Below are 110,721 nucleotides of genomic sequence, written 5' to 3' on the forward strand. Positions count from 1 at the left end.
TCCTAATCTTTAAAGATCATGCAAAAAAAAAAAAAAGTGGTGTTACAAGAATTCAATTTATTAAGATACCTGAAATTGAAAATAACTTAGATCAGCTGCTAGAATTGAAGTATGACTCTTCTCGCCAGTGATAATGGCTACACTCATGCCATGTCATTTTTAACCTGCCAGTCAAACCAGCAATTTCATCATCCGTCACACGTCTCTACCTCCGTTATCTCGCCATGCATGTTGACGGGATCCCTTTAGCCCTACGTTCAAATCGAACCCCTTCTGAAATTACTTTGAAAAAAGACCCATACTAAAAATAAGTTTGTAAAAGAAAGCCAAATTTATCAATTTGCCCTCATTTTACTCGTGGGCCTCTTCCTAACTCGATCCTCTTTAGTGGTACTGAAATTTTAATTTCATTGGTATGCAATTTTAATTTCAATTCCCTTGAAAGACTCAACACCCCATTCTCTCCCCTGTCCTATCAAGTATCAAACAAGGCTGACTTTAATCTTCATTTCATTTACTGTGTTTGAAAAACAAGTTTCAGTTCCAGTGTTATTAATTGGATAAAATTTTCCCCGACTTGCTGCAGTTGAGTTAGTTGTTATTAATGTATGGAAGCTTCCAATGTTTTCGTACCTTAATCCTTCGTACGTAACATATAGCACTGTTGTTTTGTAAATAATATTCATATAACTCAATATTAAAAATGAAATATACTCGTGGTCTATACTAAAAAATAATAATTAGTATCAAGGGAATTTCAATATTCTATTTTTTTTGTCTTTATTTCAACCTCAGCTTTAGAAAATTTAAAATAAACTTAGTGCTAATTTTTCATAATATTTGTTTTACAATAATAATTAAATATGTAACAATATATCATAAGTGAAATTAAAATATGAATTTAGTTACAATATTATACTATACAAAAGGGTAAAAAAACACAAATTGTGTATATACATACTTGTTCCCAACAAAAATCCAAATTTTCTATTTTTCAATCACTATAATTACCAAGTCCATCAAAAAATACCCCAAAATAAATAAAATGTCAAATACATATTTTTCTCATTGTATACCCCCGTTATACTGTGATTTGTATGCACTTATACAATGCTTTAGAATTATAAATTTAGTGGACTGAAAACTCTCCAATACATAATATAACTCAATATTGTGAACTACATTTGTTGTTTGTTACTAAAACTGACTCATGACACTTACACTGCTACTAATTACATCCCGTAAAACTCTAGTAATGTAAAGAAAAATAAAAAATTAACCTTGAACTTTGAATAATAGAAACATCAGGAAAATGCATGTTGGGATCAAATGGAACATCAGAATGCAGATGGCTAGAATTTGCAAATCCATTTTGGCCTTCAAAATCGCATAATTGAATAACTTGAGTAGCCTTTGATAATGTAATTTGATAGAAGTTGAGAGATGAATATTATAAATAAATTAAAAGAAAATATGGAGATTAATAAAACAAAGGTGTTAGAAGGTCACTAGAATAAAAAATTCAAGAAACGATACATAAATAAAGAAAAGATGAATTACCATTTAATCTAATACACTTAGATGTCTGGATTTCAAATTCAAATTGTCATCAAAACAATGACTCAGTGAAATATAGAACATTTAACCGATAAAAATAACTTTAGAAAAGGAAGGAAAAAAAAAAAGTAGAAGTTCCTTTTGTTTCTCATATTCCAACATGTTCCCTCTTGTTGCTAATGGTTTTTACCTCCTCTTGTTGAGCCTAATGTCAAAGCATGCCCTACAATGTTGGATTGTGATACAGTTGGTGATGTGACAATCTTGTGAAAGTCAACATGACTAACTTATTTGAAAGAGGGAAAAAATGCTACTAAGAATTTAATTGAAGAGAGACCAGGGATGAAGAAAAAATGGCTAGTACCTCCATGGGTGTGGGTGGAGGAAACTCACCAAAGCATAACACAAAGATAGGAATAAATGAATTGAGTTGATAACTAAGGGTGTTGGGAAGAAAATGAGACATCTAATGGAGAAGGAAGAGATAAGGTGAAAATCATTGAATGCAAAGTAAAAATTGAATGGATTAAATAAGGTGACGAGAGAAAAACAATAACATTAAAAAAGCTGAATGATTGAATGCGTTGGTATTAAAGAACATGAATAACGGAGTTTTTGGTAGGATAAAAAAAGAAGTTAAAGAGTTAGAAACAATAATTCAACATAGTTGAATATGAATAGGCAATTAAATATAATATGAAAATAAGAAATCATAAATAATTAAATGTTAGTAGAAGAATATGAAAAGACAAAAATATATGGGAGAAAGGGGTGTAGGTTTTGGAGGAAATTTTTTTCTCTAGAAGTAAAAACTTTTTTATATATATATATATATATATATATATATCTTTTATTTTAAAGGAGTAACTTTGGTATAAGATAAAAGAAATAACAAAACAAATAACTATTGTCAAAGAGTAACTTTGGTATAAGATAAAAGAAATAACAAAACAAATAACTATTGTCAAAAAAAAAAAAAAATTGGGTATTTGAGATTTGAGATAATTTACTGCACGAGTTTTATAATGATAGTGAATGACTATTAAATTTACTTTTAAAGAAAAATTATAAAATTTATTTCAAATTTTTTTTAACACACATTTTTATAAATTAAGATGATATAAGATATGTTCCAATATAAAAAAAAAATTATATTAATATCTATAACACATTTATACATATTAACAGGACTCTAAGTCAATGAGAGCAATAATTTAAAAAATAAATAACAAGTACTGCGCTCTCTCTAATGATGGCTAATCTTAAAGTTCAATTTTGTTGCTAACTCTACACAACACAAATATTTATATACATATTAGAATTTTATAAATTATAAATTTAACACCCATGTAGGACACAGATTATTACACTAGTTATATTAAAAGTCATATTAATAATTATTTTTTATTTATTGATAACATAATAAATTTTACATTAACAATACATAATCATTAAACATAAAATTTAAATTGAATACATAGCAAGTAATATTATAATGTTATTTTTGGGTATCATGAAAAAATGTGTTTGATTAACTTTTAAAATTAGTTGGAAATATTTTTTAAATTCCTAGAAATAATTAAAATGTGTGTTTGATTGAGTTTTTTTTTTAAGTATATGTTATAATTACTAAAAATATCTTTATTGAGTTATTTTATATCTATGCATAAATGCGAAACAAGTGTCCTATCTAACAATATACACATAACCCTCTAGCATGTAATTGGCAACCAGTAATTGAATGAAATTGTGGGAATGAAATTATCTTTAGTAAGGAAGGTATATCTAGATTTTTACCATGAAGAGATTTTTGTCACATAAGAATAAACTTTTTCTACCCCTCCATTAGGATTAATTAAGATTGATTGAACGTGAGATTATAGCTTACTTAAAAATAAAATATGCCTAATGTTTCTATCAGATTTGGCAGAATCTTGTGTGGTGGTGCTCCTCAGCATGCTTCTCCTAGTACATTGATGGATATACCTATGAATACATTCTAATGCTCAAGTTGGAAGCATAAATACTTAATTTTCCTAATTAGGTTACTTAAAAAATTTAAGATATAATCTTATCTTACCTTATGTGATAAATCCATTCTGGATTTATAAGTGATCTTTATCTTTATGTTGTATAAATCAATAAAAATATGATTTTCCTCTTTCCTGATTTATGTATGCGTGCAAGTTTCTCTGAGGGTTAAGAGAGTTACTCGACCGACAATCAAATATGGAAACTTGCCAAGTCCAAATAATACACCTATGATTAATTATTTTATTACTTAGTAATTAACAAATGCAAGAGAAATTTTTTCACTCTATAATCTTGAGGCTAAAAAAATTATCCATAAAACAAACGCTCCAAAAGTTTTTTTTTTCTATAACTCTTTTTTTAAATTAGTGACATGTCCTATAATCCTTCTATTTTTCTTTTAATCCTCTTTTTTTTTTTTTTTATCACTATTACACTGGTGCAAAGTATCCATTAGTTTTATGGATAAATAATTTTCGTCAAGAAACTTGACTCACCACCGTTAGTGGGATCTCCCTTCCAATTACATTTTTTTCCTTTACAAGACTCGAATCCGAGACTTTAGTTAAAGAAATTAAAACATCAGTTACACCCAAAAATTGTCACTAATTATGACATCACTAAAATTTTAGTGACAATTTTTAAAGTGACGATTTTTAAAAAATAGCACAATATTGACAAACAAACACAACACAATGATGTATCTTCAGATAAAGTAATTGTTGCAATGACTTATTATAAAAAACACAATGCTATCTTTGAACGCACGATATTATGTACATGACTGATGAAATTAATATGCACAACATAACATTGATGGAAACTGCACAATACTAATGTCAAGTTTAATGGAAGATATGTATTAATGTAAGAAATGAAATTATGATGAAAATTTATTTTTTTTATAAAGAAGTAATTAAAGAGAGGAAAGAAAATACATGTAAATGATTTAAGGAGTAATTAAGATGAAGTGCAAAATTGGGATTTAAAGAATTATGAATGTGTAAAATTAGGGTTCAAATAATAATGAAGATGGATGGTGCAAAAATAAAGTTTAAATGATCACGAAATTATATATAAAAAAATAGGATTTTTATTATTTATATTATTTTTATGCAAAATAATGTTTTTGATGATAAAAAATAAATAAAAACAGAGAAGGGTGTACTTAATAAAATGGGACATGTAAATAACAAAAGCCTCCAAAGACCCTTTTCTCAGGGCCAGATAGTTGTACTATAATTGGACTAAGGCCCATTAATAAATTAGTTCTTGATACTCAGAGATATCATTTTCAATGTTCAACTTTCACAGATCTTACTGAGAATTATTCTTTTTTTTTCTTTCTTTAATACTTCACTCAATTTTTCTCTTCTATCAACACATAGATTTAAAATTGGTAAAGCCAATACACGTAAATGACTTCTCCCTAAGAATTATTAATCTATTAAAATATATTTAGTTATTCACTATTATACTTATAAATTCCCTTCAATATTCATCTCAGCTCAATAATTTTAAACTTAATAAAAAAAATTCATAACCCTATATGGATAATATTCATCAACAAGACAAATTGAAATCAACATTAACACTCAGCACTTTGCAGTATTGAACTACAAAATAGTGACGAACTTATAAAGGGCAAATAATAGAGCTCAAAAATGTTGATCACGATAGCTTTGCTAAGATTAAATCAAGGGCACAAGCATCACAACTTGATGGAAATTATTAATCTATATAAACTAATACATGATAATTTAGAAATGGAAATTGGCTATAAAAATGAGAAATGATGAAAGTATATGTCAACATGACAATTAAAAACACCTTGAAAATGCCCATTTGGTGATTATGTATATGATGCTGACCAATCATACCTTAAGATATACCACTGTGCTCCTGCCATGTTTTGCTGCATGAATGGGTTGCAAAGAAAGAATAAAATAATGTTAAAGATATCAAAAGGTTACCCCAATATACATCCATTATTCCATTTTACTCCGACACAGTTTGCTGGCAATGGCCACTCTGGTGGTTACCCTTGATCCGACAGAGAAGCTTTATGAGTTTTTTTTAATATAGGAAATCAGCAATGTGGGCATGCCTTTGTGAGTTCAAAGGATAATGATTCTAATTTGATTTTTTTAGTTGCTCTTATTAGTTCGATTTTCATCTAGTGTGTGCTTCTTTTCTTTTTGTTCTTTTTTCTTCAATTTTTTTTTATTTGAAACACATATTTTTACTCTCAATCTTAATTCTTTTAGAATTACAATTGGTTTAGAATTTTATATTTGATGTGTTGGATTTTTAAAGAAATGGATATGATATTACGGTTTTTAAATTCATACTATTTACATTGTATAAAATATATGATAAAATACTTTATAAACTCATTTTTTTAAAAAATAAATAGGGCAATAACAGTTCATATATTATTATGCATAGTTCATATTTTAAAAAATAAAAATAAAAATACTATCTCCAAGATATTTGTGGTCTACTCTCCCATGGAAGATATTTGTGATCTACACCATAAAAAATTACATTCAATGATATATTTAGAATCAATTTCACTAAATTTTAAACTACATGGGAACTATGTTTCATTTGTGAAGTACAAATCCAAAACTAATCACATGCTAATATTTCCCTTAAACTCAAACGAATTTATAAAGAATCAAATTCATTTAGAAACTAATTAAAGCAGGGGAACCAAGTAGAAGGGAAAAAAACGATTTTATTTAGAAAATAAATGGCATGCTAGTTATTAGTAGCCCTGGTAAGGTTGTACATTTGGCATTTAAGTTTTATATAATGCAAAAATATAAAGGCAATATTAACACGATTAATTCATTATAAGGTTCCTCTAAAAAAAATTCATTATAAGGCAAAATACAACCAAACTAGAAGAAATTGTAACTTGCCATTTGCAAAACGCAAGCGAAATATCACTTTCATATATAGGGCAATCATTTTCCACTTTTTTGCATCATGTAAACACGAATCCGAAGATCTGCTTAAAATTTCGGTTTGGAAAGTAAAGAAATAAAAGAGTGTACCCATCCACAACCCCTTTTAAGATTTTGGAATCTCAATTTGGAAACCAAAGGACACTTACTTGAAATACCATAGGATTGTAATTGGAAAGTGGGATTTTTAGCTATGATTAGCCCAAATTCTCGGGCCATCCTTTTCAAATGATCCTAACTTGGACATGTGACACATTGGAAGAGTAATTCCTTTATTTATTTTTTAGAACACTATACTAGATTATATATCCACCGACACAGATTCAGCAAGTCAGAGTCAATGAAAGCCATAAGTTTTTGAGAATTACGAGGGGATCAAGTCAACTTGAGCCTGGGAAATTTCATTCAAACACAATCTTCAATGGTTTTAATTTGTGCAATCATTTATATGTGCATATAACATTCTCAGCAGCTCATTCAGTCACCTCAGCTAATGAATTTTCTGATAAAGCATGTGATTTGGTAGGTTAGGAAGTATCTTACACATGCGAGCAATCTTAGACGAATTAATAAAAACACAAACACTAAATCTTACTCGAACTTTTCAACAATACCAGATTAATAACATAATATTCCCTCCTCTTCCTAGATGGTTCGGTTGCTTTTGTTCAAAAAATAGTGGGGTTCATGTTATTTCCAATGATGTTTTTTAAACTATGAATAGTTGATTACACTGAAGCTGGGCTTTTCTTGTCAACTCAAAAGTACTTCATAGATTAGTAGAATTATTTAATTAAGCTAATTTAAACACATAAGAGATATCAGTAGCCTATTATTGTATATAAATTTATTCTCACATGCAGACGGTTAGTAAGATATGCGCTTAAAACCTTTAATGATTGGATGCGAAGTTCTTAAGATGTAAAGGGCTTTATTTTCTTATTTTTCTAATTTAACATTCATCCAATTACATTTGGACATGTGTTGTGTTGGTGCAGTCGGTTTTAGTAATATATAGCATTGTTGATTATGTTATGAAAGAAAGTGATCTAATGACTATTTGAATATGATGTGTCACTATTTATTTAGACTTCATTAAATTTATTCTTTTACATTTCTCTCTTGTAAGCATGACATTTTAGTTAGTGGGGGGAGAATCCAAATCCATTACAACGACTCTTTAACATTTGACAAGTCCAAAAGATTCACCAACTACTTATTGATTCATGAACATTTCGTAAGCACAAACCCTATGATGATCGTACAAACGGGTGCATCATGCATGAGAGAGAGCATCTTCCATCTACTAACAAAAAAGCAACAATGCGCATAGATGGAGATGTCAACCTCAAGGCTTAAACTCAAAATGATAGGGTTGAAAGCAGGGGATGAGTGTGCGTATATTTTGTGTGCTTTTGGAAGAGGGTGGGGAAAAGGGGGTAGTGTACCAAATTGGGCTCACAATTGTGCTAACTGACTAGTACTTATCGATGGGTTTTGTTTTTGGTACCAAGGACCGGGGGGTGGGTAGCATGCAATTTTTTCCCCTTGTTTGTTTCAATTAGTTAGCCCCACAAGAAATTGAGCTTCTTCCTCAATGTGACCAAGCATTCACCAGATCACATGGGGTTTTGATACTCTTGTGTGTAACATAAGGTTACCTAATGTGGGTTGAGAGCAAGGGAATTTTGAGAGATTTTTAAAAACAAAACAAATTTGCATAAGTGGGAATGAAGGGATATAACAGCAAAGACAAAAGCACTCCCAAGTACAAAAACAAACCCAAATAGGGGACCATCCTACACATGGTGTGGGGTGCTTCATCCTGTGCCGTGGAGCCAACCCACCATAAAGCTAAGAATCTTTTGCAAAATCTTTGATCAATGGAGGGGGAAAGGCCTACTAGTATATATGCATGTATACATCACTCCAAAAAGTATAAGATTGCTATATATCTTTCAATCTTACCATTCCCCTTCCATTAATCATATAATAAACTTAATCAATTCATTTTTTTGGATGCATATTCTAGAATCCAAGAAACACAGTTGGTAAGGTAAGGTTTAATGTGTCACGAGAGTTTCAAGAAGCATATTTTCCTCCTTTGACTTGTTATCGTAATAGATATGTGTCTGAGTCCAAGTGTAAGGTGAAATCTCATATCGGATAAAAATAAAAAAGTTCAACACTATATAAGTGAAGAGAAAACCCATAAATGCAAACCTTAAGATTTTAGGTTAAAGTATGATGTTAAGTTTACTTGTGTGATTGTTTATGACTCATTGGTATAAATGTTCTCGATATTTACCCTCTCACTTGCACAACAATATGTCTCCATGAACAAATTCAAGAGAAATATTATATTTTGTGGGGTTTGGTTATTTGGATTGATGTGTGTGCGAATGAGAAATATTATATTTTTATTTTCAAATCATTAATGAATATTTAATTATTTACTAAGTTATTTTGTTAATAGCAGCTTCATTATTAATTAAAAATAAGTATAAATATAGCTTATGCGGTCAATTTTTTTCTTTTGTATATGTGATTGCAAGGTCAATTTTTTTCTTGTGTATATGTGATTGCAAGGGAGTATCTTGACTAATCACCTTAGATTTTTAACTCCTTCAAAAAATTTGTTAGTTTTTATAGGTGGATTGTTTATTGAATTGATGGAAAAAGACTTAGGTTTGATTCCAAAAAATATACTTCTTGAGGAGAGATCCAAAATTTTAAGTGTGATTAAATTTTAAATCAATAATTAGTTTTATAATCGATCAAAATGACATAAATTTGTTTAAATATTTTAAGATTTCACCGAAAAGTCAAATATTTTAATTATAGTGGTTAAAAAAATACAAATTAAAATATTTAAGAATCTATATATAACTTGAACTTCTCTCTCAAAGAAAACTATTTTAAGAGAGAAAACTCTTTTAAAATGGAATTATCTCTAAAATATATAAATATATTATAATCTTAACTCGTGAATACATTATAGTAATTAGCTTTTTCTTTCAGAAAATGAATGACAACAATTGCACATAGTTTCTTGAAAAGTTATGAAAAGATTAGTAGTTGCATCACACGTGCATATACTTCCAAGAGCAACATATAGCGGATATACATTCATGTATCATTTTTAATTTGTAGAAAGATTTCCTCCGAATCTAGCTTTATCAATGAATAATTAGCCACTATTAATTAATAATTGACCATTTTTGTCAAAAAAAAGTTATGTTAAAAGCCTTTAATTCTTTTAACGATAAATTTGTATTTATTACTTAAAAAAAGTTAAAAGAAAATTATTAAAGAACCGAAGAAGAAGTGTGTTCCTTTTGACGTTCTATATATGCATAACTCCAATCAATCGCTCTGGACCAGCACACACGTGAAATCCCCTCACCTCACTCTGCCACAGTGGTCACTACCAAACACTATATATGCTCACCTCACAAGTCCTATAAAACTCCTACTGCGATATTCCATTTGCCTACACTTCCTCAATGTCATGTCCAAATCAGAAAAGGAAGAAGGAAAAAATATCACACACACGAAGAGAACTTTATAATGTGATGTTCATTTATGATTAAATTTTGAAGAATTTTTTTATACACCACAAAGTATTCTTGACCGAGAGATAATTATATTTAAATTGAGTAAGATTATTACAGTTATTAAAAATTTGAATTCAAGATTTTTAATTAAATTAAAATAATTTTATGTTAATTCATCTATGTGTTTGGGTTTAAAGTTTGAAAATTTAACAAAATTAATATTACGCCTTTGTATTACGGGAATGGTTAATAAAATTATTTTAAATTTTAATTAATTAATTTGTATTTTACTTTTAATATGTCACATGGTATTGAAAAATAAAATAAGGTATTTGAAAAGATGTGAAGTTTTTGTAAGATTGAAAATATTGTTAAAATTTTCTCAAAAAAATATTGTTAAAATTATTAGGAAAATTAATCGAGTGCCTGTGAAATATTTATTGGTGAGATAAAAGTTTTACTTTAATAAAAAAATATAATTATATAAGAATGGCTCATTGTATTAATAATTACAAGTCTACAAAAATATTGAAGGTGAGTATTAAATTAATTATAGCTAGTTATTGCCCTACGCAATGCGCATGTTAATTTATAAATAAATGTATATGATATAATTTGAAAAAATTAAAAATAATTAAAAAAACATTTCACTAAACTATAAAATAAAATAATTTTGAAATATTTATTGAGAACTTGTAAATTAAGAAAGTTATCAAAGCCAATACGAAAATAGTTGCTAGTACGTAATGTTAAATTTGTCTGATACGACTTAATCTAGAACGAGGTTTTTTAGAAGAATAATCTAGAAAAATTTAACACATGGTACAATAATTTCTTAAATAAAATTATTAATTGGAACCTTTGTCCCAAAAAGCATCCTTACTGTGTCACGGATTTGTAATTTTAGTCCAGCAAAAATTTTATTCTATATTTTTCCATATTTTCAAAATTTCTCAATTTTGATCCACCACCAGCTTATTGTCAAAATTGTTGATGTGACATAATACTGATTATGTGACATTGGCATGCTAATGTAATAAATAACGTGACCGTCCAACACATAAGTGACATGCTTAATTTTACTCTTCACATATATAGTATTTGAACGTAATTTTAGTGTGAAAAGCCAATTATAAAGATGATTGAACTAAGCTTAAGTGAATGTAACCCTTGATGTTAGCTAGCAAATGGTCTTCGTTTCATCTAACCAAGATATCTAAAATTCTATATATAAAACAATTAGTGAGCATAGGTCAAGTTGTCAAGATTGTGCAATCATTTCGTGTTCTTCATAATTTTAAACATAGTAGACGATTGAACTAGCTTTTGAAGTGGAAAAAGAAGCTGTATGTAAACAAGATAAAAATCAACTTTATAGGAGTAATATAACTCTAGATGGTGGTTACACATTGTTTTTTAGCATAGATTGAAGTAGGGTTAGTGTTTAAGAGTAAAGCTCGAGTAAGGAAAGTGAAGTTACTCTAAGAGGGAGAGTTATAAATAACTTATTGTTTAAAGAATAAACCCACTTGTCTCTTTGTCTTTTTACTTCTTCTTCTTACTTTTCATTTCTTTTCTTTGGGTTGTTGCGAGATTGAGTGAGGTTTTCCAATGAAGGTTGGGTTCTCCGCTCTATCTTGCTTGGCCCCCATTTTTCCTTCCTTGGTCTCATTCCCACTGTCCTTGTCTAGGTACGCTCCATTCTGCAATCCTTTTCTGGTTTCCCTTTACTTCATTTTTGTTCTTGTTTTCACCAACAACAATGTCTTATTCTGGTTCGGATGAAGATGGTTCTACGACCGCTCTTCACAAGTCTATGCTTGCGAATGAGGTGTTGAGTATGGGGGAGGAATCAAAATCATCTTTTGATTCCACGATCTCTGTCTCTCTCTTTGAGGAGGATTTTTTTTCTAGAACCTGATGAAGGGGTTGGAGATCTCCTCTGGTGTCAACGTCATTGCCAATGATGTCACTAGCGACAGTGTTGATGTCATCTTGGATGATGTTGATGTGGAATGGAGGTCTTTTTAGCACTTTAGGCATGATGATAAGGTTTCTGCTAAGGGGTAAAAAGAATGCAAATAAGAAAATAGTAAAGAAAAAGAAGGAAGAAGCAAAAATAGAAAAAGCAACATAGGAGAAGGAAGAAGCAGAAGCACAATTGGAAATCTGGTAGTACGCATTTGGGTTTGTGGAATTAGCATTGGTGAAATGTGCCATTGAGCTTGGCATAGCTGATGCCATTGAAAGCCACAAAAGCCCTATGACACTGTCTGATCATCAACTCTTGGGTGTGTAGCTATGCCATCTACCTAACAAATGATCAATCGGCCTAACTACCAATATATACCATCATATTCATATATAGCAGCAATAAGTGAGATAGAAATGCATGTGTGTTGTGCTACATATTCATAACTTGAATTATTTTTAATACATGGCAGCAAAGTACTACGTATTATAGCCAAAAGGCAAGAATCTATCTGCACCAGAATCTAGAGTCAACAATAAACACAATATCAATGAGATATGTTTTGAATGACTTAAAGAGTTCCAATTATTTCTACATTTCAATAGACATAAATCATTCCACCTTCAGTCTCTTGCAATATAATATCTCAGGAAGAAACACAATAATTTTCCTAACCCTATCCCTCAAAATAAAATTTTTACACTTAATCTTAATTAATTAAGCTCAACCTTCCAAAATGGCACTATTCAATAACTTCAGTAGCCACAATTAAATTTAAAAAAGTCCCAAAATCACAAAACAATGTATTTTTTAGTCTACATTTGTATTAGTTGTTGTTTTCAAATTACTAATTAGAGGACAGAGTAACGTTCTTGTTAGCAAGCCATGCTACTGCAGCCATAAATGTGGAAGCAATGCTTTTCAAGATTATTTTGATGATGCCAAAGAATCAAGAGTCAAGCAAGTTTCAAGAATCAAGATCAAGATTCAAGATTCAAGAATAATCAAGATCAAGATTGAAAATTCAAGTAAAGAATCAAGACTCAAGATTCAAGAATCAAGAGAAGACTCAATCAAGATAAGTATTAAAAGAGTTTTTCAAAAACTATTGAATAACACAATTTTGTTCAAAAGAATTTTTCAAAAGAAAAATTTTACCAAAGAGTTTTACTCTCTGGTAATCAATTACCAGAAAGTAATAATCGAATATCAGTAACCAACATTGTTTTTAAAACTGATTTACAAAATTGTAATCGATTACCATAATCATGTAATTGATTACCAATGTTTTAAAATGTTAGATTTTAAATTTCAAGAGTCACAACTTGTGATAAAACATTTTCAAATCATTTCAAACTTGTGTAATCGATTACACAGTTGATGTGTAATTGATTACACTATGATGGTAATCGATTACCAGTGACTTACTTTGAAAAATAAATTACCAAAAGTCACAATTCTTAAAGTGACTAGTTTTCCGAAGATTTTTTAAGAGTCACAACTTTTAAGTGACTAGTTTTCAAAAAGAGTCACAACTTTTAAGTGACTAATTTTTACAAAAGTCACAACTCTTGAAGTGACTAGTTTTGAAGAAATTGTTAAGAGTCGCAACTTTTAACTTGAATCATCAAATGACTATAAATATGTGACCATGGCACGAATTTCAAAAAATGCATAACAAACTTCTTTCATTCATTTCTCTTCATCTTTCAAAAAGTTTTTGTTCAATACTTTCTCTTTCAAGAAAAGTTCATTGACCAAAAACTTGTGTTATTCTTCTTCTTCTTCGTTCCTTCTCTCTCTTGTCAAAAGATTCAAAGGACTAACCGCCTGAGAATTCTTTTGTTTCTTTCCTTTTCTCTCCTGACAAAAGATTTCAAAGGACTAATCGCCTGAGATATCTTCTGTTTCTTACAAAAGATTTCAAAGGACTAACCGTCTGAGATATCTTTTTCCCCTTCTCTTTAAACAAAAGATTTCAAAGGACTAACCGTCTGAGATATCTTTTGTTTCCCCTTACAAAGATTCAAGGGACTAACCGCCTAAGAATTCTTTGTCTTAACACATTGAAGGGTACATCCTTTGTGGTACAAGTAGAGGGTACATCTACTTGGGTTGTAATACTGAGAACAAGAGAGAGTACATCTTTTGTGGATCAGTTCAAGTGGAGAGTACATCCACTTGGTTGTTCAAAGAAAACAAGGGAGGGTACAACCCTTGTGGATCTTTGCTTGTAAAGGATTTTACAAGGTTATTGGAAATCTCAAGAACCGGTGGTTGCTTGGGGACTGGACATAGGCACAGGTTGTGGCCAAACCAGTATAAATCTATTGTTTGTTTTCTTCTTTCCTACACTTTTTATTTTTCCGCTGTGTACTTTTTATTTCCACTTTACTTTTGTCTGAGTTATTTTTTTTGTTCTTTACTTCCTAAAAACTTAATAGTAAAGTCTAATTGAATCTATTAACATTAAGAAGGATAAATTTTTAATTAGTCAAGGCACGTTCATAATTATTTCAACCCCCCTTCTTAATTATTCCGATGCCACTTGATCCAACAATAAAGAGTGAATCACAGAACACGAGGACTCGAGGGTAATGTTCATGGCTAGTTCAACGTAAGAGAAACAGAGTGGGTGGCAACGAGGGACTTGAGGCCAACCACACAAACCGATATGGAAAGGGGGTGACGAAGTGGAGGTGTGAGAGATGAAGCAGACACGAAGAGGAAGAGAGTATGCAACGACAAAGTAAGAGAATTAGGGTTCTGGGAGAGGAGGCGCAAGAGATTTTAAATCTAGGTTCAACATCGGTTTTGAGTAACAACCGATGGTAACTTATCATTTCAAAACATCTATTTTCAAAAAATTGATGTTAACATCAGTTTTTTGAAAACCGATGTTAAGAGACTGCTAGCAATATCGATTTCCTGAAAACTGATGTTAACATGCTTATAGCAACATCAATTTTCTAGAAATTGATGTTAACGAACTCAACTTATTTACAAATATGTCATTGTATTTTTTTTAACATCAATTTTGTGAAAACTGATATTAAAATGATAGTTAAAACCATATTTTTTAGTAGTGTGTATAAGATGATATTTCTATGAAACTAGAGAAATAAATATTGATTTTTAGATCATATTATTAATTGTCAAGATTAAAATATCATGTCATAAGTTTTTTTCTAAAAAGTTACATGGTTAATTTTTTTAAGTAATTATGTGATTTTTAAATCTTGCTCACCAGTAAACGATTATATGACTTAGATTTACTTCTATTTCTCTTATATAAAAAATATTTTCTCACTTGGTATGTCTCATTCCCATATATAAATGTGAGTACTAATAAAAAAATATACATATATAAATAATGGTACATATATAATATCATACTTCTTTACAACATGTTATATATATATATATATATATATATATATATATATATATATATATATATATATTTTGTTATATATCTTAGTTACTCACTTATTTGATCCAATAGTTCTCACTTTTCTTAACTATCTTTCTTTTAAGAGAAAAATGATTATGTATTAACAATGTAAAAAGTTTGATACGATCATCCAATTATAATACATCATATATAATAAGTTCGTTGAATTTTAAAATAATTATTTTAAAGTAATTCAAATGTTGATTTGTAATTGAATAACATTATAAAACTCTTCTTTTAAATTGTAAAATGTGTTGTATAATGATAATGCGTGAGTAGCATTAACTATCCAAAATATATCATTTATTTATCAAAACCATTGAAGAAAAGTCAAAGGTTGCTAAGATATCTCAACCCCATCACAATAGCAACCATCTTGGAATGGCCCCAACAAACAAGCAGTTGAGACTATTGACACTAAGTTAGGTTTAGACCACTCAAAGTTTGTTCAAAGGATCCTACATAAGCTAGAATATCCGTTTCATGCCACCTGGTAATGTCTTTTCCAATGTTCACAAGATGACATGTATAGAGTAAATAAGAGAGCAGTAACAAGTTGAGTTCTATCCTAGCGTTACCGAATGTCATTATTATGTCAATTATATAGAGTGTATATTGTTTTGATTTTATTTTTTTTGTTCGATAGCCTCTCTGTTTGCATATTGTTTTGATGTTGTCACACAACAGAGTCGTACGAAGAGGCTGCAATGGGAGCTGTGGAGCAAACAACTTTATAAAGCTTACAATTACAAACGTGAAAACAAATAGAAGTATACAGTATTTTCCGCTAACAAAACACACACATAGGGGGGAAAGGGAGAGAGAGAGAGAGAGAGATTGCACTTGATTGTCTTATACAACCATACAAGATTTTACGTATGTAAGAATCATTATTTGATATGATGTTACCCTTTTAGTGAGTGTGCCATACCTTACTTATCACTTAAACATTTAAACCACACCTTAAAGGTTGGGTGGAGATTTATAAATGATGCGTAAATAAACAATAAGAATTAACTGTATTCTTATAGCTGGTTAAGAGATGATGATTTTGTCATTTGAATGTATCTAATCAAAGGCTAAAATAATAAATTTTAAATAATAAAAAACATTTTAGTTATCTCAACATAGTACATAAGAATCTTGGATAATTACTGAGACTTCATTGGGTGACCTTGCCACGAATATAATTAATGATTAATTGACTTTTAAGTGCGTGTTTAGATATTATAGTTGGGTTCAATCAAATTTGTACTCAACGCCAATCCAACACTCACCTTGACTGTTCATTTATGCATGAATTTGAAAGTGTAAAACTTTTGTTCAGCTTAGATCAAACAAGTTTTCAAACACACCTCTTTAGTTACAGTGTGTTTCTAAATTGTGATTTTGCTATTGTTAACCTCTCTCTTTAGTTCCTTGGAGACTGAAGAATAGATGGAGGAATTGCTTAGATCTAACTTTACATATGAATTTTCGTGTCTCCCATATTTATAGGGAAGATATATAATACCTGTGTAGATAAATTATTGGTCTTCAATGTGAATAGTTTTGGTTTTCATTGGTGGGATTCTCCCCAAGCTTTTTGGTTCATGATCTTAGCAGAAACTGTTCTAACTTACCTTCTTATAGGTTTCGTTGATGAGTCTGATTTTCTGGATTTTCATTGCATGGGTTTGGTTCTCTCATGTTTTCTTGTATAAGCTCATTTTTTTTTTATCTTTTTATATATCCGGTGTTAGGGTGCAGGGTTGTGATGCTTAGTCTGGCCGTGCCTCTTTTCACTATGTTTAATAAAACTTCGTACCCCATTACCCAGAGACTCTTCGCTATACGAAGGTATGGAGGAGGGATGTTGTACGCAGCCTTACCCTTGCATATGCAAAGAGGCTGTTTCCGGATTCGAACCCATGACCAACAAGTCACCAAGGCACAACTTTACCGCTGCACCAGGGCTCGCCCTCTTTCACTATGCTTAATACCAAAAGAAAAAAAAAAGTTTTCAAACACACCCAAGATATGAATCTGTAACGGCGAAAACTGTAATCGAGCTACACTACATATGGTTAGGTGATAAGAAGCTGGACAACACAAAGGACTCTTGGCATGTTGATAAAAACTGAATGACGACCGTGTCAAAACAAAAATGCAATCATTCATTGTGTAATTTGGAGGGGAAATTAAAAAATAATAATAAAAGGAAAATATCATTATAAAATAACTACCAAGGAACCGAAAATTGTGAACCTTCAAGACAAGCTCAATTGGATAGAATCAGCCAAAAACGGAGCCGTAATCAAAATGGTATGCATTGGCTTTATTCAGACAAAGTGATCAATGAATGTTTCTTACTACAATACCATTAATATGGTGAAAGATGGGGTATGCAGCATTTAGTATATATCAAGGACAAGCCAGCTATGATTGGGAAAGTTGAAAATAAGCAGCCAAACAATGTTGAGAAGAAGAGGACAACCCCACGAGAATTGACCAAAAGGGTCGAACGACAAAATCTCATACCTAAAACGAGAAAATAGATAGCTTGGGGTTAAAACCTAAAAAGGTGGTGTTAAACCCTAAGGGAATTAAGGTAAAAATGTTGACTCTTCTCAAGTCTAAAGTTGGACCCGAAACTGTCCTTGAATTTAAGTAGTTTTTGTTTACGTGGAAAGCCACTCACGTGTGCACATGTGGAAGCATATATGATATAATGTATATATACATTTTAGAGGGAGAAGAGAGATTCCCAATTGCAATTATTAGAGAAAAATAATAATTTGATTGGAGAAGGTAGACGGAATAGGTATTCAATTTCTGGCAGGAAAAAAAGCACAAGAGAACAAAATAGAGGCCCTCGTGCAAACGGGATGTCTCAATGTACATCACAAAATTTGGTTTAATCATAAATAATCGAGAACAGAATAAGCAAAAAAAAAATGGTATATGCTACATGCGTGCGTGTGGGTAGACATTCCTCTCTCACTCTCTTTTTCATCCATTGTTATGGCACTCTCTCTCTCCAAACCAATTGTTACACAACTTTTCTTCCACCCTAACGTGCGTCTATGTACCCTATCTGTAGTTTCGTGAATCATTTTTATTATCCACCTTAGTTCGTATCATATATGCAAATACATAGATATATTCATTTCCTTTTTACTGTACTTTTCTTTCAATTAATTAATATTTTTCTTATAAGGGTGTTTCTTTTACTCCTTGTTTTCGTTTCATATTTTTCCTTTTCTTTTAAAGTTTGTTTTACCATGATTGCTCCGACAGTACCCAACTCAATTATCAGATCTTTAACTAATGTGATCCAGAAAATGGTCCCTGTTATGCCATTTGTCTCTTCATCCTCCCGTCCTCAAGTTTGCTATGAGATCTCTAAATCCAATAGTTTATTGCAATGCTCATTTCAGATTTGGAAAGAATAAAAAAGTTAACATTGTAAGTAAGAAACTCGTCCTATGAAAAACTATTTAATGATCTGAAAAAATTTCGAATCATATATAGATGTCAATGAATGTGTCTGTATTTATATTTTTAGTTTTGCTATATACCCTCCTAAAACATTTTAATTAATTGATAATCCCTCAATAATTTAGCAAAAAATATTAAATAAAAAACTAAATATATATTTTATCATAACAGCATATAAAATATATTTCAAATTTTTTAATTTAGTATTTAGAAAGATTATCAGAAGGATTGGTAAAAAAAATTATAATATTACTCATGCATATATTTATTCATAGGAGACTGTTCTAAGTTACTAGCAGTTTTATTTCGAGTTCAAGTTTTTCATGATGCATTAAAAACTTAAAGGAAAAATTTATTGTTTAGAGTGGTCCTACGCCTGACCAATTCAAATTAATAGGATATGTAATGCGATGTCTGCACACTCCTACTGTCCTACAGTTTTAGTCCCAAAAACTTTTTTAGTTTACCAAAAAACCTTTTTGAGTTTACCAATCATGCATGCTTAGGTGAACAGTTTTATACTTTTATCTATAATGATTTTAATCCGTTTGAACAAAATTATTTGTTTGAGAAAAATTCTTTTTTAGTTTACCTATCATGTTTAGGTTGACATCATGTTTAAGAGGAGATTTTGTTGTTTATAGTAAACATTGTTTCTCTTCATAATACTAGTGGTCTTGTAAAATAAAATTAAGAAAAAAAATCATGGTTTGTTTTTCATCCCAAGTTAAACCAAAGAGGAAAGTTAGCAACATATTTTTTAATTCATAATTTTATAGTTTTTAATCAATAAATAAATATATACTTAAAAGAGTATATTACTAATATTTTTCTGTTAAAAATTAATCCATGAGTTTAGAGTGCATAAAAATTTCAATAGTGGCAGTTTCAAATCACTGATGATGGTAATTAGTGAATTATATATCATAGTAACTTTGCTTTTTCGTATGGGATACTTGAAAACAAGGGCTGCAATTTGTTGTTTGATGTCAAATCTCTATCTACGGATCTGCCTATGGATCCACACTTTTTGTCACCATCCGATCCACCTTTTGTGCCACATGATGACAAGTCCTCTCCCTTAAGGCAAAGTCAAAAAACAAAATGAAGAGAAGATAATATACAGAAATCAATCACACTCTAAACGCATGTCTTCTTAAAATCATAAAACATGTTGATGAGACTTATGATCATCATATACACCAACCTAGAAACAGTAGGAGGTAGCCCTTGGAAACTCAATTGTATGGTGAGTGCAAAGTGTGTTCATACTTCATATACAATAAACTTTAGCTAGAGGATGTTGAGGAGTGAATAATCTCAACCTTGAGAAGAAAACACAAACAAATGAATATGAACATAAGGGGAAAAAATAAAAAAGTTTTACTGAGTCATGTATATTTGATTGCGATTGAACTGTGCTGAATAGTGAAGATTGCTACAAAAGATTTTAAAAAAAATAAAAAAATAATTATGCTAAGATGAAAATGACAGTTTCGATAACAGTGTGGCAGGGATTGACCACCACCCTTTTGTATGGTTAATGTCCAATCGTACGTTCATGCACACGGCATAAATATATCCTTAATTATCTTAATCTTTTTTAGTGATGTTTCTAATTTTTGGGATATTATTAATATTAAAGGTCAATCTGAAAGAGAAATATAGTGATTGTCTGAATTAATTTTGCTTTAAAGGAAAAATACATTGTATAGATGCTTATCTTCTTAATTAGGTATGTTTTAAATTAAGTTGGGTAAAATTATTTTTATTAAAATTTATTTGAACCGTTGAAAATAATTCAGATGTTTGTCCAAATTAATTTCATTCAAGAATTTATATTAAAAATTTAGAAAACATCAACTAATAATTTTTGGGTTTTCTATTGTGTCCAATGGCTCAAACAATCCAATTGATATTACTTATGCGTCCACCTTTCGTGTTCTTTTTCCTCTATTTGTTAATTAAAAAGTGACAAGTGATTAGAAAGATGTTTTTCTCTCAATTCATTATTTGTTTTTTTTCTGAAATGTTAGAATTAAAAAGACTAGGGACAAAAACCAGAGAAAGGTGATTTGGTTTTTAAATGATCTCGTCATGGTAAAGAAACACAATTTCTTGAATTTGTAAAACTGTAACAACAGTTTATCAGTTTGTTCATAAACCTTAAAGACGTCCTCATATGCCTTACATAACCCCTTACATCTCCATTCCTCGTTAATATGGTTGTGTGAATTCATGCAGCAGGTGCGGGTTAGTTGCTGAAAAGGCTTCAATCCGTGGCAAAATTCCAAATATAAAATTCTATATATTTTAATTATATTAATATCCAATTCTATTAATTGATGTGATTAAATTAATACTTATCTTTTTCTGCTGCAAAGCTGAACTATTTAGTGGTGTTAAATGGGCACTACGTCGTTATCATTATAAAATTGGTAAGAAACATACTTTGCACTGTCCTTTATCTTATTATCTCATAAAATTCCAAAACTTAAGCTCTCACAATTCACTCGTTATTTTCCCCTTGCTTGCATGATTTTAACAATTTTGTATAATTTAAAAATGCAAAAACCACAAGCATAAACAAATTTGGTAAATGAACTTTATCATCTTTACAATAGAAGAAGGTTAAGACTTAACATAGTGATTTGGTCTGCTTGGAGGATTTGCAACAATATAGTGATTTGGTCTACTGGGAGGATTTGCAACAATATTGTGTTCTAAAATGTTTATTTTGATTTCGTTAGAGTTTTAGATTTGATTAAGGTCATATTTTGGACTTGGTATAAGAGTGAATATAGGATGGTATTCACTGGTCCTTCTCTAACTAGTTTATTGATCCTGTAATTTATATCTCCCATAAATAACCATTTAGATTTTTAAATGTCTCAACCAATAACAATTTGGTCTCTTAGAAAATAAAAATTCTGATTTAATTCCTAAATATGTAAAAATGTAATTTTAAATCTGTGTACAACTTAATGATAAGATAATTTCAGAGCTTTACGGTTTAATATCAAATTGTCCTTAAAAATATAAATTCATGTCAAATTAATTTATGAACATTTTACATATTTTGAGAGCAAATGATTATTTACCTTTTATATCTCTCTTCCTCGTTAATATGGTTGAGTGAAATCATGTATTAGGATGAGAGTATTACTTTTACTTTGTTTAATAACAAAGTCTTTTAGTTAAAGAAAAACAAAATAAAATAGAAGAGGGTTATCTTTTGTAACACATATCTAATATGTATATATTTTTACTAATGCGTCACTTACTAGAATTGGCTTAGTAGTATGAAATTTGACTATTTTACATAAGTCTTCGCTCTTTTGTTAACCTCAAGTTCAAATCTCATTATTTTTATTAAATACACACACTAATGCATGAAAAAGGGGAATAAAATTGTTGCATGGGGATGATTGAGATTTATCTATGTTGTTTAATAATTCACCCATTATGGAATACCACAAGACTGAACAGTGCAAAAAGTCAAGGGTACAGTGGAATGGTTTTTTCTAGGAATTAATGTCCCACAGGTTGAAAATGAAACAAGGGTCAGTATTTAAGATTCAAATTGCAGTTAGTACTTAGGACATGGAAGGAGAACCAAACCCTCTCTTCCCCCTCTCTCCGCACATATTCACATGGTAACACAAGGAGACTGTCTTGTAGTGGGATTATGTAATTCCATGACCAGATCTTATATATTGACAGACATGTGAAGGACTGGGGCTGGCTATGACCAACTTTTCCTTTAGGTCCAATGGGGTGCTATGCATGTGCCTTTTCTTTAAACTATTTCCACTTTTCCCCCTTCTACCTTCGGGATAAATTACATAATTTCTTAATGATTTAATATACACATCAAGTGATGTACAACATTAAAAAAAAAAACTAAATAATTACTTTTAATTATATCATAACTTAAATTTGTCACTTATATATACATAATGACATATTTGAATACTAAATTATATATTCCTTAAAATTCCCTTAAGAGTTTCCTCGAGAAACTCTACACTTAAAAATGCCAAAAGACTGAAGCAGGAAGTAGTTTACACTTATTTAATTATCATCAATTATAAAAGCAACAAAAATTTCCAGCTTCGAGACTTGAAGGGACTAAATGGGTGTGTAAATATTTTATCTATAAATCATTGAAGACTGCATATGTCTGTTGTATTTAAGTTGTTCACATCCCCGAAATTCTTCATAAAAGGCCATCCCCACTTTATATATATATCCCTTAATTCAAATTTGAGCTTAATAGGTATGTATTTTTTTTATTATATTTATTGTAAAACTCAACTAACTTATACCGAAGATGAAATCCTATAAAGGTGATATGTCAGATTTTTCAATACAAATTTGTTAACGACGATGAATATTCTATATAAATAATATGATAATTAAAAAAAATTATTGTACGTGATAATTTGTGATCACACTGCATGATAATTTATTATAAGACGAGAACCTGTAAATATATTATCTAATCTTTAAACTCATGTGTTACAGTTGTTGTTTTAAATTTTTATCACAAGGCATAGAATGAGGGATGCTACTACCATATTATAGAGTGCGGGTTTTTTGTCTTTATGGTTAATTCTTATTCTTATATGCAAATGGTAGCCAAGCTCTAAAGGCCTATATATATGTGTGTTTGTGTGCACTCTTTTGGTGACTACAACAGAAGAGGCTGTACCTTCTTTTTGAAGTCTCTGTGGGTAGGATTTGGAGTGGGAGCACCAATGGCTTTGTTGATGACAATTGTAGTAGGTGTCGTCTTGCTGCTCTGTTTTTGCTCTGCTCTCTTGAGGTGGAATGAAGTAAGGTACAGGAAGAAAGGTTTGCCTCCTGGCACAATGGGTTGGCCACTTTTTGGGGAGACAACTGAGTTTCTTAAGCAGGGTCCAAACTTCATGAAAACCCAGAGATCAAGGTAACTAACTAACTGCATCATCATCATCATCACATGGTTTTCCTCATAATATTTAGTTGTGTGTGTGTCCAAGGAGTCTTCACCATGTTCACTTGCATCATGATGCCTATTTGACAAATCTATTTTTTTTTCTTTCTAAACTTAATAGTGTTTCTTAAATTAGTTAAACCGGATGTGAGGTAAGCACTGTTCATGCATGTACTTTGTTTCCATTAGTAATGATTGTTAACTTTTATTTTTTACCTTTTTGTCAAAAAAAAATGGCAGGTATGGCAGTTTTTTCAAATCTCACATACTTGGTTGTCCTACCATTGTTTCCATGGATCCAGAGCTTAATAGATACATCCTAATGAATGAAGCAAAAGGCCTTGTTCCTGGATACCCTCAATCCATGTTGGATATCTTAGGCAAATGCAACATTGCAGCTGTTCATGGCTCCACTCACAAGTACATGAGAGGAGCACTGCTTTCCATCATTAGCCCCACCTTGATCAGAGATCAGCTTTTGCAAAAAATTGATCAGTTCATGAGAGCCCACCTTAGCAACTGGGATGACAAAGTCATCAATATTCAAGAGAAAACTAAAGAGGTTTGTAATTGTTTGTGTTAATCATCAATCAGAATTCATGAAACAAAATGAAAAAAAAAAAAAAACTTATACCACAATTCAAGTTCCTAACATAACTTTCTAAATTCTCAAAACATTTGAAACAGATGGCCTTCCTCTCATCCCTGAAGCAGATTGCTGGAATGGAATCTGGCTCATTATCTGACTCATTGATGGCAGAGTTCTTTAAGCTAGTTCTAGGAACCCTTTCTCTCCCTATTAACCTTCCTAGCACAAACTACCACCATGGATTCCAGGTGTGATCATTGATTTATTAGCAAATGTTAGTTGTTAATTGTTAGTTTTTATTAGAGGGGGATTCGATCTTTTTCCATGTTAGTTTGCATGAAAATTGAAGATGAATGATTTATTTCATTGTTTTATAAGTTATAATCACTTTATTTGTTTTCAATTTTCTTTTCATATAAGAAGACTTTGACTTAGGCCTGTTTAATTCACTGTTTCTTGCAGGCAAGGAAGACTATAGTGAAAATTCTTAGTAAACTCCTAGAGGAAAGAAGAGCATCACATGAAACCTACCATGACATGCTTGGTTGCTTGATGGGAAGAGATGAAAGTAGATACAAACTAAGTGATGAAGAAATCATTGATCTAGTGATTACAATTACGTATTCTGGTTATGAAACTGTTTCAACTACATCAATGATGGCAGTGAAGTACCTCCATGACCATCCCAAAGCTCTTGAAGAACTCAGAGTAAGTGAAAAACTCTCTTGGTATTTTAGGTATCATAAATAGTCACACTTATGAAGTTATGATTTCTTATGTTTTTTGTGCTTACTATGTTGTGTGTGGAATATTTGTTACAGAAAGAGCATTTGGCCATAAGAGAGAGGAAAAAGCCAGATGAACCTCTTGACTGCAATGATCTCAAGTCAATGAAGTTTACTCGTGCGGTAAGAATTGTGTTCCATTTCAGTTACATTATTTAGTTGTTTTTCGAGGTGTCCACACATTTAGTACCACACAATATTCTGAATTGGTTTATAAAAACCAAAAAAAATAGCTGTTTTTGTAATGATTGACAAGAAGATTTGATCAAGCTCTTGTTAATTTTGCAGGTGATATTTGAGACCTCTAGATTGGCTACAATAGTTAATGGGGTCCTAAGGAAAACCACTCAAGACATGGAACTAAACGGTGGGTTTCAATAGGTGTTATATTTAGGTTCCTTTAGCTTTTGTAGTGTTTTTGGGCTCAAGAAGCTGTTTTTTTTACTTTTAGGGCTTCTTTTTTTTTGTCACTAGACAACATCAATATAAAAAATGCAAAGTTGTAACTTGAAGAGAAATGTATACCTAAGATAGTGATAATATATACATATACACACCTGGCAAATTTGGCCATCAATTCAATAAACAAACACAAAGACAATTCCACTATAAAACAAGTTTTTCCAGATAAGGAGGTACCTTTCCTTCCTTTTCTTTTGCCTTTTAGCATTAAATTAAATGCGTTAGCATAAAGAAATGATAAAAAGAAGTAAGAATGAATGAAGGGGGTAGGGGGTCCTTAACGGGTTTTGTACTAACACCCAAGTATTTCACTATTCACCATAAATGTCAGCAGCACCTTCTTGTTGCAATTAACAGTGTCAATAATCCATGTTATTAATTTTCAGGCTATTTGATCCCCAAAGGATGGAGAATATATGTGTATACAAGAGAGATAAATTATGACCCTTTTCTATATCCTGATCCACTAACATTCAACCCATGGAGATGGATGGTTAGTCCAGAAACCTTTTCCTCTTATTTTGGTTATGTATAAAAAAGAAAATCCTATATCACTAAATCATCCAATTAATATTAACCTTCTATTTCAAATTGCAGGATAAGAGTCTAGAATCTAAAAACTACTTCTTCATATTTGGAGGAGGCACCAGACAGTGTCCAGGAAAAGAGTTGGGAATAACAGAAATTTCCACTTTCTTACACTACTTTGTAACTAGATACAGGTGACTAATTTACCTATTCAAATTCTAGACCTTATAAAACTAAATTAAGTCTACTTTTTATGTAGTATCAATGGAAAAATAATCACACTATCATGAAATCATAATAAATAAAATTTTTAAAATAATTATTATAAAAGTTAACAAATTTTATATAGATATAAATTGTTAGATAACGGTGTAATGGTTTTTTATATTTTCGGTATATACACTATTTATTCAATTAAATATTTGGTTGCTACAAAGAATTAGTAAAAATTTAAAAAGAACTATTGTTTACACTAACTGCTTTTGGTTGATCTGGATTCTCCATATATACCTCACATACATCTATACTAATTTAAATTATCCATATATCACTAAGCATTAATTTGTCTGTTTAGAAATTTTATACAAGTTTTAAGCTGATTCTGACATCTTGTTATATATTTAATGTTGATTGCAGGTGGGAAGAAGTAGGAGGAGATAAAGTAATGAGATTTCCTAGAGTTGAGGCACCTAATGGACTGCACATAAGGGTGAGATCTTACTAACTAGGCCTTGACTGTATGTACAGTAACGAGATGAGATGTAGCAGATTGTAGGGTATGTGTATGACAATGATCTAACAAATATATTAGTAAAACATAGAAATTAAATTTTCTTCTTCCTCTTCTTTGTTTTGTGAGTTTTTTACATAAAAATAAAAAAAATATTTATCCAAATAATACAATACAAAAAATCTTCATTCCAATTATACCAAATACGGTAACAAATGAGAAACCAGATTCTCCTAAATTGATTTATCATCTCATAAACCCATTTTTTTAAGTATATATTATGAACTAGTTTCTTTCTTAAACGTGTGTTATTTTTTTTTCAAAATTATGTTATGAAATTGATTCCTTAAGAACCAATTTCATAATTGGTCTTTATTTATTATTTCTTAAGAAAAATTAATTCTTTTTATTTATTGTTTCATTTACATCACATTCTTTGACACTTGAGATATTCTTTTTAACGCATCATTATTAATTGAAATCCCTATAGAATTTATTAAAAAAAAAAGAGTGAGGTTTACTTTATTTGATAAAATGTTTATAAACTTTAACTGATATTAATAAATAATAAAGTAGAACATAAATAAATAAAAAATGAATTTAATGACTATAAGCTAAAAAGTTTACACTATCAAAAAAATATAAACAAATCACCAATAATATATATGACTTTTAAGATAATTATTATAAAAATCAATAAATTTATCATTGTGATGATTCATAATTAAATGACAGTATATTTTACATATATTATTAATATATATATATTCTATCTTCTCATAAAATATAGTAAAAAGGATGTGTTATACTATATGTTTCTTTGTTTTTTTCTTTATATATAACTCTTGGTGTCTCATGTTCAATATCATGATGAGAATTAAGAATCTAGTATTGGGCTTTTCAAGCTGGATTTTGCTTCAGTAGCATACCCCATGTAAACTGACCCGTTTAATACAGTTCCTAGGTTGGGCTTTGTAAATTGGACTTCAACACTATACGTTTTTCTAATAGACAATATTATTCCAAATAAAAAAATTTATAACTCTTTATTTCTCTCAGTATCTTAAACCTTTTCCCACGTGAAAACTTGAAACAGCATCCTCTTGTCAACGTTGTGTGGCTTCCTCCACCGTCATATTCATTAGTATGGCATCCATTGCCACTTTTATGGGCGCTATAATTAATTCATTAATGTCGATGTCATATAAAGATATTTTAGAAATTTTAACATGACATTGTATATTTATGCATATCAAACACCATATAGTGAAAAATTACTTGTGTATTGACCACCAAATAATATAAAAAAAGGGTATGTTATAAGCATCTAACTATATTGTGTTGTTTTATTTGTAATACCCCTTAATGTGTTTCCGAACGCACCAATTTGCAAATGAATTTCACGGATTGGAAGTCTAGGTGGTAGGTCAAGGTACGGACAATAAGTAGGTTTGGTGAAAGAATGGTATAATACTAGGTTTGGCAAAAGTATGGGTATAATTTTAGGTGCATCAAAACAAAATCAATTACTCGTTGATGTTAAAACAACAATTAATGTCCCATGCTAAACTATTCATGTATTTTATGCAATTTTTTATAAGTCACCGTGTAACCGAACACAAGTGGAGTAAATGCACATAATGCCTGCAATGTCATGAAGTATTTAATATGATAATATTTTTTTTTATAGGTAAAAACCCAAGATAATGTGAAAATTTTTATAATAATTCATATATCTGACCGAATCAATTAGACTTTCTTAACATTTAATATAGTAATATGCCTTAGAAAGCAATGACTCAAAGTATGAATGCTGATATAGCAAAATTAGGTATACATGCAAAATAGAATGAGATATTTTACTTTAAAGAATATAAAAAAATAGTTTTAAAAATGTAAACATGTTATAATATAATAATTTGTGATTAGTAGTTTATCAATTAAACAATTCACATTAATCTCAATAAAAAAAAATAATCATTAGGATTACTTTGATCTACTTATGTGGATTAAGTTTAAGGGAAAGTAAACTATTAATATTAAGTAAGTTTACATCAATATGTGATGCATCACTATAATGTTTACATTAATAATTTAATTCCTTTAAATAAAAATTATGTCAATAAGAATAAGCCTAACCTTTTTTTTTTACTTTTGTTATATAATTTCTTTTTGTAATAATACAGACTTGTACAGTTGTACGTAATTAACTGAGATAACAAAAAGATAATAAAAAATAGTGTATAATAATAATTTTTCAAATTACTAAAAACCTCGATATATTAACATCAAGTTTGATAGAAATTTATAAAGAAATAATTATTTTAAAAAATATTTTATGAAATCTTTATGCTAAAAAATTTTCATATCAAAATAAAGTAATGTAATTTACGGTCGTACAATGGTACATTAGTTCACTTAGTCAACTTTCCACTCTTATAAATATAAAATTAAGGCTTGAGTTCTGGCATAACTCATTGATAGACATTATGTAACTCTATTAGGTTTTATAACAAAAGAAAATATAACAAATTAGAAAATAAGAAGATAATTTAAATACATTAATTTTTCTTCATAAATTAAATTGACTTATATACATTAGAATTTTTTAAAAGGTTAAACGATAAAAAATTTATAAAAAGTTAAAGATATAAGTTAATTTTAGTTTATAAAAGAAATTTATTTTATTTTATTTGTTTCTCTTATAATCATTTATAAAGAAATTTATTCAAATATAACCCATAAATTTTGATTAAGTTGGAAAACTTCTCTAACATATATAAGTCTTCTACCTTAACCTATTTTTTGTCATTAAAAAAAAAAAAGTAATACACACTGCCAAACTGTGACTTAGGCCGAGCCATGGGTACTGGCTAGCCCACGATATTTTTTCACTTAAATTTCTTCTCTGTGAGGCCTCATTCACAATCTTTTACATATTTCCCGCAACTTGTGCATTCGGATTTGTTCAGGGTTTGCGCATCTCTATTCTCTACTCATAAAAGCCATTCAAGTTCGAAGCGGTAATGTTTGGTTTTATTTAAGGGATTTTTTGGCTGAAGTTCATAATTATAAACTATTTTAAAACATAAAATAAACTAATTTAGACCGACACTCAAAATATTTTTTTGATTGGAAGTGAAATAATTAATAAATAGGTCTGAACCAGAAACACTTGCATGCTCTAGGCTTTCCTAATGGCTAACTAATGTCACAAAATCTTAAAATTAAGTTACTTTCCTCGGGCACAAATTCAATAGGTATGCCCTCTCAAGTCTCAATCAATCTTCTTTATAGATGAAAGTATTTTGAGAGATTTTTTTAAAAAAATACTCTTTCAATATATTTTTTAATCTATTTTTAAATTAAATTTTAATATATTTTTAAAATAAATTATCAATAGTTAAAAATAACTTTATATGACAGTATAAATTTTTTTTATCATAAATTTAAATTATTTATATGTTCAATAATATTTATTATAAATTTTAATATAATTTATATATTTAAAACTGATTATTTATTATAAATTTTAATTATATAAATCAAGCATTCATGCTATTCATTTCACGTACTAAAACATATTAGTCATAATATTTACTTCCTCCTCTGTCCCATTATAATTATCTGTAAGAGAAAAAAATATTCTAAAATAATTATCATTTTAATTTTTCAATATAACATTAATAAAATTTTTTACTTATATCCTTTATAATATTAATGGTGGAAAAAAATTGTGTGTGTAAAAATGAATTTTTACTAATGCGGGTTACAGGTACAGGTGAATATGAGACCAGCCACTGGTATTATTTTAAATGCGGGTATAAAGACAGATTCTATAAGATCTTCCCGATTTCAGAGACGTCCTTATTAGAATAAGAAAATAAAATTCAGGCCATTGTGCCTTATTAATGGTAAACAAGATTTCAGGAATTGAAAAATAATATCTAAATGGTGCTTTTAATTTATTTGTTTGACTTAAGTATCTTCAGATGTAGTTAAAGTCGTTAAGAGGTGCCAACTATGAGACATTAACACACAGATGAATTTAATTCTCGCCTTTTCCCTTCTCACATTGCATTGCTTAGAACTCAAATTATTACGTACATATTGGATTCGATCAAATGCAAGAACCATTGAATATTTATGCTATGATCGTTCGTTCATTCTTTTTCTATAAAAGGAAGTTCCCGATTCAATTGTAACCAAATTATGAAGATCCTAATATTTTAAAGTTTTGGGAGGTGATGTTGTTAATCTCATACGCTTCCCAAGTTTATCATCCGCCATTCTCTCTGCAAACTCTAAACTTGAATCTAAGATGTATTGTATTTGCTTCTTTTTTTATAAAAAAAATAGTTTTTGAAATCTATTGTATAAAATTTTAAAAAATATATTTTTAAGTAATAGGAGTGACCAAAGAAAATAAGATAATGTAAAAATAAGAATATAAGTAACAGAAATATGAAAGTAAAAATTAAAAATTAAAATTATTCGAAGTTTTTTGTTTTTATTTTGAAAACAAAAAAAATACTAGTTAAAAATAATTTTCAGAAAGTACAATTGCCAAACTAATTACTTTATCTATTTTATTGTATAAATAAAAATGATTTTCAAAAATAGAAAACAGACATACCTAAAATTCTTACCAAACGGTATCATAAGGCTTCATATCGGTCCGCATCACTTTATTAGACTCTTACATCCTACACCTCTAAGTTGCTTGTTGCATTTTTATTTTTATTTTACTTTCAGCGGTCAATCCATAATATAAAATTACATTCCAGAATACATATATATCCTTTTTTGACTTTTGAAATTACTAATACAACAGTAAAAAAAAAAAAAAAAAAACACTCCAAAATGAGTGCAGAAAGCAACTTAAAGTGTAGGAAGCAACAATCCAATTATTATATAACTAATTTAATAAAGTAACTCACTTGAACCAATTACATTGTGAGTTCAGAAACAAAAACAGATTTCATTTATTTATTGAAACATACGTTGCAAATGCATTGGCAATCACAATAAATATGCATATATTTAATGAATATTTTTCATATATTTATTAACTAGTGTTTTTTTTAAGCATTCTTAACCAGTGTTATAAGAGTATTGGTTAGCATTTATTAAACACTATCTCGGTTCCTAAACATAAGACTATGTTAATTAATTTATATTTTTTAAAAAGATGGTTAATTTAGTTAGCAATATGTTATTTGTTCAAAATTATCTTTTTAATTATTGGGGCTCATTGTCTCTCTCGTTCTATTTAATTATTTTTTTATCTAATTAATTAATATGTGTTACTTTTCTTTCTAATTTTCATAAGAGAGATACTGTATTATCTTTTAATTCTAGCATTTATTGTATAGTAATGAAGTGTATATTTTGATAAAATAAAATAAATATAAAAGACAACTTAAAAAGAATCTTATATTTAGAGACATACAAATATGAAAAAAGAGTGATATATATTTACAGACAAAGGTAATAATAAATACAAAAACATCAAAAATTTCACTCAACTTTTTAATTGTTTGAGCTTATAGAGAATATCCAATTAGCGCAATTTAAGTAACTTATTTAGAATTTCTTATCATTTATTATTTGGTCTAATAATGTCACAACATATTTAAGTAACCGGTACTTTTATGCTTTTTTATTTACGCTTACTTTTGTTTCAATTAAAATTGAAGTTTAATTATTTGAATTGATGCAAGAAAATATTTTTTTATTATAAGCAATTGTTGCTCAAATTAAGCATTTATAGTGCTCATTGCTAAACAAGTTGCTTATTTTAAGATACTATTGCTTAGTTTCTTTTTAGCACGAAAAAAGATTTACATGATGTGATGTTAGATTGCTTAAAATTAAACTTTGATTGTTTCTATAAGAAAAGGTTGTTTCTATGAACAGATCAATTTATTTAAAATTATATGGTTGAAGTATACTGTGTATGAATTTTTTAAATTATGATATGACAGGACAAATAATAGAAGATTAAAAAAAAAACTCAAAGGTTGCTTAAATTACACACAACATAACTTAATTTTTAAACAATCAAACATTACATGTAAATCTCCTCCAATGATTAAAAAAAAACCTAAACAATAATATCTTAAAATAAGCAAAACATTACATTACATGTAAATCTCCTCCAATGATTAAAAAAAACCTAAACAATAATATCTTAAAATAAGCAAAACATTGAAACTGAGTTGAAGTTTCATCCTCGATAATTCTTTTTTCATTTAACGTAATAGGCATGTAAATACAAAATTCATAAGTTGCATTCATTGGCAGTTCCATCCTCAAAATCAGCCTAAACTTTTTTTCCCTACGTATAAACCAAGCGAATTAATAATTTATTTTCAGTTTTTCTCAATGAGTTAGCTTGTTTTTAACATTCTGGTTCATTAAGAGAAAAAGTCTCTAATTAATCCAAGATTTGGCTTGAAGGAAAATAAAGTTTAACCAAGAATGATTTTCATCAAGAATCAAACTCAACGTATTAATCACTTTATATTCTGTCGCTTGATTCAATACCCATTAGCTTTAAATTAAAAGATATGTAACTAATTTTTAATCATGGTTGATATATGAACAGATACCCCTCCTTATTATATATACACAGTTACACTGACACACATGAATGGCATGATAAATCACAACCCAAACACAAAACTCTAACTAATAACAGTACAACATGAACGTGAATCTTGTTCTTTGTTTCTGTTCCCTGGTGCAGCATTGATGTTTCTCTCTCTCTCCCATCCACAAAAGTTACCACATCTTGCGGGCAACAACACCTTTTGAAGAAGTCATTGTTACCTTAAACATTCAGACACATCAACCTTTTAAAGCTTAAGCCCCCACACTAGTGCCGATAACTTAGGCACTGCACGTGTTGCACCCTACTCTCTCCCCCTTAATACTCCCTCTCTTTCCCTTCAAAAGCTCACTCTTTCTCTTCTCTTCTTCACACCCTCTCTCTCTTTTTTCTCTTTCTCTCTTTGAAACTCTGTGAGAAACCTTAACTTTGTAATTGCAATGGCTGATGCTTCTGTGGCACCACCACCTCCACTGAAAGATGAGCTTGACATTGTGATCCCCACCATAAGGAACCTTGACTTTCTTGAGATGTGGAGGCCATTCTTTCAGCCTTACCATTTGATCATTGTTCAAGATGGTGACCCCACCAAAACCATCAAGGTTCCTCCTGGCTTTGACTATGAGCTCTACAACCGCAATGACATCAACAAGCTTTTGGGTCCAAGGGCCTCTTGCATCTCCTTCAAGGACTCCGCGTGTCGCTGCTTCGGCTACATGGTGTCCAAGAAGAAGTACATCTTCACCATTGATGATGACTGCTTTGTGAGTTTTTCCAATCATCTTTTTTTTCAATCTTTTTACCTTTCTGGGGGAACTCAATTTTGTTAATGAACAATACTAACGTGCAATTCTTTAAGTGTTTTTAGTATTGTTCTCCAATCAGAATTAGAGTTTCACCTCGATAATTCTCATAATAGAAGTAATTCTCTTTATAGAAGTTTACATTAAATGTCGGCGTAAATTACCGAAGTGAAACTCAATTTTGATTAAAAAATAATACCAAAAGCACCTCAGAAACTACATTGGAGTTTTGTATTTTGTTGATTTGTTCAACGTTTGGAGAGATCTTGATATGATTTCTTTCAATTGAATGATTAATTTCATGCCTCCATGTAATGATCTTGGATGCAGATTCTATCCTGTGCCTTGTAGATATTGGATCCTGTTATTCTGCTCTGTCTCATTGTTCTCTCCAATTGTTTTCAATGTGTAACTGGTGCTGCTTCTGTTTTTGCTTTTTTGGCCATTGCATGTGTTCAATCCATGTTTTTATGGTTAATGGGATAATAATCTTCTTCACATGATAAGATTTAGAAGTTTTAAGCATGGCTTCCTGTTTACAATTACAATGTCTGTCTGCCAGGGTGTAATTTTTACTGCAAAGCTTTTACACTGGTCCATATTCCCTAGTCAGTGTTAATTTTGTCTTTTATCTATTTATTTCACGTGTCAGCAGTTTTGGTTATATTGTGAATAAATAATATAGATAGAATCATGTGCAACTTGTGGAATTCAGAGGTTCCCTGCAGCCATATATCTGCTGTGGACATTGGATTTATCTATTGACTTTATAATCTAATGTCCATACCTTATATGATTTCATTAATATATAACTCTTGCTGCTTCTTTTTTTTTTAATCATATGATTCAGTGTTTGATTATTTTTATTTTTGTGACTTAGGTTGCCAATGATCCATCTGGAAAAGCGATCAATGCACTCGAGCAGCATATTAAAAACCTTTTGTGTCCATCCACTCCCTTGTTCTTCAATACCCTTTATGACCCCTTCAGAGAAGGTGCAGATTTTGTTCGTGGATACCCTTTCAGTCTTCGTGAAGGTGTGCCAACTGCTATCTCCCATGGACTTTGGCTCAACATCCCAGACTATGATGCTCCAACACAGCTTGTGAAGCCTCTCGAGAGAAACACTAGGTGTGTACAATATAACATAACAAATTAACACTCTTTATGAACCTTCTAGCTAACCAAATTTACTAAGTTATAGACCAATTCAAATTTGATTATGACTATTGCCTTTGTGTACAAGGTATGTGGACGCTGTTCTGACCATACCAAAGGGCACTTTATTCCCCATGTGTGGAATGAACTTGGCATTCGACCGTGATCTCATTGGACCAGCAATGTACTTTGGTCTCATGGGAGATGGTCAACCAATTGGACGCTACGATGATATGTGGGCTGGCTGGTGCTGCAAGGTCCATTTCTTTTGCCTTATTTTCACTATAACATCAATATAATCTTATTGAAACAGTTAATACATATTTGTTAATGCTTAAATTTGAATAAATTACTGTTTTTTTAAGTTCTCTTAGAAAGTTGGTAAAATTAAGCAATCATTTCTTCTTATTGAATCAGTACTTGTTATGTAAGCACTTATGCATAAGTTGTTTTTTATAATCAAAATGGAAATAAAATTGTTTTCATATATGCTATTCTAAACAAGTTTTCTTGAACACTTGCAAAAGGGCTTATTATGAGATAAGTCCAAACAAGTTGCAAATAAACTTTTTATACCGTTAATAGTTATATGAATTTTATAGCGGAAAGAAAAACAATTGACATGTTTTCATGATGATGGTTCAGGTGATCACTGATCATTTGGGGCTAGGAGTCAAGACTGGTCTGCCCTATATCTATCACAGCAAGGCCAGTAACCCATTTGTTAACCTGAGGAAAGAGTACAAAGGCATATTCTGGCAGGAAGACATCATTCCATTCTTCCAGAATGTTGTTCTTCCAAAAGAATGCACCACTGTTCAGAAGTGCTACATTGAGCTCTCCAAGCAAGTCAAGGAAAAGCTCTCAAAGATAGATCCTTACTTCGACAAGCTGGCTGATGCAATGGTCACTTGGATTGAAGCTTGGGATGAGCTTAACCCTGAAGGAGCATCTCAGGCCAATGGCAAAGCATAAACCAACCTTGGTTATAACAACCACTCATGAGCTAGAAGTGGAACTATTTATATACTGTACTTTTTTTTTTTCAGTATTTCTTCTCAATGTTTGCAGCATTGTTAGCTATAATTCTATTTTTTTTTTAATCTTCATGCTTTGAGCTTAGAAAGAATAAACTACAATGGTCTTGGTCGTTGTTTTCTTGTGATTTTTGTCCCTTAGTAGACATCTGCAGGACCATATCACTTGCAGGCACTGAGTTTCATGTGAAACAAGTGTTATAGGAAGAATATTAATGTATGATTCATTACAGATTAATAGTGATCGAATTTTCAAACTGGTGTGTTCAGAATGTTTGGTTTTTCTTTCGTAATGTTTCTGCCACTCAAATCATTTCTTTTTCATCATATGGTAGTGTGAATTTAAAAACATCAAAAGTTATAATTATGGCCTCCCTCTTTGGAGAAGAAAATACTATCTAATTAGAGTTTAATTTCTATGTTCAATCATTGTAAGAAAAAACTCATTCAGTGAATCAATCAAAAATTAATAATTGTACGATAATAATATAAAATTACAAATATGAAAAATTACAAATAGTCCTGAGATCTGCAGCGAAATTAGAATTATAATCTACTTGAGCAGCGGCAATTTGCTAGAAATATAACAATTATAGTAACTCATTCACATCCGGTAATTTTGGTAGAGTCGATGTTTTAACGTCAAAATTTTCTGTTATTAGTTGTTTGATTACTGCGAGACAAGACTTTTGATGTTGACATTGTTGTTTGATTACTAGCAAGTGAATTTTGGTATATCTTCAATTTTACTATAAACCATTACTACGTTCTTGTACCATATAAACCAAAAGATATCGTAATATAATAAAATACAATTAGAATTTCATTAACTTAGTCTTCTTTGCTTTAACATGACTAAGCAAACATTTATTGTAGCATAGCTCCAATAGACACGTAGCCAAGTCCGTTACATGATTGGGAAGGTTGTGACATTGATTTAATGTGAAAATTTGTACTGCATGAACAGTACCTAGCTGTATTTTGGCTACGTTGGACGGATACAATTCAAAGTTCGTAATCACCCGTGTCCTGTACCAGACTTCGTGTTTCAGTTAACAATGAAATTTATAGTCACGTGGGGATTTGTGCCCCTTAGGTGTTTCGTGTTTGTGTGCAGTGAAATCCGTATAATTTTTTGTCTATAGTTTTATAGATACTGACAGCATGTGCCGCTGTTTCGTGTGTTGCTGTTGTTTTACTCCTCACCGACACTGGTGGTGAATTTTGTGAGGCAGGGGCGGAGACACAACACAAATTTGTTTTGTCATGCTGACATGCACTATTGAACAGTTACTTTTAACAGCGGTACGGGTGCGAGTTAAATGTCCATTGTACAAGCTATTGTTGCTAACACTTGTGTCGATCCAACCTGTTAAAAATGAGAGAATAAAAAATTAAGAGTAAATTACATTTAACATTCCCTGAAATTAATACATTGATATCCATTGATTACTTGGAAAATATTGTACCGTTTACTTCTCTAAAAGAGATTATTATAATTCAAAGATTGTTAATATAATTTAGTCAAAATTCTATTAAGAATAGACCAAAATATTAAAATATATATATTTTCTTATCAATTCAACCACAATTGAACCAATTAATTATAAATTGGTCTGATTTTAAAAATATTGATGTTAGTGCGTGTCTGGTTTTGTGTTCAAGATTCACATTTGTACCTAAATTCACGTCTAAATGTTCATATTGATGCAGAAGCTAGAAATACTTGCTTCAGGATGACTCATGTTGGATGCCCACCCAAATAGGCTATTAATTAACTGATTTTGAATGTATAGAAGCAGTACAAAAATTCTTTTTGATTATTTAAAACCATTTTTAAAAATATTAAATAAAGAACATTGTGGTCCTTGGTGTCTTCCAAATAGATGGAGGAATTATACAGAACTGACGAAACAAATGCATTTTTTAGTTACACATTTATAGGGAGAAAAATACTTATGTATAGACTAGCCTATTATGCTGTGAATATTCAGCACAATTTTTGGGTGAAATTTTATACCAATCTTTATTTCTCAGGAGTTCAACAGTTGTAGGATGAGATTCCCTAGTTATAGGTTTAAGTAGTTATCTACCGCCATGGAGTTGTATATCCTTTTCTTCAGTTAAATAATATTTGGGCATGCTGCATTGTTAGGGATGGCTGGGCTTATAGTGATGCTTTAGAATGTCTCATTTTTATCATAAAAATATTTTTTTTTCTATTACTTTTTTTAAAAATGAGTATCAAATTATTTTTATAATTTTAGTATAAATTATTAGTATGAAAATAACTAAATAACACGTAAAATTACGAAACTACGAAAGACAGGCCTTGAATACAACGCTACTACCTATTCGTACTGGTTTCCAATTTTTATACGCATCCGGGGCATTGAGATTTTTCATCTAATGCTTTGTAGGGTCAAAATGAGAACCCATATTGAAAAATTGAAACCCTGTGGTCCACGATATAAAACAACAGCACCATCCCCATCATTTTAAATTAACCTTATGAAATTTTGATGTGAAGATAAAATAGTACACAGTAATCGTGTTATACATCAAACTTGATGAATCTCGACAATCTTAGATACTAGTAATTCTTGGTGAGATAAAAAATAAAATGGTTCAATGCACAACATAGATTGCTGACCTCTATCACTTGCAACCAATTAGTGACTAACCTTTTTGCAATTATTTTGAAGATTGCCCCACACTTATATATTATATCTTATATATTATATCTTAACAATAACTCTAGCCAATGTAAAGCCAATAGGTAAGGTCTACCCAGGTAGACAAACATTTTGAACGTCCTTCAAGAACCTGCATCCTCAAATTTGTTGGCCAGAGAAGGTGTCATTAATTTTCTACGGTGTGCACATATAGGATTTCAAGAGCTTTATACAAGACAGTGAGGGACATACACATGTAGAGAGCTAAGCATGATGACCATGTGTTTAATTTCCTTTTTGTTTTATTGTTTTATTCCTTGCTCAGAAATTGGAACTTCAACTATAAGAAACATCAAATACAAAGTCACCAAAAATATATATTATTCCATACAATACAATTTCCATAATCCCATAAAAAAATGCCAGATTAAGATAAGTAATTTGATGCAAAGAGCCTTAATCTTCCCTCAGCATTTTGCATAGTTGTTAATTGAGAAACAAGGCACATTTTTCTACTTTTACTCGTCTTACTCTGCAAAATTTAGTGAAGACAAACGGATTTCTTTAGTAACCATAAGCATAGAATTCCATGACCTCTAGATTGATGAATAAAATTAATTTTGAAATCTCATTTGTGAGCTAAGATGTGACACTATCTTCAGTCCTTGACTTCTTACTTTTAGGTTCTTCATCGTCTTCCTGATTGAGAGCTCCATTAATAGCGTCAGGACCCAAAAGAGAGACATGTTTGCTAGTAATTTGACGTCCAGCCCTTAGTTTTGGACCCCAGTGTCTTTCAGGATTTGGAAGAAATCGAGCAACCTTCTTTGCTTGTGCCTTACTAAGAGATGCTACAGCTCGAGCAAAATTAGCCTGAAAAAGACAGACAAGAAACGTTTTAGTCACCATCACTACACGGTCATGGCAATTCATCATGGCCAAAAAGCCTTGTTATAGTAACTAAAAACAATGTATAAATTACACAAAAATCATTTCTAGTATCTAATTACTTCATGGTTTTAATTTAAATACATTTAATAACTTATTGGAAGATGTTTGTGCTACTTAGTGTCACAATACTAGGTTTGGCCAACCAAAAATTTGTAAAAGCATAGGCTTTCCGCTTAGCATTGGCTAACTCAAGACAGGTGGCCAGTCTGCTATTTAACAAGGCACACCTATCACAGATACCCTATCAATACAATTTTTCACCCTCTTTCTATCCCTTCTGACTCTCCCACCACAAATCTGTGCACAAATCATGCATGCAATTGCACAGGCTAGTTGTACATATAATCCTCGACAACTTGCTTAAATTAGCCACCCAGTAGCACAGAATAAAAGTGGTGTGATAAGGAGACGGGGGAAAAGCCTTACATCTTGCATGAGACCAAAACTTTAATGATTAATATACCTGAAGAGCAGGTTCCTTTGCAAGTATAATACTTCCTGGTTGATCTGCTGGCTGAGGCTTCACTGGATGATTTTTTACCTGTAGGGAGCAGAAATTAGTGAACAGAGAGTAAAAATGCAAATAATTCTTTATAAATTTTCCCAGTGTACCCAAGCAAAACAAACAAGTTCTAGTCATAGTGTCATCAAACGGGGCAACATGTTTTATGTAAAAACACCAACCCATATAGATACATCAGAAAAATCAGATACAGCAGCAACAACAGAGCCACGCAATGAACCAGTTTTAACAATGTGTGATCTCTTACCCAACAACGCATAATATCCCAAATAACATCCATGGGTGCATCTGATTTAAGCCCCAATGGATTAACATGAGTTCCAGATATACGATAGCCTGCATTGATCACCGCAGAACGGAAAATAATTGCTGACGGAGAAGTGCATTTGAGGGTTGCACAGAGGTTGTGCAGACTCAAAAAGAGGGGAACATCAGGCAATTCCTGCAAAGAATTATACTCATTTAATATTAGAAGAATTGGGTAACCAATCATATACCATAACGATAGACATGGAAACGCACACACCTCTGATATTGTAGTCAACACAGCTGAAATGCGATCATAAGCTGGATATCTGTCTTTCATATATTTTACATCAGCCAGAATAGCAGCCACCCATTCTTGGTCATGGATAGGAGCAGACCATATAGGGCCACCCATGTTGAATTTTTTCCCACAATCACTGCATTCTTGAGGAACAACAGGACCAAAGCCAGGCAAATATCTGACGCTAGTATTCTGAAAAAGTAAAAATGAAAACAAGTTCCTCCCCTCAAGACATCATTGGATTTTATAGTAAATGAAAATAAAGCAATAGACTTGAACAAACATTCAAGCTAAAAGGAGTACAACATACCAGCCCTTTAGTCTATTGCAAAGGGGGGGTATGTGTAATTTCTTTAGAAAAAGGGTGTCAAAGTGTAAGAACTGTACGATAAACAAAGGTAAACTAAATCTGATTTTCCAAATATGAAAGTTGCAAAATTGTAATTAGCACTAAACTCATAGGTCATTTTATTTATCCCTTAAATTTATTTTGGTTCAACAATGTAGTTTTTCTTCTTAGTTATGTGCTGTCCAGGGAAATGCTCTCAGAGGAGCCTGCTGATTAACAAGAAAAAGATGGCAGAAATAATTTTCTATATAAATCCCAAGTACTGATGTTTTGTTTCCTATTGTGATCCAGGCAAACTCCACCAGCACTAAACTTAATATACAACTTTAAATAAACAAATTTAATAGTAAAACTAATACTTCCAGGCATCATAATAGAATTGGTTATCCACCACAACTCCATATTACATATTATACTTTGAAAAGAAATAACACCTATAAAAAGTTATATATATCTAGATGAGCCAAGTGCCCCCTAAAGAAATGGGTTGACAAATCATACAATTGTTGGGATATCAACCAATGGTTTTCTTATCAACAACTAATATTACTTACTTTATCCTTATTCATTTTAGAGGAGTCAAATCCAAAGTGAATAAAGAAACAGTTTTTCCTCACTATACAAGGATTTAAAAAAAAACATACAGTGACCACCACTACACTATGTCAAGAATATCCATACACAGCATTTCATACAGCCCCCCATCACCCCCTACTTCTTCCTTTAAAAACAGCTCACAAGGTTGACGTTATGTATAATATTAAAACTAAATGATCCCAGAAATTAAATTATCGCACTAGCATATAGCCAAGAACACAAGTTTTCCAATCCCTGGTGACAAGCAAAATAGATAAAGCAGTCTGCAATCATGAGGCTAGATGCTATATTTAAGAATGAAAGATAAAGATTGCAACAAAGATTCACACCGGATATGAATACACTAACATCAAAAGGTCAATACTTTGATGTTTAAAGAGCATATTAGAAAAGCATATAATTTCATGGCAATAGGTGTAGGTGAATAATGAAGGTATAAATTTATAAAATAGTGAATCAGAACTAATTATTTTGTTTTCTAATTGGGTTCTTACATTACAAATACAAACAATATGATAGTCAATGTACAGATGTGTCAAAATGGAGCCTAGAACAGGATACACACCTTGGAAATGGTCCTCCCAATGGGCTGTAGGTGGAAAGAATCACAACCGGTGCACTGATAAACATATGAAAGCTTTAGGGGAGTGTTTTTCATAGCACTGGCAGAACTGCAACCAATCATTTCATCTTTCAGTCAGAATCAAAGGAAATGATATAATGTCACAGAATCATTAATTCACAAAGAAACTAACAAAATATTTACTAAAAGACATGATGATGAAACTAGAGGACTTACGTATATATGCGAACAAACACACGAAGATAAAAATCCATCTGAACAGATAACACGGGAACGATATACCGCTTATACCGATTAGCATGACTCTGCAATTTAAGAACAGCAAAAAATATTACATGTTTAAAAATTTTGATAGTTATTCAATTGATTGAAACTTTAACACAATATAACCTTATCCCCTCTTCTGATTCCTCAATTGCATTAATTCACTTAGTCTTATTGGTGGGAGAAATCCATAGTTCCATCACCAACATGACTAATGGACATGCAAATACTCATTCAAGCAAATTCCATAGCTAGTAATTACCAAATATGACATGGGCATCAGGAATAAGATAGTTTACATTTTTTGCCAAACTGATAATTTTAAAGCCCTTATAGGAGAAGAAAATAAGAAGTAAAACTGAAATCAACTTCTCCAATAAGCTAAAATTAGATTATGCAAAAGTTAATTTGTAGAATCTCTCTCACATTTTTCCAAAAGCTGATTTTTAATGTATGCATATAGGCTAATTTTAACCTATGGAAAAGCTTATTTCATAGTTTTCTTCTAATTTTCTTCTATAAGTGCTTACAGAGATGTTTACCCAACAGAGCCTGTTTATGCGTTTAACCATACTCTATCCTACGTCTTTTAGGATTTTCCATTTCCTGTATTTATGTCATGCCAACGCCAAACTTGTATCACATTTTGTATTTGTACCTCTTAGGGTATAAGAATAAAACTTTGCAAGTTGCGAATGATATAACATATAAAATTTCTAATGTGTTTCTACAGATTTAGAAACCATACTATAGACATAAAGCTTTTCAATCTGTACTTTATCATTTTCTTTATCAAAGACAAAATAAACTCATTTTAACAAGACCATTAATTTTTCCTTAGGTTTTCCTCTACCTCATAATCAAACTGTCCTACATTTGAGCCACTTTTCTAACCAGCATCTTTTTTGGTCTAGCACTATCATCTAATTGTCTGGCAACCATAATAGATAGCATCTAAATGACAAGTGGAGCAATAACTCTCTTGAAACCTTCCATAAATATTACTATTACTATTCTTATGTACGGGATATTGAGGCCATTTGTTTTGATTTGTGGACAAAATAACATAAAAATAATACACACAAAAAAAGGCTACTTGTATTTTTCAGGATTTTTGGATAAAGGCAAATTGCTCTTTTTACAACCAACTTTTTATTTTTTGGCAAATTTTACTCAAACAAATTAATTTGGAGCATTTTACCCCAACTTCTAAAAAAACTTGCAAATCTTACCTACTGTCGTTGAGCTGACGACATGCTAAAATAATTGCACTTTTCGCCCCCAACTTTTTAACCTGGCAAATTTTACCCCCAATTTCTACACTTCCACATCAGCTCAACTACGAAAGGTAAACTTTGCAAGTTTTTTAAAAAGTTGGAATAAAATGCACCAAATTAATTTGTCAAGGGCAAAATTTACCAAAAAGGTAAAAAATTGGGGGTAAAAAGTGCAATTAAGCCTGAGATAAAAGTACCACAACAGACAATCAGAACCGAGAAGAAAATTAACTATAGCAACATTTATCACACATTGTTTAGGAGCTTCTGATGTTTGTCATTTCTAACATTTTCTCAAATGCTGATAGTTGACTTTCATGATATTATTGCACAAGTAGCTAGATACCAAATAACAGATAACCCAAATAATTCTCAAATATTGGTATGATTTTATGCAGATGAGACAATCAAGACACCTCTCAATGCCATTGCCAATTAATATAAACTATTTTAATTATACCTATTTTCCTTGTAAAGAGTTTCTGCATTATATATACATACCTCAATGCAAGCCAGCACGATCCTCAAAGCCATTTCATGGCAATATTTCCCTCTCAATGGGTATGATCCATATCTAGTATGAATAGCAATTGTTAGAAGTTCAGTCCACCAATCAAACAAAATGAAAGTTTATTGTGAATAAGAGTATGAACATTACTTTGAATAGCAGACCTCCCCATTTCCCCCACAGAGCACAGCCATGTCTGTTGCAGTACACATCAGCATACCTCCATCAACAGTAGATTGAACTGCTGAATCCAGAAACACTGAAGGTGAACCATAAGGATCAAGATCAACCTGAAAAATCAGCACATGTAATGATCATGAAAAGTGCATTTTCCTTATATTAAAGGGGGAACACAAGTTCATAAGAGTAGCATCCACTTACCACATCAAATTCTTTAGGATGGGTTAGCATATATACACGAGCATCATCAAGATGAGACTCCACTTTTGAAGCTGCAACTGAACCATTGAATTTGATGTTCCTTCTACAAGCTTCAACAGAAGCTGCCAGAAGCAAAAATTTGTAGTAAGCATGCAGATGCATAAGCTTAAAAGTAAAAGTACACTAATCTCAAAACAAATAGTAACAATTGCAAGTAGCCAAGAGCAGACCAACCATACACAGGCAGAACTTTCCATGTTTAAAACCATAGAATAAAATTCAAAGACAATATAAACTGAAAGACCTGTGAAGCACCTTTATCATTGTCCACAGCAATAACCTGACCAATTCCTTCTACTTCACGAGCATATCTGAGAGACCTTAGCCCAGAAGCAGACAAGGCCTGTGTGCAGGCAAGAGAGCAATTATATTACACACATGAAACTTGCTCTGGATTCAAATTGCAGATAAAAATATATAAATTTAAATCAATATTGAATGGACAACAATGATGATGACATGAAACAGTTGTATAAATGAAATCTAACAACTATGCAAAACCTCAAGAACTCTTGGGGGCTTCAGTTCCCTCTTTCCTTTTCCTTCTGAAAGATTGGTGTGCCCTTCTGCGGTGCTGCATTCTTCAGTGACCTTAACTGAACCTTCTTCCACGGTGCTGCATCGTTCTTCTGGAGATATCTCTTCCTCTACTTCGCATTCCCCATTAGATTTATGATATTCTTGTGCAGTTGTGTCAGGTACTTCCTCCTTAACCAATTCAGAAGAATCACCATTTTCAGATGCCTTTTGTGCCCCTTTTGTTCTTTTGGACAAATATGCCTCATGCTCTTGCTTCCGTTTCGATATAAATGTTCTCAAGACAGCGATTGATATATCCCTGTTATTGACCTAATAATTATAAAGAAGCAACAAAGGATTAGTCTAACAATAAAAAAATGTTGAATATTTATGTTAACACCCAAAAAAAATTATAAAAAAACAGAGAAATTAAAAATAAATATAACATACGAGAATAAATAATGACTCTAGCTGATAAAATCCAACTAATGAACATCTTAATAATTCAACTTTCAAGCACTGAAGCATCAATAACCGTAATCTCAAATAAATTATAAAAGTTATAATTCTAACATCATCCAACTATTCAACTTTCAACATTTTTCTATCATGAAACAAACAAACGCAACCTATACCTGATTAAAGGGGGAAAACTACAAACTTCAACTGGGTTTTTCGCCAAAAGCATAATTTCAAAGCCAAACCCAACAAAAATAAAAATTTTAATAATAAAAAGGCAAACTTTATCACCTGAGTTTTGTTGTAGAAGACTTCATTCTTTGCGTGCATAAGAATCTCAGCTTCTCCTTCCTTGATGATTTTATAATCACTGAGATCTGAAGACATTGTTCTGCCTATATCATGCAAAAACAAATTCAGGGGCTGCTCCTTCTCACTCTCCTATGCTTGTTCTACGGTTTTGGAGCAGAAAAAAGGCCAAACCTTGACAAGAGAAATAGGGTTTGTTCCAATTCTAGTTGCTGTGGCGAGCTCCAATTGCAGTTTTAGAACGTGGGAGTGCGTAACAAGCATAGCAAGGGTTTATATACATGGCTTTCAAAATGGGGGTAACCGAAAACCCTATTGCGAATTTTTCAATTTTTCCTATGCAAAACCGTTTTTAAACCCTAACTGCACTCCACTGACCGCTTCATGTCAAAGTCAAATAAATTACGGAAACAACAAGTCCTTCTTAGAAAAAAATAAAAGAGTAATATATTACATGTAATCACTACTCACTGTGTAGTATAAATTATCATTAATAAATTTATTAATTTTTGTAATAATCTATAACAATGTTATTTTTCTGTTAATCAATCATCGCATGCCATAAATTATGCCACTGGGTAAATACACTATCTCTCACAAAAAAGGTATTTTTTTTCCATTCATTCCCACTTTTTTTCTACGAGCAGCTGAAATTTGCTTTGTTGAAACCTTTTTTTTTCTTTCTACATTAAAAGAAGTGGAAGTGGAAAATCAGGTAATTTTCCAGACAACAAAGCAAATTGTAAGTTCGAGTTAGATAACTCACATACAACTCAAGTTAACCCACGACAACATTAGTGTATCCTACTCGACCTAGATCCCTTAGGACCCAGACCCCTTAGGAAACTATATAAATGAACAATAACATCCTTAAAAGTATAATCTTTAGATTAAGTTAATATTATCATATAATAAAGGGTTAACATTACATTAGCAATAAGATAAGGCTCATTAATATGTGTATATAAAGGGTGAGATTCTCAAAGTAAAACAAATATTTATTCTTATTTATTACACTCATTTACTATATTGGTGATATCTAACTTGATAGAGCTTGTCATAACAAGGGAAATTACTATCGTACCCTTGGACAACTCCAATTAATAGTAACTCTTAATAAACCTCATTTTGGTATTAATTTTCATAGGGTTTCTTTTACTATTTGTATGATTATGGGTATATGGATTGATTGTTATAGTCTAATTCATGCTAAATTTGTGGAGACCTTGTGAATTTCCAAAATAGTGAAAAATAGCATAAAGAGGGTTGAAAAGTAACTTTGAGCATGTAAGCACATCCTTGTGCTTAAACATATACATGGAGCGTGCTTATCAAACTCCGTTTTAAATCCTTCAGCACACCCTCTTGTAGGACGCATGCACAATAGCTAGCATTAAGAACTTGAAGTACAACCTTGTGCTTAACTAAGCATGGGTGGTGCTTTACCAAGCACAACCCCCAAGCATAAGACACGCATATTGGTCAACACTCCAAACTTTTAAGTATGGGTTGTGCTTATCCCTACATGACAAAACAAGTCCATTAACCCATAAATAGTTTAGTTTTTAGTTGTAAAGAACTTTTTTCTGAAATTTTAAATTTAGTCTTATATTTTTAAGTATTTTGGGAATTCTTAAAGAGGCTACCAATGGAGGAGAGCAAGAGGATCACCACAAGGATTAATTTGTGTAAAGATTTATTCCTAATATCTACATTGTCTTCATTATTTTGTTTATGCTTTCCAATGCCTATGAATAGCTAAACTCTTATGCTAGGGTTGTGATGTAGGACTTATATATGAACCATATCCCTTCTACTGCAGTAAAATTCCCCATTATTTATCAATTATATTATTGCTTTATTCTTTATTGTTATTTTGGTCTAATCAATTAATGCCTAAATCGATTCCCCATTATTTATCAATTATATTATTGCTTTATTCTTTATTGTTATTTTGGTCTAATCAATTAATGCCTAAATCGATGCACTTCTATAAAAGTTATGTCATTATACCCTTTAAAGTTAAGTGACAACATTTTGTTTTGATTAGTATAATCAAATTTCTACACGGTGGTATATTTTTTTATTATTTAATTTATTAATTAGCATTAAACAAATAAGAAAATCTTTAATAAGTAACTCAACAATTCATATATATATATATATATATATATATATATATATATATATATATATATATATATATATATAAATATATAATGAATCACCCATAAATCATGGATATGATTAGTGATAGATCCAGAAATTTTTGTCAGTGGAGCAAAAAAAATAATCTAATATTTTCTCAAACAAAAAATAATACAAATTTTTTAAAAAGGTATTAGAGAAATTGAAAATATTAAAAATTAAAAAAATAAAATAGGTAAAATTAGTACCAATTTATTTTCTCTAATCTCTTTATCTTTTACAATTTTTTACATTCATTTTTTCAAAAAATTATCTTATGAGGACAACATCTATTTTTTTTTTTATAGGGAAAATTTTATTTTTTTTAAATATATTCAAGTAAAAAAATTTATTTTATGGGGATAATTGTTCCCAATAGTTTACATGTATATCTGTCCCAGCTATGGTAAGGCCAATAAGGTCATTGCCTTAGCCCCCTCCAAGCTCTTAGTTTTTTTAATATATTCATTAAAAAATAATTTTTATTTTTTAGAAGATACATGTTATTATATTATTGATGATTATTTTGTTAGTAAAATTATATATTTTATAATATGTACATAGATATATATTGTTGTCAAATATTTAAGTTTATTATCCATTTAAAAATTATAGAAAATAGTTTACATTTACTTTGAATTCAAAGAAAAAAATTATTTTAAAATTAATATAGTGATTAAATTTTATAAGAATAGTATAATCTATAAAAAAAATATTTTGATGAAAATGGGAGTGTTGAGATCACATATTCAATTTATTTTCTTATATTCACAACTTATTTGAACAAAATTTTAAATATAAATAACTTTGTACTTGATAAATCTTAATCGTTGAATTTTTTTAAAAAAATAATGAATTGTAAGAAATAATATAGTAATCCTAAAATAAAATTAATGTTTCATGACGTGAGTATATAAGGGTTTCAAAGCATTGGGTTCCTTGATGTGAGTAAATAAGGGTATGAAATAAATTTGACATGCAACTTAGACAAAAAGTGCATGAACCAAGTGGCCAAAAACAAGAAAAAAATAGTAAATTTTTTCCACCATTCCTTTCTTTTTTCATTCCTACACTAACATCTCTTAATATTATATTTACACTCCTTTTTATCCAAGAAATACCTTATATTGTGTACCATTATAAGGGAGTTGTTGTAAGCATTAAATAGCAAGAGGATCATGTGCAATCTCAAGAAATCTCATAAGTGTTAACTGTTAATGTATTTGTTCTATATCCTAAGAATTTCCAATAACTTTTATCACTGTTGATTTGGTACGCAGGGGAGACTCCAAAATTCTCAGCATGGTGGGGGTTCATACTCCAAAGAAAGACAATGAACCATTGCTGCAGTGCACTCATCACATGTGTCCAATCAGGGTCCACTGGCATGTAAAGACTAACTACAAGGACTATTGGCGAGTCAAGGTTGCTATAACAAACTTCAATTACAGGATGAATCACTCCCTCTGGTCTCTTGCTGTTCAGCATCCAAATCTCAACAATCTCACCCAAGTTTTCAGTTTCAATTACAAGCCTCTTCTTCCCTATGGATCCATAAGTGAGTGCCACCAAATAAATCTTCTTAAGCTTCCATTATAATTGAACAACTTCTAAGAATAACTATTCAAGTGTGTTGTTATTATGCATGCAATGCAGATGACACTGGCATGTTCTATGGCATGAAGTACTTCAATGATCTTCTAATGGAAGCTGGACCAACTGGGAATGTTCAATCAGAGTTACTTCTTCAGAAGGACAAGGATACATTCACATTCAAGCAGGGTTGGGCATTTCCTCGCAAGGTCTACTTTAATGGTGATGAATGCATGCTGCCCCCACCTGACGCCTACCCTTTTCTCCCTAACTCTGCACCTGCAAGCCTACTTAACTTCCCTGCATTCATTTTCTTGTTGCTTTTCTTGCTATCAGTTTGGTGAATTGGTGCATAGTGTGTCAGAATTTTGTGAAAATTTTGAAACCATGTATTATACCTTCTTAATGGTAACGTGACAATAGACATGCATACTCAACTTCTTTGGAAACACCAAGCCAAACTCATGGCCGTGTTTTTCTGACATGTGAGCACCAAAAGGGATGCTAAAATGTAAATCTCAACATTGATTTTGTCAGAATCATAGATTGATGATGCTGTTATTCCAATGCCATAATGAACAATTCATGTCTTTTATTCTATTTCTTTGGACAACTACTGTGTATTTGAATAAGCATTTACACAATTGATATTGAATGAAATTAATTTTGATTAAAAATGATTTTTTTTAAAAACAGTGATTTATATTGTTTCAACAATTTAAAATACCATTTTTATATATTGTTTTATTCTAAAAAAATTAATGATAAAATTCATATAACAATTGATCCAACTCATAAACTAATTTTATGGTATTTTAACTCGATCAAATTTCTCAACATGTGACTAAATATATAAATATTTACCTAACGTGTTAGATGATAAACGCTCATAATTTAATTAGGCGGCTGCAAAGAATAAATCAATAAACGATTCTCACGTCAAATACAGAAATTCGTTTATGAATTACATCATTGTGTACCTTTATATATTTCTAATACTTACAGCGCCAACTGTAACTATGGATCTAAAACCAATAAATACATCATTACATTATAACAGTCAGAAATAACAATATAGTAGCAAATTCAATCGCCCCATATGCTGAAACTTGCAAACAAATCATAGGACAACTGAGCTACCCTTTGAATTGTCACTGGATGTCATACCCTGGCTTGGTTCAAATTCCAAATTGGTATCCCAAAATTGAGTCAAAACTTGTCACACTTTTAAGATTTTTGATGAGTGTGGCATGAATAGGAACTTTAAGTATCTGCATATAATACCAAGGCTACCAAAGAGGACATCACCAAAGCAAGCAGGGAAACCACTTGCCTGGAACCCGCATTAGGTAACCATGGATAAGCATCAGGTGGCGACATCACACAAACGTCGCCATTGAAATAGACTCTCCGAGGGAAGGCCCAACCCTTGTCAAAAGTGAAGGTTGATTTATCCTTTCTGAATAGTAGCTCTGATTGTACATTACCAAGAGGGCCAGCTTGCATGAGAAAATCATTGTAGAACTTAAGTCCCCAAAGCATTGCTGTATCATCTATTAAAAGTAACTTAGATCAATAATCATTTTGGTGCCTCCACAAAATACATGTTCTATTGCGAAAATAAGAATATGTTGCTCATGCAGTTATTATGACCAGAAAGTTTAGAATCTCACTAACAAGTATTTTGTACATTGCAAAGGTAGGCAAAAATTTTAAAAATATAAATTAAAAGAAAATTGTTTAAAATTACAAGGGATGTATGCATAGTTAATTCAGGTAGATTTTTTGAGAAGAATATAAAATTATAAATATGTATATATATATATATATATATATATATATATATATATATATAATTCAAAAGAGTTTGAAAGTATATACAATAGAAATTTGGGAAGAAAAAAATTGAACATAAAAAGGAAATATGATAGTAATTTATAAATTTAAGCATTTTATAAAAATGCAAATGAAGTGTTAGTCAAGAGTGAAGCCAGAAATCTTAAAGAAGAAGAGATTACAATGGAAGGTAATCCCACTCTCAAGAAGTTGGACTCTTAATTTGTTACGTAGGGACACCAAATAAATTTACTACTCAAGAAATTTGACAACCCCTTGATAATCTTGGAGTGGTTGTCAGATATACTACCAAGTACCAACAATGATGCCTGGTCTAAAACTATACTCTTTATTCAATTAAGTTAAATAACCATCAGTATTTTATGTCTGTAAGATTGCAAGTCCTTGAAAGATTACACTTACTTATTGACCCGTAGGGAGTTATTGCTTTGTAGTTGAAACTGAAAAGTTGGGTCAGATTGTCAAAGTTTGGATGTTGAACAACCAAGTTCCAATCAGAATAATTCATCCCGTAATTAAAATTAGTAACAGTGACCTTCACACGCCAGTACTCCTTGTAGTTAAGCTTAACATGCCAGTGAACTCGGATTGGGCACATATGACGAGTGCATCGAACCAAAGGTGTGATACTACTCTTTCCAGGTCCAGCGTTGGAAACAACTGATTGCAAATGTGGTGAATCTGGACTGTAGTGACATAAAAAAAGGACAAATGTAAGTATATAACATTTCTTTCTGTTTAGGAAAAAATCACAGCGCCCTGGGTATTTAAAACCTACTCTACACATTCTCCTGATTGAGATGAGTTGCCCTGGCAGCCACATGCACATGTAGTGCAGGGTACAACTGTATTGTTATAGAAAGATGAGAGCGAGACACAGCAACTGGGTGTTCTCTGAGCAAGAAATTGTGAATATGTGCATGTCACATTCCATGTCACTGCAATAAATCAGAGCAATGTTAAGGTCAAACTAAGTTGATGGATTTTGCTAGTAGGAAGTAAAAACTCAGAACAACTGTTTATTTAGATCCCGTATGGATAAAATTCTCCACAAGTACTTATAGTAAAAGGAAACAAAAAGGAAAAATTAATTTAGTTTTTCCCACAAGTTAAAATCAACTTATGCACCTCAACTTTTGGGGAAGATAGATTAGAGAACTTTTATAAAAGTTAAGTGCATAAGTTGATTTTAGCTTATAAGAGAAACACAATTCATTTTACTTTTCTTATTTTCTTCTCTTATAAGTACTTAAGGAGCAGAATACCAAATTTTAGCACTAACAAAAACTACAAGAAGATAATTATACTGACAAGTGTGGAAATGAACATAAAAGTCCATTAACTTACTGAGTGCTTGGGTCACTCTCCTTTTGTCTGGTTGTAAAAATTGAGTTGGTTTCACAATTGTTGCCGGCCCACACGTGTAACCGGGTCCTGGCGCTTTCAGTGTGAAATCTTTTGGCACTTTGACAGTTTTGTTAGTGGTACTGGCACTACCTACACTGACTTGAAATGCTGCAACCGCCTTGGATTGGTCCTGTGCCCACGAGCTGAGTACACCACCTTTGCAGCAGTTTGAAATTTGTTGGTTGTAAGGTGTTCCGGGAAGTAAATCAACAACTATAGGGTTCTTTTTACAGCAATGTGGGATGTTTGCCTTATATTTTGAACAATCCCCTTGTTCAGTGGTCTGCCCTCCCATCATGCTCCATATTACCTCCTTCTTTGCCCATGTCCATCCTAATGACCACCCAGGCGCTGAGATATGACGATATTGTTGGAAGTTGTACATTGTAACAACAGCCTGTCCATTCAATTGTTTCTTAGACATCTAAATAACTAATGATTGAAAACAAATAAACTCAATTCATTTTAAATTGCTATAGTAACTAATTTAAATAAACTCATCTATATACTTGATTTTATTCAATAATTTTACACCTTACATTATGGGCCTGTTTGGGTGTAAGCTTCTCTAGAAAAAGAAAATAAGAAGAAAATAATGAAATGAGATTCTCCATTAGCTAAAATGAGTTTTCCATTAGCTAATTTATAGATGTCATCTCATCTTTTAGAGAAGCTATATTGGTGAGCTTCTAAAAATTAATTCATGGAGAGCTTATTTTTGCTTATGGAAAAGCTCATCTCATCTTTTTTCTTCTTATTTTCTTCTTTTAGAAGTGCTTCTAAAGAAGTTTACCCAAACAAACCCATATGAAGTACTAAATGCTAAGCACAGACTTGAATATTGTATAAAAAAATGGCTCCAAGTGTAATTTAAAATTCAAAGCCCGTCATATTCCTAATTGGAATATGAAGAATACTAACAAGTAACAACACATTCTCTACTATTGAATTGAATGAAATTCATGTGGCGCTGGCTCCCATTAAATAGGAAGTGGGGCCCACAAAATTTAAAGGGGTCTCACATGAATTTCTCTTAATAGTAAAGAATTAGTCTGAGAACTTATTGCTTTCGTTTGTCTAGGAACAAAATAATTTTGTGTTTCAAACCTTCAAGCAAGTTATATTATCCAAGCAAGAACAGACATATAACATATGACATGCAACTGGCGTAAACATGCAGATCCACCACAAAAGTTGTGCCCAACTAGTAGAGAGAAAAAGAGCCAAAAACATTTAGAACCATCATGTTTAATTATAAAATCAGATTATTTGCTTCTGATATTAATAGGCGACATTGTAAAAGAATGGACTTACAACATAGCCATCAGGTGTCCAGCTTATAATATCCCATTTGATTGTGATATTTCCATTTGGATCAAGTGGATCATAAGCTTCTGAAAGATAAACAGAAAAACTTAAAATTAAAATTAATATATGAAGGGGAGAGGGGGATACATAAGCTTCTGAAAGATAAACAACAAAGACAGTGGTGATACATATGAAAATTGAAAAGTACCATAGAAATTATGAGAAATACACAATTTTCTGGACTTGATAAAGGAATGAACAAAGAAAGCAAACAAGCAGGAGATATAAGGTTGGTTTAGACTTTAGTGCTAAAGGGAGAAGGGTGGGAGCCGGGGAGGAATAGGTATTGGTTTTGAATCCCCCGCTAAACAAAAAACTAATTAACTAACGACGAACATTTGCCCATAAAGAAAAAAAAAAAAAACCAAACATTGCTAAAAGTCAATAACTAGTTTGTGAAATCATACTACTTCACTGTTACATATTCAATCACCAATTCACCATGATAAAAAACTCACTTTACACCATGCAAATTCAATGTCATATCAATCTTTACCAAGCATTTTATAACAAGACAGATAATCAGAATATCAAGTTCATTCCTTGGTACCGAAAATTAATAGCAAGCAAGAAAAAAATAATCCAAACGCCCCACTGAAACCATTGGCATCATCAACAACAGGAAAAGCCGCCACAAACTCATCACCATTCATCACGCAACAAGGCGTGCCATCAATCTCAAACACTCGTTCCAATTCAACACGCCGTGAGGTCCACGCCATGCAAAAAGGAACAAAAGCAAAATTCTTGCCCAACAAAGAAAACACGACACCCCATCAAAGGAAAAACACAGAACAAACGAAAATTCGAAAAATTTAACGAGAAAGAAAAAAAAATGCACGCATGAATGCAGGAACCTGTGGAATTGAAGCACGTGAAAGAGAAGAGAACGAAAAGCAGAATGCATGGAGGGGGTATGAAGAAGAATCGGATCGTGAAGGGGAAGCTGAAACGGAAAAGCATTTTTCTTTGGAACAAAGGGAATGTTTAGGGGATTCGTAATTGTTGATGTTGTTGTGTCTGTGTGCGTGATAGAGAGAGAGAACAGAGTGAAGAAAAAGAGTCTGTGTGTGACGCGGCGGAAGCTGCTGACTGTTTTGTTGTGTCCAGTTGGCAAGTGTTGTGTGTCAGAGTGAGATATAGTGGGCTTTGAAATCCCACTGCATGAAAACAAGGGAACTTCTAGAAATTTCACCCCATCAAAGGTTACTTTTTTAAATAATAATTATAAAGAAATGACAAAATCTATAACTATTCTTTTTACAAATGTAACTTGTGTTCTAAACATATTTGTTAAGAAATTCATAATAGAAATTTTTCAATGAAATGCTAACTACATATTTTTATCACTATCACTATTTATATTATTGGAAGAAAAGTGGAAAAATAAATGATAATATATTCCTTTTGTTAATTAATAAATGAAATAAAAAAGAGAAAATTAACTTTTAAAATATAAATTTTAAATTTAAATTAATTTCTATATATTACCTGTATAAATTTTTTAAATTTAAACTAAACTCAACCAATGATTCAATTTATTGATATTAATTCATGATTCCTAAGATGAGTATTTGAACTTGTAGAAAGAGGTTTGATTCAGAATCTCTGACTCAGGAGATTATGTTCGAGATGCTTATAAGGATGCTTAGTCCAACTGAAAATTGGAAAAATTATTCTGCTGATTTGTCAAAAAATTAAAAAGTTGGGTGCTGAATTTGTTAAAAAAATAAAAGTTGATGGTAAAAAGTATAATTATGTGAAGAGTAAAATGACAAAGGGTAAAATTCATAAAATTCTAAAAAATTGAAGGTAAAATCTCTCCAAAAAAAAATTAAAGGTAAAATGCATCAAATTAATTTATTAAAAGTAAAATTCTTAAAAGTTAAAAAATTTGTAGTAAAAGATGCAATTAAGTGTTGATTTTATTAAACATTAACTACTCAATATGCGTTTTACTGACTTTTTTCCCCTAACATTTTTGGTGCACTTTCAATTTTTAATTTTTTATCAACCTAATAATGAATTTACTTACCCGATTGTAATTGAGACAAGTCTCACTTAGTTCTTACATGTACAAAAAGAGAGTAGAATAGAATGGAATAGTTAGCAAGAGAAGAAGCGGAGACGACTCCTACTACTCACTAACTACTCAATACTCATTTCCATTTTGGCTCCAAATAAACAGAGAGAGAGAGAGAGAGAGAGAGAGAAGAGTTCGCATACTCTTTCTCCCTTATATAAATACAAAAGGTTCGTTCCTTTCGTTTTTCAGCTTCGTTTCGTTCTTTCTTCCCAGTTTCTTCTTCGCCTCGCTTCTCTTCGATATTCGAAATCTGCAGCTCCAAGCGATCCATGCAATGGCCTCCTCCGAGATTAACTGGGACAGGTTCCTTCAGTCTCTTCTTCTCCATCTTCGTTTCTGATTTAGGTTTTCGCTTTGTTAATCCAACTTCGTCCGCGTCTTTTTCTTAGTTTTTATTCGTGTGTAGATTAAAAACTATTGCATAAAGAATCTAAGATTCTGTTTATGTATCCTGAATGAACCGAAATCGAATTAGAAGTGATATGCATGAAATGCACTAATAACTGTTTGAGAAATAATGCTTGCGAGCTTGAAATGTAGTGTTAAGTGTTTATGCTTGCTCGATTAGAAGACGTATTTGAACTAACAAGATTCTAGATTCTAGATTCTAGGTTGTGTCGCTGCTTGTATTGTTGCTCTCGTTTTCCTATTCAGAACTAGAACCTAGAACCTCATTCTTTTCTTGTATATTGTTATATGCTCAATGAATATTTAATCTGTGGAAACTAGGCCTTCGTGAAGATTGAAGGTGTATTGAGTAAAGTAAACCATCGATTTCATACCTGATTTATTGCTCTCTTTCCTGAGTGGTCCCTAAAAAAGAAAAAAAAAACTGCTTAAGTAGTTCTGAAAGTATTAAAAATTATGTCAAGTAGTCCTCCAAATATTTAAAAAAATCCTTTAAATTGTTCCTTGAATTTTACTGAAATATATTAACTGAGGGACTAGTGTAATGAATGTTCAGTACGTTAGGAGTATTACACTATTACTTAAGTAATTTTAGTAGTTTAGGGACTACTTAGGAGAGAGGGTAATTGTTAAATGACGAAATTGGTGGTTTATTCTATATATATTGGATTGATTTGTTAGGAATTTGTTTTATGGATAATGAACTTGGTGTCTTGAAGCTCTATATATTTAGTGAGTTCCACTTATTTTTATAGGCAAGATAAAAAAAAGTTCTTTGTCGTGGATAATGAACTTGGTGTCTTGAAGCTCTATATATTTAGTGAGTTCCACTTATTTTTGTAGGCTAGATAAAAAGAAGTTCTTTGTCGTGGGAGCAGGACTCTTTACGGGTGTTACAGTGGCACTCTACCCGGTATCTGTTGTGAAGACTAGGCTGCAGGTTGCCTCAAAGGATACTTTGGAGAGAAGTGTGTTTTCTGTTGTGAAAGGGTTGCTTAAAACGGATGGCATCCCTGGTTTGTATAAAGGGTTTGGTACAGTTATCACTGGCGCAATTCCTACCAGAATCATATTCCTCACTGCCTTGGAGACGACAAAGGTGGCTTCCTTCAGGATGGTGGAGCCATTTAGACTATCTGAAACTAATCAGGCTGCCATAGCAAATGGAATTGCAGGCATGGCATCATCATTTTTGGCACAATCTCTGTTTGTTCCAATTGATGTGGTATGATGATCCAATTGGCCTAACCTGAGCTGCTGAGCACATATGTCTGTAGTTTTATATTTGAAATTTAAAATTATCTTCTTTTGGACTAACTGATGGCTGCATATCATACTTATGCATGTGGATATTGTGGTACATTACATCTGTTAAGTTAGTTATAGTTAGACAGTGCAAGCTGGTCAACAATCTTTTAAGTTTGTTTTTAACTTTGTCTTATATTGAAACTTGGAATATATACACTGGTGTTCTTTTAGATGTCTGTTGCAATTCAATTTTATTTTAGCTCTAAAAGTGTTTTTGTACTGATTTTTGCATATGGTTTTGTAAGTGTATTAGTTATACACTTTTATATTTAATCACTATCTCTATACCAAAAAACAAAATATAAATTCAACACTATTTTCTACACTTATGTTTTAGTCAAACTCCAACTTGGTTAGTTCCATAAACCTCGTGTATCAGGAAAAATTTTAGGATTGAAAGAAAGGTTTTGTAGTAATGTGCTTTATCTGCTGACTTACAGTGTATTCAGTTTTTTTTTATTGGAGCATGACACATGATTTAATTACTAACAAGCAACAATTTATATGCTTTCAATTTATTTTGTCCATATATATATTGCTTCTTCTCGTAAGAGTGTTGATGACATGTTCAGATAAGTGAGAAAAATTATTTTCTTTTACTTTTGATAAAACATTTTTTTTTATTGAAATATAGATAAATGAATCCTTAATAGAATATCTGGAAAATATTTCATAATATCATTATTATATGTTATAAATATTTCATAGAATCCTTAATAGCTAAATGATTTCTTAGATGTGGTTTCCATATTTTTTTCTTTATCTACTTAGTTAGGTAGGATTGGAAACCTAATATTTTTTCTTAATATCTTGCTATTCGTAGTTTCCATTATCATTCAATTTAATTAGTATGGTGTTTTTCTCCTTTCTTATCCAAATTGTTGTATAATTTCATCTTATATGCTAACTCTAACTACCTTTACATTGAATGATATTAGGTTAGCCAAAAGTTGATGGTGCAAGGATACTCAGGCCATGCCCAATATAGTGGGGGTTTGGATGTTGCTCGTAAGGTGTTAAGGTCTGATGGCATCAGGGGATTATATAGAGGATTTGGTCTATCTGTCATGACTTATGTACCATCTAATGCTGTATGGTGGGCAAGTTACGGTTCAAGTCAACGCTACTTATGGAGGTGAGACATGGTGATGCTTGTTCTGAAGTCTTAAAGCTGGTTTATTGTTGTATTACCTTTTTCTTTATATTATACTTTATCAAATGGTTAGAAAAACTGAATATCTGTAGAAATTTGTATATTTAACTTAACATATTTTCCTTTCTGATGTTTAACCAACACCATTAGGGTATTATGCTATTAGTAATATGAGTGTATTGAAAGAGCTTTTATGTTTTTGCAATCTATCAATTAGTTAGGCTATGTTGTATCATCTATGTAAATGTTCATTATAAAAAAATGCACTGATTTCAAAATTTGCTTATTTAACTTAAAGATGTGTATATTTGTTGTATTCCAAGGACATGGTAAAACTGCAAAACATATGATAAAGATCCTTTAAGTTTGTTGTTATCCTAGATTTTATCAACTTTCAGTACATCATACTAATATTTTATTTCTGCATTTTTGGTCATACTATCTGATATTAAGGATCATTTTCACTGATTGCTTTGGCAGATTCTTGGGAGATAACAATGAGGAAGATGCTCCTAGTCTACCAAAGATTATTTTTGCTCAGGCTACTGGAGGGATCATTGCTGGTGCTACTGCATCCTGCATTACAACCCCATTGGATACTATCAAGACACGGTTACAGGTATTCATAACCTTGTTGAATACATGTGTCATACTATTACACAAGTTCTTTGTATTCTTTAGTCATCAGTGTAGTGTGGATGATAATTCTTGTATTTGGTAATTATATCTTTACTAATGATTTGGTGTTAAAGTAATATGTATTTGATAAATTCACAAGAAACATAAAAATTGCTTGTGCTATTCTTTTCATCTATCTAGTTTTAGTTATATGCTTGACATCTGCCATCAATCACCCTGGTACTTCATAAGATGGACCCAAGATACCTAAACGGCTAAACCATTCAACTTTTAGTGTGGTGTGATACTTGATTTTCACCTCCAAAATATTGTTGCATCTTAAATTTGTGTTCCATATAGTTTGTTTTCTTAACCAAAATCCCTTTGATTCCATAGCTCTTTGCTCCATAAATCAAGTTTAAAATTTACTCCTTTTACTTAATTGGACTCTATCATGTGTGTTAGAATATATGGAAATATCAGAAAATATCTTAATTACATCTTAGAATATTTTAGATTATCTCTTACAATTACTTTCCTTATTTAGTGAATTATAATGTTTTACATAAAAATTCAAAAAGTTGTGTACTAGTATGAATTTTTTTACAAATGCAACTTTTCCAGTGATTCTAACTTTTTTCAGAATATTTAGTGTCTTATTCTATAAACTATTCAGATTTACAAATTTTGAATTTATTAAATTTATTTGAAAAAGTTTTGCCTAATAAATGTCATATATGATTTTTAACTAGCCTTTGATACTATGGATGCAAAGATAGTAATATATGTATTACTCCAGTATGTTTTGGTGATTGTTGAAGTTCTCAGTTTTTAGAGAGATGACAATGCATAGGGGAAGAATCGGAATATAATTTTATGATTATTATACAATATAGTGATTGCATTTTACATTCTGAATCTCATATTCATTTAATCTGTCACTGCCTACTAAATTTTCCTGACTCAATGGCATGCCATATAGGTGATGGGACTTGAAAAGAAAATCTCTGTAAAACAAGTTGTTAAAGATTTGATCACTGAGGATGGATGGAAAGGTGTATATAGAGGATTAGGTCCAAGATTTTTCAGCATGTCAGCATGGGGTACTTCAATGATATTGGCTTATGAATATCTGAGTAAGAACTTGGTCTCTGATTTCATTTTGTGTTGACAATCCTGTTTGTTTATGCTGGTTTGATGTATTTAAATATTGAAATAACTATCTAATTTTTATTAACTCTAATAATCCTTGTTTTAGTTATTTTTATTGCCACCCTCATAGTTCTGAATTATGGTAATGCTGAGTAGTCAATTCTGCTGGTAAATTTTGTGGTACTGCATATATGATATTGTTATGTATGTTATAGTCTACGATGCATTTACATCTTAAAGTTATATGCATGCCAAATAAGAATGATTCAGCCTTACTTTTAGACTATCTCCTACTTTTTTATGGTGCACTCTAGGCTGCAAGCAATTGGCTTACTGAAATTAACTATGACAGAAATATCATCTGAAGTTTTCACAAGGGATGGTCGTTTTCGTAAGGCACAAATTTAAGAATCCAAAACCTTTGCGAATTGAATTTTTGCTTGTGATTAGTGTTATTTTTAGTCAAACCTTGGACCATTATTTATTTAAATTTATGGACACTCAATGGAGAATTCATGTGTATCAAAGTGCATGTATCTCACTAGACATGCTAACTATTATTTTATATACTTTAGCTTTATTAGTCATCTCACTTAGGAATGAAGTCATGTATAATTAATTTTGCCCAAAAGAAGGGTTATTAATAATCTACATTTTTCCTGTATTCGTGACATAATTTATTTCTTCAAACTATCCCATTCAATGCATATTATTTGCCCTTTTTGAAGATAATTGATTTTATTTTATTTTTATTTAAAATACCGTAGACTTGTCATTTGTCTTGTTTCATGATTTTGCCTTTTAAATGCGCGTGACACATTTTTTAATGTTCATGTATCATAGTACCTTTTCTATATGTAAATATTTTAGCTCATTTTGAAATTATTTGATTGTTTCTCCACTCAGAACGCTTGTGTGCAAAAGATGGAGGAGGCAATTGATCTGTCACTGGTGGTCTTGTTTCGAATTTGGCAAGAATATGCTCATAAATTACACAATGGCAATTGAGCCCAGGATTTTGCTGCTGGACATAATCAGATTTGCTGCTTAAAAGGTTTTAAACTTTAAGTAGACAGACAGTTATGCTAACTGATTGTTCATCTAGGAAATAATCGTTGGATACAAAGATATGGAATTTTGCTTATTAGAAAATTCGTTTCATTCTTTTCGATGATTAAATCGGATATAGGTGTATTCTTTTCCAACATTGTTATTGATAATGTACAATAGGAGGAAAAAAGTTACAATCAGATTTTTTTTTATGCCGACGCTAAATGTGTGCTTGTTTCAGATTTTTCTCCACCGACCGCGTATAATTTAGTGTTTAACCTTCAAAAATATATTTAGTTAGAAAGTGCAAGATAATCTTTCTGATAGTTTTCTTATTGAAAGTTGGTGAATTTGTCATCTAAATTATCATATGATTTTAGTCATTGTAAATAAGAATACGTTATTAGTATCTAAAAAAAAGCGTTTCCTTTTTATCTCATTTATAAAAATGTCATTTGTGATCCTTATTTCTTTTCATGAACAAGAAACCAAAAGGGCAGGATTTTTTGTGAAGAACAAGAACTACACCCATACATTTTCATTAATAAAGAGCTAAAAGAAAACAATATTTACATGAACTGAAAACATATTTAACCTTTTTAAAAGGTTCAAGGCATAATCAAGTTTGTCATTAGATGGATTTGGATAAACAAAATAAGAATTTATTCACAATCATGGCAGAGAAATTTATGAAATAAGTTAAAAAAGTATATTTTGCCGCCTTCTTCTAAAGCTTACTGAAATATGCTAAAAAGAACCTTATACAACATAAGCTCTCTCAAGTGCCCTTAAATTAAAAATTTTATCCAACGTAGCTTAAAACAACTCAACCATTTAGAGTATCTCAATATTAAGATGTTTTTTTAGTTCGGTAAGTAGATCTATGTGGATCAAAATGAAGCTAATAACTTAATGAACTAATGATCACGCTCAGCAAAACAGATCAGGAATCAGGTAGCATTTGAGTGGATCAACAATTAATAAAGCCTATACTTCAAAAGTTAAATACAATGAAACAAGAAGCACCCCACCCATATGCAAACAAAATAAAGATACAACTTAACCAAAATTTGTATTCAACACAGTATTTCTCACCTAAAGAGCAGCAGATACACTGAAAACAATCTGCAAAGAAACCAGTATTGTAATTTGATACAGGAAACTGATATACTCATATGTTCTGAATCATTCATGGTTGGCACTAGTATGATCAGGAGTGTTTTCATCATTTTTGTCGTCATTCTCATCACAATCTTCATTCTCACTGTCACCGTCTTCATCGTCACTGTTTCCATCTTCATCACAATCTTCATTGTCACTGTTATCATCTTCATCTTCACAAACTTCACCCTCACTATCATCACATATTTCACCATCGTCATGACCCACATTAACTCTATTCAGTTTGGCATAGTCTTCAAGTGACGCATTTGGAAATAATTGTCCAACTTTGTTACCTTTAGTATCAGTTGGGGCGCTATTTGAACTTTTAGATTTGTCTTTGTTCATCTGATAGCAAAAGTAGAAAGAAGAATTATCAGCAACATGCATGTTTGCGGAACAGGACAGTAAGACATACACAATATATACAATAAAGGTACGTACTGCCTTTGCCATAAATGCAGAATGAATCATGTGCCTTACAGGCCTACACCATCATTTATATAGAATTTGGCTTATCTTTAGAATACCAATATAAACTCAAAAGAGATTATGTGATTACATGTATATATGCAACAATATTAGAGAAACTTCATTAACTGTACTAACTCAACTTCTTGATGTCATTTTCAAATGAAACGTTCTATAGAAACATACAAATGTATGTTTTATTTGAAATGCTGTCGGGTAAATTGATTAGACTGAATATGTTAGGAAATAAAGAGAAGCAGGATAGGCAGTTAAAAAAATGAATAGCCTTAGTTTTAGTATCTTACAGCACGCAATAAGGATCTCCTTTCTCTCTCCCGAGAGTTCTTAATGGCCTGCAACAAAAATACAAGTATTATTACGAGTTTCTTTGCATAGAAGAACAAGTCTAACATTCAGGAAGGAAGGAAGGGCATATAAAAAAGAAACCTCCTCAAGCATCTTTTGCTCAGCCTCAACTTCTGAAATATCCCTACAAGAAACAAAATTGCACATCAATACAGATTCATCTTTTCCTTTGAAGAGTGTTGGAGAAAGCAAATTCTAACTGATGTTCATTTTGCACAAAACTTGTGTCGTTACTTGTTACAAATACAAACAAAAACTGAATCCTCCATCAAATGTAAGAAAGACCACCTTCCAACTATTTGCTTCGTACTGCAACAACACTTTGCGCATACACCATGCTCCTTGGCACAACCTACACCAACAGTAAAGCCAATAAGCAAACACACAAAAAGGGCAAATTCCATTTTGAGTTCTCATCTAATTTCATCAGGGTATTATTTCATACATCCTCAGAGCACTTTTTACAAACACCACGTGCTCACTCACTAGTTCCAACCAATCTAATCCATAGCCTTTTACTCTTTCCACTTCCACACTCCAAAAATCCATTATTTTTCCCCGCATTGCACCAATTTCAAAAAACCCCCCACTTACCAAACAACCCCCCCCCCCCCCCCCCAAAAAAAAAAAAAAAACAAAATAAATAAATAAATAAGTGTGATACTAACCAGGACACAGGTTATGGTAAGCTTGGCGAACAGCACGCTTGGAACATCTCTGGCTGCAACCCAATTAACTAATTAATCAACGAAAAGCTAAAAGATAACGATCCAATCTAATGCAATTCATGAAAAAAATTTGGGAACTTTTTTTTTCTTAAAAAAGAAAGTAAGAAAAATGAAATAAACAGTACCATTTGGCGGGTTGAAGAAGAGGCTTGTATTTGCCATAACGGCGTTTCCATTCGATTTGATCCTTGCAACGAGAGCACACCCCAGTGATCTCAGAGAGGGGCCTGAATCTTCCTCCAACTTCCTGTGCATGTTAATAACAAAAACATCAATAGTATTCAAAATGCTGCTTTTATTAATGATTATTAGTCGGTTTGATCGGAATGAAGTAAGATTTGTTGTGTTACGGACAGTTTCGTTGATTTTGCGACCAGCGTTGGGTTTCCATGCGTACTTGTTCTGGTGCTTCGGGGGACCGCTCCTCTTGGCGCCGCTACTATTCATCTTTGTTACAACTACAACTGCTTCTATTCACAAGCGGCGGCGTCGATTATTATTCACACTTAAATATGCTTTTCTCCCTGTTAAGTTTTTTTTTTTTTAATTTTTAATATTTTTATAAGTTTTTTTTTTAATTTCAGTTCATTCAAATTTTTTCATTTATAACCTTCATAAGTTTACATCTATAATCTTATATGAATCAAAATTAAAAAATTATAAACGTACAAAAATTATAAACAAATAAAATATCTTATAAATACTAAAATTTAAAAAACACTGTAACAAAATTTTTTATGGGACCAAAAATACCTTATCCCTATTAGACATTTGTGAAACTCTGATAATTTTTTAACTGCTGCTAAAACATGTTTAGTGTGGGGGAGAAATGCGTGTTTATTGAAGTAATTAGTGATGGTTTCACTTTTTACACCCTTTTTCTTTTTCTTCTTCTTCTTTAAACTCTAACATTGAAATCTCATCCTCATAATCTTTATTTTTCTTTAAACCTTCTTAATGTAATATCTAACATTTTTCATCAAATATATTCATAATATTGTGCATTTTTCTCCAATGGTGACACTACGTTTTCAAGGTATATTTACGGTTGACTTATATATTATACAATATACATCATACTTTTTTACACATTAAAGATAAGAAAATAACAATTAAGAATCACTACTAACACACATATGTGTCTTGTCTCTTGTTTCGTCTATTGTCAATTTCGGAAACGGATTATTAACCTCTCGATATCTATCATTGCAACAAGTGTGCATCCAACAATTATTAATTTCGAATGAGTTATTAACTTCTCGATATTTATTGTTGAAACAAGTGTGCCTAGCAATGAACCATTTGTGATTATTGTGTATCCAGAAGCAATACTCAATTTTGTATGACTTCCAGAAATATCTCTCCAAAATATCATGTATCAATTCCATAAAATAGTTTCAAGTACTATGTTTATTTTGTTAAAACATAGTTCTAGAAATTACTTTTTGATATTGATATATTTTTTTCCAGAAAGTTATTTATGGAATTATATTTTATCAGCATACATACAATCATGAAAATTACTTTTTGGAGTTAATATCTTTTGTGACGGAAAGTGAATTCCAATAATTTTTTATTCTCTTTTATCTCATCACAACCTTATTTCATTTTTTTAGATTAATTTTTATTTATATGTGAACATGAAATACCATGTTAGTATAAAGATATAAGGTTAGTCTAGGGATGAAGAGAGAAGGAAAAGGAGTAGAGGTTGCGGATTCGAATCTCCCCTCTAACAAAAACTAATAATGCTAATATCTAACATTTACCAATAAAAAATAAGATGTCCGAGGTGATGGATGTACCAATTGATGGATTACAAAATAAGAATGTAGATTGTAGTGAGGCATTCAATACATCAAAGGTAATTGAAGGATCAATTAATTTTATTAAATTGTAAACATGAAAATCTATTTTTTTATTTATGTTTTTAACTTTTTCCTTCTTGAGATGATGTGTTGAATTGGGCTTGGCGTGTTGCATATGAGAATGAATTTGTCCTTATCATATTTAGGTCAAACATAGATACAAAAACATAATAAAAGGAAGACATTTCTAATTTTGACTTGTGAAAGAAGTGGAAAATATAGAAGACCATGCAAGAATGCATTATACAAGAAGGTGATGGGTACCAAAAAATGTGAATGCCTTTTTAGGATAAGGGGAACAAGTTAAAAAAAGACCGAATGGTGGATTGTTAAGGTAATGTGTCATTGTCACAACCAGGACTTAGCGAAGATATTAGTTCACCTGTGGAAATTGGATGTAGTGAAACCAAAGTCAGTCCAAATCAACTCTTTTATACATGCTTGATCATTGGTGTGAAAAAGACATTGGTGATAAGTATTGAAAGCTTAAGATCAAAATGGAAGAAATGAAGGTAGAAATTTCCAAATTGAGGGAAAAATTCAAAGTCTTTGAAGGAAATCACACATGGCTAAAATAAAAAGTTTTAGTGTTCACAATGTTAATTGTTGTTAAAATTTTAATTATTGGTATTATACTTAAATGAGTAGTTAATCGTATGTAGTTGTTATTGTAGGGTCTTAGTATGCAATCTCCACCACTATAATAGCTACATGGGACATGCCCTTTTTTCCATCCAGGCCAACAACAAATAGTAAAACCACACCATAAGGTCCTTTTAAATGGAATCCATTAATACCACCCATGGTCTACGCTCTCTCACATATCCCTTCTTTATAGCATAAAGACATACAAAGGTCCTTTGAAATTCAGGGTTCATATCGACCCTTGGATTCACAACCAACTTCACAAAACTCCCCTCATTTGTCTCTCTAACTACTTCACCCTTAGGTGGCAGGTCATTATGTAATTTTGCATGCACCCCTTTAGTATATGTAGATGAATTTTCCTCTTCACTTGATACAATAGCTTGGCGCTTGTTGTTACAACACCATATTTTTCAATTAATATTTACTTCATTGAGGAGTAGCTTAGATTCAGATCATTCATCAATATACTCCCATGCTTTTTAGCAATCCATGCATAGTTTACATCATATTTATTGGTAGTACTAGTGCAATATGAGAAGGTTCATAAGACTTTATGGCATAGGTAACCTTATCTAGGAGTGGGGATGCATGTATCCTTCAAGTACATCCTTCATCATTGCACTCAACAATAACCTCTGGGCAGTCCATTTTTCACCCTCTTTATTGAAACCCCCCTTGTATGGAAAAATCCTTCGATACTTGCTTAAATTGATTGACATTCATAAACAAGTGACCCTTTGCTAGTTGTATCTTTCCACTTTGTAGTATTTGATGTGGTTTTCTAAAAATTCATATTTCCTCGTAGATTTTAAGTCATGTCATCACCAGAATGATTATTTCCAATGATGCAACTTTATACTAGATCTTAATTAATAGACAACAATGGACTAAAGCTATCAAATGGTTAACTTAACTATTGTGAAAGCCCTTCCAATTCATGAAAAGACAGATTATGTTTTAACATAATTTCTATGAATTGAAAGACATATTAGTATATGACCGTGACACATCTCTATTTATAGTTAGGGTACTTACAATTTATTATTTACTCTATTTATTTATTTTTATTCTTTTATAAAAAGGAACTATATTTTATTCTCTATCAAATGAATAAATAAAATATCTTTTTTATTTTCTCTCAAATCATTATTTTAATTAATAAAGTTATTTCTCCTTATTTATTTATTTATAAAAATCTTATCATTTTTCTAAAACTTTATTTATTTATAAATATAATTCTTTTTAAATTAGTTTAAAAAAATGGAATGTTACACAAATCAGTATAATTATAATGAATCTCTCATCTCTAAATTTTGATTATAAAAATGTTGTGTTCATTTAAGTAATGTTATTACTATTAGTATTTTTTGCATGTCAAAATATATCATAAATGTTATTAACTGTTTATTTGTGTTTCTTGTTAATATTATGTTACAGACTTTATTTTTTCAAATAGTTTATTTAAGCCCATTAGGTTTTTAGTCTAAACAGCGATATGCTCTCTGCCCATTGGACCATTGACTATCTTAGGCGATATTTGGATATATATGGATTACTAACAATGGGTAGAGTGTGATGGAATGAAATAAATTTACCGTTGCATTGTTTTGATATTTTATGATGGAATGTAATTGAATTAGAAAATCTGGTTGCACCCCAGAGCCCCAAATTGAGGGGAAGAAAAGGAGCATTTTAATTTAATTTGTATATATTTATAACTTTTTAATTATATTTAAATAAAGATAAAATAATTTTAGGTTTATATTTTACTTATAATATATTATAAATAGTAATTTTGTTTCCAAATAGAAATATTATATTTTAAATAATTAATTTATAAATAATAAATTCCACTTTCTAAGTCGATTTTTTATAAAATCGTATTAGAAAGTGTATTTTTTAAGGCGATTTCTCATAAAATTGTTATAGAATTCTTTGATTTTCTATTTGAAAAACATTCTAATATAATTTTAGAGATAATTCTCTCTAAGACGGTTTCATGAAAATCATCTTAGAATTCTTAATTTTTTTATTGTTATTTTTAAAAAACAAACATTCTAAGACGATTTTTTTTATATAACTATCTTACAAAGTTTACTTTTTAATACGATCTTCAAAAGATTATGTTAGAATCCTCTCTTTTTTTTAAGACATTCTAAGATAATTTTTTAGAAAATCTTTTTAAAAATAAAAAGTGCACTTACTAATATAATTTTTCATTCAGTTTATTTTAATAAAACAAATTTTAAAACATTTTTTGACAAAATCATCTTAAAAGTTAGACCTTCTAAGGCAGCTTCAAAAAATGGTTAAGAACCATCATAAAAAATACATTTTTTAGTAGTGTTAGTATTAAGAAGCATTGAGCAAGAATGAGCTATCATCTCCTAGGCCACTTCAAAAAACCGTTAAGAACAGTTGTTAAAATTATTTTTTTAGTAGTCTTAGTATTAAGAGATATTGAACAAGAATGAGCTATCATCTTCATCTCCTAGGTCTCTATTCCCTGCAAAAGGACAAAACACATTTATATGATGCAAGACTCTAAACATTTGCATACCATAAGTGATGACAGTAGAAAAAGGGTAAAGTGATTACATGATACGGAACAAAATAGTCCTGCATAAAGAGAAAGAGAGAGAGAGAGGGGGAGACCTCTCCACTAAACTCAATTTGAGGTTCCTCATTGAGAAGTGTTTGGCATCAACAACACGAGCAATTGGGTGTTTCCTATGATACTCTCTATATCTATAATACCACAAAACAACCAATCCGTTACAAATACATCAATAACAAAATATCAAATAATTGCAAGAAGCCAGCTTCACCATATCAAAGTTATTTATTTTCTTCCAAAACGTAATTACATTAAATCCCCTAATTTTCCTTCCAGTTCCACACACAACTACAATCATAAACCTACACAAATACAAATTTAAACACAATGGTTTTGATGCTTCACCACTCTAAGTTTTTTTTTTATATTTATTTAAAGCAAAAGAAAACTCCATTTCTTCTAAAAATTGAGAAATACAAAAGAAAAAGAAATGAGCTACCTCTTTGAGTCTATTATAAAAAGCCCTAAAAACGTTAATTCCAGTGGCTGTTTGGCCTGAGTTTACCAATCTCATCCTTCCTTGCGTAGTCGTTATCTTCATATACCATAACTTTCGTTAATTTGATCACCTCCATGTCTTAAATAGGTTTTAAAGTTTTTTGAATCAGGTTTGACACCATATTCAAGGCATTTTCAAATCCATCTAATGAGAGGTATCGTTCATTTCCAGAGTATTTATAACATATTTAAATCAATATAAATACATTATTTTGATATTGAAGAGGGTGTTTAAACATTTTGCAGTGGTGAGACTCTAGAGGCTAAAACCAAGAAAATTGGGTCTTTATCTAGAAAATCATGCTTGTGAAATTTGGATTGGTAACATCCTACTGCTTGTTGGGGATTTATGGTCTTCAATATTTCAATTTATTTTGGCTCATAGAAACTTCTCTGATTTTTCTGCGATTGGACCATTGAATGAATCATTAGGTTCTTCTTGAGTGGGACATTATCTTTTGCAAGTTAAGGTCTGAGGCATTTTACTGCATTTCTTAATAAACATCTATCCTCCTGACTTATTTTTTTCTATTTTGTTTTGAGTTTCTCAGTTGGAACGTTTTTGTGAAATTACATTTGGACTATTAATTATTAAAAATAAGAATGGAAAATGTTCGCTCTACAACTCATTCTAAATTTTGTGATTTATTTCTTGACTTCTCTTCTCAACTCCTGTTTATTGTATGTTTTCAGTTTTGTACTCTAACATTTAATCTCTTATAAAATGTTTTCAAGTACATACATCAATATTTATTGCCTTGATTGGTGATCTTTGTTATGATCTTAGACTTGAGAAGTGATGTTATATTTTCAAATCAATTTCTTTCTCTTTGGATGAACAATGTGGTCAATTTTTTCCCAAAAGTGTAGAAACATGCATTAAATTAAACTTGGGCCAACAAGTGAGAATAACGAGGGAATAGATCAAAACTCAAGCATAAAATGAACTAAAACAAAATGAAGGCAATCCAAATTGATTGCCGGAAAAACTAAAACTAATGAAGTTTGGGATACAATTCCACCAAATATAGCTTGGTATGCTCATGGTTTGGTTATTTAAATAATTATAATCATAATTAATAAATAACTATATTATAAGTTTTTATAATAACTATAACTAGTTATAATTTGGTATAATTGTTATTGTTTTTAAAAATTTGTTATATAATCATTTATGGATATAATTAGTTATAAAACAAGTTATTCAAAATTAGTTATACAATTGAACGAATAAAAATAAGTTATTTGAAATAACTATTTTTATAAGTAAAGTTGGTTATAGTTTTATAACTATTTTTTAAATAAAATTAAGTAATTTGAAATAATTATTTTTATAAAATGGATTATAGTTTAATAATTACTTTTGTATAACTGGTTATTATATAATTAGTTATTGTTAGTTATAGTTATTTTTTTCCAAACTAGTTTTTTTAACAACCCTAAATATACTCAATCCTATCTATGATCAACACAACAATGAGTTAGACTATCAGCTAATTTTTTTTTTTTCAAAACATGCATGCTCTGTTGCCACCATGCATGGCGGCAAATAACAATCTCCCCTACTTTTTATAAAGTCTAACCACTCATGAGAAAACAAATATAATTCTGTTTTAATAATTTAATTATAATATAGTGATAATGTATAGATTTTTTTTACATAGTTATCTAATTTTTTTTATAATAATTATTTTAAAAATTATATCTATCATAATTTTTAATTAATTGAAAATGTAAAATTCATATTTAAATATATGAAAATGTAAAAATAAAATATAAAAATTCTTTACACTTATAATATATGAAAGTTAATATCATATTTCAATAAAGTTAAACACATGATCCGTGATATTTTCCATGTATTATTAATTATTTAGTCAATTTAAACGGGGCTAGCGATGGAGAAGCTGATGTATTTGCCCCACCAAATTTGAGAAGCAAGTTTGTGGTTGTGCTTAGGGGCGATTTGCCGGATAGTGTAACCAAATAGTTGAAATAAAATTTATTTTTATTTGAAACATTTCAATTAAACTAAATTCATGATTAATTTAAATATTTGAAATGAAATTTTATGTTTTTGTTCACAATGTGATTAGATTCGTAACATGTATTCTTAATTAAACTAAACTTAAATATATTTTTAAAATTTGCGAGTCATTATTATTTAATCTCTTATGTTAAAATTTGTACATTTTAGTCTCGAAAATTTGAAAAATGTTTTTTCTAATTCCTCTTGAGGGGAAAAATAGTGACAAACATTTAAACTGCAAAAAATCAATGAGGAGGCTAGTAATTAAAAAAACATTCATGAATTTGTCGGATCCAATATATATAAATTTTAATTTGAAGGATTAAAAATATAAACCTTAAATTAATTTACCATATCTTGAAAACATTTTCTTTTACAGAAATATCTTGAAAACATAACGTACTTCATTATTATTAATATAATTACCGCCGATCATTCAAAAACAAAAGAAGAAAAAAACAGTCAACCATCTAGAATAACTGGTCATCATTGTACATAATAATTTGGGATAAATATTTATTTTGTTCTCTTGTGAGATTAATTTGATAATAAATTATATTTTTCAAGGATTAATTTTATATTAAGTTTTAAAGTTAAGAATTAATTTATTATTAAATTATCCATATGACTAATTTATTATACTTTTTATATATTTAAAAATAAATTTAATTTTTTTATTATTCAAGGATCAATATAATAATAAATGTAAATTTTTATTTTTTAATATTCAAAGACCAATATAAGAATAAATTATATTTTTCAAGAATTAATATGACACTAAGTTACAAAGTTTAAGAATCAATTTATTATTAAATTATTCACATGACTAATTTATTATACTTTTTACACATTTAAAGATAAATTTAATTTTTATTTTTATTTTTCAGGTACCAATTTATTACCTTACACTTGCATGTCTAGAACTCTTTGATAGACTAAGAAGAATATATTAAAACTCACCCCAATCTATCTGTAAAAAAAAAAAAAAAAAAAAAAAAGAGAGAGATGCCCCAACCAGGACAAAGAGAGTACAGCACAAAAATACAAGTAAAACCAGAAAACATAAAGAAAAAGAGCTATAGCTATAAAAACAACTCCAGAACATACCTAGGGCAATTGCTTATTTGCTGGCCACTGTAACAAAAGATCGACTACCTGAGGCACCTCCTACATACTCACTCTAAAACGTGAATAACCAACCACTAACAGTGGAACAGTGTCAACAGCTTTGGCACCCTGCAATACCATTCAAACATAATAGAGGACTATTAATCCATTCAAAGAGAAAGTATGAGATTCCTTTGATTTGCACCTGTAACCAAAACCACTATTTGAACCTTATGTAATCTAGCTGCGCTCATGTTGGTTATTTAAATAACCATAACTAATAAATAACTATATTATAAGTGATTATAATAACTATAATCATAATTACTTTTATATATAACTAGTTATAATTTAGTATAACTTATTATTGTTTTTAAAAATCAATTATATAATCATTTATGAATATAATTAGTTATATAATAAGTTGTTTTTAAAATTAATTATATAACCGATCAGGGATGAATAAAAATATATTATTTGAAAAATTATTTTTATAAAATTCATTAGTTTTATAATTAAATATAACTATTTTTTAAATAAAGATAAGTTATTTAAAATTATCGTTTCTATAAAATTGGTTATAGTTTAATAATTACTTTTGTATGATTGATTATTATATAACTAGTTATAGTTATTTTCTTCAAAATCAATGTTTTTGAGCAACCCTAATGTAATGATCCAATAGTTCATCCACTTGCAGTTTTCCATTTCTGAACACTATATCATTCCGATTTTTCCACATAAGGATGTACATTAGTTATCCAATTTTTCATCGTGAGTTTTGAGGAAAACTTGAAGTGCCTTCCAATAATACAAAAGTTTTCCACTGCATTCCAAATTTTTTACACATAACCTCTAAGTGGCTCCGGCATGCAGTGACATCATACTTCAGAGGATTAATATCTGCTTTGTGAATTCATCTATATTCACTACGCATAGCTTTCACAGTCTAAAGTTCCAGATGTATGTTTAAGGCAATTTAGGTGGGATTGATTCCACCTTTATCTTCCTAAAACTCAGACTTGGTGGCTATTTTTTTAATTTACAGTCAGAAAAATGAATTTAAATAATAGAAGAGGAACAAATTGTTATGAAGAGAAGAATATATACATATATATGACTTTGGTCATCTGAATAACAGCCAAAGACACAATATAGTCCATGACTTTGGTCCACCTGTCACCTGCACCAGATGGTTACATGCAGTAGTCACACTTGCCGCGTTGCTTATTCAAACTAATTAATGACCCCTTGCTGCTGTTAATACGTAAATGAGTAGGAGACTACTGAAAAGACCACCGGTGCAATGGAATAATAGTAGATTATTTTGTTAATACGTAAATGAAACGGACAAGTTTGTGGAAATTTAAAATATATATGTAGTAATCAGTCAATTGCACATATTTGCCACTTGAGTCGTGCTGTCGTCTTTCACTAACAAACACTCTGAACCTTCCTTTCTCCTGTTCTTCCTGGCAATCACTACAACAACAATCATAGTAGCTGACAAAAAAAACAATGATCATAAATATAAGTCTTCACAACTTCACTGACTTGCGGTTTCTCAACACCAAGCATGACGTTCCTCAGTATCACCTTCTTAACACTATTCTTCCTTCTTCTCTTTCTCTCCATAGAGCTCCAAGCGTACACCCCAGAAGACAACTTCACCATCAGTTGTGGCACCACCGGGATAGTCTTCGACGGCCAAAGGACATGGACGGGGGACGCAGACACAAAGTACTTATCTGGTGGTCAAGGCAGCACCGTTTTAACCCAAGCAGCAACACAAGATCCTTCTGTCAATCAAGTTCCCTACACCACAGCACGGTTATCCCCTTCTCAGTTCAATTACTCCTTCCCCGTTTCTGCGGGCCCCAAATTCGTTCGCCTCTTCTTCTACCCTGCTGATTACCCTTCCTTTCCCCGCACTCATGCCTCTTTCTCCGTTCAATCTAACGGATTCACCTTCTTAAAAGGTTTCAACGCCTCTCTAAACGCTGACGCGGAATCCACCAAAACCATCTTCAGGGAATATGTGGTCAACGTCAACGACGGTGACATTCTCATCCTCAGCTTCACTCCCTCGCAACCTAACTCCTACGCTTTCATCAATGGAATCGAGGTACTTTCCATGCCAAGTGATTTGTATTACACGTCAGCAACTGACTCAATAGGATTCAAGTTCTTGGGAAGTACCACGCTGTACAGCGTAGAAACCAGATTTGCGCTGCAGGCGGAGTATAGAATCAAAATGGGAGGGCAAGAAATATCACCACTAAACGACACCGGTTTGTTCAGGAAATGGACCGGTGACGAAGAAGATTATTTAATCAAACAAAATCCAGAGAATAATGATCTTCCAGCTATCACGGATGGTAAGATGAACATAACCGTGAATCCTGATTACGTGGCACCCAAGGAACTCTACAGAGCAGGGCGTAGCATGGGCACAAACGCCACTCTGAACAAAATCAGCAACCTGACTTGGGAGTTCCCGGTTGATTCTGGCTTCACTTACGTTCTCAGGCTCCACTTTTGCGAGCTTGACCCCGATATTAATAAAGATGGTAACAGGGTGTTCTTCATTTACATAGCGAGCCAGTTGGCTGAGAACCACGCTGATGTTATGCAATGGAGCCACAATCAGAAAGGTCTCGCTGTGCAGAGAAACTATGCCATTTTAATTCCGAACGATAATACTCAGAAAAAGGTTAATCTCTCGCTTCAGATGCATCCTTATGCAACTAATGATGAAACGACATACAGCGACGCGTTCTTGAACGGTCTCGAGATCTTCAAAATCAGTGAGGCTGGGTCAAACAACCTTGCCGGACCTAACCCGGACCCGGTTCAGACTCCACACAACAACATACCCGCCCCAAAGGGAAACCGCAGCAGCAAAAGCGGAACGTCGATAATCGGCATCGTGGCAGGTGTGGTATCCGGCGTCGTTTTGATCTCACTCATCATCCTTTTCCTCATCGTCTTCTTCCGACGCAAGACAATCACTACGCCCAAGGACTACAACAAGTCCAAGTCCTCCGCGACCTCCAAGTGGGGCCCACTCTCCTTCACAACGACCAAGTCAACCACCACCACGAAGTCCTCCCTCCCCTCCGATCTATGCCGCCACTTCTCCCTCCCGGAGATCAAGTCCGCCACCAACAACTTCGACGACGTCTTCATCGTCGGCGTCGGCGGATTCGGCCACGTGTACAAAGGCTACATCGACAACGGCTCCACCCCCGTCGCCATCAAGCGCCTCAAGCCGGGTTCACAGCAAGGCGCGCACGAGTTCATGAACGAGATCGAGATGCTATCGCAGCTCCGCCACCTCCACCTCGTATCTCTCATAGGTTTTTGTTTTTGTCTATGAATGTTAATTTGTTCGTTAGAAATATCCGTTTTTTTTTTTTTTTACCGTAACCTCCACCTCGTGTTCTTCGTAGGTTATTGCAACGAGAACAACGAGATGATCCTCGTCTACGACTTCATGGCGCGTGGAACGCTACGCGATCATCTATACAACACCGACAACCCCCCTCTGACGTGGAAGCAGCGCTTGCAGATCTGCATCGGCGCCGCGCGTGGACTTCATTACCTCCACACCGGCGCGAAGCACACGATCATCCACCGCGACGTGAAAACTACCAACATTTTGTTGGATGATAAGTGGGTGGCCAAGGTTTCGGACTTCGGGCTTTCGAGAATCGGGCCCACGGGCAACGCCAAGGCCCACGTCAGCACCGTTGTGAAAGGCAGCATTGGGTATTTGGACCCGGAGTATTATAAACGACAGCGTTTAACTGAGAAATCTGACGTGTATTCCTTTGGAGTGGTGCTGTTTGAGTTACTCTGCGCTCGTCCGCCTCTGATCAGAACTGCGGAGAAGAAACAGGTGTCGCTTGCTGATTGGGCGAGGCACTGCTGCCAAAATGGGACCATAGGCCAGATTGTGGACCCCACTTTAAAGGGGAGGATGGCGCCAGAGTGTTTGAGGAAATTCTGCGAGGTTGCGGTGAGTTGTTTGTTGGACGACGGAACGCTGAGGCCGTCGATGAACGACGTCGTTTGGATGCTGGAGTTTGCGTTGCAGTTGCAGGAGAGTGCTGAGCAGCGTGAAAATACTAATATTGTTGATAATGAAATTAATGAGAGAAGAGAGGAGGAGGCTAGTGATGATTTGTTTAGTACTGGAACCAGTGTGGGCCAGGTTTCGGATTTTAACAAGAGTAGCGGTGTGGTGAGTGTGAGTACTGATAGCGAAGAGCTTAGTAGTAGCTACAAAGAGAGTGATAAGTTGATGTCTGGGACTGTTTTCTCTGAGATTGTGGATCCAAAGCCACGTTGAGAGAATCAAATTGATCTCAAGAATGAAGACCTAATACTACTAGGGCTAGCTTGAGGCTCGCAAGTTATGTGTTTAGTTTCATAATATATAGTTGTAATATTACAATGTCTGTGTACAGAAATCAAGTTGCTTCTATCTCTTGGGAATCTAGACAAGTGCAAAGGTTAATTGGTTGGTAAGTCATAAATTTCAATCATTTTTGTAACCAGCCTATGTGTTACCTGTTCAATCATTATTATAACATTTTTTTTGTCCAATAACTTCTATTTATCATAGCTTTCTTGCAAAACATGACTCGATAATATTTGCATGTAGTGGCATGATTGTTATCATAATATAGTTTCTTATACTCTGTTTTTGTTACTTATCATACTTTGGTAGCCGGTGCTTTTTTTCTTTTTTGGGATGACATTTTTCTTATACAATTTTCGCTTACATGTTTAAACGTGTTTTAGTAACTATAGCTAATATATAGCTAACGAGTTTGTAGTTGTGAAATGTGAATCAAACATAAGTAACACTGGCTGCATAAAATAGTATTTGTATGATTATATTGGAATCAGGAAGCATGGAATAAAGGCAAGCAATTGCAGTTAAAAAGCCTCAAACAGTTCCAGAAGCTTGTTGCTATGCTTTCTGCGCTTAGCAAGCTTGTGATGTAGATCCAGGCTGAAAATGGAAATATCAAAATTTAATTATTGGGCAGTTATATACTAACTTGGTGTTTTTAGAAAGGAAGAGTGAATATTTCTTTACCTCACATCCATGGACAATTGGACATCATTACAACCGCACAAGAGCTTCTCATTGAGAGTGCCCACGGCTTGAAAATTGAAATGATCCTCCTCCTTCACTCCTATGCACAACAATCCCCAAATGAATGAGTCCGAAGTTTATGCTTTAGCAACAAAAGTTAGAGGCATAAAAGAAATATATGCCTAAGTCCTGCCTTGTAATAATCAACAGCAACATAATTGGCCCCGTGACAGGTCTGTAGCATGTCAATAAGACCACCAGAATTATCTACAAATGTAATCGGCTTAAGAGGAGCAGATAGAAGATAGTGTACCACCGATAAGAACTTGTTCTTGTCATCAAGAGGAGAAGATTTTGCTCAATGTGGACATCTTAAGCTTCTTGCTTCCCTTCCTCCATCCCCATCTGCAAAATTTAAGTTCAGCAAAAGTAAAATTCACAAAGGAAGGAAGAATAAACATATACCATAACTCAACTATATGTGAGTGTTTCTCTTTTAAATTAACTAATTAGTGTTACGTAAGTTTTTCAGTTCCCCATTTTTCGTTTGAGAGGAGACATTCAAATGTCAAAACCCCCATTGCTTTAGTTAAAGAATTAAAGAGCTTCAATGGTTGGTGTTTTCTTAAACTGATTTTCTATTGTAATTTTAATATTTATTTCAAAATGTTTTTTAAAAGATTTAATTAAATGAAAATCATAAAGGCAAACAAAGGAAGTTAAGACATTTAAATTCAAGAATTTGAAATTCAAATTTCCTACAATTAAGCAATTAGTTGCATTTTCTATTAATGCCAATAAAAGTGAGAATCAAGAGGGAGACAATGACAATTATAGACTCATAATTGGTGATATAAAAAAAAGGATTGTCTGATGCTATTTGAACATGATTTTAAAAGGTGATGGGTCAATTGTTTTGTTTCTCCTCTTTGCTTCTATTAAGCTCTCTTTCTCTACTCTTGGATCGATTATCTTTCCTTGGTCACTTTAGCTCTGCTAAGACGTTCCTATTGTATCCTGGGAGGTTTGTGTGGGGACTGCGGATAAACCTTTTAGGTCAGTGACTGTCATACTTCAGGAAATTCAATTGTGTTCGTGATTTTAAACTTCAATAACAACAATATAAAATGTTTATATTATGGCTGAAGCAGCAAAACCTGTCAACAATGTTGACGCTTCCAACCCCACGCCACCGATTGCAACCTTTGCCAAGCCTTTGCCTAACATCTCAAAAATTGAGGTCTTCACTAGCCAAAACTTTTGTCGCTAGCAAGAACACGTTCATACCTTGTTGGTGTTGATGCTAGTCAACTTCAACAATGGGTTCAAGCCAATAAGGTATGTCGTCACACTTTGTTAAGTGTCTTGTCTGATGATTTTTTGATGTCTACTGCTCCTACAAGAAATCCAAAGAGATATGAGACTTTATCATACTCAAATACACTGTCAAGGACGTGGTCAAACAGAGATCCATCATCGCCAACTACTATCGTTGGACCATGAATGAAAAAAAGACATCAATGTACAAATCAACGAATACCATAAGCTACTGGAAGACCTAAAGACTAAAAACATCTCTCTACCTGACAAGTTTGTTTCTAAACTCCTGATTGAGAAGTTGTCGAAGTTCTGGGCAGACTATAAATAATAGTTAAAGCATAAGCACAAACAGATGTTACTGCCAGACCTTATCATCCACATTATCATTGAAGATACAAATAGGAAGGAAAATGTTGCAGCAAGGACCAAAGCAATGTTTGTCAAGACATACATAGTACAAAAACCATTTCATAAGAGGTATGCCAACAAAAGAGTTAATTTAGGTTAGGTAGGGGTGGGAGGGTTTCAAATTTGGGGCTTGGGCTATGATTAGGTTAGGTTTTTTTGAAGAATGTGCATTGAGGAGTCTTTGATAATTGCTTATATTTATTAAAATAAAAAGTAATTATTAATGGTTTTTAACCATAAAAAAGAGTTAATTTAAAATTAAAATTTTTAACACTAAATTAAATGAGATGATAAAAAGGACTAAAATGAACAATATTAAAAAGCTAGAAGACTCAAATAATTTTTTTTAAAATAAAGGATCAAATTAAAATAAAAGATAGGAACCAAAAAGATCATTGACCTATATTTATTGAATGAATTTTGAATTTTATAAGTGACACCTTGTCACCCCTATAATTGTAAATTTGGTCCCCCAGTTTATCTTCAGTTTCAGATTTGATCTCTCGGTAATTTAATTCACGAATTTGGTCCTCCTATCCTGTAAAATCGTGCAATGTTGATCCCCCTAGGTCACACTTGCACGTTGACCGTTAACAAGTGATGTTGACTGTCACGTGTCACGTTCTTATTAAATGATGACTGTCACGTGTGTCCTGTTCTGATTGGATGTTAACTCAATGAAAGATGAAATGCATTATTATTTTCATTGACTAATTAGAACATGACACGCCATAATCCAATAAGAATGTGATATGTGACAATCAACATCACTTGTTAACGGTCAACATCCAATTGTGGTCTGAGGAATCAACATTGCACGATTTTATAAAATATGATGACTAAATTCGTAAATTAAATTACTGAGGGACCAAATCCAAAATTGAAGATTTTATCTTTTAAATATGATGATACTGAAATCCACTTTACGATATTAGAAGTTCTACTTCAGCTTTCCTTACTACGATTCTTTTGGTAGCCACACAATACGGTGGAAAGGGAAGGGAGGAGAGAGAAGAGTGCGCAAACATCTAAATTTTGGTCGTTTGGTATGTGTAAAATAGACTAGAAATTTATATTTTAAAAAATAGTGGCTCCCACATTTTAGAAGTTCCACGCTGAAAGATAAGAAAAGGAGAGGAACATGTCAATGTTGCAAAACGTTACCCATCTTGTCCTCCTTGAGTCGCTGCTTGAATTAATTGAAATTATGAATTCTAGTGTGTTGATTGTGATCAAGAAAACTGATTATGCAGCATAACTATTTTTATTTTTTTTTTATTTTTTTGGTGTTCGCATAACCGATTATGCTTGAGCACAATTAATTTTTCATTTTTGCTTATATGAACATATATAATTGATTATGTTTTGTTTTGATAACATAATCGACCATACATGTAATCAAAGAATATTTTTACTAAAATTTATTTCTATTCTTTTTCTTTGCATTTTTTTGGTTGACTTTGGCTTGTTAACCTGAAAATCAGTAACAGAAAGTGATATTTGAGTTAAATGAAACTTTAAAAATCAAAGGCCGAAGTAAGTTTCTAGAAAATTATTAAGTAAATATTGATAAAAAGAACCATTAAGTAAATTATTATTTGCCCATGAATAAACATAGACAGTTTTATTATTTAAATATAAATAATTATTTCTATTTTTTGTTTATTTTTTGTCTTTTGGATATACATTCATAGAATACATTTTCTCTAAGACCATTATTACTAATTTGTAATGATTTTCTAAAATTCTTGGGAGGAGTGATAGGATGAATTTTTACCTGTCACTTGTATTCTCATTCCAGCACCATGGACACACCCATGCTTATGATCACTACAATACATGGCAGCAAGTTGCAATGCTCTCTAGCCTTGCTCGTAAAATTAACGAAATTAATGCACTCTCCTTAATTAAATTCCTCTTATTCAACGGTTGTAAACATGAGGATGCATATTATATATGTGCCAAAAGATCGAATAACACTTAGCATGTATATTTCTGCTGGACATATGTTGCAAAAAAGACAGCAAACGTTAATGAGGAAACATGACACATTTGCCAATCATAAAGTGCTTTTTTTTTTCTTTTTTGTTGTTGTTATGTTACTAGTATAAAGTATTTATTGATTTCTTATGATTAATTTGTCATAAAATTATATTTTTAATCATTTTTTTCTATTAATAAGACTCATAATTTTACATAAAATAAAAAGACTGAATTCAATATCTTTCGAATTAATGTGCTGTTAATTTTTTCTTCTCTTTTTGATTGGTCCTAAATAAATTTGCTCTCAAATTACTTTGTAAAATAATCTGTGACAATTTCGGACTAAAATATTATAGATGCAATGCGAGAGGAGATGACCTAATATCTAACAAAAACAAAAACAAAGAAAACAATAAATTAGACACAATCTAGGGATTTTTTGGCATGAGTATGGAAGACTAAATGGGTCAAGCAGCTAGTCAGCGGGACCAAATCAAAGGCAATAAAAGAGATCCTAGTAAAAGTACAACAATCACACAAAAAAAACGTTTCCGACACTTTTTTTTTTCTAGCGTGAGAATATCACCAGATTACTCCGAAATAAAATGCCAAAAAACTACTGATATACAAGACAAGTTTGTGGAAATTTGAAATATGTAGAAATCTACTTCCCTACCACCTGACAAAGAACTCACGAATTAATATGTACGTTCATAAAAGTCAACCATCAACTTCATATACTTGCCACTTGACTCGCGGCAATCGAGTCTTTCACTAACAAACACTCTGAACTTTAAATGATCTTTCACTTATAAACACTCTCAATCCCAGGCTTCGTAGCAACTAAGATCTAGCAATGATATCAACCGTGAGATTCTACAGCGTCACCTCCTTCGTACTCGCCTTTCTCTTTTTCTCCATAGACCTCCAAGCGTACACCCCAGAAGACAACTTCACCATCAGTTGCGGCACCACCGGGATAGTCTTCGACGGCCAAAGGACATGGACGGGGGACGCAGACACAAAGTACTTATCTGGTGGTCAAGGCAGCACCGTTTTAACCCAAGCAGCAACACAAGATCCTTCTGTCAATCAAGCTCCCTACACCACAGCACGGTTATCCCCTTCTCAGTTCAATTACTCCTTCCCCGTTTCTGCGGGCCCCAAATTCGTTCGCCTCTTCTTCTACCCTGCTGATTACCCTTCCTTTCCCCGCACTCATGCCTCTTTCTCCGTTCAATCTAACGGATTCACCTTCTTAAAAGGTTTCAACGCCTCTCTAAACGCTGACGCGGAATCCACCAAAACCATCTTCAGGGAATATGTGGTCAACGTCAACGACGGTGACATTCTCATCCTCAGCTTCACTCCCTCGCAAACAAACTCCTACGCTTTCATCAATGGAATCGAGGTACTTTCCATGCCAAGTGATTTGTATTACACGTCAGCTACTGACTCAACAGGATTCAAGTTGGTCGGAAATACCACGCTGTACAGCGTAGAAACCAGATTTGCGCTGCAGGCGGAGTATAGAATCAAAATGGGAGGGCAAGAAATATCACCACTAAACGACACCGGTTTGTTCAGGAAATGGGCCGGTGACGAAGAAGATTATTTAATCAAACAAAATCCACAGAATAATGATCTTCCAGCTGACACGGATGGTGAGATGAACATAACAGTGAATCCTGATTACGTGGCACCCAAGGAACTCTACAGAACAGCGCGTAACATGGGCCCAAACGCCACTCTGAACAAAATCAGCTACCTGACTTGGGAGTTCCCGGTTGATTCTGGCTTCACTTACGTTCTCAGGCTCCACTTTTGCGAGCTTGACCCCAATATTACTAAAGATGGTGACAGGGTGTTCTTGATTTACATAGCGAGCCAGTTGGCTGAGGACCACGCTGATGTTATGCAATGGAGCCGCAATCAGAAAGGTCAAGCTGTGCAGAGAAATTATGCCGTTTCGATTCCGAAGGATAATACTCAGAAAAAGGTTAATCTCTCGCTTCAGATGCATCCTTACGCAACTTGGGATATAACGAAATACAGCGACGCGTTCTTGAACGGTCTCGAGATCTTCAAAATCAGCGAGGCTGAGTCAAACAACCTTGCCGGACCTAACCCGGACCAGGTTCAGATTCCACACAACAACAAACCAGTCCCAACGGGAAAGATCAGCAGAGGGAGCGGAGCGACGACAATTGACGTGGTCGTGGGGGTGGTATCCGGCGTCGTTTTGATCTTGCTCGTCGTTTTCTTCGTCTTTTTGTCTCCAACTTCCAGGTGTGGTCCACTCTTGTTCTCAATGACCAAGTCAACAAAGACGCATAATTCGTCTCTGCCGTTGGATCTCTGCCGCCGCTTCTCCCTTCTGGAGATCTTAGCTGCCACCCAAAACTTCGACGACGTCCTCATTGTAGGTGTCGGGGGATTTGGCCACGTGTACAAGGGCTACATCGATGACGGTTCCACCCCTGTCGCCATCAAGCGCCTCAAACCGGGTTCACAACAGGGGGCTCACGAGTTTCTGAATGAAATTGAGATGCTCTCACAACTCCGCCATCGCCACCTCGTCTCTCTCATCGGCTACTGCAACGATAATAAGGAAATGATCCTGGTCTATGATTTCATGACACGTGGCAACCTCCGTGACCATCTCTACAACACCGATAACCCCACTCTACCGTGGAAGCAACGGTTGCAGATTTGCATCGGTGCCGCGCGTGGGCTGCATTATCTTCACACAGGCGCCAAGCACATGATCATCCACCGCGACGTTAAAACGACAAACATCTTATTGGATGATAAATGGGTGGCCAAGGTTTCAGACTTCGGGCTTTCCAGAATTGGGCCCACGGGCACGTCCAAGTCGCATGTCAGCACCAATGTGAAGGGAAGCTTTGGATATTTGGACCCAGAGTATTATAAACGTAACCGTTTGACAGAGAAGTCTGATGTGTACTCTTTTGGAGTAGTACTGTTTGAGATACTATGCGCTCGACCGCCTCTGATCCACAATGCAGAGACGGAACAGGTGTCGCTTGCCAATTGGGCCAGGTGCTGTTATCAAAATGGGACCATGGCACAGATTGTGGACCCCTCGTTGAAGGGGACTATCGCGCCCGAGTGCTTCGAGAAGTTTTGTGAGATTGGGATGAGTTGTTTGTTAGAAGATGGGATGCACAGGCCGTCGATAAACGATATCGTTTGGCTGCTTGAGTTTGCGCTGCAGCTGCAAGAGGATGCGGATCAGCGTGAAAATGGTGATATTGTTACAGATGAAAGCAATGAAATAAAAAGAGGAAATTAGTGGCTGTATGTTTAGTATTGGAGAGCATAACTATTGTTGCAAGGATAGTGATTTGTGAGACTGCTTTCTGCGAAATTATTGACCCAAAGTTCTGGAAATGCAGGCAAAACAGTTAAATTTGAAGGCAAGTTGCTTCCATCACTAGCAAATGAAGACAAGTGCAAGGTTACTTGGTAAATCTTAAATTTCAACATTTTTGTTTAACACCCCCTATATGTTACGTGTTCAATTAATGTATCATTTTTCTGTCCAATGGCGATGATTTTGTTATAGTTTTCTTGCAAGACATAACTCAATGACAAAAAGATTAAAACTATTCACGTAACAGAAGCTTAAATTGTTGGTATTTTCTTATACTGATCTTAAACCATGTAATTCCACTGGTATGCAATGCCTTCACTTTTCCTTAGACCTGATTGAATTGAGCACTAGTAATCTTTGATATTTAGCAACCATGTCACTCATTAGAGGGCAATCTCTGCCTTGTCTGGCATGTTGCTCACAGAAAAACTAAATTTCACCAAACCAGAATCTGTGAAGCCTTTTGTCAATCCTTTTGGTGTTTGAACATAAGTGTGACAATTTCTATTGGGTTGCTCGATGGAAAAGCTGCAACTTCCTTCCGTGTATCTATAGCCGGTTCCTACTTGTTGATTAAAAAAGTTAGTGTCTTTGAGTAGAACTACTCGTTCATCATTAGTATTTGCAAAGAAACAGTTAGGAAAAGCTTAGGCCAAAAAGAAACAGAACAGGGAAGATGACTTTCATATACAAAAGCCGTGAAATCATAGCACTGACCTTTAAATGAATGGTTATAATTAACCACACATATCCTTTGAAATGGTATGTATCCAGCATTAGTCCTCGAACTCCATTCTACAAATGAAACATTGATGGAAGAAAATAGTGACGTTAAGAATCCAAGTATGAAATACTTTGAGCTACCGTGTTACTGTCTTCTTGGTTAGTTATTGTAGAATTGGAGTTCAAGGTAGTCTAGTGCGAGATAGTTCTCTATCAATGGCACAATGGTTGCGTTGTCCAAAATTCATATTTTTTGAATGGTAGAGTTATTCTAACCAGAAAAAAGAAAAGAAAACAAGGACAGATCAAAGTAAAGACTAAAGTTGGAGTTGAACCAATGCAAATTAAAAAGTGATACTAGTAAACACGTAGCGTATATCTGGGGGATAAACTGCCATTTATAGTATGTCTTCAACGATAAAGAATTATACCCAGCACAGAATGAGAACAAGAAAGATTCTGTAGATGTTAAGAGTGTAGTCAATCCCAAAAGAAGCTTTCTAATTGGTAAGTCCATAGCAAAATCCTTTTTTGGAAGTTAGGAACCGACATGTGAGTGTTGAAGGAAATAAAACGAGGGCAATGAAAAAAGGAGCAAAGTGCAACAGTGCTAGAGATGTTTGGATAAAATGAAACTAGCCAAAGTAAGTTTCAACCAAACTATTAAGTATTATTTGCCCGTGACTAAACATAAGAGTTTTAGACTGTTTTTGTTATCGATAAATTAACCAATTTTATTTTAGATTTTTGATAAATTTTTTCTTTACTTGTTGAGTTTCCTTAATATTTTGTTTTAATCATTCTAATATATTTATTTTTTTGTTTTAGTCCTTCAACTCAAGTAATCATACGATTGTTTACTAGTTGACTTGGTTTATATTTAGGGTGAAATCAAATTCAAACCAATTAAATTTAATGGATTTGATTTGGTATGAGTTTTAAAAAATTTTAAATTTGAATCAAACTAATTATATCAAAATCGGGCCACTGTAGTTCAAATAAATGATGAAAAAGATAAATAATTTTTTTCTGTAGTTTTTATCTCTAATTGTTGTCTATTTTATAAAAAAATTATTTTATATGAGTGTAAGATAAAAATATTTATTGTTCTTTAATAACTAAATATTTATTTACTTAATATTTAATTTAAAATTGCTAACCTCTCATCAAAACTTTATTTATTACAGAAGTGATTTATTGTACGTTAAAAAAGAAGCTAATGTTAAGCAAAAGAAGTACTCAATCATTTTAATAATGGACTAGTATTATTAAGCTTGAATTAAACTTGGTCTGAAAAAATACACCTAAATTATGCAACCATAGAAACACAAGTGATGTCAGCAATGCTAGCTTTTAATATCAGCTATCAGATGCATCGAAAGGTGTATAAGAATGTTGGATTGATCCAAACGCGTAAGGTACGAGTTTTTCCGCTTCACTCCGCAGTTGCCTTCCAGTTTCCCTAACAAATACTCTGAACCTTCCTCTCTCAGTTGCTTCCTAGCATCATCTACTAAAACTGCAACCTACCACTGATATATATAATAATAAGCCTTCTCAACTTCACTGACGACACTGTAAAGCATGAGGTTCAACAGTATCACCTCCGTAACAACACTCTTCCTCTTTCTCAGCCTCTTTACACACCTCCAAGCGTACATTCCAGTGGACAACTTTACCATCAGCTGCGGCACTACCGGAAAATCTTAAGACGGGGAAAGGACATGGACGGGGGACACAGGTTCAACGTTCTTATCTCATCAAGACGGCACCGTTTGTAACATCCCAATTTTCGTAAACTAGATTAAAAAGAATTGTTATTTATAAATAAATAGAGTTTAAAAAAAATGATGAGATTTTGTAAATAAATAAATAAGGAGATATAATTGTTAATTAAAATAATGATTTGAGAGAAAATAAAAAGGGTATTTTATTTACTTATTTGATAGAGAATAAAATAAAGTTTGCTTTTATAAAATAATAAATAAATAAATAGAGTAAACCTAACTATAAATAGCGTTAGGTCAGTTTTCACACTGACGGTGTCTCTTCTTTCCCTCATTTTCATTTTTTCTCCTTCTCCTCTCAAAACCCTTTCTTTTACTCGCAGCCCACCAAATCTTTTTCAGAAAAATGACGATCTCAGACTCGTTCACCGTTGGATCGTCGTGACATTTTAGTGCCATGTTCGCAACCCAATTCCGAGCATTCTCACCGTTGGGAATTTTGATATCATGTCTGAGCTAAGAGAAATACCCCTCGCATTGTATTCTTTCCTTTCCCTCAGAAACCCATAGCTGTCTTGGTAAAACTATGATCTCGGTTTCATTAACCGTTGGATTGTTGTGAATTTTGGATACGTTGTTCGAAATTCAATTGCTCACGCTTTGACCGTTGGGATTTGCGAGATAATGTTGTTGGAGGGAGAAAGAGGAATCGCATGAAGATAGTCCAAATGGAGGCTTTAATCCCTTCTCCGTTTCTCTGACTTTTGGTACTCTACCGGAGCAGTCGGAGGAAAAACTGGAGAAATTTTAGGGAACCGCTAGAGATGACGCTATCGCTATGGGAAGACACGTGAATCCACTTAGAGGTAAGGGATGAGTTTATCGCAATTGGGGGTTAGAATGAACATGTGTAGGGATCCTTATAGAACTAAATTTGGGTTTATTTTGGGATGTTTATTGAATTATAATTTTTCTTTATGATTATGAATACAATATTATTGTGTTCTATGTACCAATTGACGTCCTGATGAGAATTGATTGATAAACTTGAGTGCTCTTGATGTCTTTGTGTTAACCCATGATTTTGATTAATTGATTTTGATACAATTGTGAGAAACTATTTCAGAGGTTTTACATCCCATGTTGTGATAAAATCTTTTGTATAAATTGTTATGTTGAGGTTATGAAATGATGATTCAAACTGTGAGTATGCGATAAATTGAACATGTGACGGATGATGAAATACATGTGTATTGAGATGAGATGTGTGTATTGAGTTGTGAACTATGAACTGTGCAATCACACAATTGTAAGACCCTTTAAGGGCGACGAGTATTGTGATAGGATCCACTGTGGGAACCCGACGAGTTAAAATGATTTTGAAAACAGTTGAGTAGATGTGTGTATTGCATAGTTCATAGGTAAAGTGTATATGATTCATGAGGTGTGATAACATGTTAAATTGAGATTATACCATTGTGATTGGGATTAAGTGTATGTGATAAATTGAGTATATATATGATTGAGATATATATGTGCATTGAGTTGTGAACTATGAATTGTACAATCACACGATCATAAGTCCCTTCAAGGGCGACGAGTTGATGTTAAGTCCCTTTTAGGGCGACGAGTTGATGCTAAGTCCCTTTTTGGGCGACGAGTTAATGATAAGACCCTTAAAAGGCGACGAGTTAAAATTATTTTGAGAACAATTGAGGAGTCGTGTGTTTTGTACAGTTCATAGATAGAGTCTGTGTGCTAAAATGTTTTCTGGGTTGGACCTGAATCAGGAGGGAGAGGCCCTGACGGACTCTTCGGAGTGTAGGCCTTGGGGGTCACACGGTTTGAGTGTTCCTTTAAGCCTATGTTGATCCCATATGGTTGGAGCATTCTCGCAAAACACTGTGACCCTGACTGGTCTCCCTATGATATTACCTAGTGAGAGTGACTTGACTTGCTAGTGGGTGGTTTGTCTTGTCATGTACTCCTAGGCGCCCGACGAGGTTTTTCACTGACATGGTACCACATTGCATATAGGCTTGAGTCTTAACATAACTGTTGCATACGCTTGCTAATTGTTTATTATGAAATTGATGTGTTATTATGTCTTGATCGGAGTGTGTGGTTCCTGTGTATTGTGATTGATGATTGAAAAGTGTGATTGACGAATGACAAGGTGATAAAATAGTGTGAGATATGCTAAGTAAATTATATTTGGCTACTATATGTTGTGTTGTTTCTCTCTAGTAGTTAGAAATGTGATAACTCACTCCCGGTTTGCTGTTTGTGTTTGGATCCTGTGATGATCTTGAACTTTGTGTTCGGGGGAGCAGATGAATAGGTGGATGACTATGAAGAACCTCATGCTACAGGACACGGGAACACCATGCTCTGGTAGGATGTGACATTAGGATATAGGTTCTATATTAATTGTATGAAACTTAGATGGCCTTCTTTGAGCCGAGATGACTTTATTATTTATTTGGACAAGTTTAAATATGATGTAGAAGAAAGTGAATGTGAGCCTTTTACCCATTTGAAAGACTTGTATTTTAAAATGTTTTAAAAATACTTTTAATTAATATTTGAATTTTTACTCCTTTATTAATATATATGTGAGGGGTAGAGGGTGTCACACCGTTTCCGCTAATGCAACAACACAATCTCCTTCTACCAATCAAGTGCCCTACACCGCCGCACGCTTGTCCCGTTCCCGTTTCAGCTACTCCTTCCCAGTCTCCCCTGGCCCCAAATTCCTCCGCCTCTTCTTCTACCCTGCTGAGTACGCTTCCTTTCCTCGCTCCAATGCATCCTTCACTGTTCAATCCAACCAATTCACCCTTCTCCACGTTTTCAATGCCTCTCTAAAAGCGGAAAACACGAAAACCATCTTCAGAGAATATGTCGTCAATGTGGACTACGGCAGTGAGAGGTTGAACCTCACCTTCACTCCGTCACAACCAAACTCCTACGCTTTCATCAACGGAATCGAGGTACTCTCCATGCCAAGCAATCTGTATTACACCTCAGCAAATGACAACAGTTTGAAGCTCGTGGGAACTGACACATAGTTCCCCATAAGAACCAACACTGCACTGGAGACAAAGTATAGAATCAAAGTGGGAGGGCAAGGAATCTCGCCACGAAACGACACTGGTTTGTTCAGGAACTGGGCTGGTCACGATGAAGATTATTTAATTAAACAAAAAAATCCACGGAATAGTGCTATAACAGGAAACACCAATGGTAAGATGAACATAACGGTAAATCCAGATTATGTGGCACCCAAGGAACTGTACAGAACAGCTCGTGTCATGGGCACAAACACGTCTATGAACAAAAGCCTCAAGTTGACTTGGGAGTTCCCTGTTGACTCTGGCTTCCACTACATGATCAGGTTCCACTTTTGCCAACTTGACCCCAATATTACTAGCATCGGTGACAGGGTGTTCTCACTTTACATAGGGATCGAGTTTCTTGATGTTATGAGATGGAGCCAGAAACAGAAAGGTGTCGCTGTGTACAAAGACTACGCCATTTTAATCCCCAAGAGTGATACTCAGAAACAGGTTAATCTCTCGCTCCAAATGATGAATCCTTATGAAAGTGCCAAGGATAAAGAAAACAATGACCCGTTTCTGAATGGTCTGGAGATCTTCAAAATCAGCGAGTTTAACAACCTTGCTGGACCTAACCTGCAGAACAACAACATGCTCGTAGAAGAAGGAAAGAACAGCAGCAGAACACTTAAAATTGTTGTAGCAGGGGTGGTATCTTGCGTTGTTGTTTTCTTCATCTTTTTGTGGGGGAGTTGCAAGTTCAGTCCTCTCTTGCTCTCGCAGGATGACGACATGCTGAATTGCAGGCAGAGGTGGCCGTTCAATCTCCTCTGCCAGCGCTTCTCCCTCATGGATATCAAAGCCGCCACCAACAACTTCAATAACGAATCCCTCGTCGGTGTTGGAGGATTCGGCCACGTGTACATGGGCTACATCGACGGCATTTCCATCCCGGTGGCTATCAAGCGTCTCAAGCCGGGTTCGAAGCAGGGGTCCGAAGAGTTCTTGACCGAGATCAAGATGCTCTCGCAGATCCGCCACCGGCATCTCGTTCCTCGCTGTGCAGAGAAACTATGCCGTTTTAATTCCGAAGGATAATACTCAGAAAAAGGTTAATCTCTCGCTTCAGATGCATCCTTATGCAACTAATGATAAAACGACATACAGCGACGCGATCTTGAACGGTCTCGAGATCTTCAAAATCAGCCAGGACGAATCAAACAACCTTGCTGGACCTAACCCGGACCCGGTTCAGACTCCACACAACAACATACCCGCCCCAAAGGGAAACCGCAGCAGCAAAAGTGGAACGTCGATAATCGGCATCGTGGCAGGTGTGGTATCCGGCGTCGTTTTGATCTCACTCATCATCCTTTTCCTCATCGTCTACTTCCGACGCAAGACAATCACTACGCCCAAGGACTACAACAAGTCCAAGTCATCCGCGACCTCCAAGTGGGGCCCACTCTCCTTCACAACGACCAAGTCAACCACCACCACGAAGTCCTCCCTCCCCTCCGATCTATGCCGCCACTTCTCCCTCCCGGAGATCAAGTCCGCCACCAACAACTTCGACGATGTTCTCATCATTGGCGTCGGGGGATTCGGCCACGTGTACAAGGGCTACATCGACGGCGGTTTCACCCCAGTCGCAATCAAGCGCCTCAAACCGGATTCACAGCAGGGTGCAAATGAATTCATGAATGAGATCGAGATGCTCTCACAGCTACGCCACCTTCATCTCGTGTCCCTCATTGGGTACTGCAACGAGAACTACGAAATGATCCTCGTCTACGATTTTTTTTTACATAGTTATCTAATTTTGTCATATATGATAAAATTATTGACTTTAATAATAATTATTTTAAAAATTATATCTATCATAATTTTTAATTAATTGAAAATGTAAAATTCATATTTAAATATATGAAAATGTAAAAATAAAATATAAAAATTCTTTACACTTATAATATATGAAAGTTAATATCATATTTCAATAAAGTTAAACACATGATCCGTGATATTTTCCATGTATTATTAATTATTGAGTCAATTTAAACGGGGCTAGCGATGGAGAAGCTGATGTATTTGTCCCACCAAATTTGAGAAGCAAGTTTGTGGTTGTGCTTAGGGGCGATTTGCCGGATAGTGTAACCAAATAGTTGAAATAAAATTTATTTTTATTTGAAACATTTCAATTAAACTAAATTCATGATTAATTTAAATATTTGAAACAAAATTTTATGTTTTTGTTCACAATGTGATTAGATTCGTAACATGTATTCTTAATTAAACTAAACTTAAATATATTTTTAAAATTTGCGAGTCATTATTATTTAATCTCTTATGTTAAAATTTGTACTTTTTAGTCTCGAAAATTTGAAAAGTGTTTTTTCTAATTCCTCCTGAGGGGAAAAATAGTGACAAACATTTAAACTGCAAAAAATCAATGAGGAGGCTAGTAATTAAAAAAACATTCATGAATTTGTCGGATCCAATATATATAAATTTTAATTTGAAGGATTAAAAATATAAACCTTAAATTAATTTACCATATCTTGAAAACATATTCTTTTACAGAAATATCTTGAAAACATAACATACTTCATTATTATTAATATAATTACCGTCGATCATTAAAAAAAAAAAAACAGTCAACCATCTAGAATAACTGGTCATCGTTGTACATAATAATTTGGGATAAATATTTATTTTGTTCTCTTGTGAGACTAATTTGATAATAAATTATATTTTTGAAAGATTAATTTTATATTAAATTTTAAAATTTAAGAATTAATTTATTATTAAATTATCTGCATCTTGCATGATTAATTTATTATACTTTTTATATATTTAAAAATAAATTTAATTTTTTTATTTTTTAAGGACCAATATGACAATAAATATAAATTTTTATTTTTAATATTCAAAAATTAATATGACAATAAATTATATTTTTCAAGAATCACTATCACACTAAGTTACAAAGTTTAAGAATCAATTTATTATTAAATTATTCACATGACTAATTTATTATACTTTTTATACATTTAAAGATAATTTTTATTTTTATTTTTATTTTTCAGGTACCAATTTATTACCTTACACTTGCATGTCTAGAACTCTTTGATAGAGTAAGAAGAATATATTAAAACTCACCCCAATCTATCTGTAAAAAAAAAAAAAAAGAGAGAGAGATGCCCCAACCAGGACAAAGAGAGTACAGCACAAAAATACAAGTAAAACCAGAAAACATAAAGAAAAAGAGCTATAGCTATAAAAACAACTCCAGAACATACCTAGGGCAATTGCTTATTTGCTGGCCACTGTAACAAAAGATCGACTACCTGAGGCACCTCCTACATACTCACTCTAAAACGTGAATAACCAACCACTAACAGTGGAACAGTGTCAACAGCTTTGGCACCCTGCAATACCATTCAAACATAATAGAGGACTATTAATCCATTCAAAGAGAAAGTATGAGATTCCTTTGATTTGCACCTGTAACCAAAACCACTATTTGAACCTTATGTAATCTAGCTGCGCTCATGTTGGTTATTTAAATAACCATAACTAATAAATAACTATATTATAAGTGATTATAATAACTATAATCATAATTACTTTTATATATAACTAGTTATAATTTAGTATAACTTATTATTGTTTTTAAAAATCAATTATATAATCATTTATGAATATAATTAGTTATATAATAAGTTGTTTTTAAAATTAATTATATAACCGATCAGGGATGAATAAAAATATATTATTTGAAAAATTATTTTTATAAAATTCATTAGTTTTATAATTAAATATAACTATTTTTTAAATAAAGATAAGTTATTTAAAATTATCGTTTCTATAAAATTGGTTATAGTTTAATAATTACTTTTGTATGATTGATTATTATATAACTAGTTATAGTTATTTTCTTCAAAATCAATGTTTTTGAGCAACCCTAATGTAATGATCCAATAGTTCATCCACTTGCAGTTTTCCATTTCTGAACACTATATCATTCCGATTTTTCCACATAAGGATGTACATTAGTTATCCAATTTTTCATCGTGAGTTTTGAGGAAAACTTGAAGTGCCTTCCAATAATACAAAAGTTTTCCACTGCATTCCAAATTTTTTACACATAACCTCTAAGTGGCTCCGGCATGCAGTGACATCATACTTCTTCAGAGGATTAATATCTGCTTTGTGAATTCTATATTCACTACGTATAGCTTTCACAGTCTAAAGTTCCAGATGTATGTTTAAGGCAATTTAGGTGGGATTGATTCCACCTTGATCTTCCTAAAACTCAGACTTGGTGGCTATTTTTTTAATTTACAGTCAGAAAAATGAATTTAATTAATAGAAGAGGAACAAATTGTCATGAAGAGAAGAATATATACATATATATGACTTTGGTCATCTGAATAACAGCCAAAGACACAATATAGTCCATGACTTTGGTCCACCTGTCACCTGCACCAGATGGTTACATGCAGTAGTCACACTTGCCGCGTTGCTTATTCAAACTAATTAATGACCCCTTGCTGCTGTTAATACGTAAATGAGTAGGAGACTACTGAAAAGACCACCGGTGCAATGGAATAATAGTAGATTATTTTGTTAATACGTAAATGAAACGGACAAGTTTGTGGAAATTTAAAATATGTAGTAATCTGTCAATTACACATATTTGCCACTTGAGTCGTGCTGTCGTCTTTCACTAACAAACACTCTGAACCTTCCTTTCTCCTGTGCTTCCTGGCAATCACTACAACAACAATCATAGTAGCTGACAAAAAAAACAATGATCATAAATATAAGTCTTCACAACTTCACTGACTTGCGGTTTCTCAACACCAAGCATGACGTTCCTCAGTATCACCTCCTTAACACTATTCTTCCTTCTTCTCTTTCTCTCCATAGAGCTCCAAGCGTACACCCCAGAAGACAACTTCACCATCAGTTGTGGCACCACCGGGATAGTCTTCGACGGCCAAAGGACATGGACGGGGGACGCAGACACAAAGTACTTATCTGGTGGTCAAGGCAGCACCGTTTTAACCCAAGCAGCAACACAAGATCCTTCTGTCAATCAAGTTCCCTACACCACAGCACGGTTATCCCCTTCTCAGTTCAATTACTCCTTCCCCGTTTCTGCGGGCCCCAAATTCGTTCGCCTCTTCTTCTACCCGGCTGATTACCCTTCCTTTCCCCGCACTGATGCCTCTTTCTCCGTTCAATCTAACGGATTCACCTTCTTAAAAGGTTTCAACGCCTCTCTAAACGCTGACGCGGAAGCCACCAAAACCATCTTCAGGGAATATGTGGTCAACGTCAACGACGGTGAGACTCTCATCCTCAGCTTCACTCCCTCGCAACCAAACTCCTACGCTTTCATCAATGGAATCGAGGTGCTTTCCATGCCAAGTGATTTGTATTACACGTCAGCAACTGACTCAACAGGATTCAAGTTCTTGGGAAGTACCACGCTGTACAGCGTAGAAACCAGATTTGCGCTGCAGGCGGAGTATAGAATCAAAATGGGAGGGCAAGAAATATCACCACTAAACGACACCGGTTTGTTCAGGAAATGGGCCGATGACGAAGAAGATTATTTAATCAAACAAAATCCACAGAATAATGATCTTTCAAGCAACACGGATGGTAAGATGAACATAACCGTGAATCCTGATTACGTGGCACCCAAGGAACTCTACAGAACAGCGCGTAACATGGGCACAAACGCCACTCTGAACAAAATCAGCAACCTGACTTGGGAGTTCCCGGTTGATTCTGGCTTCACTTACGTTCTCAGGCTTCACTTTTGCGAGCTTGACCCCAATATTAATAAAGATGGTGACAGGGTGTTCTTCATTTACATAGCGAGCCAGTTGGCTGAGAACCACGCTGATGTTATGCAATGGAGCCACAATCAGAAAGGTCTCGCTGTGCAGAGAAACTATGCCGTTTTAATTCCGAAGGACAATACTCAGAAAAAGGTTAATCTCTCGCTTCAGATGCATCCTTATGCAACTAATGATGAAACGACATACAGCGACGCGTTCTTGAACGGTCTCGAGATCTTCAAAATCAGTGAGGCTGGGTCAAACAACCTTGCCGGACCTAACCCGGACCCGGTTCAGACTCCACACAACAACATACCCGCCCCAAAGGGAAACCGCAGCAGCAAAAGCGGAACGTCGATAATCGGCATCGTGGCAGGTGTGGTATCCGGCGTCGTTTTGATCTCACTCATCATCCTTTTCCTCATCGTCTTCTTCCGACGCAAGACAATCACTACGCCCAAGGACTACAACAAGTCCAAGTCCTCCGCGACCTCCAAGTGGGGCCCACTCTCCTTCACAACGACCAAGTCAACCACCACCACGAAGTCCTCCCTCCCCTCCGAACTCTGTCGTAACTTTTCCCTCGCCGAGATCGAAGCCGCCACCAACAACTTCGACGATGTTCTCATCATTGGCGTCGGGGGATTCGGCCACGTGTACAAGGGCTACATCGACGGCGGTTTCACCCCAGTCGCCATCAAGCGCCTCAAACCGGATTCACAGCAGGGTGCAAATGAATTCACGAATGAGATCGAGATGCTCTCACAGCTACGCCACCTTCATCTCGTGTCCCTCATTGGGTACTGCAACGAGAACTACGAAATGATCCTCGTCTACGATTTCATGGCACGTGGCACCCTCCGGCAACATCTCTACAACTCTGATAACCCTCCTGTCTCGTGGAAGCAGCGCTTGCAAATTTGCATTGGTGCCGCACGTGGGCTGCATTATCTCCACACAGGCGGGAAGCACACAATCATCCACCGTGACGTGAAAACCACCAACATACTGTTGGATGACAAGTGGGTGGCCAAGATTTCCGACTTTGGGCTATCCAGAATTGGGCCCACGAGCATTGACAAATCTCATGTAAGCACTGTTGTGAAGGGCAGTTTTGGGTATTTAGACCCAGAATACTATAAACGGTACCGTTTGACGGAGAAGTCTGACGTTTACTCTTTCGGTGTAGTGCTCTTTGAGATATTGTGCGCTCGGCCACCTCTAATCCATACTGCGGAGATGCAACAAGTGTCACTTGCTAATTGGGTCAGACATTGTTACCAAAGTGGGACCATGACACAGATTGTGGACCCCACGTTGAAGGGAAGGATCACGCCTGAGTGCTTCAATAAGTTTTGCGAGATTGGGATGAGTTGTTTGTTAGAGGATGCGACGCAGAGGCCATCGATGAACGACGTTGTTGGGATGCTAGAGTTTGCGTTGCAGCTGCAGGAGAGCGTGGAAAATGAAAAAGGAGAGGAAATTAGCTGCGATACATTTACAAGTGAGTTGAGTGTGACTACGACTTCGACTATCGAAGACCATAGCTATCATTATAAGGATAGTTATAATACGTTGCTGTCTTGGAATCCTTTCTCTGAAATTACAGACCAAAATCCGCGTTGAGTGAATTGATTAACTAAATTGATTTTTTTTTGTCCTATATCTTATTCACGTAGTTGTATTAATATTTAATTTTATAATTCAATTTTAAAATTATATGATTTTCAAAAGAGACAGTACATGCACAACTAGAAAAGAGACAGAAGAAAAACCAGGTGCATAAATTAATTCAATGCAATGAAAATGTTACAAAATAAAAATTATAGATTAAAACCTACTACTAGCTAGATGCTAATAACAATTTGTGTGTCTTTTTTCATAATCTTAATACTATAGGTGCAAGTTTACTTGGTAAGTCTTAAATTTCAATTGCCAGCTTGTGTGTTACATGTTCAGTTACTTTAGCATTTTCCAATCCAAGAACTTTATATAGGTTCATTCTTAATTGCTGAAAAATCCCAATTATTTTATGGGGAGTCATGTTACACTTGATTGCTGAAAAAAAAATATAAGTAGATATAAAATAATTCTCTCTCTCTCTCTCTCTCTGTGTGTAGTTAGTTATCCACATTGATCATTAAAAAAAACAAAAGAGAAAAGCTTGACATGTGTTACACCTAATTTGGTCACCATCTAATTTTCTCAAACTAGTACGTAGTCTTGAGTTTAACTGATTATTTCTGCTAGGACAACGGAAATTATATCATTTGAGGTGGAGGTTGAAAATTAGGATAATGACATGGAATAATAGTTTATATAAATTTTTGTGCTCTCTCAGTGCGAATCTTTAAAAACTTTCCAATTTTTCCAAAAACTAATGTTGAAACGAATGTTTGCTTCAAGTTTCACTTATACTTTTCCACACATTCCGGTATATAACTATAGCTAATTAACGAATTTGTAGTTGTCAATTCAAACGTATAATCTGGTACAACTGGCTGTATAAAATGGCAAGCAATTAATTGCAGTTAAAAAGAACATTTCTAGAAGCTTGTTGCTATGCTTTCTCTGTGCTCACCAAGCTTGTGAAGTAGATCCAGGCTGAAAATGGATCAAAATTCAATCATTTGGCAGTCATATACTAACTTCTGTGTCTCTGTTTTCAAAAGAACTAGCCTGTGGCACGTAACTGTGTTATTGAGTTGTTGGCCCTGAGATTTTACCAAAGTTACCGTGTCCAAAAACATGATAATTCAACTCAATCATGCTTTCCTATATTTCCCTGATGGCATTATATATACATCTGTATTAACATGTATTATACTTCGTGGCAAGCCTTTCAACTACCTAAAAGTTGCAAGGTATCCCTTCAGTTGCATCATAAGTACCAAAACACAAAAAATATCAAGTTATTCAAAATTATATTAGACAATAATTGTGAAACTGTAAGGTTCATCACAAATTTGGAAAGTAATCATTGACATCATTTACTATAATCACTAGAGCTTTTGTATTGCATCCAAGATCAAATCTGTAAAAAGAAGAATGAAACCAGAGACACTTAATTCACATTTCACATTATCAACCACTGTAATTAAGATACGGTTTATATTCTGACAAACTCACTATCAACTAATAGATAGTTAGTTAATTAACTTAGATTTAGCTACTATTGATAATTAAAATTAGAAACAAAATTCTCCAGGTAAGTATCATATCATTTACGTATAGAGATTGCAAACATGAATCTTAGTCAACGCCTATATTCTTCAATTTAGTTAGAAACGAGTGAGTGTTTCGTCAAAGACCAAAACCACCAATAGTTAATATTTGTTTGATTTGATTTTCATGTTTCCAGTTTTGCCCTCCACCATGCACTGCCTAAACTAACTCTAATTTTAACCACCGTACCCACCTCACTCTCTCCAAGCACAATGCCAATTTCATGACCCAAATAGCCCTTCCACAAAGTCATCATCACCGTCTTCTATATTTTATTTCCCCTGTTTTGACACTTGACTTTTCTCAAATAGTCTTTCACTAACAAACAATGAACGTTTCTTTCTCCGGGGCTACCTAGCAACTACCAACTTTTCTCAACAGTTTTAACCCTTCTCTAAATGCTGACGCAGAAGGCAGGGAGACCATATATATTAAGAGAATAAGTGGTCAACATGAATGACAGTGACTGGCTGAAGCTGATAGCAACACAACCCAATCACTCAGCAGTAGGCCCAGGAGGGCACTAAGGAAACCTTCCCATTTTCAGGATTATGTGTGATCCTCCCACTCACTACAGAATATTCCTTTGCTCTGTCTTAGCCTCCCAGATATTTAGCATCAATTCGGTTATCACCATTACAGGTTTCTTTATCCTCATAACAGAATTTGTCATTTTGTAGTCAGCCAATGATTGGCTTAGTTGATCTTCTGCAATGTTCTTATAAATACCATAATATGGAATAAAATGAGAAAGGACAAATCATCATTCAGCTTTACCTTTACTTAGAGTAGCGTAGTTCCCTATCAGAACGTCAGCTTCACGCGGTCACAACCATTATTTTCAACCTAGATCAATGTAATTTGTGTGCTAAGTGGACAGAGACAAAGTAGAAGAGATAAAAAGAATCACGGTCAAATACTAGTATCATCTAACATAAACCTGTGTATATAATAGTATATGATATTGCCATTCAATTCTTGATAGAAAATCTAGCTTCCGCACATGTTTCAACCTTCTTAGTGTGTGTTTGGATACCAACCACAATCAATTTCAATTCCAAAAATCACTATGACTAATTGAAAAAACAAAAACAACAAAGACTTACCTTTGGTTGAGTCTGTTGGTAAATATTTGTGTTTTAATTTAAAATTTATAAATATATATTAATTTTATTTTATAAAATAAAATATTTATTTTAGATTTTTTTAAGATTTTGTTTTAATGAGTCAACTAGTTTGTTATGTTTGTTGTGACAACTGTAGGTTGGTTTTCCAACGGTCATATTTCCAACGATCATATTTTGTTTGTTGCTTAAGGTGACTTGTGCCTATATATTCTCTTTCCTCATTTCTAAAAAGATGACAGAGCTACAGACTCATCTTTTTCTCCCAAAATTTTCTATATCTTCTCTTATAAAATAATTTATTTCTTGAGAGTAAGAGCATTGGTGTTAATAAGGTTCGGGGATCCTTTCGCTGCACACGATCGGAACCAACGAGTTATCGTATCTTGGGAGAGGAGCGCAATCAGAATTTCTTACCCGTGCAGTGGGGACGTTTTCTCTCTAAGGATAACGTTTACGCGTTTCAACCCAGGCTATATCTTTCTTTCCCTAATTTTTTTTCTTGTGCTTATTGTATATTATAATGTATTATTCATGTGTTGTCAATTAAATTTATTTTGCTACTGTTATTTTGTTAATTAATTCAAGACTGTGCATCTTCTTCGTATTTATTTTCTTTCATTTTTATTTTATTTTCCAATAGTCTTAGAGAGAAAAGTTTTTATTTTTTCACTTTCTTCTTGCATAGTCTTTTTATAGTAGCATCCTATTTTATCAAAATGTCCGCCATGGATATGATTAAGTCCCTTTCCAGTAAGCCTGAAAAATTTACGGGTGAAAATTTTTTCTGTTGGCAACAACAAATGAAATTCTGGCTTACTGAATTGGATTTATACTCTGTGATTTCTAAAAGAGAAATAAACACTTCAACTTCCTCTACTGATATAGTTCAAACTGATGCAACCATTAAGCATGATGTTTCTGATAAAGATATTTTATGTCATGGACGCATTTTAAGTGCTTTGGCTGATAACATATATAAGATTTTTTGCCATACCAAAACTTCTGTTGAGTTATGGGAAGCACTTGAATTGAAATATGGATCTACTGAAAAAGGTTTAAGTCGTTACTCTTGTGAAAAAATGATTGAGTTTCAAATGATTGATGGAAAATCTATTTCAGATCAGATCCATGAATTTGAAAACATTGTTTATGACATGAAATTGAAAGGAATCGTTTTGCCTGACATTATGCTTGTGGCTTTCATGATATCAAAATTGCCTCCTTCGTGGACTGATTTTGCTCAAAGCTTGAAACATAAACATGAAAGTTTTACCTTTGATGATTTGCTTGTCTGTCTCCGCATTGAGGATAAACATCGTTCATCTCAAAAACACTTGCAAAAATTTGATTCTCACTCTAAGGTCTATCTTGTTGAGAGCTCTAGCAAACCTTTCTCTAAGTCCTTCAAAAGGCATGGGTTTAACAAAAATAAATTTGGTAGAAAGCCTTCATTTTCTAAAAATAAGAACAATGCTTTTAATAACAACAATAAGCCTAAGGATAAAAATTCGGGGAATGAAATTTTTTGCTTTGTTTGTGGGCGAGCTAATCATTTGGCTAAAAATTGTTTTCAACGTCATCGCCAGCCCATCAGTGCTGCCTCTGATTCCCCATCTGACAGGTACCATGTCACTAGCCCTGAGTTAAATTGTGTTTTTAACTCAAATGATTGGTTTATAGACTCCGGGGCTAATGTTCATGTGTGTGCTGATAAAAAATTATTTTCTTTATATCAGGAATCAAGCACACGTACTGTGAGCATGGGGAATGAGAGTATGACACATGTGTTAGGAGAAGGTCAAGTGAAGCTAGAGCTATCTTCGGGAAACTTTATTGTTTTAGATGGTGTCTATCATATTTTTGATATTAGGAAAAATTTAATAAGTACTTCTTTGTTAGTCCAACAAGGGTACAAGGTTGTTTTTGAATCCAATAGAGTTGTTATTACGAGACATGGTAATTTTATTGGTAAAGGCTACATTTGTGATGGTTTGTTTAAGTTAAATCTTATGTCTCATTCTATTAATAACATATCCAATATTTCTTCTTTTGTTGCAAATGTTGAATGTTCTAATATGTGGCATGCTAGACTTGGACATGTGAATTTGAATTCTATCAAAAGAATGATGTCTCTTAATCTTATTCCTAAGGCTTCCATTGATTTAAAACAAAAATGTGAAACATGTATTCAAGCAAAGCAACCTAGAAAGAGTTTTACTACATGTATTGAAAGAGAAACTAACTTGCTTGAATTGGTTCATAGTGATGTATGTGATAGTAATGATGTGTTAACACGTGGTGGTAAGAGATATTTTATTACTTTTATTGATGATTTCTCCAAATATTGTTATGTGTATTTAGTTAATCACAAAAGTGAATTGTTTGATAAGTTCAAAGTATATAAAACAGAATTAGAAAATCAATTAGAAAGAAAAATTAAAATTTTACGTTCCGATAGAGGTGGAGAATACACATCTTTAGACATGAGTAATTTTTGTGAAATGCATGGTATTATTCATGAAGTGACACCTCTGTATGCTCCTCAATCTAATGGTATTGCGGAAAGAAAGAATCGTACATTGCTTGATATGGTGAATGTTATGCTTGTAAGTTCTGGTTTACCAAGTAATATGTGGGGTGAAGCTTTGTATTCTGCATGTCATATTCTTAATAGAGTGCCTTATAAAAATTTTGAAAAAACCCCTTATGAGCTATGGAGAAAAAGAGAACCAAACCTGAAATATCTTAAAGTGTGGGGGTGTCTAGCAAAGGTAAATATTCCTATTAATAAGAAAAGGAAAATTGAAAAAAAATATTAATTATATTTTGTTGGATATTTTTTACATAATACTACTTATAGATTCTTAGTTATTAATTTAGAAGTATCTGAAATTTCTAATGGTACTATTATGGAGTCTAGAGATGTGACTTTCTTTGAAAATATTTTTTCTTGAAAAATAAATTGTTAAATCTTTGTATGGTTTTAAACAAGCTCCAAAGCATTGACACAAAAGTTTGATTAAGTTATTCTTTTGTATGATTTTCAAATTAATGATAGTAATAAATGTGTGTATGTGAAACAATTTAATAATAATGAACGTGTCATTTTATGTTTGTATCTGGATAACATATTGATATTTGGTAGTAAATGAATTTCATAAATGATGTGAAGTTTTTATTGTCTAGAAATTTTGATATGAAAGACCTTGGTTGTGTAGATGTGATTTTGGGTATTAAGCTTATAGAGAAAAATGATGGTATGATTTTTTACCCAATCTTATTATGTTGAAAAGCTATATATTAAAGAAGTTTAATTATTTTGATGTGAAACCTATTTCTACTCCTTATGACTCATCCATCAAGCTAAAGAAAAATTTGGGTAAAGGAATTTCTTCACATAAATATTCTCAAATTATCGGTTCTTTGTTGCATTTGACAAACTTCTCTAGGCCTGACATTGCATATGCAATTGGTAGATTAAGAAGGTATACTAATAATCCTGATCATTCTCATTGGATTGCATTAGAAAGAGTTTTTAGATACTTAAAAGGAACCATCAATTATGGCATTCATTATACATGTTTTCCTGCAGTAATTGAGGGGTTTAGTGATGCAAATTGGATTTCTGATTCTGATGAAACAAAATCAACAAGTGGTTATGTTTTTACTTTAGCTGGTGGTGCAGTATCTTGGAAATCTGCTAAACAAACTATTATTTCACGTTCTACTATGGAAGCAAAAATTATTGCTTTAGATACTGCTACTAGTGAGGCTGAGTTTCTTAAAAATTTGTTATGTGATCTACCATTGTTGAATAAGCCTATACCTCCAATTCCAATGCATTGTGATGGTCAAGTTGCTATATCTAAAGTTACTAGCAAAAATTTTAATGAAAAAAGAAGACACTTAAGAGTGAGACATAAGTCTATCAGAAATTTGATTTCTCATGGTGTCATTTCTCTTGACTTTGTCAGGTCAGAAAATAATATTGCGGATCCGCTTACAAAAGGGTTGACGCGTCAACAAGTACTTGAGTCGTCGAGGGGAATGGGATTAAAGCTCATTATTTAGTTACAACAATGAACACCCGTCTTCGTGTGATTGGTGATCCCATGAATGAAGTTCAACGGGTAACAACGAAATTGTTTGTTGACTAAAGTACACCAAAATGAAATTTGGCGGAGTTGTTCCGTTTCTCATTCCTATGACGAGGTGTATTATAAATTGTGGCAATATTAAGGTTGAGGTATTTATATATGTGTCTTTTTGGTTTAAAAAATACCTCTTAATGAATCCGATGACAATTATTATAGGGGTGGGGGTCACAACCCACTCTTTGAGGATTCACCTAGTGAGTGTGGTGGTGGGACTGCCACTGTGAGATATGAGCTAATCTCTAAGGGACACTCACGAAACAAGATACAAGCGTAAGGCCGTGTAACGCACTACCACTGATTAGAACCTAATTGAATGCCAATATTGTAGGGGTTGTGTACTAAAGTTCGGTTAAAGAATATGTAGTTCAAGACAATCAAGTCACTACATTTTTCTCGGATGGAAGTTCATAAACACTAGGTATAAGGCTCAAACCCGGAAGGTTCCTTATACTGAAATACAATATCACATGCTCTTTCTCTTATGTTTTTATACAAATTATCTTTTAGAAAATGTATTTTAAAATTTTAAATTATGTGGGGGAATGTTGGTAAATATTTGTGTTTTAATTTAAAATTTATAAATATATATTAATTCTATTTTATAAAATAAAATATTTATTTTAGATTTTCTTAAGACTTTGTTTTAATGAGTCAACTAATTTGTTATGTTTGTTGTGACAACTATAGGTTGGTTTTTCAACGGTCATATTTTGTTTGTTACTTAAGGTGACCTGTGCCTATATATTATCTTTCCTCATTTCTAAAAAGATGACAGAGCTACAGTCTCATCTCTTTCTCCCAAAATTTTCTATATCTTCTCTTATAAAATAATTTATTTCTTGAGAGTAAGAGCATTGATGTTAATAAGGTTCGGGGATCCTTTCGCTGCACACGATCGAAACCAACGGGTTGTCGTATCTTGGGAGAGGAGCGCAATCAGAATTTTTTACCCGTGCAATGGGGGCATTTTCTCTCTAAGAATAACGTTTACGCGCTTCAACCCAAGTTATATCTTTCTTCCCCTAATTTTTTTTTCTTGTGCTTATTGTATATTATAATGCATTATTCATATGTTGTTAATTAAATTTATTTTACTACTATTATTTTGTTAATTAATTCAAGACAGTGCATCTTCTTCGTATTTATTTTCCTTCATTTTTATTTTATTTTCCAAGAGAGTCTCATATCCTCTTCCCCTCTACATTCCCATTTTCCAAAACATCATCACCATGAGATTGAGAATGAGATAACACCACTTGCAAATTCAAATCATGAACCACATACCAATACGAACCCATAGAGTAGCATCTCCTCTCATTCAAACTACAATTACCACCCCCTCCTACCTCTCTACCCTCCACTCCGAAATCTTGTTTTTATCTCACTCAGTGGAAATCAACTTTTAGGGGATTTGTTTGTTAATTAATAATTACTATCAATTCATGCTAATTGATCCAGCATTTAATTGTGACTTTATGACATGTGGCTTGAAATGTTTAATGTAATTATGGTTTGAGACGTAGGAGGTGTGAATTTAGTTGCATTGTTGGCTTGTTGAGTCTAATGTTGGTTATATGGATTATGGAACACGTAAATGTGGATAAGATGACTTAGATGAGTTTTTGATAATTAGGTTCTGAGCCTATGGTGTTTCTTCATACTTGTTTAAGGCAGTTAATGTCTTGTCTAATTGGTTCAGATATAATAATTGCGATTCGGGTTCCAACTTGCATCCACCTAGTAGATCACTTCTCTCTTTTGAAACTTGCTTAATTGGCTTCCTTGTGATGTTAGATCTTGTCAATGTATATTCAAATACCATAGTTAACTCTTAATTTCTCTAGAAATTCAGGACATAATGGTTTCACTTATGGTTTTAGGAAATAATATATTCAAAAAGTTTAGGAGTTGAATACAATATTGTTAATACATAGATTTGCAGCCATAGTTTTAGGGGCAAGGAAGGGCAGGGTCAAGGCTTCAATATATAATTAATTAATTACACTTACACAATCATTTACCTCTAATATAATAACATTTTCAACTTCTAACCATTGACATTCCAGTATAGTTAATATTTTCCTTTTTGTAATATTGAGCATAACATGGCAACATCAAATCATTTTTAGTTTCCTCTTTGTGGTGGTCATTGATCTCTAATAGATCGAAACTAACATTATTGTATAGTGAATAATTGAGTACTTAGTGAATTATTGGGCTTGATTGGATTCCAATTGTCCGAATGTCAGGATACATTTATGAGGAAACAGATGATATTGGCGTCAGATATGATTAAGGATTTGAGTTTTACAATCTTAACTCATCCATGGTTCTACTTGCAGTACTTCTTTAATGTAGATTTTATTTTTGTAATCTAATGGAATTTTATTTCTTATATTGTTCCATCAGCCTCTATCCTCATTGTTTTTCCCCCATCGTTGTCATCTAGTCTTGCAAGTTATTTGATCTTTTGTTCAAGTAAGTTTCTTGTTCTTTTTATAATTTTCATATATATATATATATGAAAACTCAAGTGGGCACGAGAAACAATAGAACCCGGGTCCACAATCACCATTAGACGAGCACTCGTCATTTAGCTGATCAAAGATTAGAAAACAATATGATACAAAGTTAAAAACTAATAATGGACAACTATATTAAGAGAGAAGAACAAAAAGTACAAATTAACCAATAACCAGTTTATGTATGCCCAAAACAGAGATGGATAAAATATTATTTTATAATTCAATAAAGTTGTATATGAAATTTACATGTGCATATCAAAAACAAAATTGATTGGCTTATGAGTATAATAAATTGATAATAATTAAATAAGATTGTTGTATTGTCTATTCGTTTGAGTTCTCACTTATATTATAAATTAATGATGCAACAATCATATCCATATCCATCAATTCAAGATTCATGGCTGATCCGTATCTGTACAACAACAAGAAAATGGATGCACCATAACTTAAAAGCGAAGCATTTTTCTTTGGGATTCGTCGTCTTCCAGGAAAAAAAAACAAATATTTCAACTATAACAAGTTAATATCAGAAAAGAAGGATTCGAATAATAAATCTTGGATGGCATAATCTAAACTTTCATAATTAGCAAGTTTTTTACGTATTACATGTATTTTTTATGTTTAAATTAAATTGCGTATCGAAAGTTTAGTTAAAACAGTGTTTTAACCTTTATTTTTTTTTTAAAAAAAAAGACTAAACGTGAAAAAAAAAAAAACACAACGAAATAGCTTACTTACGAGATACATAAAGTATTTAATTATGTTTAAGATGATCTTTCAAGTTGCCTTTATATGCCCTTTTCTTTATAAAAAAAGAAAAAAATATGTTTCAAATGGATTACATTATAAAAAATGGTCCAGCCATGAATTATGAATTCTAAATTATTAGGTTTAAAAAATGGATGGTAAAGACTTGTGATAGACAGCTTGCTTACGAGATATATAAAGTATTTACTTATTTAATGCATTTTATGAGTTTTATTACCGAGTCCTTATTCCTCTCCCACCAAAAGCGATCCAATAATACCAATAACGATTCACATACATATATAGTAATAACTTATAACCCTCAACCATATAGTCGAGGATAGAAGTGTATGATTTGGATAGTTACATAAATAGCTAGAGTGTGTAGGTATTATATCAATAACAATAACTAGTTTTAACTTCATATAATTAAAATATAAGTATAAATCTAGTTATATAACAAATTATATAACAAGTTATATCTAAAATCAACTACATAATCAGTTATGAATAAATAAAAATAAGCTATTTGAAATAATTATTTTTATAAAACTAGTTGCAGTCTTATAATTATAACTATTTTTAAATTAAAATAATTTATTTGAAATAATCATAATAATACAAACTAGTTAAATTTTATAACTATTTTTATATAATTAGTTATAGTTATTTTTTTAAAATTAGTTTTTTTTAGTATCTTATATTCATTCATGATCCCATCTAAAAATTAGTCATTACTTTTAAATGAGATTATTTCGTATTAATAACATGCTTAAAAAAAATAAAATGATACAGTGATTTATACCATATTCTCCTTTATGGGAAGTTGACTTTGCTTCCCTAGCATTAGATCCAATTCATGTAGGCTGCATTCAGCACAACTATTCTCCACTAGATATATTCACAAGAGAGATAAGGAATTAAAGTCCAAATTAAATCATTCATAACTCAATCAATTTAAACCAAA

At 32.6% G+C, this 110,721-nt stretch overlaps 9 protein-coding genes and 1 pseudogene across 14 annotated transcripts; 7 read left to right on the forward strand and 3 right to left on the reverse strand.

Moving 5' to 3' along the window:
- Positions 1-23,703: 23,703 nt before the first annotated feature.
- On the forward strand, positions 23,704-27,276 carry LOC100779967 (cytochrome P450 85A). The gene is made up of 9 exons (XM_003543960.5): positions 23,704-23,974; positions 24,242-24,563; positions 24,689-24,838; positions 25,053-25,298; positions 25,412-25,498; positions 25,664-25,742; positions 26,224-26,330; positions 26,435-26,559; positions 27,002-27,276. Exons 1-9 carry the CDS (start codon positions 23,784-23,786, stop codon positions 27,087-27,089), a joined length of 1,395 nt encoding a protein of 464 aa, XP_003544008.3. The 5' UTR covers positions 23,704-23,783; the 3' UTR covers positions 27,090-27,276.
- Positions 27,277-33,794: 6,518 nt separating this feature from the next.
- On the forward strand, positions 33,795-36,963 carry LOC100778357 (UDP-arabinopyranose mutase 1). Its single transcript, XM_003543958.5, has 4 exons — positions 33,795-34,472; positions 35,392-35,642; positions 35,758-35,926; positions 36,315-36,963. Exons 1-4 carry the CDS (start codon positions 34,149-34,151, stop codon positions 36,642-36,644), a joined length of 1,074 nt encoding a protein of 357 aa, XP_003544006.1. The 5' UTR covers positions 33,795-34,148; the 3' UTR covers positions 36,645-36,963.
- Positions 36,964-39,252: 2,289 nt separating this feature from the next.
- Positions 39,253-47,098, reverse strand: LOC100777825 (probable tRNA (guanine(26)-N(2))-dimethyltransferase 1). Of its 4 annotated transcripts, XR_005888116.1 has the most exons (14): positions 46,691-47,098; positions 45,923-46,270; positions 45,677-45,764; positions 45,362-45,483; positions 45,131-45,270; positions 44,974-45,046; positions 43,148-43,236; positions 42,914-43,019; positions 41,382-41,594; positions 41,103-41,297; positions 40,796-40,873; positions 40,059-40,254; positions 39,634-39,721; positions 39,253-39,532 (listed from the first exon to the last, which is right to left on the reverse strand). XR_005888116.1 is itself a non-coding variant. In XM_041008686.1 (13 exons), the coding sequence occupies exons 1-13, from the start codon at positions 46,784-46,786 to the stop codon at positions 39,684-39,686; spliced, it is 1,782 nt and encodes a 593-aa protein (XP_040864620.1). In that variant the 5' UTR covers positions 46,787-47,098; the 3' UTR covers positions 39,253-39,683. The 4 variants fall into 4 exon arrangements, 3 of the variants coding, with proteins under 3 accessions (XP_040864620.1, XP_040864621.1, XP_040864619.1); XM_041008686.1 differs by having other exon boundaries at positions 39,253-39,721; XM_041008687.1 differs by lacking the exons at positions 39,253-39,532; positions 39,634-39,721 and adding an exon at positions 39,739-39,913.
- A 2,985-nt stretch (positions 47,099-50,083) lies between these two features.
- Positions 50,084-50,832, forward strand: LOC100805102 (COBRA-like protein 4). The gene is made up of 2 exons (XM_006595189.3): positions 50,084-50,453; positions 50,552-50,832. Exons 1-2 carry the CDS (start codon positions 50,198-50,200, stop codon positions 50,830-50,832), a joined length of 537 nt encoding a protein of 178 aa, XP_006595252.1. The 5' UTR covers positions 50,084-50,197.
- Positions 50,833-51,404: 572 nt separating this feature from the next.
- LOC100804568 (protein COBRA) lies at positions 51,405-56,251 on the reverse strand. Its single transcript, XM_003543839.4, has 6 exons — positions 55,978-56,251; positions 55,067-55,146; positions 53,693-54,149; positions 53,124-53,283; positions 52,748-53,031; positions 51,405-52,041 (listed from the first exon to the last, which is right to left on the reverse strand). The coding sequence occupies exons 1-6, from the start codon at positions 56,081-56,083 to the stop codon at positions 51,752-51,754; spliced, it is 1,377 nt and encodes a 458-aa protein (XP_003543887.1). The 5' UTR covers positions 56,084-56,251; the 3' UTR covers positions 51,405-51,751.
- Positions 56,252-57,194: 943 nt separating this feature from the next.
- Positions 57,195-63,095, forward strand: LOC100819519 (solute carrier family 25 member 44). Of its 2 annotated transcripts, none has more exons than XM_003543952.5 (6): positions 57,195-57,509; positions 58,458-58,839; positions 59,861-60,057; positions 60,556-60,694; positions 61,676-61,829; positions 62,752-63,095. In XM_003543952.5, exons 1-6 carry the CDS (start codon positions 57,481-57,483, stop codon positions 62,784-62,786), a joined length of 936 nt encoding a protein of 311 aa, XP_003544000.1. In that variant the 5' UTR covers positions 57,195-57,480; the 3' UTR covers positions 62,787-63,095. The 2 variants fall into 2 exon arrangements, with proteins under 2 accessions (XP_003544000.1, XP_014620761.1); XM_014765275.3 differs by having other exon boundaries at positions 57,254-57,509; positions 58,463-58,839.
- Positions 63,096-63,855: 760 nt separating this feature from the next.
- Positions 63,856-66,135, reverse strand: LOC100816841 (uncharacterized). 2 transcript variants are annotated; one of them, XM_026124818.2, is made up of 8 exons: positions 65,976-66,135; positions 65,747-65,868; positions 65,562-65,614; positions 65,182-65,245; positions 64,975-65,017; positions 64,833-64,880; positions 64,353-64,404; positions 63,856-64,249 (listed from the first exon to the last, which is right to left on the reverse strand). In XM_026124818.2, the coding sequence occupies exons 1-8, from the start codon at positions 66,066-66,068 to the stop codon at positions 63,987-63,989; spliced, it is 738 nt and encodes a 245-aa protein (XP_025980603.1). In that variant the 5' UTR covers positions 66,069-66,135; the 3' UTR covers positions 63,856-63,986. The 2 variants fall into 2 exon arrangements, with proteins under 2 accessions (XP_025980603.1, NP_001242697.2); NM_001255768.3 differs by having other exon boundaries at positions 63,863-64,404; positions 65,976-66,103.
- Positions 66,136-75,479: 9,344 nt separating this feature from the next.
- On the forward strand, positions 75,480-86,789 carry LOC100804042 (receptor-like protein kinase FERONIA). The gene is given in 4 exon segments (XM_026124955.2): positions 75,480-77,747; positions 77,841-78,063; positions 84,050-86,512; positions 86,514-86,789. Coding segments are annotated over 4 exon segments (4,539 nt in total). The 5' UTR covers positions 75,480-75,964; the 3' UTR covers positions 86,584-86,789.
- A 4,908-nt stretch (positions 86,790-91,697) lies between these two features.
- On the forward strand, positions 91,698-95,245 carry LOC100799249 (probable receptor-like protein kinase At5g38990; annotated as a pseudogene).
- A 1,476-nt stretch (positions 95,246-96,721) lies between these two features.
- Positions 96,722-99,972, forward strand: LOC100799780 (receptor-like protein kinase FERONIA). Its single transcript, XM_014765277.3, has one exon. It carries the CDS (start codon positions 96,987-96,989, stop codon positions 99,594-99,596), a length of 2,610 nt encoding a protein of 869 aa, XP_014620763.1. The 5' UTR covers positions 96,722-96,986; the 3' UTR covers positions 99,597-99,972.
- The last annotated feature ends 10,749 nt before the right edge of the window (positions 99,973-110,721 follow it).

The sequence above is a fragment of the Glycine max genome, chromosome 13 (assembly GCF_000004515.6).
Source record: "Glycine max cultivar Williams 82 chromosome 13, Glycine_max_v4.0, whole genome shotgun sequence".
Classification (NCBI taxonomy): domain Eukaryota; kingdom Viridiplantae; phylum Streptophyta; class Magnoliopsida; order Fabales; family Fabaceae; genus Glycine; species Glycine max.

Excerpts from the sequence above, each read along its gene's own strand:
- LOC100805102 (XM_006595189.3), top strand. The coding sequence starts at position 50,198 with ATGGTGGGGGTTCATACTCCAAAGAAAGACAATGAACCATTGCTGCAG. Across the intron at positions 50,454-50,551 it reads TCTTCCCTATGGATCCATAA|ATGACACTGGCATGTTCTAT; the intron begins GTGAGTGCCACC and ends CATGCAATGCAG.
- LOC100779967 (XM_003543960.5), top strand. The coding sequence starts at position 23,784 with ATGGCTTTGTTGATGACAATTGTAGTAGGTGTCGTCTTGCTGCTCTGT. Across the intron at positions 25,299-25,411 it reads AAGCTCTTGAAGAACTCAGA|AAAGAGCATTTGGCCATAAG; the intron begins GTAAGTGAAAAA and ends TATTTGTTACAG. Across the intron at positions 26,331-26,434 it reads TCAACCCATGGAGATGGATG|GATAAGAGTCTAGAATCTAA; the intron begins GTTAGTCCAGAA and ends TTCAAATTGCAG.
- LOC100777825 (XM_041008686.1), bottom strand. The coding sequence starts at position 46,786 with ATGTCTTCAGATCTCAGTGATTATAAAATCATCAAGGAAGGAGAAGCT. Across the intron at positions 45,271-45,361 it reads ATCCTAAAGAATTTGATGTG|GTTGATCTTGATCCTTATGG; the intron begins GTAAGTGGATGC and ends CTGATTTTTCAG. Across the intron at positions 43,237-44,973 it reads TCGTGCTGGCTTGCATTGAG|AGTCATGCTAATCGGTATAA; the intron begins GTATGTATATAT and ends CTTAAATTGCAG.
- LOC100816841 (NM_001255768.3), bottom strand. The coding sequence starts at position 66,068 with ATGAATAGTAGCGGCGCCAAGAGGAGCGGTCCCCCGAAGCACCAGAAC. Across the intron at positions 64,881-64,974 it reads AGCAAAAGATGCTTGAGGAG|GCCATTAAGAACTCTCGGGA; the intron begins GTTTCTTTTTTA and ends TTTTTGTTGCAG. Across the intron at positions 64,405-64,832 it reads GGAGATCCTTATTGCGTGCT|ATGAACAAAGACAAATCTAA; the intron begins GTAAGATACTAA and ends TTTTGCTATCAG.
- LOC100778357 (XM_003543958.5), top strand. The coding sequence starts at position 34,149 with ATGGCTGATGCTTCTGTGGCACCACCACCTCCACTGAAAGATGAGCTT. Across the intron at positions 35,643-35,757 it reads CCTCTCGAGAGAAACACTAG|GTATGTGGACGCTGTTCTGA; the intron begins GTGTGTACAATA and ends TTTGTGTACAAG. Across the intron at positions 35,927-36,314 it reads GGGCTGGCTGGTGCTGCAAG|GTGATCACTGATCATTTGGG; the intron begins GTCCATTTCTTT and ends ATGATGGTTCAG.
- LOC100819519 (XM_003543952.5), top strand. The coding sequence starts at position 57,481 with ATGGCCTCCTCCGAGATTAACTGGGACAG. Across the intron at positions 58,840-59,860 it reads TGTTTGTTCCAATTGATGTG|GTTAGCCAAAAGTTGATGGT; the intron begins GTATGATGATCC and ends GAATGATATTAG. Across the intron at positions 61,830-62,751 it reads ATTGGCTTATGAATATCTGA|AACGCTTGTGTGCAAAAGAT; the intron begins GTAAGAACTTGG and ends TTCTCCACTCAG.
- LOC100799780 (XM_014765277.3), top strand. The coding sequence starts at position 96,987 with ATGACGTTCCTCAGTATCACCTCCTTAACACTATTCTTCCTTCTTCTC.
- LOC100804568 (XM_003543839.4), bottom strand. The coding sequence starts at position 56,083 with ATGCTTTTCCGTTTCAGCTTCCCCTTCACGATCCGATTCTTCTTCATA. Across the intron at positions 53,032-53,123 it reads CAATCAGGAGAATGTGTAGA|TCCAGATTCACCACATTTGC; the intron begins GTAGGTTTTAAA and ends ATGTCACTACAG. Across the intron at positions 52,042-52,747 it reads AACTCCCTACGGGTCAATAA|ATGATACAGCAATGCTTTGG; the intron begins GTAAGTGTAATC and ends TACTTTTAATAG.